Below are 142628 nucleotides of genomic sequence, written 5' to 3' on the forward strand. Positions count from 1 at the left end.
TCATTTAATACTTTTAGACTAGTCGACTAGTCTAAATTCAAAAATTCAAAGACTGCTACAAACAATCCTAGACTCTTTCTGTTAAGAATTTATTTCCATGGTTTCTTGAAGGTAGGATGTTTAACTTATTTTAGAAGCATTTTTGTCACAACCTGACAGCAATCAATAAATCAAATGGTTTGACAAAAACAGAAAAAATCCAGTATCTACAGCTGTCACAGGCCTGCAAAAGGCTGTCGGATCATGTCATTCGGCGAATGAAATGATTTTGAATGAAATGTCTGCCTACAAATCTGCACGCACTCTTATTGCTAAAGCTAGCGAGCTAGTCGTACAAGAGTGGCAGAGAAAGTACTGACAGTTGTGAGTTATCAGCACAAAGCACACACACACTGGTGACAGGCTCTCGTGAAGTGAGAACGGCTCAGAGCTCAGCCTCTGAGTCCAGTGAGCAGGAACTCTGAGCTAAAGGTAACGTTACCTTTGTGGCGGCTGATTTACTTGTGATTATATGTTTTATATGACTGTGGCGTTTAACAGAGATACGTTGACTGACAAGTAAAATATTAATAGTCAGGTGTAACGTTGGTGAAGTAGATGTATAAAGTAGCAGATAACAAAAATACTCAAGTAAAGTATAAGTACTTCAAATTAGTACTTAGGTACATTACCTGTGTACATATTAGTTATTAAGTGGCTTTACACAATCTCTCCCCCTCCCAATTTGAAAAAGTCTTTGGATCTGTAAGATTTGTGTAAATTACTCAGTTGATACGAAAAACGGCGAGTCTGCATGGACGAATATCACAAGTAATGATCACTGTGGGGAAAATGGCATGGCAAGTTGATTTCATTGCTTTCTGATAATACACATCCTGTCCCATTTTAGTGTCCCGTACCTGGGTGTGTTACAACATGTTAAAAAGACTTTAAGTGAACTTGTCACCTCGGAGGCCATGTATGGGCTGTGTGGTGTTGTAATTGGCTGCAGCCTGCATTGCCATCCCTCGAGCAATGCTGCTAGCGTGGCTAAAAATGAACAAACCACAGATTCTGTGCTTGTGAATACACAAACTGAGCTACATAAATTTCAGGCTCAACCAGTTACACTACAATATATCAGCACCCAAGTCCAGATAACTATTTACATGGTCAAAAACCATAATCTGATATACTTATCTATAAAACACAGGTACCTGGCTCACTCCTTACGTCCAATAACGGCTCCAGAACTCCATTCTGTCAGTGATGCTGACCTACGCTGGTCTCTTCTGGGTGGACCAGATGGCTGGATCCTCCTCCTGGCTCGTCAAACCATGTCATGATGCACAGAATGAAGTCACGCAGGCTTTACGTTGGAGCAATGTTTTTCTATTCCTGCAAAAAGTGAAAATCAAGTTTTAGTTTTATAGTTATAGTTTTAAAGGCCCTGGGCACTCTTTCTTCACCCACATAGGAGCTGCTTGATTAAATACCCACTCAGGGCAGCAGAGGCATGTACAGAATGTCCTTGACTCCGTATGTAGAATGACAAATAAATGAGCCTAACTTTTTAGCACTTTCAGCACTCCTTCAGACCTTTTTGACAACAGACCTTTTGACTTACCAAGGCAAGAGCAGTTATTCACTGTTAACATTAACCATGGCACTGTTCCATTTAGGTGTCTTTACTGAGGCCTTCTCACTTGCAACCCAGGTGGAACAATTCATAATCAGTGTTACTATGTACAGCCGTGCCTTTGACTAGAACAAGGTCTAACCTTACTGATAATGTTGACACTGGAGATTTTCAACACATCTCCACCCAACTTTATCCTGAGCAGAGGAATGATAAACCAGATGAAATGAAAACACCCGTGTAATTATATCCCACATCATCAACAACAGACTCAGCTGAGATTACTTCAGCTCAACACTAGATGTGTGGACTAAAGGTCAGAAATAAAGTGTTACATTGAATAGACTCATGTGTGTGGAAACCCAAACCGTTTTCTTATTCCTTTGCACTTTTTGATGCTTCAGGCACCGTCTCACTTGATGTATTGCCTTGATTTATTTGGCGTGGGTCAAAATGTCAACCCTGTGGCTTCAGAATGGCAGCCCACAAGCGAATGGGTGACGTCAAGGAGCCTTCACTTCTTATATACAGTCCATGCTCAGGACCATAGATTGGATAAAAAGAGGACGAAGCTCCCAAAGATGAGATGAGATGAGATAAAATATTCCTTTATCAGTCCCACGATAGGGAAATTTACAATGTCACAGCAGACAGGAGATATAAAAATGTGTGTAGCTAAGATAGAGGAAGTATAAAAATAAAACAATATGAGAAAATGCGCCCAATTCTCGCTACATCTTATTCCTCAGTGAACACATTCCCAGTGAGTTTAGGGTCAAATGGACGATGAGGATGCGTCATTACGGTTTAACCAATCAGAGGCGGGCTTCGACATTTCTGGCTCCAAAAAAACAAGATGGCGACGGCCGAGAAACCTGAATGGCGACGCAGGTAAGGCCACAGTGAGAGCATCAAAACGGCAGTCCACACACCAATAGGTGAGGTCACGGTGGCTGTGTCTACCTCTTCTATACAGCCAGTGCTCAAGCCAGATACTTCACTCTGTTTAACACGATCATTCTAAAATGAACAAGCAGCTAGGGGCACCTGGAGCTGGTTTGCTAGCTCGCTAACATTCATAATTAATAAGTGTGCCTGTCGTTATGTAAGTAATGACGTGAAGCGGCCAAAGTAAAGCAACAAACATTACCTCACATACAGGCACAGTTAACGTGACCAGCTCACCTGAGAACCAGTCAAATATGAAAAACAGGTTTTAGTTTGTCAGCAGCGTTTCCTGCTTTTCCTCCCTGCTCATCCCCATGGTTACATGAGGTAGGTCACGTGCTCTAACTTGTCTCACTCCAGGCGTTTACGCGGTTGACGCAGCGACGTCGACACCTGCTGGCCAGTGACTGGTACTGCGGTCTGACTGCTTTGGTGGTGAACTATTGGTTAATGAACTATGAACTAAATTGACTGCTTGCAGGATGGCAACACTGCTTTGTTTTTATTCACACCTGCTACTGTAACACAACACAATAGGAAAATGTTTCACGAAATAATAAGCTATTCATATTAATCACATATCCTCATGTCAGCACATGAAAACACAGCAGGATATTTCCTCATGGAGGAGCAGTTTCAAGACATTTGTCTTGTCCTTTGCAGGATGATTGAGTGGAAAGTAGAGAGGAGGAGGATCACTTGGTAGGTCAGTCAGACGCTTTAAGTTCCTGTTGTTTTTAAATACGATGACTTCAACCACTGAAATGTTTATTCTGACCTATTAGTGCCAGCTGGTCAAGTGCAGGTTGTAACGCTGCAGTGACCATTTTACCTGATTCTCACCTGTGGAGGTCCTATCCTATGTTTCTATGTTCTTACCCTGCATGGTGGATTATTCCTCTTTTATAAAACCCAGAACTAACATTGACCTTAAACCACCAAATGAGTCAAACAATAGGAGTGCAGGCAATACAGGGCATAAAATAGTAATAACTACTTAAAATATATGTGGGTAACATGGACAGAGTTCATCATCAGTATTTCACCTGTAGTTCAGTATTAATACTTATTGTATATTTAGCAAAGTGTTCAAAATCACAAAGTTACACCTGTAACAGGAATGTCTTTGAGCCAAAGATCAAAAAACACAAAATCCTAATTTATTTTCTTTAGGATGTCTCACATTCTGAATTATACCTCAAAGGTTATAATATTGTAGGATAACATTAAGGAATATTTGGCATCTGTCTTCCATTTAGTGCACTGTGAGGAGCTCTGCAATCTCGAGGGTGCTCCTCATGCTCTTGGCTGGCGGGTGAAGAGGGTGCTGTTTGGGGGTCGGGCTGGAGGGGCAGGGGGGCTCCTTGTTCTACTCACTGCTCCTCAGACAGGGGCTTGGTGCCTGGAAGCAAGTAGGGTGCTGAGAGTGGTTCAGGGGTCTGCTGTGGTGCTGGGTCTTCCTCAGGTAATCGCTTGGTTGACGTCCACTCTCAGCTGCCACATGAAGGCCAAACACACAGAGGAGTCCTGCCCTGTGAAACAGAAACACAAGTCAGTTAGAAGCTTGGACACAACCTTTACATTGTTGTAGCTTTATTGATTATTTATTATTTATTGGTTATATTACAAACAATGTGATAATATTCAAGAAAGTTCCTGTAATGAATATAATCCAGGCATGTAAAGTAAACCTTAGCTTGTCACCATGTCAGCGCTGCTACTTTTCTAGCCTCTCAGAGGGGATTCCTTACTTAGCCGACTGATAGAAGACGCTCCACCGCTCTCCAGCTGCTCCTGTAGTCATCCATGCTTCTCATCTGCTCCGGGGTCAGCACATCTTCTGACTTCAGGGAAATCGTGGATGTCGAGTCTCGGTCCTCCACGTCGTGGCTTCTTCCACAGCTCCACCTGCCAACAGCTATCAGCACCTGCAGGAAAAAAAACATTCAAGTGAGTCAGATAAACAGACTATAAACTATGAACTGATTTTCCTCATGTCACTTATTATTATGGCATTATTAAGTATGAACTTACCTTTGTCTGGTACAGTCATCTACACCTCATACAGAATAATGTGTTACAGTACAGCTCAGCTATTATTGAATATGCACAGCAGTTTTGTTCCCCCTCCTGTCTTTTATCCTTGGGGTTAATTTGACCCCAGCTATTTGAACCTCCAGAAAATTATTAGAATTAAAATTGTTACCCAAGTTTATTTGTCAGGTACTTTATGTTGGTTACAAAAAACCTATAAAAAAGTACATTTGAATGGTCATGGTCACTAAAATGAGTTTACAGACAGGCAGACAGAATATGAACAGACAGGATATACACAGCATATTATTTTCTTTTGGGCCACCAGAAGGTACATTCCAGCCTTTTGCCTTCACTGCTGTACACATGATATGCATAGAGTGTGCAGACGTAGTTCTGTGTTGCTGGTCTTGCAGTCGTTTCTGTCGGGACAGACCTGGCACCTGCCACGTTTCATGCCTGCAGTTTGAACCACTGGAGGAGTTGGGGTGTGTGTCTCTGTTTGGATGTCCTTCACAACAGCTGCAGCATCTCTTGATGCTCTTGGAAGGCACCGTCTTCTCTCGATGTGAGGTTTCAACGACGCGTAACCCAGCTGCTCCAGGAAAATCTTCCTTCGACTCAGTTTTCCGCTGTTCCAGTCCTTGTTTATTTCTCTCCATATTACAAAGGCATTGTAGGCGCTCACATCAATGATGTTGAAGAAAATTACAAGGGGCCAACGAGCAGTCATGCTTCTGCAGCTGTATGTGGCTGTGGCCTTGTCCAGGTTATCAACCCCTCCCTTTGTCTGTTGTAGTCCAAGACCATTTGTGGTTTTCGGTCTTCTCTGGTGCTCAGGACAGCATCTTTGTGCATGGTGCTCATCTGCAGGATGTTTTTCCCTTTCTTGGGGCAATAGATGACAGTGGCTCTGTCAGTGAAGGCAAACATTGAAGATGTTACCTTCCTGTTCTTCATCACAAGCAGCTCAGAGGGAAGCTCCGGCTTGTTTTTCCTCACTGTCCCCAACATGGTAACCTTCCTTTACAGCAGTTCTTCACCCAGGGCGTACGATGTAAAGAAATGATCAGATGTAATGTCATGACCATTCAGTCCTTCAGCCATGTCAGGTACCACCGCATGCCCTGATGGTTCTCTCACTACTACAGTTGTGGTTATGTTAGGTTAGGGCCATAATGCTTGAAGATTATAAAATGTTGTTATAGTGACCTCAATATCATCTAAAACAACCAAAACAAAAGTGTGTAAAATGTTGATATTTCTTTTTATACAGCTAAAACAGCCTGGGGTCAAATTGACCCCAAAGAACACTGATGCGTACAACATGTGTACAGGACGTTGAAAACATATCATCATGTTAACTTTATGTTTACCCAGTTGTTCCCATTAAATTAGGGGAAAAAATGATGTCTGATATTTATTTAGAGACGTTAAACATTGAATGGGGTCAAATTGACCCCAAAGATAATAGGAGGGTTACAGTCATCAACTGTTTACTTAAATAAATCAAGAAAGTGCTTTGGATATAAAGGCTACCCTATACATTACCAGGAAGAGTACCTGGGCTTTACCAGCCCTGCCAGGTGCAAAGGTTTTACAGTTTTCTGATCCTGCAGCAAACAGAGCTGTCTGTCCTAATCGGAGTCGCTGTCATCAGTCCACCGCTGGCGCTCAAAAGGACCCGGCCAGTATCTTCTGTTTGTGGAGGGTCCGAGGCCTGAGGTTGAGGGCGCTGACTCCTCGGGGCTTTCTTCACCATTCCACCTGGGCCTCTTCGTACTCACCTGCTCTGTGTCGCTCTCTTCCCTGCTCCTCTTTGTGGACGAGCTGGGGCCTGAGGTGGAGGGTAGACTTTCTTCAGGCGGCTCCACTCGCGGTCCAGGAAGCTCCTGACGTGGAACAGGTACCTGTGGGCTCCTGGCAGCGGGAACAGGAGGGGGCATCATGACGAGGGCATCATGGTCATCTTCAGAGTCGTCTTCAACCTCCTGCATCGTGTCATACCCAGAATCTTCACTCTCCGAGTTAGACCAGTCATCATCATCATCCGTGTCCTCTTCATCCTCCTCTTCCTCCTGCTGCTGCTCCTGCTGCTCCTCCTCTTCCTCCTCCTCCTCCTCCTCCTCTTCCTCCTCCTCCTCCTCCTCTTCCTCTTCCTCTTCCTCCTCCTCTTCCTCCTGCTGCTCCTCCTCCTCCTCCTCCTCCTCCTCCTCTTCCTCCTCCTCCTCCTCCACTGGCTGATGACCATCTTCTTCAACCTCGTCATCAGAAGAGAGTGGGGGAATGCCCAGACCTTCACCCTCAATACCTACCTCATACTCACCTTCCTCTTCCTCATCAGAAGAGATGTAGATGGGGAGGTTGTTGCCTTCATCGTGGTCGACAATTCTGATGACTTCAGGGAGGCCATCTCCTGCAGGACGCTCAATGATGAAGTTCACGCCGCCTGAGGGGAAACAAGTGACATCACCTGAAGACCTGATTCTGAATTCTTAGTATTTCTCAGGACATGAAATATTTCAGGTTAAAGAACCACCAATCGAAGGTCAAGTTTGGGAAAGCTACAGTCTAGGCACATGCTAACTACGACCGCACTACAAGTATCACTGAGCTACCGACGCACAGGCTGCCCCTTGGAACAGGAACATCAAATACTGTAGTTTTTTCTCTGTTAGTTTGAACAGAATACGAATCATTTCATGCTGTTTTCCTTAGAACTATTATTTACTCCACTTAAAGATGTGTAACTGTTAATGTTTCCACCTCGGAGGAAACTTTTCCACAACAATGGAAACATCAATGATATAAATTCAAACTATATTCACATACATGGCTCAAGAGTATGAGTTTAAAATTAAAAATCTACTATTTTGTGTTTGGAAACTAAACACCAGTGAAAATGTAAGGTAACATGAGTCTGTTTTCCTGATGTATTTACACACATGACTGATGGACACAAACTTTTTACAGCACTGAGAATCTGAGAAACCATATTTGTAGGCTCAGAGAAAGTGAGCACAACAGAAGAATCACCAGCCAGACCACATTCAAGCAGCTGCTTTGACAGTGATGACAAACATCAGTGGATCGAAAAATATAACATTTAACTCTTTTAGATCTGAGTATTTCTTGGTCTTTCCTAGTGAGGCCATAGACATGGTTTTTAAGGGTTCCTGAACTGAGAACACATGACAAATACTAATAAAGTTACCTCTGCTACTACTAAGGATAACAACAGTGATATTAATATGCCCTAAGTAATAAAAACGTTGTTAATAATCAGGCCCATAATAGCAACGCTGTGTAACTGCTGGAGGAGAGAAGGAGGAGCTCGGTTTTACGCACGGCTTTGCGTAAAGGCACGCACTTATTTTGCACTGTAAGGACATCTCGGTTTATGTGGACAAACTCGTGATGGTTTGCATTAAGCTGCGTAAACCTAGACCGATTTAATATACACTGTTGCCCATGAAGTTGGAATGATTGTTCAATACCCCCAATCTTGTTAAAGCCTGAACACACAGTTTACAAAGGTTAATTGTGGTTTAAGTTTCACTCTGATATGTTTGGAAGAGTTTGATCAATAAAGTTGAGAATATATACACTTTATTTATCAAGAATAAATCACATTGTCACAATCATTTCATGAGAAGAGGTAAAAAACATTTTATTCCAACTTTATGGGCAACACTGTATATTGCACTAAATGCGTCATTACGCACAGTGGACGCACGCTGACTAAATCATGGTGCAACCAACGACCTAGTTTCTCCAAACGTATCCACACAAAGCTCAGCACATCTGTACAGACCAAACTAGTGCTTCTAACCTCCTCACAGTTCACAGCTGCATATCACAGGCCGATTAGGAGATGGAGCCACAACAAATAGCTCTCCTCTCTCCAAAATAAAATAACGGGGACAAGATCATTTCAATGTCATGACCACACCAACATGTCAAGTACGAAACGTGTGATGACTGAACACAAAAGTTCAGGCTGAAGGTCCAAAACCAGTCAGCCATCGTTCACCTTATCTGCTCCACTCAAGTTCTCAACAACTCTGACCTGCTGGTGTGTCTTGAAGAATAACTGAGTAGAAGTGCAGTCAATGTAATAAACTTTGAAGCTAGAAGGACGAGATGATTCGGCATCAGCCCAACAAGTGCAGCTTCAACAACCAAAACAAAGCCCCCCCACAGAACAACGTGCCCTGCTTAGATTACACCTCTGCGTCCTGACGTCCTGACGTTCCATGGTCTCCATGGCGCACTGAAAGTATTTTGTTTTTAGCTTTATATGAAATTTGGCCCAGTCGCCATCTTTTTTAAACTAATAATATATATTAGTCTAATTAGGATTTGTTTACTTAATTTAACTTGGATAATCTGATGCGCTCAAACCAAAATAACTGTTTTCAAATCACTACACTGTACACCACACACATTCCTCACCTGTCCCGGGATATTTCAGACAGTCGGTCCACCAATGAATTATTTCAAATGGAGAAATAACTAGTTGATAAAAGTCTGTTTTCACCCACTCTGTGTTTTTCCAACAGGCCTAACTGTCCACCTCTACATTTAAAAAGTTAGCCTGATTTCTATCAAATCCACGAAGAAGCTGTCTTACCTGCCCGGCTGTTGTCCAACTCATGGGCGGCTCCCGTCCGCAGCTCCTCCTCCCGCATCAGTGGTCGGCTGGGGGCCATCTCCAACCTCTTCGGTTCTCCGGTGATGCTTTTGTTTTTCAACAAGATCACTTTTCAGCGCTTCACTTCTCCAAGATCTCTCTTTCCAACAGAGTGGTTTTGCAACAGGTCAACTCGTGTCCAAGTTCAAGTGCAAAGTGTGGAGTGAGAATGTTCAGGGCAGAACATGACCTGGGCCTTCCAGCCGTTTCCATGGCACCACTGATGCACGCGCCCGTCCAAGAGACACACACGTTTTCATCATTTTATACTCTCCTTTATTTTAGTTCATTTTGTTTTTAACTGTTTGTTTTCTTCTTATTGTGGTGAAGCTGCTGTGTAGCAGCACGCCAGGACTGTTTCCTACATTGTGAGTTATGATGGTAAAATGTCTCAACATGTCAACTATACTGATGACCAATACAGCAAATGTGAACTGAAAACAGCGATTAATTAGACCTGTCTAACATTTGTAGGTAACATTTGAGGAAGAGCAGGTTGTCCATCAGTCTCCTCCAACTTAGGTCCCTCCTGTATGACTGTGAATGTGATTGTAAAAGTGCAATGAGTGGTCAACATGACTAGAAAGGTGTTGTACTAATACAAGACTCTTCACTATTTACCATATATGCTGCTATGTAACCTCTCAGGACAATGGAAACATAGAGGTATAGATCAAAAAATGATATAAACCACCCAGCCTTTGTGTGGATGTGCTGGAGTGTAGCTGTGCTCTTCCATTCTGTCTCCTTCAGCACCTGATGTGTCCATCATGATAAAACACACTCAGCTTGGCCGCTGTAGATCAGCCTGCCTGTCTGACAGCAGGTTCAGTAGCTACTGTTGCTTAGTTTCTCTGATGATACCCTAACATGAGCAACACACACACACACACACACACACACACACACACACACACACACACACACACACAGGAAGCTGCCAGTATCTGCTCACTGTTCCACTACTTGACTGGGTTGATGTTGCATTTAAGACACAATAAAACAGCAAGTAACAGAAAAACACTGACTTAACTTAACAAACTTGACAAGACTAAATACTGGAGTTATCTGGTGGCGATTTTGTAACAGGTCTATTTCCTGATTTGAGCAGCTCCAACACATCAAGGATGAAGATGAAGATAACAGTGGCAGTCATTCTGCGTGTACTGTCAAAGTAAAATTCTACATCAGCAGACATATGTGAGCAAGTCATTAATGACTAGGAAGGAATAAGAAGGAGTACATTCATAGCTGGAGAAATATGATAAAAAGAGTGAACACTTTTTCATTTTATTTGTACCGCACTCCAAACAGGAGCATCAGGGTAGGGGAGACCGGGCACACTTACTACACTTTACTCTCCAGTGAACCGCTCATCAACAACACATCAGCTGTCATTCCTACATTAGGACGCAGCTGGAATGGGTTTCCCTGTCATCTTCATAACTTATTTTAACAGCAATGTGATTTAAAAAAACATTTGTAGCTTTGAAGTTTTTTAAGCTTGAGACACCAAATCAGTTTTAAAATGATTAGAATGACCATCTCTATGATACTCACTTTATTTGTTTGATAGGTTAAACCATGAATGTGAATACTGATTATTTGTTTGAATGATTCTCTGTAATGAGAAGTAAAATGGGGGAATTTAAAAAAAATCTAGCTTTTTATTAAACTACAACTCATAATGAATGTATTATCTAATGGACGTCACAGGTGAGACGACCAGACACACCTGACCTCCCAAGGTTTTACGCTGCCAACCTGGCAGCTATTTGAAGTGTTTGATGATTAAATTCCTAATTGCCTTCAGACTTTTGATACAAAAACATCAGTTACATTAATAAATTACATTGCCACATAAATTTGTCCTCACCTCAAAGTTTTGTGTCAGATAGAAATGATCATAACAACACACCTAATGTTGGTGATGGAACAGCACCCTCTAGTTTGGCTGTAATAAACACTGTGACAACCAGCCTGTGACACAGCCAAGCCTTCCCCTGCTGCTCACAGCACAAACATTAATCCCTTCTCTGTTTCTCAAATCAAATGATGGCAACACTTTGGACTTGTGTTACTCCTTCAGCTCGGTCCATTCAGCCACGTGAGAACAGGAGCACTGAGGAACTAGGCGTGCACCAAGAAGCAGGGGAATGTTGTCAGAACATCATGCCGTGATTACAAAGTGTAGCATTCAATATTCCTTTTCTATGATGAAAACACTTTGCCTGACAAGATTTCTAACTGAAAATAATTAGTTGTCAATAATCAAACGCAATGAGAAAAGACCTTTCAGGCTGTCGGTTGGTAATTCTATAATACTGCACAATGTGGAGCAGCTCATATGGTGGAATCAGTGGAATATATCTACAGTGAGTGTTTGTCTCGTTCTTCTCAGAGACATGCTCAAACATAGACTTCCTGGATGTGAAATTACACGTGCCATCCCCACGTTGGGAGGCTAATGTGTGTTAGAAAAGTGGCCTGAATTGTATTGTCCTTGATCATACTGGGCTAATCTAATAGAAGAGCACTTTCATTTATTTACCTAACCAGATGCGTTTGATGATGAGAAAGGGACCAAAAAGCGATTCTGGTATGTTCATGTGCAGCTACACAGGGGAAACAGTAAGAGCAGCAAAGCCTTCTCTGTTTTATTGTACTACATTCTGACTCTATCACTTCCGTTTGGCATCTACATAACCTTTATTTCTCTGCAGAGCTGATCATAAACATTCCAGGACTCATAATATTCAGTAAAGTTTAACCAGGCTCCTATTGCACCTTTCTACAAACGACATCACAAAAGGTTACACGATAATAAAGAGATAAAGTGCAACGAAACAGAAAAACACACACGACATAATTCAAAGCATGGACAAATAGTTCCCTAAAGAGTATATAACACTGTGTGAAAAGACTCTATGTGAACATTCGTTGAAACATAAATCGAGGTCATTCATTTTGAATATGTGTCACTGTAGTGTTGATCCGTGTACCATCAGCTCTGCGGTGAGAATGAAATAGATGGCAGGCAAGTGAGTTCTCTGCCTCCTTCCACGGGACATTTGTAACACAACGTCAAACTCAAACTTAATGCAACAGTTTCTTTATTGCAACCAAATAAATAGTTTGATTTTGTCCAAATACAAACATTCAGTCTGTTCTAATAACTAGCATATAAAAAGAATGAAATCATACATCAGCTTTATTTGGATATTTTGTTTTGTATCTTCTTCATCAATAGGTTCCCTCAGAGCTTCAGATTTAAAGTGCCAAGTGTGTGCTGTAGAGCTGATTAATGGAAGAGGTTTGTCTTCAGCTTCACTCTGTCACTCATTCATTCTGTGGAGATACAAAGAATTAGTCACATTAATCTGTACATTAGAATAATTTATGCCCCATTAAACCTCTTGGTCTGTTGCTTGCTGTTGTATCAAATGTGCACTTGTCTATAGCACATCCTGCAGGGCTGGGCTCCATTTATATTCATCACTAGATCACACTGGATCAAATGATTCTATGTAATATCACAAGGTTGCTGGTACAACTGATCTCACTGAGGATTAATGCTCCAGTCTGCAGCTCAGTGCAGTTCACACCATTGTTTTGGTTAGCAGGTCCACGTGGCTGAGGGACACATTTAGACTTTGGTTGGTGGACCATCCTGAGGCTAAAATACACTACTCACAAAAAGTTAGGGATATTCGGCTTTCAGGTGAAATTTCAGGATGAACCACCACCAATACATTTCCTGCTTCAGGTAGAATTGGTATTTAAACAGTCCTCCTCATCCTGCTGTTCACATTCTGACATCATGAGACCAAGACGACACCTAACAGTTGATCAGCAGCACCTCAACACTGGAGGCTTCAAACAGGAAGTCCTCAGACGGAGGTGTTCACTGAGCTTAGAGGGTCACAGAGTGTCATCAGGAGGTTGGAACAGTGATACAGAGACTGGAAGAGTCACAGAAAGGAGAGGAGTGGACGTCCTTTGGCCACATCCCAATTTTACGTTTACCCTCGTTTACCCTCCACTGTTGTTAGATTTTCTTTCAATAAATTGTTTAAGATGAAGAAATTACCATTGCATGTCCTACTTTCATGATATAATATCACTGTAGCATTCACTTTTTACATTTTCCATAAATTTCACCTGAAAGTCGAATCTCCCTAACTTTTTGTGAACCCTGTATATTAACACACTTAGACACTTTACACTTATACTGCCTCAACTGTTCTATTGTACTCTGGCAAAATAATTTCCTGGATAATATGGAAATGAACCACAGTAGTCATGTTCTCTGCCTCTATTGGCTGCAAACACATTTACCATAAAAGGCCAATTAACTGACAAGAGTCCCTGTTTGTTCTCTGCCCTCCTCCAATAAACACCATCAGCCATGCAGCTGTAAGTTTGAGTGTGTGACTGCAGAGAACGTCTCTGTTGCATGAAACATACTGTACCTGCATTTGTTCATATACCCAGTTGATTAGGTAGGTTACATTCCCGTAAACTCCTGGTTTGTTCATCGAAGCACATCCAATCCCCCAGCTAGTGTCCCCTGCCAGCCACCATACACCTCCCTCTTTGACCACCAGGGGCCCGCCACTGTCCCCCTGCAGCACCCAGGAGGAATAAATACCTCAGGTTAGTGTGTGTGTGTGTGTGTGTGTGTGTGACACAGAGACTGTGACAAAAGGACACTAACCTGACACGAGTCGACTCCTCCCTGCAGTGAGCCAGCACAGATCATGCTCCCAGTGACCATTCCCTCCAACACCGGACCTCTGTTGCAGGTCTGTCTGCTGTAAATGGTTACCTGGGCCTGATTCAGTTTGTCAGGGGACCGTCCTGAGGATAAGTAATGATTGTAGACCCAAAGTTAACTCAGTAAAACATTAAAAACACTTTTGCTTTATATGTACAGGTGACCCTGGGAATATCTGAACAAATAATCTACAGGGAGGAATGAAAAGTGGTTCTCAGTCGACATCGTGTATATTCTCACGTGGTCTGACTCACCACCTGAGCGCAGGGATCCCCATCCTGTGATCCAGGCTTGGCGTCCAGCAGAGAGATCCACGCCAATGTTGGGGAGACACACTGGCCTCGCCGTCGCTGAGACATAAACATCAGAGCGGAAATGACCTGACAGTTTGCAACATTCATTTAATGGAGTATGAACTGTAATGGCAGGTACTTACTTGTAAATGTCAGAGGTGTGCTGAGCTTCAGGAGAGCAATGTCATTGTCATTAGTCATTTTGTCAAATCTTTCATGACTGATGATTTTGCTAACTGTTTTGCCAGAGCCAAAGCTCATTCGAATCAAGCTCACGTCGCCAGAGTATACCATCCACATACTAGGACTGGAATGTCTGTCAGGAGGTAAAATAGTCAAATCTCAGATTCTTCCGTGAGTCTCTATCATCAGACAGTAAGAAACAAGCGTGTATGGCATAACTGGTGTACAGAGGCGGAGCTCACTTTTGGAAGCAGTGTGCAGCAGAAAGGATCCAGTAAGGGCTGATGATGGAGCCTCCACACAAGTGTTGACCACTGATCTGGAGACTGACCTGCCACGGCCAGGCCCCATTTACTGCCTCTGTCCCACCAACAATACGAGTGCTGGGGGGTGCTGAGCTCTTCCCACAATCTGAGAATGGGGGAGAAGAGTTTACTACAACTCCTTTATGTCAAATAAAAGTTCCACCAGCCACAGTCTATCTAGTACAGTCCCATTCCCACAGCTTTGCAGGTATCATTTAAATTCATACATATTTCAGTGGTGCAGTGACGTCCCAGTTAAAACAGCAGCTTACCTATGCAGTGAAGCTTGATGGCTTTAACCGAGCAACTTTGGCTGCAAAGGAACGGATGTCAAAAGCTGATATCAAAGACAGCAAATCCAAGATAGTCAGCATTTATTTAGGAGTTCTGAATTACACAGTGTGGACAAAGACTGACTCAGCTCCCAGTGGGAATTTAACCAGTGCTGTACTGTGTATATGGTCATTAATCAGTGATAGCTGGATTCTACTACAGTACCTGTAAGTGAGCTGGGACTGTATACGTGATGCATGGTCACTACCATGCTTCAGCGTCATGTAGCCCTTGGAGGCCAAAGAACCTGCACTGGTTCGGGTGTAGTACATGTAATCCTGCCTGTGGGATGGACACGAGGACAAACATGCTGTCAGTGATGGAAAACCAAGGCACCTAAACTATGCATGGCATTATTAATATGTATATATGTAGCTATCTCTGTTTTATGTTGGCGCTACTCTGAAAGTCTAAATGTTCTGTCAGAGGCTTTTCCTTTCTGACGTGAACACATAAAGAGAAAAACAGTAAATGCTTGTAATATTTGCACAGAACTTCTGAGGTACCAGCGGCACCCTGAAGAAGTGGGACATGAACAATAGTGAAGAAGACATCAGCACCTCTTGTACCCTATGTGCTCACACACAGCTCTCCCATAGTAGTTGTCCCAGTTTTCGGCACACACCGGCATCCACGTCCGACTGTCAGCTGAGTAACTCTGCAGTATGAAGTTGGTCCCGTGGAGGCGAACTGTGGAGCAGAGAGAACAATGCCGTTCAGCCGCGGTGCTGTCCGCTGATGCGTACAAGGGCAGATGCAGCACGTGTGTGTGGAATACTGGGGTGTTCATTTGAATGTCTTACAGCACTGAGCTTCATCCTCTCCGTGAGAACAGTCCGTGACGCCATCACACCACTGGGAGGGGCTCAGACACTTCCCCCCTCTTCTACACAACTTCCCTATCAAACACTGGTAGTACACTGTGAACACATGCAGACCGTGTACAGCACACACACACACAAAAGCACCGAAAACACACACAATTCACGGGATGGCGTAAGTCACTAAAGACTTTGAAATCTAACTTACAGAAGTACCAGAGCAAGAGGCCGACCACTGCCAGGATGAGAAGCACACACACAGATGCACACAGTATATATTTCCACGGACATTTCTGTGTTCCTGCGAGGCAAAAACAGGTCATTCCACAGAAATACAATGCAAACTGATTTCACACGTGCATATCAGGTTGAGCAGATATGACTTTGTAGCTGTGATCATAGCAGCCTCATAACAATTATAATGACATGTATTGATTTGGAAACACAAAGAAAAATGTGTTACAGGGAGAAGTTGATATTTCCTATTTAAATCATTACATAGTCCTGCTTTAAGTAAGACACTTCCCGTCTTGAATGGGGAAATGAAAATAAGGTAATGATTCTGTGAAACTGCAGTGGATTTGTTCATCAGATGAGAGGAGATTTGCCTTGTGACTGGACGTCGGTGTTTGCCCACCTTTTTATTTCACACCTCGCAAAAGGCCGGTGGCAGAACACAGATCAAATATTACCGTACCTTTCTTTTGTCCTGTGCTAAGTGGCGTTCCAGATGTTACTGTGTGGTGGGTGTCGATGGTTTTGGGAGCAACGGCAACATAGCTGGGGGTCTGAGGCAGGGGGGGGCATATGCCTTCTTGTTGGGTATGTGGAGGGGGTCTCCCTTCCTCGAGCCGAAACCCTAAGTTGTCATAGATGGTTCCTTTTGCCTGGAGCGCCTGCAGAGAGATAGGAATAGAAACATTTTTATAGATAACACGAGGTAAACATGGGATCCACCTTTAATCGGGGGAATTACTCATTTCATATCAGCAAATGAGGTGAGCAGTGATATTAAAATAAAGAGCTGTTGCCTTTTACTGTTACTGAACTTACCTGATTATTTTTCATACTGAAACTGGTTACACTGCCTGGAGGGGGGAGACGGTCAAACCAGGAAAAGGTTACACAGTTTTCTTTTATAAAAACGAAGTACTGAATACAGTGTGTGAAACACCACATGAATAAAGTGCAGTGAATAAGCTGAACACTCCAAAACACTGACAATGTGGATCTTTTAAAACAAATAAGCTACAAGCTGATCTGACAACTGTTCCACATTTCTCACATCCAACAATACACCAACTTTGATTTAACAAACACATTTGTCACTAATTTCACCTACCTTGAAATGCCCACAGATTCCTTCAGCGCTCTGAATCTGTCTGTCCCTCCACTCCCAGCCTGTCTCTCTCTGTCATGTTCACACCATTCCTCCATGTAATCAACAGCCATGACCACACCTTTTCCACTGTGTGCATAAGCCCGCCTGTTGTGCACCACTTGATTTATACTACACTTGACATGGGCAAACAGGAGATACTGAGGAGGGTCAGCACTGATACTCATTATCATCTCTTCACCACCAGCCTCTCAGATTAGGTGAATGATGTAAAAACAAAGCGCACACGACTGTGTCCATCCAGCAGTGTGATGATACACACCCTGTGATTTACACGCATCATGGTCCTGTGTACCTTACTGTATTGTAGAGCTGCTCCTCTCTCACTCTGGTTCAAAACTCGTCTGCAACTGCTTTTATAAAATCAGCTTTCTGACCAAACCCACACAAACATATTGTACAAAAAATACACAACTGAACGCTCTCCAGCAACCACAGCTGCTCTCCTGCTGTGATCACTGTGACTGAGAGGAGTCAACAGGTGACAAAGGGTCACTGCTTGTTTGACATACCAAAAGCTGCCACCCAGACAGGCCCTTAGAGCAGAAACAGCAGAAGAGACTTGATTCTTACTTTGTGCGCGCTATTGTTCGGCCACCTCCAGAGAAGTGTCTGCAGTGTTTGATCAGCGAGGTCCGAATAGATGGTCAAACAGGCTTCAAATACTGATGGCTGAAGTACTTTCAGACCCTGTTAATGTTCAACTCAATGTTTAACTGTGCTAACGGGCAAGAGGAAGGAATGAAAGAGTCATCCAGTAAGAACTCAAAACGTCCTACAGAGTGACATCAGCTCAATTCACAGACTTCAGACTCAGCTGCTGGCTTGTCCAAAAACATGCTTTTCATGAAAAAAAAAAAATCATTTAAACTATAACAGCGTCATAAAAAGTATGTAAAGAAGTTGAGGTCTTTGTGGTCGTCATAGCAGCCTCATACAAATATAAATGAATTTTATTGATTGGGAACAGTATGAAAACACAAAAGGTGGAGGGTTGGGTGATTCTTTTTGGTGAAGAGAAGGTCGTCGGGTATTTTTGGAGGAGTTCAGTTTTTTGTCCCGGTTTTGATTCATTCAGTTTAGAAACCACATTCTCGACTGCAGCATGAACAAGTGCACCAACATGACGAGGACAACTGCAGCATCTAGTGGCCAACTTGAGAATGACAGCACCAAAATCCATTAAACATTTCTACAGCATAAAGATATTAAACCTGAAACCTGAAGTATTACAGGTCAAACCTTTAGTAACCATCAGTCAGTAACACAGCAGTGGTTCCATAAAAACTATTTATTGAACTATTTCACCTCAGAGCTGAATATTAATCCATTTTTTGCACAAACGTTACAAACAAAGGAGTGTTTTAAACTCTGGAGTCATGATGTCATGGGAGTCCTGCTTAAAGTAAAAGGTAAAGGCCACTGACATTAGAGCTGTAACAGATGCATTCTTCACAGGAAAGAGGGAGTTTGCAGAGGTCTTAACCATGTTATCAAAGTATATCGAGTGTATCAAAGAGAGACAACTTCCCCTCAAGTTTGCTACAATTTCTGGATCAGAATGGATGAAGCTCCACCGCCTCCGTTGCAGATGCCCGCCAGCCCGTACTGGCCTGACTTCAGGTTGTGGGCCATGTGACCCACAATCCTCGCCCCAGACATCCTGACAGGAGGAAAAGACAGAAGAGAACATTGACTCATCTTGCAGCTGTTGACTACATATTTTCTTTGAAAGTGCACAGGAGGGGATGCATGTGGAGTTTTGTGGAGTGCTTATGGTTCTGGTTGGACACAGAATTGGCTGCCAAGTGGTTGCAATTCCAGTAGAGGAGACGAGAGGAGCTGCCACAGAGACCTGTTCACCATTTGTGTGAGCGATGTACTGTGTGATTAGGCCACTTTATCAGTAGAGGACATGGGCTTTTGATGATGCAATGACCTCCACTTCCCCACCATAACATAAATAAATATATTTTGGATAAACAAAATGCTAATTTTGTCACGTTCTGCAAAGCTCAGAAACAACAAAGTGATTCAGCAGTTAGATGGTCATCATGTTGGAAATATATGTACTGAAACAAAGGATCATTCTTGAATCATGTCTGAACTTTATCAGAAGCAGCAACACAAACAAATTACCTACAGAACAGAGAAGAGGAAGAAGGACACCGGAGAGATTTTTCAAAAACAGGACACTCTCTGTTCCTCCTCTCAGCTCAGTGGTAATATGTTTGATGTCATCGCTTCATTCCTGCTCACGTCCTACGACCAGTCGCCCCCAGCTGCTTACCCAATGGGGTGTCCCAGCGACACTGCTCCCCCGTTGACGTTCACTTTTGCTGGGTCAATGTCCAACATCTTGATGTTGGCCAGCACGACCACGCTGAATGCCTCGTTGATCTCCCACATGGCGATGTCATCCTTCTTCAGCCCTGCAGCATCCAGGACCTGAGAGACACACACACACACACACAGACAGACACACAGACAGACACACAGACAGACACACAGACAGACACACAGACAGACACACAGTTAGAACAACAGCAGAACACCCATAAACAAAGTGGAGTGTGGCTCTGGAGAGAGCTCATCATAATTGTTACTCCTTTACATTAAAATATACGTTACATTTTCCATTGCTTCGAGCCAGATCTACATCAATTAAACCTGGATCATAACATTCTGACTGTACAGCTTTATTTTGCGAATGTGTAACAACATGCAAAAAACATACATTAAGGGTTGAGAGAAGCAAATACACAACCCTTCAGGTTCACTGCCCAGCAAACACTGCCACACTTCATGAGACCACCAAATTAGTTTCAGGACTCACACTCTCCCAGTAGAACTTTTTCATATCATATCAATAATTTAAGATTACAACCTGAATCATTTTTAATCAGGACCTTCAGTAGCCGTGACAAATAAGGTGTGTCCGATGTGGGAGTTACTGTTACTGTTACTCCACTGTGTCAGATACACATTTAACCGACATTCAGGTAAACAGAGGTATTGAATTGGACTCAGCATCAGCTGTTCCCCGGTAATTAAAAGGACTCGGATTGGGGCCAAAGCTCACACTCACCTTTGGTACAGCGTATGCAGGAGCGATGGGGAAATCAATGGGTGCAACTGCAGCATCAGCAAAAGCTGAGTAAAGAAAAATACAGCACATCAGTCCTGCAATTAAACAAACATGACAACAGTGCAGCTTTAAAATGTATCCTGTTTGAGGATGTGCCAACAGGAAACAAACAAGAGCCGTTTCAAGACACCTATTCCTAATCAGACAGTTCTCCCTTTTTGTTTTAGGAAATGTAATCAGACAAAATAAACCTTACAAGTTCAAGTTGGCAAAAGACTGAAAAAATCCATTCTTTATCTTCCCTCTTTTAGTCCGATGGTGGCCTTTACGTTGCACCTGTTCCAGTATGTGCAGAAACATGTTGTTGTGTTTTAATGTCCAGGTGCAGAAAACTGGAGCGGACAAAATGGGACTGGCCAAGCAACAGGAAACCAGAGAGAGAGGCTTTGCCTCATCTTACACTTACACCCATTGCAAATTATGTGTATTGGCAACATTTACAAACCTTCAGCTGTGTTGAATGAACAACTCAAACAAGAACAATTGAAATAGTTCAACACAAATACTATTATAGGGGATTTCTCCAAGTTCAACTCAACATGCTGCTTTTAATAGCTCTGTTATTAAACCCAAGCATCTTCAGTACTTGGTAAAGCACCGTTTTGCTGTTATGATCTGCTGCAAACATGATGCATAGCCAAACACCAGGTTCTGACAGCGTTCCTGAGGAATCTGAGCCCATTCCTCATGGGCAACAGCCTCCAGCTCTCTAATATTCTTTGGTTTGCATTCTGCACCTGCCTTCTTTAAATCCCAGAGATCTTCTATGGGATTCAAATCAGGTGACTGTGACGGCCACTCTAGCATCTTCCAGGACTTTCTCTGAAGCCTTGGTGGACTTTGAGGTATGTTTGGGATCATTGTCCTGCTGGAAGGTCCAATGACCCCAAAGCTTCAGCTTCCTCACAGAGGGCCGGATGTTTTCTCCTAAGATTTCCTGATATTTGATTGAATCCATTTTGTCCTCCAAATGCTGCAAGTTTCCAGTGCCAGAAGAAGGAAAGCCTCCTGCCTCCTCAGAAACCTGGTGAGAGCCGTTCCTCTTTCTGCCACATCCAGGTAGAGCAGCCAGTGTTCCTTTAATTTTCAACTCGCAAACTATGCTTCCAAAAGTATCTCTAGGAACATTCAGTGCCTTTGCTATCTTTTTGTATCCTTTAACTTGTTTGTACAAGGCAATAATTTCCTCTCTTAACTTTTTAGTTTCTCTTGACATACCCATATTTCTAACATGCAACCAAGAGTCAGTGAACAAACCCTGTCTGGGTATTTGATGAGTTCTGTCTCAAGCACAGCTGATGTAATTAATGAGGCTCTTGATTAGTTACATCAGGTGTGATTGAGAAAACACCTGATTTGCAAGTTAGTGCTCTTATGAGGGATTCTAAAATTGTTTGTGTTTGAGTTGTTCATTGAACATTTGTAAATGTTCACCATCACAACATCCTAGATCCAGCTATTGCACTTGACGAGCGGACTGTACTCAGAGCCCACAGACCGTGGCACTACAAAGGGAGGTGGACTACATCAGTGACGCTTGGTTTCCCAGATGCTGAACTTAGCAACAAGCCAGTGTTGATAATTTGGTCTTTATCTTCACATTCTGACATTTACATTCCCCCGCACACAAATAAAAAATAAAAAAAAACCACTACAGAATTATTTCATGTGTATAGGTATGTATATAATATCAATAAATGTACATATGGTTTTATGATTTTTTAAATCTTATTCTACTCTAAATGCAATCATTTGTAAATATATTCTATATTATTGTAGCATTTAGGAACTACAACTTTCATTTTGGTGTGCAACCCTGGGTTGGAGAATGACAAAAGACCTCGATAGCTAGACTCCTTTAAACTACCGATCTGACTATTACCTTGGAAAATGAATGCAACACAACAGTCTTGTGTTTCATCTGTAGGTCCTCCATGTGTTAAAACCTCAAGTTTCAAGGAACTTCTGCAAGCACAGCTTAGAATGTGTGTGTGTGTGTCTTACAGACAATCCTGGCCAGTGGTGTGACGTTGAGTCTCTTTGCAGCATCGGCTGTCATTAGAACGAGAGCAGCTGCTCCATCGTTCAACGTGCTGGCATTGGCTGCAGTCACTGTGCCTAAAAAGCAAGTGACCAATCAGAGCAGAACGTGCATAACAACAGTGTGAAATGTGAAAAACATGCTAGGAGTAACAAGGTAAAACCCATGTACGCACAGAATTTGACAGGAGTGGGAAATGTGGGTTTTTTGCATTTCATGGAAGCAGAATTAATGTTCACATATGATCGAAGAAAAAAGTGGTTACACCCAAACTCAAATAACTATTGAAAGAATAAAAGCCATGATAGCGGCGTGATTACCGTTCTCCTTCTGGAACACTGCCCTCAGTTTGGGAACTTTGCTGAAGTCGACCCGCCTCCACTCCTCATCCTCGGACACAACCACATCAGGTTTGCCTACAAAAGCACGTCAGCGTCAGACAGCACATCGAGTAGAGCATATCTGTGCTCTGTAAAGACAACAACCAGGGTCACTGGCCCTCGGCCGCCTTGCTGTACCTCTCTGGGGAATGCCAACTGGTACAATCTCCTTAGCCAGCATGCCAGACTCAAACGCTGCTTTGCTGCGGCTGTATGAGCCAATGGCATACGAGTCCTGCTCCTCTCTGGTGATGTTGCTGTTCTTGGCTGTGTTCTCTGCACAGTTGCCCTGTTTGAGACAGTACGGCATCAAATACAAAACCGATGAAGTTTACTTTAAGTGATGAAAAATTAGACAAGGAGGAATTAATAAGGCCTTTTCCAACTCATGCTCGGGAAACACACAGTGCAAGAAGTTATAGATTACTTAATGCACAGTTTGTTTCACACACTCACACTGCGTTTGCCACATTAATATATTAGGATATACAAATTATCTATTTACATTTCATGATATTCTGTATAACAAATCTAAAATGACTTTTTACCTCATGCACCAATTTCTCATGTCATTGTAACAATAGATCAGCGTTTTAAATAAAGTTTCCCAATCAAATAACTCAAACTTTATTAGAGAAATATACATCCAATTACAGTGAAAGCATTTAATATACCATTTCTTACAGAGGCTGCAGTAATTCAAAATGATTAAAATATTCAAACATAAGCTCCATAACTAGATTTATGGAAAAACATATAATGTCTCAACACTTTCCGTGAGGTAATATTTAAGAGGAGGCCAATAGTTACCATGTGGAATTTGTTGTAGACATCAGTGAGTCCATCCTTGACAATGAGGTCTTCCATCCTCACTCCTCCGTAGGCAGGGGTCTCTCTGGACATCACATAAGGGACGTTGGACATGCTCTCCATGCCTCCTGCCACCATCACGTCCTAAAACCACACACACTCAGGCATGCACTTATCTATAGTGACAACTCTATCCCTCACTGTTTGCCTAGCACTGAACCTCTAACTTATTTCACTTCACAGGACTTGGCTATTAGAGCCAGGCTCTTAGAGAACTGTGTCTGCGTCTCAGTGCTAAGTCTGCAGTAACCATACTGCAACAGCGCTGCAAGTTCTCAAGCAGCTTATGACAAACAAAGATTGTTTTTGGTCACAACAAAGTTTTCAATATCTTGTCAGGACCAGACTCAGATTTGTGTCTCTATATGTACACAAAGTATGCAGTGACATTGTTTCAGCAGGTAGAAGAGTGACAGTGCATTCAATGCTAAAGCTACCTGGTGTCCACACATCAGACTCTGAGCTGCCATCATGATGGACTTCATACCGGAGGCACAGACTTTGTTGATGGTTGTTGCTGGAGTGCTGAGAGTCAAGCCTGAAGATACAATGAGACATATTTTACCATTAGTTTCCAAATTTTATGACGTCAATAACGACATAAGAGGTTTCTGAGGGAAACCTGCTGAAGATAAACCGTGCGTGTCACCTTGCAGCTGAATAGGACTGTACAGTCAGCTTTAAAAGGAGAAAGAGAAGGCCATCTTTTTGTACCCGAGTCAACTAGTTTTCACTCGTCAAGATGTGTACGGCTGGCCTCTGGACACTGATGCTCCCGTGCAATGATGGCAGTGAAAATACACCAGTGTGGTCTTACCTGCTCCGAGCAGGGCCTGCCTCGTGGGGGCCTGCCCCTCTCCTGCCTGAAGCACGTTGCCCATGTAGACTTCCTTCACATCTTCAGGAGCGATTCCTGAATGTAACACACATTAAGTCAACTCGCCAAAGTTATGCAGCTATTTTCTCTCTCATGCACTAATCCACCTCAGGTGATCTGCTACATCTAGTAACATGGGCTTAGTGGAGGAAAACGCTTTCCTCTAAACAAAATGAAGCACCTGGACATACCTGCTTTGTCTATGGCTCCCTTAATAGCGATGGAGCCCAGTCTGGTGGCTGGTACTGCTGCCAGGCTGCCTCTGAAGGAGCCCATTGGAGTGCGGACTGCGCTGACAATGACGACTTCCTGCATGCAATAGAAGTGTGTGTTAAAATGTGCAGTCCAACACATTTAGCTGCCATTTCTGCTCCTGTTGGGTTACTTACATTGAGTGAAGGGCGAGATGTGTAGGTTCTGGAGAGGTACTTGTGAGCCTAGGAGGGCAGGACAGTGATTTGGACCAGTCATCTTCCACACATGACCAGAAGCTCATTTTAACTCATTTGGTGCAATGACAACAAAACTTTCTGATTCTGAATCAAGTCTGCTCTTCGCTCCTTGACGCAAGTTTGGGTCAAAGTAAACAAGTTTGAACTCACGCTGACAGAGACATACTTTAGCTATGCTATGCTATGCTATGCTATGCTAACAACACGGGCAGACCCCAACAGGTAGCACTAGCTAATGACAGGTGCTAACCTGCTACTTTAGATAAGGGTTATCAACATGGAGCTAACTTGACCTGTTTGGGGCTTTTTATAGTTCCAGTTAAGCTAGCTACTGTTGCTGTTGTGACTTTATCACTTATTTAGCTGAGAAGCAGACTTTGCTGTCACACCGTCCCCCAAAAAGCGGTCAGAGCTCCGCCGGAGCACCGGAGCCGGCTGGAGCGGGTACCGGGCGTTTTCAGGCTCTTCGGTTAGTTTGGTCAAGGACGCTCCGCAGACACAAAGAGGTTAGCCGGGCTGCTCCTACTTAACCCGGGCCTTGTGTTTACACTCAGCCGCGCTGCTGCTGGACTTAACGTTCCTGTGCAACATAACAAGAGAAGAGACAATGCTGCTGCTGCTGCGCCCTCACTTACCAGGCGTTTACAGGCGTGGGCCTGCATGGTTAAAAGTCCACTGGGTGACATGTTGGACCGGACTGTGACTCACGTACTTGGACCCGCTTCACCTTCAGCCATGCAGCGGACAGATAAACACATCAGCCAATCACAGTGAGGGGTGTGTTCGCAGCTAGGCATTGTGGTTATTGTAGTTTTTCTTAAGAACACGCTTCTATAATTGTGTTCATGAGCTGCAGCTGACATTTATCCTCAGAATATTCATGTTTAATTTCATATAAATATAGTTAACTTTCAGCTTTATCGTATTCTTATATTTTAATTGTATATAACTGGACTAGACTGGAATTGCAGGTCCAGAACTGGATGTCTAGAACTGCTGGTGTAAAGTATAAAAGTTGGGCTGGGCACGGATTTAGGTGTTTTGCATCAATGACATTTCCTGCTGCAGTGAAATGAAAAAATAAATAAAAGTCTGTACCCACACATGGCTAAACTGTGTAGTTTACTACATTCCACATCTGTCTACTGAGCGATCCCTGATGGTCAATAGACAACAGAGTGACAGTTTTCAAAATAGAATAATGGCTACAGATGCAAAGATGTCACATAAACCCCTTTTATAAAGAAAATAAACACGGCATCCACCTTTGTTCATCAGCTCCCACCACGTATCGTAATCTTGTGCAGTTATGGCACTTAAACTAAAGATGATAACTGTATAATTATAAATATTTGTGGGCTAAACCCAGTGCGTGACCAGACTCATGGGCTGCCACCAAGAACAGGTTGGTTCCTGCAGATACACACTGATAAAGTTATTGTGGGTACTTAATCAGCTGTAGGATTACATTACCTGTTGCTAGATTTCCTTTGTTTCAGTGCATCCAAATCCCCAAACTCAGGCTTGATGAAGCAGTCTTTTAACTCACTCTTGAATGTTTTTCACATTTATTGATTCATTAAATTGATGCATGTCCAAGAAAAAGCATTGACTACATAACAAGTAGTTGTTGCCTACAGCCTTATGGTACTATTTCATATTGTTCTTTTCTATTTCTTTTTAAAATAATAAATTTCTATGCAGATCTCTATTGAAAAGTCCCCTGAAGATACCTAGGACTGGTCAGTGGAGTAGACCAGAGTCATCATGGTATGCGCTCATTGTGTGTGTGTGTGTGTGTGTGTGTGTGTATTTGTTTCTTTAGTTGCAATCCATCCAGCCATTGTTTAACAGAGTGCGCAGCGCTCTCCTTCGTTGGTAGTTGTACTCTGTCTGTCTGGATCCATATGAAAAGAACAGGGAACCTGCAGGGGGAAGCATCATTAGTATCACCCCAAACAGGAACTTAAAATGACTCACCTCAACTGCTGCCTACCTTTGTTCTCAAAAGCAGCATCCACTCTGGAGCCAATCCCAGGGAGCCCTTTGAAGATGAATCTTGGGTACCCACTATCCATTCTGCCCCTCCTTTCATTGTAGCTATGTGAGTAATATGGGGAAGCGTTCTTCAATATGCAGTTTCTACCTCTGCATTCAGCCTAGATGTTCATGGCTATCGACTGTACTCACCTCCAGTATTTGTTCCCCACAAAGAGGAGGGTTCTGCTGACAAATGACACATGGACAGCAGCGTCTACGCTGGTGACAGATGGAGGGAAGCCAAAGTCGCTGAGTGGTTTGGGATAACCAGGTAGGACAGTGTTTCCTCTGATGCCCCAGTAATGATCCCCTGTGATGTGAAAAGGCAGAATTATGTTCATCACTTTTCCCACCATTTCTTTAATGCTTTTGTCATTTTTAATTGACAAAAAAATGCTGTTCGTGAGATTGTTAATTTCTAACCTTCAAAGAAAATGGCAGTATTGCTTCTCTTATACTCGTAAGCAGCATCTACTTTGCTGATTCCTGGCCAGACAGACTGAATTTTCCACATAGTGATGCCGTCCCAGGAGCTGCGCCTCTTCCAGAAATATCTGACACAGAAACACAAAATCCATGATTGGATGACAGTGAGGAATAAAAACGTACTAGGTGCATTTTCGATGTATCTAATGGAGCAGCATGTTTTTGTTCTTACATGCCTAAATAAATAAAAAAAAGGTGCAGAGTCTCACCCGGCTTTGAAGAAATAAAGCTTCCTCTGAATGGAGGTTACGGCATCAAAAATCAGGTTCATGCTGCACCTGTCTGGAGGAGGTTCTGATGTGGGTTCAGGAGGTTTTTTGGTGGGCAGTGGATCTGGATCAGGTTTGGCGGTTGGCTGAGCTGACGATGCTCTGACTCCTTTGAGAGGCAAAAGACAAAGACAGGGCACTGCTAAAGATCTTTGGGTCAGAGTTTGACAGTGTTTTCATGAAAAGTAGAGAAAAATCACTCCTTGAATTAGTTGATCTCTCACCGTAGATGACCTGTACTCCCTCTCTGTCGTCATCTGGTAGCTTGTACCCTTCTGTGTCTACATACTGGTAGGTGGGATACATCAGGGCTGTCTGGACCTGAGAGTGGGCTAAACCCAGTGCATGACCAAACTCATGGGCTGCCACCAAGAACAGGTTGGCTCCTGCAGATACACACTGATAAAGTTATCGTGGGTACATAATCAGCTGTAGGATTACCTCAATAACAGCTTTCCTCTGATGTCAGCACCTGAAGAGGTCAGAGTCCAGTTTTCATCTTCATCAAAATGGGTGTCACCTCCACTGCCCTCTCCAGGGGAGAATGCATGAGCCAAGACCCCATTCTCCCCATCGAATGGAGCAAAGTCTCCATGGTCTGGGTTTTAGAGGAGAAGTGTAAAGTTAACACTAGATCAAGCATTTTCTCAAAGGCAATGATGGCACAGCTTTACCTCCAGCCTTAAACATGATCACAATATCAGCGGTGCCGCTGTGGATCTGCTTGAAATCCAGAGGAATGACGTCACTGTAGAGTTTCAGAGCCTTGGCTATGGTGGCATCCACATCACTTTGATTCAAGTCAGGTGTGTAGACGGTTATCCTACAACAGTGTGACAGTGAAAATGAGTTATTACTATTATTATTATTATTATTATTATTGTTGTGCTTTATGTTTGGATGAGCTGCTTGCAGTATGCACGTAGAGGTCATGTGTAGTACCTGTACGTGATCACTGGCTTGTCCCACTTTGGTCGACCATCAAATTGAGCATATCTGGTCACATCTGTGAAACCACAGCGGGGGCGAGCCATCACTTCTATCACATTGGAGTCCAACTGCCCCGTCACCTTCAGGCCAAAAAACCTCTGCATTTCTTTGAGAGTCTCCTCAAAGGAGTCCAGAGAGCTGCGCAGGACACTGCTTGGGGCACTGACACCCACATCAGAGAAGAACTGAGACAGGTAGGCCTGGACATAGGAAACAGCAATAATCACTCACGCTCTATTAGTAGTATTTAAGCTCTGCATGAAATCAGATAGGGGTAGAAAAAAGCCCAATCATTACCTGACTTCTTCTTTGAGACAATGTGTGTGTTTGCTATTCTGTTGTATTGCGAATTAACTCGCTGCTCAAGAAATGTTTGTTGCCCATAGACCTGTGGTAGGAGGGTCATCTAATCAGCCGTGAAATCTAAAGGAGGAATACTGCAACTTTGGTCAAGTTCTCTTTTAGTAATAAATCCTTTAATATCTTTTGATGAATTATTAATGACATTTTTCTAACTTTGTGAATTGCTGGTACTTCCTATCTTAGACAATAAGTGGGCATAATGCACACACAGTATAATCTCTCACTCTAATAAACAGAACATCCAGCACGTCTGAAAATATGAGTGTGTGCTCACAGAAAAAAAAAACTGATTTAATGAAATATACTGAACATCTCATGTTTACCTGGGCTTTAGAGAGCTCTTCTTGGCTGGGTGAAGTGGTGGGCACAGCTCCACAGTTTACAACAATCACAACCATCATCACAGTTTTCACAGCCAGTGCACCTTCCATGGTTTCCTTTTTTTTTCCTCCCACAGAGAAGAAGGAACAACTCCAGGTACTTTATTCTTCCTCTCAAGCCCTGCTCACATATCGAGGTGGTAATGCACTAGTTGGGTGTTTCCTGAATCACTCATTTTCAGTGTGGTTGCGAGGTAAATAGCACAGAAAGTTGCATGATGGGGCGATAAAACATTCCTTAAATTGTCTGAACAGGCCCATTTGGAACAACAGCAAAGAGATAATGAGGGTAGTGATGAGAAGTAAGATGAGGTGAACATTTGGAGTAGCTTGGGCCTGCAGGAACATGATCTAGATCAGTAGATATAGTTCAATGTGAACCATGTTTTGCTTCAGACGAGTTAACATCAGGTCCTTTCTGGGTTTTCCTGAGTTTTATAATATTGTTCACTTAACTGTATTATTTACTGTTACTTTTCACTTCATCACCACACTTTTATAGATTTCTTTTATGTTTTCTAATTACAGAGGAAAGCTGAGAGATTAGAGAGAATAGCAAGCCTTTCAGGAGAGCGCTTGGTATGAGGAAAATAAGTTACTACAGGTGTGGATGTAATCAGGAAAGAAAACAAGAGAGGGAGCCATAAGAGCACACAGTTCAGCTTGTACAGGTTACAATCCAGGGTTGATGTGCAATACACCTCAGTCTGTGGTATCTCTTCATTTTCAGATTCACGGACTTCACTCAAAACGTTTGGATCCCTGCACCTGACAGGCCCAATGGAATACCTGTATATGTGGCATTTTCACAGCAATTCATTTTCCACTGAAATAAAAAAATATTACAAGCTCTTATAAATTTGCTTGATTATTAGTTCACCATTGTGTGTGTATTTATGTCTTAGTCCCTACAGGATAAAGTGCACTATGATGATCCCTAAAACACATACAAGAGTGAGAATGTTCTCCAAGTAAGGCTGGTACTTGGTACTGAACCCTTTTCAGACAGCTAGATATCAACTATTGAATGACTGCCTTGACCTTTAGCTGAAACTGTGTTAAAATGTGTGCTGGAATTTGCAAAATTCCTGTATTTGTAGTGAATCCAACAGATGTGTTTGTCATACAAGCTGTCACTGTATTTTTAGATCTCACAAATGAAAATGACTCACTCACTCACTGTAAATACAGTGGTGGGCCGTCAGGGCCTGCAAGGCCTTGTCTGCTGGCCTAAAAAAGATATCTGAATCACAAACTGATGTTAATTACATTTTGTCCATGAATACTTATTAAATAATTCCAAATGGTCTGTCCGCTTCCTTTCATAGCTTTTCTGATGGTTGTGCTGCTTCCAGACATGTATTTTCATATTAAAGCATTTAACCAATCACATTTCAGCCATCATTTGTTGCCAGGCAGGGTCAAAGTCAAAGAAGTCTGCCCGAAGGCCTTCACAGTCCGCTCTGCAGGCCCTCTAACACAGAATAAATGTCGATGAAACTGTTGCTTCAACCAATCAGATGTTGAGTTGGTGTCACCAGGGCCCTCTAGCAGGCATACGATGACGTCACCGTATTCAGACACGTTGATTGGATAGAAAAGGACTTTTTGATGGAGCTGAATCTCACAGATAATCTGTGCGACAAACTGTTTTTGAGGAAAGAGAGGAGGATGGATTTTGTTTACAAATAATCCGAATTTTTGGTGAGTAAAATGTTGCTATTTTCCTAAATAATATTGCAAGTTTATGAGGTTATTATTGATGTTTTCTTATGTGTGTCGCTGCAGTAGAAGGAGACTTGTTCACCCCTGGTTTGTTTATTCAGTAAAGGCATTTATTGTGGCTACAGGAGTTATCTATCTGTGATGCAACAGCTCTTTATACTGTATTTCTGCATAATAAGATGGTTTTTATAACCATAAAATAGTTATTGAGGGGTGGATTGATTCAGACGGAGCACTACTGAAGGCCTAGGTGTGAAATGCACTTAACAATAATATTAATACATTTAGATCTTCACAAACAAATGTCAAATGTCAAATGTCTTGCAAAACAATGTTTATTTGTAAATGACCAAATGTTTAATTTGGGACCTTGTTACAGTTTTACATGCATATACAAAATGACACATCCAGTATGGAGGACGTATGGAGGACTTTTATATTGATGCTCTATTAGTTGTATTTATAGATTCAGCTGACAATATATCAATTGACAAACTGCTCTGACTGAAGTCATTGATGGAGTGATTCATTCATTTGTAACATAGATACTGAGCTGCCTTACACAAAAGCATTCCAGATCATCTGTTATATCGTTTGATTACAAATACGAGGAGCAGCAGCAATATTACCAGCAGCAATAGGTCAAATCCAAGTCCAACCTGCTGTAATCTTCATCTGCAAGATGCTTCATTGCTTGTCAGAGGCATCACCAGAACGTTCCAGATTAACTTTTTAGTAAAGATCTGATTTCTAGGATGGCTGAAAATATACTCATACTCATAAACAGCATCAACGCTGCAAAGTCCATGTAACAGACGTATAGACAACATATACAAATATCCCAACGTATTCATATACTTTTTCAAAACTGTATGTTTACAGCTTTAAATAAATAAAATGCTGAAAATATAATTTTTAGAATAACAAAAATATATAAAAATGTACTATTTTCTAAATTGTTAATGTACATTCATTCTCATTTAGAGCAGCTATATAAACAATTGAGTAAACTGGTCTAAAAGTTGGTGCAACGCAAGAAGTAGCTGTTCCTCAGCACACGGTACAACCTCCCAGACCTCAGGCTGTACTCAAACATGTAGGGTCCACTGTAGATGTAAGTAAAACCTGCAGAACAGAGGCTCAGTGTCACTTTCTGTGCTAGTTATGGCTAAGAAGTAGACCAGCAATCAACCCCTGCACAACATTAGCACATATTATATTATAGGTAATTAATAAACTTAGTTATTTAAGGCTTAAAAGACTAAAAGAGGATTCACTCAAAACACAGTAAACATCTCTTTTCAATAGATCTGACTTGGAGGACTCTGATAGGCTTGAATGCTACTCACCTCTGTACTGGAAAGCTGCAGTCACCTTGTTGGTCAAGCCAGAGAAGGTCTGATCTAACCGCTTGGGGAACCCACGGTCCATAGTCCTTCTGGCCTCATCATAACTGAAGAAGAAAACAGATGGCACTTAGACATGTTCAGTGTAAGCAAAAGGAGAACAATCACTCAAACTGAAATCAAAAAATGAATATATACTCTGAACACACCTGAAGTAATAGCTGTCTGTAAAGAACAAAGTCTTTCCAGATTCCACATCATAGAGTGCTGCATCAATTTTCCTCACACCTCTTGGAAGACCCAAGCTGGTAAGTTTTTTAGGATAGCCACGAACAAGATTATAGCCAGTGAAGGCCCACACTCTACGACCTGCAGGACGGAGAAGATCCACTTAAATGTTGAATTTTGATGTCCGATTGGTGCCTGGAGTTGATGAGGAGAGCACATACCTTTAAAGAGAAAGATTCTGTCTGACTGACGGCTCTCATAAGCAGCGTCGATGTTGGTGGGGGCACTGGGCCAGAAGTTTGTGATGAGACTTTGCTGAGGTGTCCTGCTCTGGGGGTAGCTACGCCAGAAGAAGCTGAGAAGACACAAGAACAGCCCCGTTCAGCCATTTTGTACATAAGTCAGCCCAGTTATGATGAGAGACAATCCTACCGACTTTGGATTCAGATGTTTTCTATTCTACTGTACAGCTTGTCTGATACCTGTCTTTGAAGAAGAGCATCTCTCCTCGCAGGCTAGCCACAGCATCCAAGACCATGGTGGAATCACAGGCATCAGGGGTGGTGGGGGGCTCAGGTCCAGGCTGAACAGGGTCCTTGTCTGGGTTTGGACCTGGAGGTTGAACAAAATGAGTCACTAAGTATTGAGAAACTGAATCACATTGCAACAAAGCCCTGCCAGTCGAACAGCATCACTGAAGGTTGTGCAAGAGATTATCAGAGATTATCAGAGATTATCAGAGATTGTGTTCAAGTGCTGTTTGTGGAAACGGGCATTGATGATCCATTCAGTTAGTACTCACCATAGAGAGACTGGATGCCTTTGACATCATCCCGGGGCAGAACGAAGGTGTCAGGGTTTCTGTAACTGTACACAGGGTACATGAGAGCACCAGGATCGTCAGAGTGAGACAAGCCCAGGGAGTGGCCAAACTCATGGGCAGCCACCATGAAGAGGACGTAGCCTACAGCAGAAAACACAGGCTCAAATTTTTCAGATTTTTTTCTTGTCAACATACACTGAGTGGAGTTGTTCTTTAAATATCCACCCATGGAGGTGATGGAGGAAGAACTCAGATCCTTTACGTAAATAAAAGTACAATTATGACAATTCATGTCATGTAACAGGATCAAAAAATATAAAATCACAGGTTTACAAGCTAAAAAAATACATTTTTAACAGTATGTTGTATTTGAAAAATGGATCATATTTTTAATGTTGTAATGTATTTTTAAAGTAACCAGTAACCACAACTGTTAAAGACATGTGGGGGAGTAAAATGTCCCTTTGACTCATAATGAAGTAGAAGTGCGAAGCTGATTTAATGTACTTAATTACTTTCCACTGTCCCATACAGAGCATCACCAACAAACTAACCTGTGTTTGAGCGGAAAGTGAAGGTTTCATCATCATCAAAATGAGCGTCTCCTCCAATGCCAGGGGCTGGGGCGAAGGCGTGGGCCAGAGTTCCATCAGGGCCATCAAAGGGGTAAAAATCACCGTGGGCTGTTGGAAAGAACGTATTCATGTCACGTGTTGTAAATCAAATAGAGGACAGCAAGAACAGCAACCATCCAATGTGATTCAAGACACAGATGCCTTATGGGACATCACGTACAATGAACTAAGCACAGAGAGAGGATCTAACTGAGGAAGACACGGGAAAAGTTCTTTTGTAGTTACCTTGGCGGCCAAAGGAGATCATGATGTCAGCGGTGCCGCTGTAGATTCTTGTGAATCTCAGAGGAGTGACTTTGGCCCAGACCTGCAGCGCTTTCTCTATGGAGTCATCTATCTCTGGCACAGACATGTCAGGTGTGTAGTTCTCTATCCTGCAGGGCAGAAAAATAGTCAAGGGTAAGATTAGATAGAATTACTCCACTGACTGTGTCGCACTCTTCAGATCATTCACCTGTAGGTCAGGCTGTTTTTCTCCCACTTGAGGTTGTTTCCAAAGGTGGAAAAACGTGCAATGTTGCCATCTGGAACACCACAGCGGGGCTTCTTCATCATCTCCAAGGTATCAGCATCAAGCGTCCCGGTGATCTGGAGACCAAAGAATTGCTGCATCTCACTCAGCTTCTGGTTCAGTGGGCTGATCCCCCGTCTGATAGTTGGACCGCTCTGCTCTGTGAGGTTGAAGAATTTCTTCAGGTAGCTCTGCAAAAGAATTAAAGAATTTAATATCCACTAGACAGTAACGATCTTCAGAATTTGTCTTGAACACATATTAAATGCAACATAGTGAGAAAACATGCATGACAAAGCAAAGCAAACATACATACCTCTGCAAAAGTTTCATCTTGCACAGTGCTTTGTGATACTGGCACACAGCAAACTGCAGCTGCTAGGCTCAGGATGATGCACAGACTGTAAGACCTCATGCTTCCTTGTTGACTGTGACTTGTGCTTCTATGCTGGAGTGGGCTGCTATATATGCTGAGGAGAGGAAGCGCTGGGAAGTGGGCATGTTGAGCAACTACCTTCTCAAGTGTGTGACTCAGGTATTCCATTTATGGATGACAGAAGATTGGCTTTGACTGCTCAGACCACAACAAAAAAAAATTCCCAGAACAGAACATAACTATGATGATATGACACATGACATGTCCATACAGAAACCACAGATTTCAAAAATAAACATGAATATTCTGTGTGCTCATCGAAGAAATGAAACCAGTGATATAAATAAGTGCAAACATAGATGCCAGTCATCACACTGTGAACTCTCTGTATTGTGTATGAAGAGGAGCAACATTCACACTGAACATTTGTCATTTCACTTTGAACATTTGTCGATTTCTTTACTTGGTGCTTAAGTTATATTCAAAGTGGTATTCTGATATTCTACTCAGATTTTTAAGCCAGTCTGACACTAATTCAAAGGTCAGACGAGCCCTCAGGCTACTGTTGCTGTACCGACAAGGCAGTGATGCACCTTGGAGCAAACACAGACAAGCTGTGTCATGTCATGACAGCCTACCTGAAGTGTCACCAGAGGATTTGTGGGTGGCACAGATCACTCATTACACTGTACAACATTACTCACCAACCACTTATCAACATGAGGTTTATGGTTGTTAGTCAGTATAAATCATTTCAGCGTCATCATCATCTCATGCATGGGTCCTTGCATTACGTTATCTATGTCAGTTCTACTTGTGTAACCCTTTATGTGACATTTGTACAATACTGATAGTGGAAAACTATATTGTGGTCTCTATTTCTTAACACTGGACACTGGGAGGAGCACTACAGTCTATGTTGTGCAACTTATGTCTCGGGTAAAGGGATCAACAGTAGAGTAAGCACAGACAGGAGGGATCTAAGTGTTGCAATAGCAAAATGCAAGTCGTTTTAAAAAGCCCTGTATCAATATATCTATATCTCTAATAATAATCCCCAAGAACCCAGACCCATTTCTCCTTTAAGTAAAATTACGGGGGATATAAAACAGACTGAATGGACACATTTCTGAACTTATTTTTGAGATACTACCCCTACTGCCTGTGATCTGAAATGTTAACTATATGTAGAAGTTTTAGAAACTGTTTCATATCAACTTTTTCATAAATCATGAAAACGATCGACAGGTTACGTGTAATCTCGGACATGTTATTACAGTATTAGAATTGTTAAATTGTTTGAAACTTACTTTTTAAGAACAAAAGGTGTCACAGGTGTTAATCAGGCAGACCACCATTTTAGAAATGGTGTCCTGGGAACACAAAGGGACACTGGGTCACATGACTGCACCAGGATGTTTAGTAGCTCTCACTGAGGGACAGCTACTAAACTCAGTGATAAAGCTGTATGGGGAAATTTCCAGAATATTTAAAAGGTCTGTGAGACCTGTGTCACCCTGGGTTCTTATGGGATAAAGTTTGGGCAAGTCTCATTTTCATTATTATATTCTACATTGTAGATTAATATTGAAGACATTAAAACTATGAAGGAACACATAGATTTATGTGGTAAACAAACCAGAATATGTTTTATATTTTAGATTCTTCAAAGTAGCCACCTTTTGCGTTGATGACAACTTTTCACACTCTTGGCGTTCTCTAAATCAGCTTCATGAGGTCGACACCTGGATGGTTTTCCAACAGCCTTGAAGGAGCTCCCGGAGGCGCTGAGCACTTGTTGGCTGCTTTTCCTTCACTCTGCGGCCCAACTCATCTCAAACCATCTCAACCGGGTTTAGGTGGGTTGATTGTGGAGGCCAGGTCATGTGACGCAGCGCTCCATCCCTCCTTGTTGGTCAGATAGTCCTTACAGAGCCTGGAGGTGTGTTTGGGCTCGTTGTCCTGTAGAAAAACTGATGATGGTTCTGCTTAAAGCAAACAGATGGGATGGCGTGTCGCTGCAGAATGCTGTGGCAGCCATGTTGGTTAAGTGTGCCTTGAATTTTGAATGAATCACTAACTGTCACCAGCAAAGCCAGCAGTTCTGTTTCCAGGGTAATGTATCTCATTTGGATCTATTTTAGGGGACATTAATATTGTTACTATCACAAGAGTGTATTACATACCCCGGTTCCTGCTTTTTACCACTGCTCTGCATTATTCATCAGTGACCAATGCATCATTAGACATGATATGAATAATGCCGGATGTGTACACACTCACACATACACACAAAAATAAAACACCATATTTTCTTCTATATATCAAATCTATACAAAAATAATACTTCACTGTCTTGTTTGATTGTGATGATTTCTTTATAAGCTGGCCATGTGTTACTGTTTTGCATCACATATCACACAGATGTTAGACAATGTAAACTCAGCATTCATGACGTGTAACGTTTCAGTAAGAAACAGCTGTTATGTGTTACATTTTTTGTGTTACAACTGGCAACAAACGCGTGTTTTGACAATAACACATTTAAATCAATCACTGATGTTGTCTCGGATAAGATATGTGAGTATGTACATATGTTGCAGGGAGGTCTTCAGCTCTCACAGGTTACTGAGCTCCAAACCCCTCAAACACTCCTCCTCTATCTTGGTATTAAAAACAGCTCTCAGTGTGATTTTAACTCTGCTCCGACAGCTAACCCTAAAGCTGTGCAGATAAAATGAAGCTTTGTTGCCACATTCCACTGTTACTGTCCCAGGTGTCTTCTTTTGTCAGCGGGCCAATCCACTTGAATCTGCCTGATCTTCATGATGTGGTGGTACCGCACACAGCAGGAATGCCCAGCTGGGATGCATCAATCAGAGGACAATCTTTTGGAACTTTGCAGGAACTGCTGCTACATCTCGTTTGGCATGTGATATATGAAACACTGATTTAGGTCATTTATATGTTTCCAGGCATTCATGGCACCAGAAAAGAAATTTTACAGAAAATCTGTTTTTATGTGGATTTCCAAGTGGTACACAAAAACCTGCACAGTAATGAAGAATAGTCGCTAGAAGGTTTTTATACTTGAGGGAGGCAGTGAAGTTCAAATGTTATTTTATTGCCCCCGCTGGTATAATAGCACCAACTGAAGCATTAACACCACCTACTGTTTATCTTTATGAACCAGCTCCTACTATTCACATAACGGTAACGGAAGAAATGCTACATCTGGACAGAAACCTGGCCAACCATGTAAACCAGACTGACAGAAGCAAGTTGCATCTCTGGACATAACAGCCTGTTTTGTTTAGAAAAAGAAATCACCCAGTAAAATGAGATGAGAGACATAATAGACACAAAGGTAGACATGACCGACAGACTGTCATGGTTCCCAAATAAACGCTCCTTGTGACTTAGTGATCCCCTGAGTGCCACCACCACGTCTAGTGCCACCACGAGGTTCACGTTTGTGGTTCAGACTGAAACAACTACTGGATGGGTGGCCATGAAATTTGACAGAGGTTCATGTTCCACTCAGGACGAATTGTGATAACTTTGGTGACATTTCATCCGGCGCTCTAAGGCTCAAAGGTCAAATTATTATTATGACCAAATAATGAGATTGATACCAACAGCTCAGCTGTAATAAGCACTGTGACAGCCGACCCTGTTCTCCCCTTTGACAGTCCTTCCTTTGAGTTCTGCATAGGTTACAGGAAACAACAAACAACAAAATGTACTTAAAAGTTTACTTTAATAACTTTACTTTACTAGTACATGGTTTGCATGCATACATTCATATGTCAAAATGGTGTACACATCTGTCTACAGATGTTTGATTGTAACAATTTTAGAATAAATTTATGTAACAGTGTTCCACAGTAAAACTTCATTAAACACAAAATCAAAACAGCATCAAATCAACAGCATAGATTAAGTCATGAATATGATATAAATAAAATAAAATAAAGACAGAGTTCAATTAAGTTTAAATACCAAAGGCAGTATAATTATGAAAAAGTCTTTTAAAAAACATATAAGGTGCTCAGGAAGGGCATATATCCAGTATATACCTGTCTATCTAACTCTGGTGCCTTCATTGTCATTCAGAGAAGCTTCATAAATAACTTATTCAGTAAACTGGTCTAGAAGTTAGTGCACGACAAGAAGTAGCTGTTCCTCAGCACACGGAACAACCTCCCAGACCTCAGGCTGTACTCAAACATGTGGGGTCCACTGTAGATGTAAGTAAAACCTGCAGAACAAAGGCTCAGTGTCACTTTCTGTGCAAACGTTTACAGTAGTCTTCGCTTGTAAAACTCAGAAGTTTTGAATGCTACTCACCTCTGTACTGGAACGCTGCAGTCACCTTGCTGGTCAGGCCGGGGAGGATCTGATCCACTGGCTGAGGGAATCCCTCGTCCATAGTCTTTTTGGCCTCATCATAACTGAGGATACACAGAAAGCAATTAGACTGATTCACCATCCGTAAATCATCACCACCCCTAAGTCAATCACCTGAATCTATGCCACATCACAGTATTTGAACATACCTGTAGTAATAACTGCCTACAAAGAACAGAGTCTTTCTAGATTCCACATCATAGAGCGCCGCATCAATTTTCGTCACGCTTTTGGGCAGGCCAAAGCTTGAAATTGATTTCGGATAGCCATGTACAAGATCATAGCCATTGAAAGCCCAAACTCTGCGATCTGTATAGAGATTAAAAGAACAGATTTTTAGGACATGCATATAAAGGTATATAATGTAGTCTTAAATAAATGGTCATATTAGGAGCTTTAGGTAGATACAGAGAACAAATACAGTACTTTTAAAGAGTAAGACATTGTCTGACTGTTGGCTCTCATAAGCAGCGTCGATGTTGGTGGGGGCATCGGACCAGAAGTTTGTAATGAGACTTTGCTGAGGTGTCCTGCTCTGAGGGTAGCTACGCCAGAAGAAGCTGAGAAGACACAAGAACAGAAATGAGTCTGTAAGTCAGCTCTTGTGTGAAGAGAAAACTCTCCAAATGGACTCCAGCACTCTGTGTGTCTCCAATACCTGTCTTTGAAGAAGAGCATCTCTCCTCGCAGGCTAGCCACAGCATCCAAGACCATGGTGGAGTCACAGGCATCAGGGGTGGTGGGGGGCTCGGGTCCAGGCTGAACAGGGTCCTTGTCTGGGTTTGGACCTGGAAGTTAAATCAAATCAGCATCTTATTGCAACAAAGCATGACGTTTTCAAAGGTTGTGCGGAAGTTTTTCATTCATTTCATTCATTTTTGGTGCTGTTTGTGAAATCAATAATCTAGCCAGTTAGTACTCACCATAGAGAGACTGGATGCCGTTGACATCATCCCGGGGCAGAACGAAGGTGTCAGGGTTTCTGTAACTGTACACAGGGTACATGAGAGCACCAGGATCGGTAGAGTGAGACAAGCCCAGGGAGTGGCCAAACTCATGGGCAGCCACCATGAAGAGGACGTAGCCTACAGCAGAAAACACAGAGCTACAGGTCAGTTCCAGCTCCTCTCCATTTAAAACATACACAGACAGAGTACTTAGTAAGTAAAAGAGACACCATACAGAGCATCACTAACAAACTAACCTGTGTTTGAGCGGAAAGTGAAGGTTTCATCATCATCAAAATGAGCGTCTCCTCCAATGCCAGGGGCTGGGGCGAAGGCGTGGGCCAGAGTTCCATCAGGGCCATCAAAGGGGTAAAAATCACCGTGGGCTGTTGGAAAGAACGTATTCATGTCACGTGTTGTAAATCAAATAGAGGACAGCAAGAACAGCAACCATCCAATGTGATTCAAGACACAGATGCCTTATGGGACATCACGTACAATGAACTAAGCACAGAGAGAGGATCTAACTGAGGAAGACACGGGAAAAGTTCTTTTGTAGTTACCTTGGCGGCCAAAGGAGATCATGATGTCAGCGGTGCCGCTGTAGATTCTTGTGAATCTCAGAGGAGTGACTTTGGCCCAGACCTGCAGCGCTTTCTCTATGGAGTCATCTATCTCTGGCACAGACATGTCAGGTGTGTAGTTCTCTATCCTGCAGGACAGAAAAATATCCTTAAATAATGACCTACACATACAATACATTTCTCCCCCACATTTTCTTTTTTCAGATCATTCACCTGTAGGTCAGGCTGTTTTTCTCCCACTTGAGGTTGTTTCCAAAGGTGGAGAAACTGCCAATGTTGCCATCTGGAACACCACAGCGGGGCTTCTTCATCATCGCCAAGGTATCAGCATCAAGCGTCCCGGTGATCTGGAGACCAAAGAATTGCTGCATCTCACTCAGCTTCTGGTTCAGTGGGCTGATCCCCCGTCTGATAGTTGGACCGCTCTGCTCTGTGAGGTTGAAGAATTTCTTCAGGTAGCTCTGCAAGAGAGAACAAGAGTTACTTAAATAACCGTCCGATAGCTACATTTTTCCTGTGTCTACAACAGGGTGATACCCAGAATCCATAGATCATTAAAGCTTCTCAATGCACTTTAATGCAAAAATAATGAAACATCATGCATAAAAAGACAAAGCAAACATACATACCTCTGCAAAATGTTCATCTTGCACAGTAACATGTGGTATTGGAACGCAGTAAACTGCAGCTGCCAGGCTCAGGAGAATGCACAGATTGAAAGTCTTCATGTTTCGTTCAATTCAGCATGTGTTTCTGTGCCACAGGCAGCTGATATATACACTGAGGACAGGGTGTGTTTAGCAACTACCTCCTTCAGACAGTGACTCAACATTCCTTTTATGGAGAAGAGAGGAAGTTGGGCTTTGATTGCTCACCAATATGAAAGTTTCCTGCCACAAGACACTGTAATTATGATGTCATCATGTAACAGTTTATGCTTGGGAAAATTTTTAGGGACCAAAGATCACAACCATCTCATGAATGATAAACCATAAAAAATTTATCCTTTTCAGATTCACTTGCATGGTTTCACGGTTTTAAGTTTGCAGTTCAAAGTTTTCTATTGTTAGTTGGGGCATCATAAAAACTTTCACAAAAAATGAATTTTAAAAAAATAATTAAATGTCTAACTGTATAAGATATAAACATTTGTGAATTTGTGTCTGAATCCAGATCCACCTCGAAATACTGAAAACAGTGATAGACATGCACAGGATACATAGATTCTTTTTAATTAGGTAACTGCAGTAGTTCATATTGAGTTTAATCAAAAATATGCCTTAACCTGCAGAACTAAGAAATCCCAAATTCCATCGCTGCTGAAGAAACTTGCATGATATGACTGAAAGCTCCAGAACATCTACTAAGTGGACCTGAATCTGCAATAGATCAATGGTCGCCTACTTGACCCTCAGATTTTTCCAAACCAGTTTGCAAATATAATTTCCAAATATTCCTCCCTTTGACTAAAAAACTCTCTCCAGCCCTAACACTGCTGTTTCTACTGCTGAGAGTGATGTGCTTCATGAGCAAACACACACATGTTGTGTCATTATGAACAAAATTAACAAATTAAAAGTTCTCTCAGGTTAGGGAGTACTCGTAGTTGAGTCGCATTTAGGAAAATATCAATAATTTTGGCTTATTAATCATCTTTTGTACAGTAATTTCCACTTCATTAGTGGTGCTCACCCAATTGAAGCGCTGCATGAGTCAACTAAAGGTGGTTATTTTCCATTCAAATAGGTTTGTAATGAGATATAACAACTTTGTACATCAGTGTTAGTGGAAAGCCACATTTTGTTCACAATTAGCTAATAGAGGACACAGAGAAACAGTGATGTCTGGTGCAATGTATTTATTTCAGCTAAGTTGATCAACACCAGTATACACAGACCCTCTGAAAGAATGAATGCTTTGCAAATAAAGCAACATTTATACAACATTTTTAAAACTCATTTAATCCCAAAAGCAGCAAAGGCAGGTTGAGCATTTAAGACATATTCACAACATTAAATCAAACAACACAAGAAACTGTACTTTGATACAAGGTACAAATGCCGTTATTACAACACTGTATTACACACTGAAGTGACACTTTAAACCACTTCCTTAGATTAGTCATCAGTTGTTATTAGGTCCGTATTGCTTAATTTTCAGTTTAGTAACATATTGTGCATTCACAAAGCGGATAAGCAGCATCATTTTAACAGGATACATGGAGAGATTTCCTTCATTTATCTCGTCAGTATTTCATTGTTGACCATCTTGTTGCATTCCAGCAGCTCATTAGCAGGGCTGGTGGAGACGACATGTTTGGAGATGGAGTCAAATTTGTAGTTGATGTTTCCCTTGAAGAACTGCACAAATCCTTTTTGGAATAAAGCAGTACAGATGTAACAGGTTAAACACGATAGGACGACCATTAGTGGTCCATCGGTCTGATGCAAACTAACACCAGCATCAGCCAGCATCAGACAGTACAATCCACATCAAATACTGTTTTTAGCAATTGTCTCCTTCCAGTTAAGAAGTGAGCAGTCAGGGTTAGGGTTACCCCTTTTCAAAATAATAAAAGCCTGTTGTTTAAGTGTTACGTGCTAATGCCTTTTATGAGACTGCTAGATGTAACTACCTTCATAGAAGACAGCTGCATCTATTGGAGTTGGAATTCCCGGCCACTGCTGCGCTATAAGTGCTGGTGATCCCTCCATCATCTTCTGCTGCTCATTGTACCTACATATCGTTCACATAGAAAACATGGTAGAACTCTATCTAGATATTTTTCCTACACATAAGTTGCATTGTAAAACCACAGTGTCTGCTGTGTCTGACCACACCAGCTGAGTCACCCTCATTAAGCTGAAAACACACACTGGATGAGAAACAGTGTGCTTTACTCACATGGGAAATTTGTAAGTTGTCATCACATCAAATGGAGAAGTATTGTCTGTTTATCTTAATTGAAGAGAGATTTCTGTTTGACTTATACAATTCACCCATGCATAAAACCTGCTTCTTCCCAGACCCAAAATGAGCTCTTCACCCAGTTTGCTGATAGTAATGCACCATTCAAGACTCCCAGGATGATAAAAAAAACATGCAAACCACTGGTTCCCTCATCACCTATCAAACTATTTGCTGCAGAGACAAAGGTTCATAGATCTAAAGATACTCAGAGTAACTGGTAACAAAGACAAAAAACATACACTTTTTTGCAAGATATTCTGGCAAGGCTGTCTCAGTGTGTCACATTTCTTCTCTCAAATTTATATCTACTGACAATCAGGCCACATGTCAAGACCGGGAGACTCAACAGGTCGAGTCGGCAGGTGTTTGGCGTAGACAGACAACAGGGGAAACAGTTGTGGGGAACTGCGGGATCTTAAATACCTCCAACACTCATGGTCAGTGAAGAACACAGTGGAGCGGTCATTTCTGAAGTGAAGTGCAGCATCCACTGACTTTATTCTGGCTGGGAAACCAAAGTCTGAAATGTTTCTTGGAAAACCCTCCTCAAGTCTTAATTGATTCAGCATCCAGTATTGGTGACCTGAAGCAAAAACACTTTTCATATCCAGTACACATTCGGTTATACCTGCTGTTTTGATTTAGAAAATCAATTAAAGTATAAAGTGCAAAACTAATGATGCTCTTTTACAATATTGCTTTATTTTACCTTTGAAAAACAGAAGTAAATTTCTCTCCACATTCTGATAAACAGCATCCAAGTGGGGAGGTACACTGTCTGGCCACAGACTGCTAATCAGGGTGATTCCAGTTTCATCAAACTGAGGATGTTTGCGCCACATAAATCTGAAAGGCAGAAAATGATCTCAGACACCATTTCAATTATTCTCATGTCCAGTAGCCTTGAACAAAGGAGACGCCAGGTGAGAGGTCTACCTCTCACCTGGCGTCATGATGTATACATGCAGGTACTGGGACAGTTTACGTACCGATCTTTGAAAAACAAGACTTCTTGTTGTAATTCTGTCACAGCATCAAAAGACAAGTCTGGATCACATTTGTCAGGCGTTCTTGGAGGAGGTTTCTTTGAAGATAGTGAAGCGAAATTGGCACTGATGCCTGCAGGCAATGGAGGAGAACAATTTGAGTGCCTTTTTTTTCATCCAGCTCAGCATTTCCTTATCAAAGACTGTGATTCACAAAAATATATCATGTGCAAATAATCTAATCAATTCTGAAGTCAATGAGTATGCAGTAAGAGTTATGACCACATTTTATGATGAGCATAGAAAATGCGATAATTACTTTTCATTTTAATGTGTTGTATCTTGTGCTTCTCCCGAAATGTTGATTATTTCAAAAGTTTGACAGAAACCACTAAGATTCAAATACACTTTGCTGCTCTCTGCCTCAAGAGTTCATTTTTCCAGATTTACATCAGCATCCTATATGTAATCTAATAAAATAGATACAATGCCAACTGTAACAGACTGTGTTGTAGACGATTTTGATGTGCACTATGTGCTGTTTGTGTGTGTAAATATTCCTGTTGCTACTTCACCTGTGCAACTTAGGCCTAGGTCTAGGTGATCACAGTGATACAGCTGGCGTAGGGGAGTCGTAGGTGTACAGCTGTTGGAGATTATTTACACAATTTACGGTGACAAATGAGGAATTTTACTTGATACCAGTGCTGTGACGCAGGTCATTGTCTGGTGACCTCATTGTAAAATGATGAAAACTAGAAAGAGGATGTGGCAGTTTTTTCTTCTTAGCAGGAGTTAGCAGGTTATTGAGTATCTCATGGTGCAGTCCCAGTTGTTTCAGTTTTTGCCTGCTTTGGAAAGTCACTCACCATACATGTGCTGAACATCCTTGACATCATGGTAGGAGAGCTGAAGCTCATAATTGGGGGCAAAGTTGTATGTTGGGTACATGATAGCTCCGGGGTCAGATGAGTGGGGCAGCCCTAGTGCATGGCCAAATTCATGGACTGCTACAACAAACAGGTTGAAACCTGGAGGAGGAAAAGAAGCCTTGTGAGGGATTTATGGCACAGAGAGGTTGTCAGTCTGCATAAAACATAATAAAAGTCAATGAGAGGAAGCAGACTTTGCTGCACAGAAATCAGGTTGTCTGTCAGGCCTGTAATGCTGCTATTTAACCCAGGGGTCAGTCTTTCCTTTTCAGTTGTCACCTATAACACGGTCTGCGGTGATATGTTCTTAAGATATCTCATTTGGCCAAATAGCATGAATCTGTGGTAACTCCAGGTGTGGTTACTTCATCACCAGCAACAAAACGGGAATTATATTTTATGAGAAATATTTACATTTGGTAAGTTCTGATCAAGCAAAATCACTAATTATAACTGTATAATTAATTGTATAAGTCTGGCTATTGAATATTAAGCCACAGTCAGGTAAGAAAAGATATCATGTGTTTATTTGTGAGCTTTAGATGTGCCAATTTTTGCATTAGTTAGTCAGAACCAGGTTAGCAATGTGTGAGATTTTTCTCAAGTACCGGTAGAGTTAAAGGTCCAGTCTTCATCAGCATCAAAGTGTACGTCTCCACCAATACCATAGCCAGGCAGAAAGGCATGAGCCAGGATTCCTCCTTTACCATCAAAAGGTGCACCATCCTTATGGCCTGCAACAAGCAGTGCAGCTAACCATTAAATCACTTATGCCGTATGTCAGTGTCAGGATCACTGTTCAATGCGGCGCGACTGAGGGGCCCTGGTGTCTCTAGAGCTCACCGCCATTGTAGAAGGAGATGACAATGTCTGCTTCCTTCCTGCTCCGCTTCCTCAATTTAATGGGTGCAACGTTGGACCAGAGCTTCCAGGCCGCTCTGAAGACTTTGTGAACCTTCGAGGCCGAGACGGGGAGGTCATAGCCACCGATCCTGAGGAGCAAAGATAAGCACCAAAGCTACTTGGCTAGGTTTAGGACCAGAGAATGGTTTTGGGTCGAGATGGAAGTGACATAAGATTTAAATTACGTTATGCAGGTGATGTATGTCTACTATGTCTAACCTGTAGCTGAGTTTGCTCTTCTTCCAGCGAATGGTCTGTCCAAACTGTTCCACATCTGACAGACCACAGCGTGGCCTCTTCATGACTGTCAGGGTTTCTTTGGTCAGTTCTCCATTTGGAGGTAAACCAAAGAAGCGCTGCATCTTCTGGACCTTATCACAGAGTCCAGTCGTCCAGTGAGCATCGACAAAAGTGTCTACAGTCCTCTTCTGTCTCTCTGTCTTGGGCCTGTAGCCATAGTAATGCTGTAGATATTCCTGAAGAAGACACAAAATGCTCAGAGACTCACACACACTGGATCCATATACTGTATGAGTGTATGCTCACCTGATGTACACCATTATTTTATTTCATGTTTTCCTCTTACTCTGTCCAAATGGTTTGACCACTGAGCAGAAAGTTTAGGAAACCGTTTTGGTGTGTTTGGTGCGTCTATTGTAACAGTCAGATCTTGGAGATCTGATACTCACTATGACCAGGAGAGACCATTTCAATCCAGTTCTCAGATCTTCACATTGGCTGTCTGATTGTCAATGACTTGATTTCAGAATACTTCTGATTGTTCATAAAGCACTGTTCAGTGGCAAATACATTTCTGCTCCATTATGACGCATCCAGACCTTTCAGGTGGTCTGGATCAGGTCTGCTTACTGTCTCCAAAGTACAAGCTACACACGGAGAAGCAGTGTTCAGTCTTTATGATCCACCTTTCTGGAACTAATCTGCAGAAAACTAGAAACTATTTACTTATATCTTGCACTGCACTGTCATTTTTATTCTACTGCTTGTCTTATTCTATTTTAGCTTTTTAGTTTTTAAAATCCTATTTGTCTTTTTATACTGACATTCCATATTGACTTGGGTTAATATCTTATATCTTCCCTCAACGCAATTTTGTCTTCTGTTCAGCACTTTGAAACCCTGTGGTTGTAGACAGGTGGTACACAGGTAAACATGCCTTGCCTTGCCTTGCGGTCTTTACAGTAAACATTCCAAGTATTTCCTCAAACCTTTAATAATAGTATGGCGCAGAAAAATTGCTGCACTTCTGTAATTGAAGCTGTCAGCAACAGCAACGCGTGGTCTAAAGACACTGTAGCCTCTGCTTTATGGGATCACTGCTGTTTTATAAGCATTTGTACAATAATCTCCTTGGCCAAATGTTCTGCTAACTGTAACATCTCAGTAATGTGAGTACTGATAGTTTGTGGTTGATTTTGTTTTGATGTCAAGCAAAAGAAAAGTGTAATACAGATAAAGAAAAGCAGAGCTACAAGAGAGTTTAAAAAAAAGTAAAAAGGGGTTTGATAATTATGTGTTTAGATAAGTATTTTTTTTAAAGTCCATCTGAGGAGCCACATACTAAACAATCCCTTTTTACCAAGCCACAGATAAAATAGATTACAGGAAGGATTACTTTCAACATTTCAATATTATATCCTAAAGAACATCCCCACATTACCAATTCGACAATTTTATGTTGCCATTTCTTTGTGCAGCTGTGGAGCCAAAAATCAGAATTATTCTGGAACAGACCACAAATCCAATCAGTGGTTCAACGAAAAGGCATTTCAAGAAGCTTTTAGGGGAAATCTAGCACTTAGCAGAACTAACACATCTAACAACACAATCACAACCACACCAGAGCAAAGTTCCTCTCAGGTAAAATGCTGTAAAGCTGTGTCATAAATAAAACAACTCTTTCTCAGCACAGAGACCTGTAAATCTACCTGGCTTTTGTTCATCCTTTCTTACAGGGGTCATACCCAACATATAAACGGGTAATTACCTCTGCAAACTCCTTGTCGGCTTCAGTCGGTCCAGCATGGGTTTGTGTAGGTAGGTCTGGGGTTCGGAGAGGTAAAGCCACGATGGGACTCTGGGCGGCCATCATAAGAGTCAGGAGACTCAGCCACCACATTTTCATGTTTGACAGGCACGAGTCCCACTTTATGGGATTACTGCTGTCATAAGGATTTTTATAATAATCTCCTTGGCCAAATGTTCTGCTAACTGTAACATCTCAGTAATGTGAGTACTGATAGTTTGTGGTTGATTTTGTTTTGATGTCAAGCAAAAGAAAAGTGTAATACAGATAAAGAAAAGCAGAGCTACAAGAGAGTTTAAAAAAAAGTAAAAGGGGTTTGATAATTATGTGTTTAGATAAGTATTATTTTTAAAGTCCGTCTGAGGAGCCACATACTAAACAATCCTTCAGTTTACGGCTCATACTGACATGTTTAGACATCGTATAGGCATATTTGACCTTTTCATGTAACAAAATATATCAAATGTGAAAACAAATTTCACCACTTGACAGTTTGTGATGCTACACATGTCAGTTGGTATTCAGAGTTTCACTAGCCAGGCTTTGACTTGGCATTTAGAAACAAAATTACAGACAATATAATTAAACATTCACTGAATGTATAAAATCTCAATTAATAAAGCCATTATCATGATTTTTCAGAAAATGTTGAGGTTAAATTTGTTTGAATGTCATCAAGCTGGCATTCATTATGAAAAAGAAAAAAGAAAATCAGTTAGAACTCTGGAGAGATGTTTGCCTTTTTACCAAGCCACAGATAAAATAGATTACAGGAAGGATTACTTTCAACATTTCAATATTATATCCTAAAGTACATCCCCACATTACCAATTCGACAATTTTATGTTGCCATTTATTTGTGCAGCTGTGGTAAAAGACCTCTGGAGCCAAAAATCAGAATTATTCTGGAACAGACCACAAATCCAATCAGTGGTTCAACGAAAAGGCATTTCAAGAAGCTTTTAGGGGAAATCTAGCACTTAGCAGAACTAACACATCTAACAACACAATCACAACCACACCAGAGCAAAGTTCCACTCAGGTAAAATGCTGTAAAGCTGTGTCATAAATAAAACAACTCTCTCTCAGCACAGAGACCTGTAAATCTACCTGGCTTTTGTTCATCCTTTCTTAAAGGGGTCATACCCAACATATAAACGGGTAATTACCTCTGCAAACTCCTTGTCGGCTTCAGTCGGTCCAGCATGGGCTTGTGTAGGTAGGTCTGGGGTTCGGAGAGGTAAGGCCACGATGGGACTCTGGGCGGCCATCATAAGAGTCAGGAGACTCAGCCACCACATTTTCATGTTTGACAGGCACGAGTCCCAGTCCAACTGCTGATACACACAGTTGTGTGTAAAGCTGCAGCGAGGACCACCTGTTAATTATGTCTCGGTGCTCCTGTCCCAACAAGAACAGCAAGGTGGCTTCACGCATAACAGGGTCTTCTTTAATGTCTCTTCAAAGAAACACCAGGCCCCTCATTTATAAAGCATCCCAGAGTTGGAAGTCAGTCCTAACTGGTCCAAAACTCTCAAGAACATTTTTGGTCATACTTCTAGCCTATCCTACATTGTCCTGCGGCAAAGCCCAAAAGATTAAAAAGCCCTAAAACCACATATCTACTATATGAGACCATAGAAGGAATCAACACATATTGGTTATGCAAATGTGATCCTTAATGTTGTGGCCAAAAGCCCCAGGTGCCCATAATGTATCTGGTCCATGGGAGCAAACAGTTATTTGTCTGTCATCAGTTTTTTCATAAAAAGTAGCTGTGAATCCATGATGTAAAGATTTGCATATTGGAAGTGTCAGAGAACATTATTATGTTACTTTACGATGGCAGATAACAGAGGGGTTAAAAGCTTTGATAGGCACTCTGTGCCCACAAACTGAGCTGTTATTAAAATAAATCAAAAATGCGGCGGATTTATTGTGCTGCTGCTGCTCCTCTTTCTTTCCTCTGGAAATTATCTTGCCAAAAGCATCAATTACAAACAATAACAATGCAGTGATAAATACAATAAATCAAGTTAAGTTGACGACTCATGTGGCTTGAGGTGAAGAAGCATTCAAAGTATGTCTGATGATGGTTTTGCCTTGCGGTGATAACATTGCTTTAAAGGGCCGGCACAATAAAAGCTAGTTGTTGTGATACTGTAAGAGCTTTTCATCCTGACGAAAGCAGGAGACAGGCCGGGATGTTGTAAGCTTAAGCAGAGCTGTCTGATTGACATACAGTATAGACAGGGAGTTGCATAAGTCTGGTCTGCTGCAAGACTTTAAATGTAATGCAATGTCTGATTTATATTGTTTTAATACCGCTCTGAGAGCTAGGATCGTTTGGATGATGACTCTAGAAATAAGGAATGATTGGTTACTAAAACACTGGTAAATCATCTGAAATGTTATCAGTGACATGTTCTAAATGTAGTTCAGTTCTATTTCTATGTCCATTTCTTGCCCAAATGAGATCATCTCACTGTGGTGCTAAATGACATTACTTGAAGGAATATTAGCCAAGCAGCATGGCCCTGTGGATGGTAATACCTGACATTCATGGTCCCCAGAGGATGATACCATGGTGGTGCCATGTCTTCTACTGTAGCACCACCAGCATCAAAGTTTTCACGTATCCTGCAAAATATATATTACAGACATTCGTGCTCCGCTCAAGATGAACTCCGATTTCTCTGGTAAGCTCTTTTTTAGTGATCTCTCCCTTTTCATTGGATATCTTTCAACAACAGTGAGGATAGTGAACATCATAAACATTATACCTAACATCACCATCACGTTGATGAGAGCATGTTAGCATATTACCATCTAGCTGTGTTTAAAGGTGCAGTGTGTAGGATTTAGTGGCATCTAATGGTGAGATTGTAGATTGCAATGAACTGAAACCCCCTTAGCTCCCTTACCGCGCTTGTAAGAGAAGCTATGGTTGCTGACGAGGATTCCCTTGCTTTTCTTGTGCTAAATGATAAGAATGATCCTCCATTTGTCTAAGTTTGGGTTCTCACATTTCTCACAACATAAAATGGTATTCCTCCTCTCCGTCTTCCGACAATCTGCCACTTCAAGGTAAAAATGTGAAAAGCCCTGTTTGTCCATTCTAGGCTGCCGTAGAAACATTGTGGCTTGCATGCATTCCGTGCAAGAGACACTATGTGGATATAAAGGGCTCATTCCAAGCTAACAAAGACACAACAATCCATTATTGTGAATATTATTTTCTGTCAATAGATCCTCCTGAATCCTCCACACTGCACCTTTAATAAGTGCAGTCTCACAGAGCTGCTTTTGCTTTAGTCTCTGGACTTTCAATTTTTGCAAGTTAATCAAGCAATGTATCTGTCCTTACAGTCCTTTATACAAGTTCTCCTCATAGACTTTCTTTGACTATCATCACTACTGGACAACCCTAAATCAGTAAAAGATAAACTAAGAGGGCAGCAACTCGAGTGAATAAGCCTTTAGAAAATAAAGTGTGTGATGTAACTAATCTTCTACATTATCTGTACTTAGATGTTTACTGTAAAAACTGACAACATCTAAAGCTTATAAAACTTTAAGTGCAGTTAGAAATAAGAAAACACAGAATTATTAATGCACAGCTATAATACATTTAAAAAGCACTGAACAACTTAACATTTATTCCACCCTAAAATGTACTGTAACATTTTAAAAAACAAAAATAGGCCAGCTAACAAAAATATGCCAGGCGTGTCAGCAGTGACGTCAGAAGCAGAATGACCCTCACCCTCTCCGTGGGTGCTGTCATTCCGCTAATCAGCCCCTTCAGCAACTTGGGCATTCCCAACATGAGTCAGCTTGGTACGGACAAGGCCTCACCCAGGTTAGATCTGCACCGGGGCCAGGGCCAAACCTCTGTACGCCTGAGCACAATCTCATCAAAGCTCCCCTAGGCACAAGGCTGAGTCAAAGCAAATGGGAACCAAAAAACCTGCTAATGGCCCTCTTTAGGACTTTTTACACACAGCTTGACGCTGACTCACACACTTCACGCTGTCACTGCAGGCTGAGTCTGGATTTGATGTCTCCAAAGAAACCTTGAACATTAGATGAACGAAGCGCTAGGTAATGAATTAAAGTTACTGTATAGGTCTCTGAGATTGTAGATTTTACACACGGTGAAAGTCACGTTGCATAATGCTCTTACTATCTTCAAAAGACCTTTTTGAAAAGGTGGGAGCACTAAACGAATGTTAATCATTTCTTATTTCCACCTTTTGTCAACATAGGGATGAAATGGTAAATTAGTAATATTAAAGTCCAAACTTTTCTATCACCATGTTAAATCTAAAGGAAAAGTAGAGAGCTGTTCATCGGGCAGGCAAACTTAGAGAGGAGGGGTTTTTTACAGATTAGTCACCACACTGAAGAGGTGTTTTCCTCCTTTTCTCAATAAACCAATGAAATTGTGTCAAACAGCTCCATAAATCTGTGCCAGCTGTGGAATGTAGCTTATGTGTGTTTTTGGCACCTTGAAAGCTTTCAGCAAGAGCTCTGTGTTTTCAGTAATGACAGTCTATGATCCCTGTTAGGTTCAGGATGTCTCCCTGTGCAACGTACTCTAATCGACAGTGTGTGTATTACACTATTTATGCAAAGCCTGATTGATGTGCGTACAGCTAAATGACATTATCGGGATGAATGAATGACAGTTTTATTTTTGAGGCATGCCTAAAGCCAAATCCGGTTGGAAATGGACATGTTTGTGTTCATACAGTAACTGACAATAACATACCAGCATTTATGGAACATTTAACATCGACAGCCTTTACTCAACAGTGTTTCCGTATGAGGGAGGAATGTGGTGCAGCCTATTGAATGCTGAAATTATTCTTTGTCTAAACTTGTTGCTCTTACACTGAAAGATGTGAAGAGACTGCAGCCAAATAATTTACAGTGCACACGGTGTGCCTATGTACTTTTACATTAGACTTCATGATTACATTCCTCCTGCTGTTGGAAAAGTAGGACTATAAGACTGAAAATCAAAGAAGGTGAATAATATTTGACTCAACTGCATTTCATGCTATTTTTGATTCGTTTACTGACTAACTTACTGATGTAAACTGCAAGTGATTTAGAAATCTCAGCAAAGGCAAAGTCAGGAACACGTGGTGTTTCAGAGACTCTGACGTGTTTTCAAGGCCAAATGAGGATGTGTTTAAAAGTATTGTAAATGTCTTGCAAGTTCCCAGTTGACAAACCACTATTAGCTAAGGGAAACAAACTACTTGACAGATTCAATGCACCGTGAAATATGAACATAAAGAAACACAAAATACAAAATGAAACGAAAAATGCATAAAGTTGAATTATGACACAGGATAAAAGTACTAAAAGTTGAAACACGTTATTGAATAGTGGTCCTGGCTGCCCCAGGTCAAGGGAGCAGCTAAGACTGCTGCTCCAGCACAGGTTAAAGGTCTGACACTCAAATTAAATTATAGTAGCCTACATACCGAGTCAGCCATAACACAAATTGTACAGATTTACTAAGTATGAGATTATTCACACCTGTTTGTCAAATCTGTAATACATTCTGAGCATCTATATATAGTATTATATATAGTATAATACTTCTGCTGGTCTCTACTATGCTCAAACACCTCTAAATATTCTGGTGCTGCGCCTGCATGTTTAGACATTTATAATAATTTATGATAATTTCCTGCTGCTAAATACTGAACCTTGTATGTGTGTGTTGAAATGTGCTATATTTTATACGTAACTTATCATTTTAAACACATATATGGCACCAAATGTCAATATCCAACCACAACAGGGAGTAACTTTTATATTATATATCTGGTCAGTGTGGATGTTGTCAACAGGAATTCCAAACAAAGTGAATGATTCGGGACACTAATGTCAGATGAGAACTGATCCACTGCATGAGAGAATTCAGAAAACTGTGCTTGTTACATTACAGTCACATAAGTGCTATTATGCTCTGTCAGTGGCACGAACCGCCCAAACACACCACCGTCATCTGTGGAACCAGTGGGTAGTTCCCTGTGATCAATTCATGTGACTAACGGAGAACTCAGTGACTAAAGGAGCTAATCATTGACTGAATCCTTGAATGATAATCATACTCAGTTTTTATGACCTACAAATTGAACACAATAGTTGGTCTAAGTGTAGACAGCTTCCTAAACCTCGGCACGGAGAGGGTTGCACTGTTTGAAGAGGGCTTCACACTGATGTCAAACTGATGAACTGTTACCGAACAGTTACTCAGGCTCCTTTTACAAAGTGGTGGAAGAATTATTAGAAACAATAAGTACTTAAAGTATCAAAAGTAAAAGTACTTATTGTTGAAGCTGGTTGGAAGTGGAGCTAATTGTAACTACTACACTTTATATACATTAGCATTTGGCAATTCAACCCTCAACAATGAAGATAAAGGGAGGAAAAAGTACAATATTACACTGTAAAATGTAGAGAAGTATTATGAAGTAGTAACTGTTCAGTACTTGAGTAAATGTGTTTAATTCCTTTGCACCACCACATTTGAAAGTACATTTCCTGTATCTTTACTCTAAAGCTTGGTAGTTAAAACATTCCTCTGAGGGAAAATATGCCAGCTTTCCACTTCACAAGCGGCCCCCTATCCATGAGAGTCAGATAGAGAGCAGTGTGTTTGTGCCACAGGAAGTGACAGCCACACCTTCCAGGTGTGTGACACAATTGAAACTCCCTCCTACATAAAACTATCCATGGCAAGAAGCACAAAGCTACACGTTAGTAGTCCAGTGGTTATTATCACTGCACCCTTTATGTCAAATCAACCCGTCATGAACGTGAAGAGAAATACAGTGCAAGGCTTCGAAACAGTTCTTCTGCAGACAAACTGTGTGACACATTTTCTTTTATTTGACAATACAGGACATCATTAAAGACTGGCACATGAACAACGCTCAAAAAAGGTGGCAGAGTTTGCTCTTGTGGCCCGACCATGGGTGTCACCTCTTGGAGCTACATTTCCCATCATTAGAACGTGTCACTAAGGTGTTGGACACGTGAAATGAATAGAAGGCCAAAGAATCAGGCGCAGACTTTGCATTAGAAGCCATTATTGTTTGCCCTCCTGATGTTTTATCTGCCTTTACTCACTGGAAGGGCACACTGCACTACATGAGGGATGATCTGAATGGTCTGTTTATCATGAACATCAAGGCCACTTGGATTACACTGCAAGGATTACAATAAGGCACCCTCTTCGACGACTGCCCATCTCTACTGAGCAGCAGTGATTTCAAGACAATAACACACATGGAAGATTCCACACGGACGTTTGAACGATGTTAATACTTATCTTTCACACATTGTGCTTATGACTGTAACACTGGGATCACACACTTGTTATACCTAGGCATATGACAGTTAGTGACACAGCATGTAGACATAATGAGACATGGATGTGTTATGTGTTGTCTCAGGAGATAATCCAGCACACAGCAGTTTAGGAGGCCATGAATCAAATCAAGTATCTCCATACAACAGGAATATTGTGCATCTTCCAATTAGCTTCAACTGCCTCAAGGTCTGTGTTCTATTGTTACTATTACATATCCCAAAAAAAAATTTCACAGTAGCAAAACAAACATTGTGAATGAGAAGCCCTTCATTTCACACCACAGATCCAGTACATGAACACTGAGGCAAAGAGTATTAGTTCTTCAATAAGTAGCTAGTAGTTCTTCAGTGCGTGCTTCTTGGCAAGCTGGAAATGTATGTCACCTAGTGGTTCTATCAAAAACTGCTTCACATCGGCATGCCTCTACAAAGTGTACCGTATGTGTCATTTGACTCTTCAACTTGATGCCATGGTGCAAATAAATGAAAGGAAAAGGACTAATAAGTGTGCACTAAATAAAATGTAGCAGTACTGCGGGATATGTTTGAGTCTTAAGTGGCACTCACAGTTACCGTTCTCTAGCATGAAAACAGGTATGAGGGAGACCTAGTGTACCCCATCCCCTGCAGCTTATGAAGATGCAATGATTTGGACATGTTCCATTCATTCTCATGGTCCTTTGACTCAGTGTTAACAATTACAAACAGGGAATCTCCCTCTTAAAAACATTGTCTTTGTTAGTTAGCTTCGTTAGCTCGGTTTCAGTGATCAGCGTTATAACTTAAACTGCCCTCCAAGCTGGCAATAAGCAACGGCTTGGCTAGTTGAGCTGATGCATTTCCAGTGGTGTTTCTGCAGGTGTCACTTTTACAACGGAAAAAGCATTCCTCTGTCCTCAGAAATTTGAGAAGTAGAAGGTTGTTCAACTTGCTTTGTTACCAGTGAAAATGTTTAACCCTGTCTAAACAAAATTTTAAAAAATCAACGTAATGAGGTTATGCAACAAAACTATAAGCATTGAATCTCTAGCTTGAGTGTGACAAGAAGAAATACTAATATGTCTCACACATTATATGACTGTTTTAAATCCCAGAGCTACTTTGGCAATCAAAAAAAGGAGAAATTAAAAATTCCAGTCTTGGCATGTTTTGATGACAAAATTTCAAGTAAAAACGAAACTTGTGGCTAAACAAATGTAGGAGGATCCTCTAGTCAAGACAGCTGAGCTGAGCTAACACAGTATTGCTTTCTAGCTGGCAGTTATTATCCCATATGTAGTGAGCACATCCAAAAACAATATGCTACTCCTTGAAAAGGGATGTGACAACACTGTGTTGTCAGTGGAGCTCCCTCAGCTACTTGTAAAACTACACATAAGCAGGAGTTTTAGCGATACTTTACTGTAGGCATCTATTTAAATATCTTTAGGTTTAGGAGACTCAAATATCCACACAACCAAACATACAACAATAAATATGCTAATGTCAACTCTGAATCAATTATACTGTTTTCCCCTTTCCCAAACCCCAATTAAGATAACACCCATAACCCCTTTAACATTAACCACTGCAGTGGACTACACACCATAGTTGAATTGGACATGAATGAGCAAATAAAATGATTACACTTCAATAAAACACAGAAAAGCTAGTCTAATAAATTATGATTAAAGAAAAATATCTTCCATTTCTTAAAACTCAACTCAGTGCTATACTGTACTTAGTAAATCCCCACAGAGCAGAACCGAAGGGTTCCTCGGGTGGTGCTTTGGGGTTCCCGTGCCCCCTAGCTGTGGGCTGAGTTCTCAGCAGCGGGCACTGGCAGGTCCCTGTGCCGATGGTGTCTGGATATGGCAGTCACCATCCTTGAGTTGGTCCCCATCCCTTCACTTCAGCTTGTCTTCTGTGGTTCGATGTGCAACGTGGGCCAAACTCCACAAAGAAACTGAACAGTTGGGATAAGGAAGGGTGAATAAATATATATGTATGTATGCATGAATGAATGAATCAATGAAATAAAAGCTACCACAGACAGTATACAGGGGCTAAGGGCTAAACATACCTTTACTTTTGGTCTGTACTTGAGGTAGGTTGATCTGATCTGCAGGCTAAAAGAAGATGAACATTAGATGTGAAAGTGAATGAACTTGTTCCACCGCAACAACCCTCTGTGCAGCTGTTACTTTCTAGCAGGAGCTTACCTGAGAAGTATGTGCAGGTAGGAGCCAAGGCCTGTGAAGATGTGCCACCAGGCATGGAACTGTGTTACTACTCCAACACCAGGGGGGAGTGTCTGTCTACTGGCTCTGACGGACCAAAAAAGGGTTGACCCAACTTGCATTAATAACAAAACAAAAAGTGCATCTCCTACAGTAAGAGACGGGATGCTAATAAATGGTCTAAAACATTATTACTTCATAAAGGTTTATATCTTCTAAATGTTTTCATATCAACACCTTCTCATGTATTTAGATAACATCAATAAAGTTTCTTATTTCAAAGTAAAAGAGCTGTTACATTTCCAAGCACTGACATTACTGGAGATGAACAGCATGCATTATATCACCAATATGATGTCACATAAAGGTTAATGTCACTGACTGTTGATGTCAACATTTTCCCCTCCATTGCTGTCTCTAGGAGGATAATTAACTTTACTTTACTCGCAGAATTCAAAATTCACTTTGAGCAAGTTAATACAAAATAGCAGGCCTGTGCATTGCTCCAATACAAATGCTCACCTTAATGTGTCACAGAAGATATTGTCAATGTTCCACAGTAGGAACCCTAACATGAAGACTCCTAAAGAGGTGTAACACAGCGGTCTGAGCCATGGGTACACCCTAGCATCCAAACAGAAGGAACAAAGAAAACCCAAGCAAGGTGTTACTTCACTGAATATCAATGATCATCTAATCCTTTTGATATGCTAGTTGTTTTCATTTGGACGGCCCTCTTGGCAAACCTACCATGTAACAATGAAGATAGATCGCATCACCAGGCAAGCTACAAGAGCGCCATACATGACCTAGAAGAGGACACAATTACGCCACTTAATTATTTGGCTTTAAAAAACCACAACGGCTACATCAATGATTTTAACTAGTAATATTTTATTATAATTGTTAATAATTTTCCTCTGTCCACAGACTGATTGTTTAAACGGCAAATTGATGCAGCAGCATTAACATGATTGCTTTTTCCAAAAGTCTACATAATTTACTGATCTAGAAGTTTGATTTGCTAGATCAGGGTTTCCAAACTGGGTTAGGGTTAGGGTTAGGGTTCGGGTTAGCAAGATCAATCTGAGGAATACAAAAAAGTATCTCTGTCACACAAAATTTGGTTCAACATTTCTCAACAATCTAGTCCAATAAGAAACGTGAATTGTCATTTAGTTTTCACTTCATTATTGATTTGAATAGGGGGAATTTGGTAATGTGCACAGTGATTTAGAGATCTGGAGCAGGTACATTTTTACCTCTTCAGACTAATAATAATTAATATCAAACAATCTGTAAAGAAAAGAAAATGTGATCTATTCCACAAATCCAAAAACGAATTAGGCAAACCAACACAAAGGGATCGATGCATTCACTCCAAACTCTATTCAAAAGTACAAACTACTCATATAGAAAGTCGACATTTGAACCAAGCTCTCTGTACTTCTGTTCACTTTGCTCCAACAGGGACAGCATTATGAGGCTGAACCACCATGGAGCAGTGTCATTAGTAAACTAAGTCAGCTCCGCAGAGTAAACATAGGCGGCTTTGTCACATTGCCCTGACTGTTGTAAGGCAACACACACACACACACAATGTAAGCAGGTACAGACAAACACTGGCTTTAACAGGTGGCTGTGCTTATCTTTAGAGGGTTATGTTGTTACTGTATATGTTGGGGCTGTTTTTGATCCCAGCACTGACTTTAGAGCTTAGTTTTTGAGTTTTTTCAACACATTAATAAAGACTTAACTGATCATCAACAGACAGTAAAATACCTTTAAATGTTGCATTTTGCAATGAAATGCTACTTTATGTCCAACAACTAGCCCACAGCAAACTGAACGTTGCATGCTGTGTTGGAAAGCCCATTGTTTACACAAGGTAAAAATGACTTAAGGCAAACTGAGCCCTAAGAGCAAACAATAAGCAATCTGAGCCAGGTGAGCATAACACAGAGCACTCCCTTACCTGGTGAAAGACTGGCTCCTTCCATTGTAAGTATACCTATAAAAATAAATACAGAAACTACTCAAAGTGTGGTATGATGGATGCTGTCCATCATTTGGAATCTGGCTCAAAGTAAATGATTTCCACTGTCGTGGAAGTGGATACTCACCACAGTGACTGAGACACTGAAGATTAATAATAAAGTGATAGGAAATAAGCTAACACTGTTCTCTTGTTTGAAGCACTCATATCTGAAAAAAAGAAAAGAAATGTGTTTATTTTATCTTGTTCAATTTGCATAACCATGAAGAACAGACAGTACATGACCGAAGGTTACATGTGTAACCTACGTTCTCTGAGTGGAGAGATTATCTCTCCACCTTGCATATTCCATTAAACGAGAACCTTGATTAGAATATGTTTAGGAGCAGTCTGGAGCTGGAGAAAAGGTCTCTCCACCTGGGTTACACATGTAACCATCCCCTCTCCATTGTGTCTCTCTACCCTATATACTGTGTGGAGAGGCCGTGACCTCAAATAGTGCACTCTGACGATTTGATGTAAGAAGCTTGATTCAACTGCCAATCTCACAGTCGAGTTCTGTGAACATGTAGTTATAAAACAGAGGATCATTCTAGTCCGCTGACCACCACAATATCAACATGAAAAATAGTGCACAGCAAGTGCTCTATCTAGTGCCAACATTTTTCTCCTGTGGATATCATAGCAGCCTCCGCATCTGAGCTGATAAACAGCTGCACCTCCGAAGCGTTCTCAAGCACTCCGAGCAGTGCATTTTCAGAGGAGCGGCTAGTGTTTTCAGCTGGGAAAAAAACGTGTTGCAGGCACCGCTGACATCATCTGTCTTGTCTGTCTATCTGTCTTGTCTGTTTTTCTGTCTGTTCGTCTTTCTGTCGATCTCTGCTCTCCTACACAAGCTTCAGGCGCCACTGTGTAACCTGACCTTTCTCTCAGTTAACAATAGGCAAGACATAACTATGAAAATTCTTAGTCAGTAACACCCCTTGTACGGAGATTATGTAACACACACGACAAGGACACCAATCCGACCCAGCTGCTCCTGCAGTAGCATGAAATGGCACTTGGGTCCGACTGAAAGCACCACCAGAGCGCTCACCCATGTGCTCAGATAAAGGAACGATTTACAAAGATACACTGCATACACACCATTGGCCTTGATGCGAGACACCACCAAGGCTTGGCTGGCCTGCCAGATGCTAAGGCCGGCCGAAAATGGGTTGAGGGCCTTGAAAGAAAATGATGTAACTCCGTGCCACGATCCTGCAGGGATGGTAAGTCAAACCATGTCCCTCTGCACTGAGCCCAGCACAGACTCACCTGGCTGCCTACAACAGAACCTGACAGAAGTGGACAGGGTCGAACAAGAGGCCGTCTCACCAATCTCAGAGCATCTCGCCAAAAGGCCCGTGAGTTAGCGAGGCCCAGTGTGTCGTGTGCACATCCCCACCTGCCCTCTTACATACCTGTTCGTCTGCATCCACAACCTACTTTTAGTGACTGGTCTGCCATTCTACAACAAGCATGGACTGTTCGACTGGTTAACACCACATGCATCGGGGCATTGGCTGACACCACCTGGAGATTCACTGGCCGATGTTAAGTTAGCTGGTACCAACAGAGTCAGAGACCCCCAAAACAGTGAAGTACACATCCCACAGCCCACATCCTCTGAGTAGGTCAGATCCCATGAGGGGCTACAGTTATGTGTGCTATAGATTGCTGCTGCTGATACACACTAATGTGTACGCCACCCCAGTGATATCTCTTAAAGAATACCCACATAGGCTGCCCTCAAGGTGGTCAGTCCTCATACATGGAATATAGAGGATCGAGAAATAGTCTCAACACAATAGAGAACAAGCTGATTTCAAGTGGAAAGAGACACTCAAGTCCAGTTTAGAATCAATAGATCCATTGCATACAGTGCTCTCTAAAACCAAAGAAGACCAGAAAACCAGTGTACTTTCTGTGAAATGGAAATCAAAGTGGCTGCTTCAACGGCAATAAGTCAAAAAGCTTGAACCACTTACAGACAGTAGACAAAGACACATGTACTGTAAATCATTGGCAGCTCGTCCAGCAACTGCAAATGAAAGTAGGCAAAGTCAGTAAAACACATTAATGCATCATTACATAACATAACATTGCTGTAGGAAGCTAAAGTTTGGCCAAATATTTCCAAGGCAACAATGAGTGTGATTCATGTAGTTTCACCAAGACATGATTCTCTACACACTTTTGGCTGATATAGAGAGAATTCAATGTAACACTGTGGCCCACCTGCATCTCGTATAGCAGCGTCATGTGGAAGCACCAGGACCCGACACCAACAGCTGCAGACACACAGACAACCCCACGAAACATTCAAACTTAAAGTCAAGACATTCTTACATGCACATGTAATATGACTGATGGCATCAGCAGTAAACACTGTGAAACTGGAAAGGCACAGTGAAAATAATATGTAAGTAAGAGCTGTGTTTGCTTTAAAGCCAGGTAATTTGTGGTTTCAACAGACTAACCTGCCAGTCCGAGGAAAGAGCAGATGTAGCGAAACTCAAGGCCATCGCGAAATGTCTGGATGGCCCCATAAATGGGAGGAAGAATCATAATCAGGTTGCTGACAGTGTTCCCTGTTCAAAAAGACAGCAGAGACAAATCAGAGACGCGTGACCCCTGCCATTCTCGAACACCTCTGAAAGCCTCTGTGATGAGTGTTCAGTGAAACGGCCTCGGTTACATGTTCTTTTCATTCTAACAGCAGCATGAATGGTATCTTATAACAGAAATCTGATCACTGCACTGGGAGTTCAAACATTTGCTAGCCCTGTACATGAGGTTTCTATTATGTTACTTTAACAGAATTCATAGTAGAGCTAAAACTGTGTAATGGAAAAGCGCCATAAAGAGACCATCACAGACTTCAGGAGGAGCCCCTGTTCATTGGTGGGGATTGTGTGGAGAGGGTCTCCAACTTCTTCTTGGGCGTGCACATCGGGGACGACCTGACCTGGAGCCACCATCAAAAAGGCACAGCAGAGACTCTATTTCCTGAGGATACTAAGGAACAACCACCTCACACAGAAACTGCTTGTGTCCTTGTACCGATGCTCCATAGAGAGCATTCTCACAAACTGTATCTGCGTGTGGTTTTCCAGCTGCACGGCAGCAGATAGAAAAGCGCTCCAAAGGGTTGTCACCGCGGCCCAGAAGATCACCAGCTGCCCCCTTCCTTCCCTGGAGGAACTCAGCCCATCCTGGCATCACTTTTCTGCTACCCTCTGGCAGGCGTTTCAGGACATTAACAACAAACAGACTAAAAAACAAGACTAAAGCAAGAGCCATAACTGCACTAAATACTGTCTGACTTGAATCTTGTGCTATGACGTGTTGTTTAGGTGTGGATGATATTTCTCTTTAGTGCACTTTTTATTCTGCACTTTGTTCTTTAGACATCATCAGGCTCACAGAGAACCTGATAAAACCGACCTTTACACTGATCCTAATGCAACCCTCCCTGGGTGTGGTGATGTACAAACTCAGGCGTGGAAAATAATGAGGCTTACCAGGATGTTTAACATCCTATACACAGCATTCAGAATATTGATATAGCTGATATAGCTATATGTAAAGATGAAGTGGAATATTGGTGTCCTGAACAGAGAATGAAGTTTAACTCTCTAAGTTGGAGTGTGTGTGTAATCCGAGCTTTTCTGTTCTTTGATATGGCAGCCAGGAAGGCCGTGTATGCATGTTAGCACAGTTCGACGTGTTTAGCTAAAGGTGACCTTCCAAAATTTCCTCCACCGAAGAACCCATGTTCTTAAGCTGGAAAGGTCACCACTGCCGCCATGAGGGCTGCCCCATCTGTGCGCCTTGGGCCTCTAGCTGCTCTGCTGAGGTTTCCTCTGCCTCTACCCCCTCGTGCCTTCTCCCTCGCCCCTGAGGAAGCTGCCCTTGGCCTCGGCGACAGGATCAAAAGTTTTTAAATTCAATATTCCAACCAATGACCTAGACGTCCATCCACTTGCTTGCCTAGTGTGCGGACATCATCCCTGAATCTCTGGTGCAGAACCAGAAGAAACTTTAAATAATTTGAAAACGAATACTGCTTACTAGTATTTTCATAACCGGCACGACACTTTCTGTTTATACAGAGCCGGCTCTTGGCATAGGCCATACAGGCGGTCGCCTAGGGCGCCACCTGCTGGAGGGGGTGCTGCTGCAAGCCCTAAAAAAAAAACCAATTAAAACAATGAATAAAATAAAATAAATACTGACTTTTCATTTGTACAGCTAGAGGCCAGCTAAGTGGAAATAAAGCAAAGTGGCCTAATAAAGCTGCTGTAGATACTGTAGCTACTGTGTAACTAGTGCAACCTCTTTTATTTTAGTAATGCATCATCACAACTAGATAATAATTGATGTTATGTTGAACACATCCAGTAGTAGTCTGTCTGCTGCAGCTACATGGTTTAATTGTACTGTACATTATAGTTTTATGTTGTCTTGTTTGCACATTCTGCTTCTATAAGGCCCGTTGTTACCAAGTATTCACTGACCATAGCACCATTTCCATTTATGTTGTTGAAACTAAAAAAGAGGACAAAAACAAATCTGGCCTGTGGCACCAAAATGACTGGAGCCGGCTCTGTGTTTATCTACAGGTGCCTGATAAAAGCCAAGGTGTTTCCACAAGCCCTTGGCGTGACATTTTAAAATGAATGGACTTTGATCACTGATAATAAATGTGCACATGCCAAGAATAGAACAGCACCTGAGTTTTTTGTTTTTCACATTTCAGTGACAACTGCAAACCTCTGAATGTGACAAGATGTCGGGCCGTCCTCTGTGTGGGAGCGCTGATGACCTCTCTCTGTGTCTGCCCTCTGCTCTCACCATGTGCTGATGTTTTAAAAAGAGAGATAATGCACAAAAGCAACCATCTAATGAGGATTAAAATCATGCTGGTGTCTCTTTTCCACACGAACAATGCCACATTCCAGACATTGTAACCTGAATCACCGTGTAAAGGCCGCACAATTCTTCTGCGACTGAAAACAAGTATCCAGCTCGGGCCAGCGTGTGTCATTTGTGCAAACAAAAGCTCCAACTGTCAGTATTCTTGATAAGCTGCGTTCACACCACTGCCAATGTTTAGAACTGGTTCACTTGAATGATTGAATGCAGTGTGCAGAATAAAGTAGGCCTACAACATGTACACTACAACTAATGGCTTCGAGCGGCACTTCACAGGACAGTAAAATGAAGCGTATGTCACCACAAAGGCAGGGACCAACTCTGACCGACTTGGCTTGAGGTTACCCTTGGACTAACTGTTGCATCACATAGCACCCTGAACCAGCAGGGACAGCATGACGCCCACTGCTGAAAGGTCCCCAGCAGACAATGATACATGTCCTCTGAAGTGTTCATCTCAGTAATACAATATATATGACAGGTCATTGAAAAAGACCTTTGCTTTGTATTACTAGTGAGCACATGCACTGGAAGGAGCCGACACAGCCCAGTTCAGCCCCCACATCTTAAATGATGAGTAACTGTGAGCCATTATTCTCATCTCTTCAGAGATAAGCAGCGTGCATCATGTATGTGAAGCCTGCTCCTTGTGTCATCTCGACATGAAGTCCCGCTGACTCTGCAGCTTTCTGAGCACTTTCACACGCTTTATCTGAGATAATGGTTCCCGAGGAACCAGTTTTTATCGTTAGACCGAGCAGCGAGGCGCCCTGCTCGGCTGGAGGAAGTGGTGTCCGCCTGAGAGTGACTGCTGGAGCTCAGTGAGCGCTCAGGTGACACCGGTCATGTCGCTGAGCTCACAGTCGCTGCACCTTCGGGAGTAACACGCTACAGCGAAGCTAACCTGCGCGTGAAACAGCCCCACGCAGAGCCGCGTGACCCCCCCTCCCTCCCTCGGCGCAGCTCGAGCTGCTTTAATGTCGTCTTAGCGAACATTTAGTCAAACGGAGACCAAACAGCCGAGCTAACACGACAGCACGAGCCCCTCACGAGCCGCCGCTCCTCTCTCATGTTTACGTCGTTCAGGGGCGACAGTACGCACACAGCACGAGCGCCCTCCCCACGACGAGCCCGGCCGGACCCACATTCACGGTTTTTACTACAAATGGCGCAGCTGTAGTTTACTCACAGAATTCCGCGATGTAAACAGAGACGACATAGTTTTCTTCACACCAGTCCAGCGTGGAGGTCGGCCGCCCCCAGTGTCCCTGCCTGTCTATCGAGGGAGCCATGATGGAGGCAGAGGAGGAGGCAGCTGTGGGTACTAACGGATTTGTAGTCCCATCACAGGCCGAGCGCTCCTCCTGGACCGGCCCCCTCCTTAAAGACAGACACCAGCCCGGTGCACCTGCCCCCACGGTCGGCAAAGTGTTATCTACATACACCATCAGTGTTTACCAGTGTGTGCACGTCAGCTTTTATTAAGTCAATGCATGAAATGTGTTAAAATATATTATCATTATCATTATTATTATTGGTTAGTATTATTATTATTAGTTATTGTCATTATTATTAATATCATTATTATTAATAGTTATTATTATTCGTTATTGTATAACTTTAAATATGACAATAAGTCATAATGCATTAACACTATGCCTACCCAGAAGTTCCTAAATTAAAGTATAAAGATGTTCACCGTGGTAGTGGGTCTCTCTCTCTCTCTCTCTCTCACACACACACACACACACAGTGGGTGAGAGAAACCTAAATGGTTCTTTCCCTGTGTTCCTAACAGTATATGACAACCAGTAAATAGAAAGAAATTCATTCCAGTACTATATTGCCTTGTAAGCAGCGATTCTTCATGCAGCTCAGACACAACAGGAACACAGGACAACAGCATGCAGCATCACAAAACAGTCAGGATCATGACACAAGTAGTAATACATCAGTAATAGAACAACAGAGTGTGAGATTTAAAAAAAAAAGGCCTGCTTTCCATGCTCCTGTATCTCCCTGTGTATAGACTGTAGACTGATTAACCACATACAGTTAGGTCCAGTTTAAAACAAGATATGTCCATCATTGTTCCCCTTTGTAAATTTTATGATTAAATATAATATTTCAACTTCACATCCTGCAATTCTCCAAGAATTGCAGTATAATTGCACATGTATTAATCTCCCACAGCCATAGATAACAACAGTATGGTAAATGTCATATTGAAGGTTATTGTATAAATGATAGAATTTGTTTAGCACATGAAAACCTGTTCTGAATGCAGATGTCCTCTAGGTGGTGTGATACACTCACAAAAAAGGGCTCAGGGAACGCACTGAAACAACGACAATACAACAATGACTCTCGTGCTGACTGATGCTCTTACATCTTATTCAATCTTCTCCTTGACAAGTAAATTCTGTTCTTCTATTCTGGCGGCTGTGGCTCAGAGGTAGAGTGGGTCGTCCATCAATCGGGAGGTCGGTGGTTCCTCTGAGTCAGCATGTCGAAGGGTTCTTGGGCAAGACACTGAACCCCAACCCCTGCATAGCTTCAGTGTGTGAAAGAACAGTCTCCTCCAACTTAGATTCCTCCTGTGTGAATGGGTGAATGAGGATGTAAAGTAAAAGCACTTTGAGTAGTCAAAAGGCTATAGGCGCTATAGAAACCATTTTACCATTTATTCTATCCTTTATTTCCATCAATTAATGAATTATCTGCTCATTATTTGCTGTTCAACCAATCAAGCTGTTGTTGTGGAAGGTTTCATTGTGAATGCAAACATGTAGGAGGTTGATGATGATGATGATGATGAGGCTTTTGGTAAGTGCCTTGCACATTGGCGCAGCTGCAGGGCCCATCTAGATGTCCCCAAATATTTTGATAAGGTCTAAATAAGAGGCTATGTTTACACACACTAACAACTCTCCCACATTCCTTGCTGAACTCGAGCTGTCCAGGTGGTCACACCATCCCCACCGCAATTTTCTCATCTTATTCTCGTCCCACCGGTGGCCTGACTTCAACTGCTGTGCCCAAGGCCAAACTGATAAAAAGGCATTCAAACAGACAAGTCAAGAAGCAAACTGGTTGGATGAGTCAAGACCTGCAAGAAATTGCCAGAACCAAATGTCTAAAGTTAAGAAAAGACTCGTTTTTTCACACTTTTATTGCAAAAACTGATCATTTGTAACAGTCTAAAACATCCGTATTTTAATAATGTCAAACCACATGTGTACACATGATTATAGAGACATTTCTTTAAATCAGCCATAATTTGTTTAGTTTGCCAGTGTAGACCAAAGCATTCAGGGCAGATCAAAACAGTCAATATAGCAATGCAGCCTCTTGGTTCAAAAATGCTATAGCTGGAAAGCAGTGCAAAGAATGGGGAAAGAATTGTGAAGACCCTTGGACTTAACGAATTAAAGGTAGCCAGACTTGACAAACTACAAACATATTTTGCTGAATTAAAACATCAAGCATCATAAAATCCCTGAATTGACAACAGAAATATTTTGTGCATACTAATGACAATGTTCCATTTAAATAAATCGTGCATTTACATTTTAGGCATTAGTCAGGGAAATCATGTTTGATGTAAGTCATCAGTCCACAGCGTCATCTGCCAATACCTAACAAAAAGCCATAGTGGTATAAAATATTCTTCAAGATAAAAATGAAGTGTGTGCACAGTGCTTTGCTCAGTAAAACACAGAACAAATAAACGCCTCTCTTCAGTCATGTATTGTGGAATGCTGTTGGTATGCGTCTTCAAGGAATGCACTTGGACAATATAAAAACTAAAAACTACATTTCCTTTCCCACTTCTCTCAGCATATTGCAAGAGAAAACACACACGGGCACACACACACACAAAATCAGGCATTTAACTTCAGACACTGGGATCCACGTGTACGTGTTTACAGCTCATCTCTCATCTTCTCACCCTTTGGCTTGACCAACCTGCCAATGAACAGGATGGAGTTTGTCTTCTGGTCCTTCACTAGGAAGATGAAAGGGCGGTCAGCGTAGAACAGTTTAGGGTTTCTCAGCTTGTCGGTGCCAAAGATGCTGGTGTCGATTTCGTTTCCATCAGTGTCCCATTCCATAGCGGAGGCGTGAAACACATTGGACAAGTAGAGGTCCTTCTTTCCAGAGATGTTGGACAAGTCAGCTTTGGATTTGTCCACAGCCTCCGTCAGGCCCAGCTCCACGAGGTGTTTCTAAATGGGAGCAGAAAATGAAAGAGTCATTCAGACTGTATAAAAGCAGGGGTTGAGGCAGAGTTCTTTCAGTGTTTTGCATCTTTTACCTGAAGGTTGTGACTGACTTCCATGCTGACTTTGGGCAGAGACACAGCTACTGCCGTCTGCTGCAGCTTGCCCATCCACGTGTCCAGCTGCTTCTTGGTCAGCATCTTCTCCACTCGCTCCAGCGGTTCCACATGTTTGGGCATGATGAACACCACAGTGGACTTCTTATGTGCCAGAGGCATGCTCATGATGATCAACTCATTGCTTTTGTCATCATAGAAGCCACAGAGACCTTAGACACACATGAAATCTATTACAAATATTAGCTATCGCTGTTTACAATACACAAGATAACCTATTCATCTTTATGCTGTGAACCATTTAGTGTTTGGTGTATTTAAAAAATAGAAAACAAAGGGCTTCTCCTGGCCCTATACAGCAGGTAGGTTTATTTTATTACTGTGCTACACATAGAATTTAGTCATAAATAACATACATGTAAAGCTGTTCTGAAGCAGCTCAGAAGTTTCTTTGGGCAACATGTGCAGTAATATTTCAATAATGGTTAAACATTTTGGGAAGATTTGCTTTCTTATAGAGCATGTTACATGAGAAGATTGACACCACGCCTGATGCTTGTGTGCTAAATCAACAGCCAGCAGCTGGTTAGCTTAGCTTTGCATAAAGACTGTGAGCAGGTGGAAACAGCTGGTCTGACTCTGTCCAAAAACAACAAAATATGTCTACCAGCACATGTAAAGCTCAGTAATTAACACCTTATGTCATGTCTGTTCTGTTCTCTATAAAAATAGTATGAATTGACAATGTGCCATCTTACATGAGGTTATGTGCATTGCATTATTTGATTGTTAGCAGAAAGTGGTATGTACGCTATTTATTCCTTTAAGTTTCTGAACATATTAGCAGGACTGTCTCCTCCTACCTGTGCGGTGCATCATCTGTACTGAGACAACGTAGCTCCGGGACACCATGAATCCACGGTTGTCCACCATCTGATGATGGAACTGCTCATTCCAGTGAGCTGCGAGAAAAACAATCTGTTCATTTTGAGAGAATTTAAAAGAATAATACTGCACATATAAAGGTTCTGTAGAGGCTCACGTTTGAAAAACATAGCATTGATGATCATTGCCCCATCTGTCTTTTCTACATCCTTGGTGACCTCAGGCAGTTTGCCATCAGTGGACTTGGCCGCCCACTCGTTGATGGAGTTCACGGCACTCTTCTTATCTCTGAAGTTTATCTTGGAGTGGTCACAGTTATAGTGCTTTTTGCTGCTCTTGACAAAATTATCCTCAAAGGTGACTGAGCTGGGTCCGTACAGGCGGCTGCTAATCTTCCAGGTGACATTGCGGCTCTTTGGGTTGCTCACCTCAGTCAGGAGCTCAGCCAGACCAGCGTGCAGCTGCTCATCTTTGATTTTATCTGCATTCAGAAGGGTTTTTACCTGAGAGGTGGTGGAGGCTTTGCCCCCAAGTGCCACCAGCCCCAGAGAGGAGGCCACTACTACAGGGGAAAAGAGGATGTTTTCTACACTTTTTTCCTTAGCCATGTTTTGGTAGAGACTGAAAGCCAAGTTTGGGCTATTGTTAGCCAGGATGGTGGCGTGGTTACTCAGGACTTTGTGTGCTGAAGCTGAGGTGGCAGCTGAGGCTGAGGTGGCCAGGAGGGCCAGGGCTACCAGGTTTGTCATCCACATGGTGCAACGCTAATCAGTGAAAACCTATGAGAAGACATGGAAACAAACATCAGTCATTAATCTACTTTTTTAGGGCATGTTATGGCCTTACTGTGCAGTTTTAGAGGGTAATAGCAGGAGGAGTTGTTTTAGCCCATGCTGTAGATCTCTCCCAGTAGATCTCAAGGCAGTCGTTATATAACAGCCACGTTGGCGTCTGCAGGATGTAAGCCAAAACATTGGCCAGCTACTGTAAGTCTGAGCTCTTCATGTCTCAGCAACACAAAGGATTTAAGATTTCCAAAATATTCTAGAGAGGACTGAAGCTGGCTGCTGATTGGCTCCTCATGGTGTGGAGGAAATGACCAGTAACCACGTGCTGACATACACTCAACCAATGTCACGTCCACGTCTGTAGAGGGGATGTGTGCTGAAAGAATAGAAGGCTTTGTGCATACGGAATCTGACCACAATGACCATGCAACACGCTCTGCTTCTTTAAAAGGCCCAGTTACTAACACTGGTACATTTGACGTGTGCATATTTCCATTCACGTTCTACAGAACCTTTCCTAGGTCCTTAACAGGGTCAGAATGTTTAAACCACTCTAACGATGCCTTTTCACTGCCATTACTTTTGAGTCTCTCTCTTACAAACAGCTCATCTAACTGGACATGAGGCTAAGAGTGAATGGGTGATGTTTTAACTCACTCTGCGTATGTATGTTGGAAAAAGAGAGAGGTCCCATGTCACGGAAGAAATCAGGTCAAATGTTGCATCCAACTCCCTGAAAATCTGAACTGTTGTGCATTTCTGATTTTACGCAACATGCATTTACATTTTCTTCTACTTATTCTTACTTTTTAAACCTTATCCAACAACTTGGGTGAACCACAAGACTTAAATCTACAATGGAATCATTATCTGCAAATCACAGATCTGACTTTGTGGCCTCTTCTCACATGCCTGGGCATTTCCCACCAGTTGAACACTGCACTGGATTCTCTCCCTTCCCCCCTCACTCCCAGTGTTTTTATCTTACCTTATTAGGCTCTTTCTATAATTCAGCAGGTTTTCCTCTCGCTGATTGCCAATAGATCCCCCAGCACTGATCAGGACTGTGTACAGTTAATGTTTTTAATGGTCAGAAACAGACTTGCATGTGAAATTGCAGGAGTTGTCATGCCCGGTACTCAGAGCATGAAAATCTCTGCCCTGGAATCTTATTTCCAGGCCGGTCCCGCCCATAGTATCCAGGGGAAGTGGGAAGAGAATCCACCCCCGCCAGGTCCTAATGCCTGAAATTGTAGGCCAACAGGGGCACTCAGACCCCCACCACTCAGTCAGCCATAATAAAGTTAAACTCCTCATGACTCCCTGATCGTGGTTGTAGTGGAACACGTATTTTCTCAGCTCCTCCAGTAAAATAAATTAGTTTTAGTATTAGTTGTTCACAAAATAAAGGCAGTGTTGCTGTTTAAGAAATGATATCTGTTTTGGATATGTATTTACATGAAAGATATGGCGGTATCTAGCTTACAGAATCCAGTTCGTTTCCAGATCATGACAAATGCAGAGTTCAATGTTACTCCTTCTAGACATGTATATTGTATTTTGGGTTTATGATGGCACTGACACGTAGAGTCAATTAATGATCTTTAATGTTGCCTCAGCCTTAACTGTCTTTTTTTCTCCCTACCCCACCCTGTAATTACATGTGTGCTGGGGGGTAACCAGAGGTCCTGTTTGAAGTTAAAGCACATTAACCAAAGGCACACGTTAAAAGGAGTATCCCTCAAGATCTGCTATTGTATTTCAATTATCATGCTGTAGCTTCACTTCTCAGTGGTTGTCAGTTTGTTAAGTGAAGCCATGACATTTCTTTTCTTGGATTTCGTGTGAATGTTTGTTAGTTCTTTGTCTTCTTGTAAGGAAGCCATAGCCTGAAGACTCTTTTAGCTGTAGTGGCTTTGCAGTAGATCTACCTACTAAGCTATCCTGTTTTAATTGAAACAAAATCATAAAATGAAATGCATTTCATGATTTCCTGTGAGGAACACATTGCATGTTTAGTATTACATTGGCATGGGACTTGCAAGAGATATTTATGAAAGAATGATCAAAATCAAAGCAGCAGTGGCTGAAAAGCCCCTCGTACGTGCCGAGCCTCAAAAAAACACTGGACCCTACAATTCCCACAATGCAACTCAAACATTCATCAGACCTTCCCTGACTGTTTAATGCCGTTTTCTTTCACATGATGTGATGAGCAAACTCACCTTATGTATAGAAATTGGTGGAGTGTCCCTTTAAAGGGTCGTCTGTGGGGATATCAGGCCACATGATGTTAGCTGCACAGCCCAACACCATCTCCTGGGACATGCTGTCTGAAATCAGAATGGGACATAGCCTCCAACATGACATGTCTGATACCTCAGTGTAAATATGGTGTCTGGCCACTTTGACCTTCCTACTGACACATGTGGGACTGGAGCAGCACTCCTGCCTTCTGCTTTTGTGAGTTTGTCTTTCCAGCTCTCCACAACAACGGGGAGCACCAAAGGTGCTCAGTAACCTTTGGAGATATACGTTCTCCTCTTTTTAAATCCTCCCATTAAAAGTCAGTACAATCAGTTTGCTATGCATGGATCTGATGTATGAGGGGAGTATGGGAACTCTGGCTCTGGCTGCATTTTTTCCCATGAAAGCTTCCTTCTCTTCCTCCTGGTGTTGTGTGTATCCTCCTCCCCCCGCTTGGGAGACTCTCTGTGTTTAGAAGTGGATCAGGCAGCAGGAAGTTACAGAAGGAGCGGATGTGTGTCCGGTGTAATACAGCCCTGTTACATCTGTAACTATATATCTATACAGCTGTTGTCATGCTCTGGGGGCCTGATGGAAAACATTCAGACGTACACGCAGGACATGTTATCACACACACAAAGAATTACGAGTGTTGTTAATGCAGCAAGAACGAAACATTCTGTTCCTGCCATACGTTACTGACTCACAAGAGCAAGAAGGACAAAAACCTTTAGAGGTGGGAGTCTGGAATCTCTTAATCTGACTCATTCAAGTGATCTTTTTTTTGTGTGTGTTTGAATGTCTCTAACATAATGATTAGAAATCCTCCATAGACCAGGTCCTTCATTTCAAAATGTAAGACCAGCAATTTTAATTCACTGCCACAATACTAGCTATCACCCACAACAGAGCTGGAATAAACCAGTGTTTGATTTAACTCAGATACTGTGTAATGACATTCATCACAACTACCTCCTTCTGGCACTAAAGGGTCCAGTTTTACCCCACAGCGTTTATTCATCCTGCTAATTCAGTCTTTTGTTCGCTGTAACTGTTCACTCTTATCTCTTTGGTCTGCATTTAAGCATTTCATCAGGCCTTCTTTGAGCAATGTAATCGAAAGCGGAACTTCTCTATCTTGAGTATCTGAGGACTGCTCCTCACACAAGAACTACATGAATAATGAATGCATAATTACCTCCATGGTGTCAGGGTTATCTGTCTCACCTCTCACAGTGCAGAGGGATCAGACGCCCTCTGCTGGATGAAACACTGACTGTCAGTCGATCAGTGGGAGTACTTCCAATGACCACTAGAGGCCGACACAGAGCCAACAATGAAACCAGGACGCAAAATAGCATTTTCTTTTTACAACTGTCAGTGCTACTGCTAGCCTACTGATACCATCACAACCACTGCTGGTTTTATTATAATCATGATTACAGGAAGAAATTCAGTCACTTGAATCACACTGTAATGAGCTAAATTACGAGAGTTCATCTGACCGTGTAAAGCCGAAGAGAATGACCCACTGTTGGGTTTTACTGTCAGGCCTCTCCTGGCAGCGTTTCCCCATTTTCAACTCCTAACATTTGTCTTTTGTAGACACTATCACAGGACCAGCATGCACTTCATCTGCAAGAGTCACTGCCACTGCTAAATTGTTTGGGATTAAAGGGATCTGACGTCGTTATCCCAAGCCAAGGGTTAATCTCTGACCACTGGGCCTGGAATAGATCTCTCACAAGGCGTTACTCATCTGCTCTACCTCTTTGCCAGGTGTTGGTAGTGCACGGCTTTCTGGGTCTTATGCACAACTGAGTGTTATGTAATTATTACAACAATCAGTTAAATGAGTTAAAGTGAGGAGAAGAGTAGAGTCGTGTTCAGACCCCATTAGGATTAAATAATATAAGATGTGTGTTGAGAGCATTTTCTAACCACTTAGGCTCACGAATGTCAGGAATGTAATGTGAGTGTGGAAACTCTCGCTCACAGCGTGATTCTCCATCAGCTCTGTCCAAACCTCCTCACCTCCTCCCTTTGGAGCTCTGCTTGGTGAATTCCAGGAAACATTTCCTAGTGATGGGGCCAATGCCAACCTTCCTTGGTGACTTCAGTCCCCCCCACAGAGAAATTTAATGAAATTATTTCTCCCTTAACCCTTTTGATCTCTCCCTCCTGACATCTCCGCCCACGCTTCAAACCGGCAACATGCTTGATTTAACCCTCTCAAAACACCTCTCAAGTCCAGCCCATGGGACCCTTTTGTCCTGTCATGTCACTCAGTTTTCTGGAATCTTCAAACTGGAACAAGCGAGGCTGGAGCCAGCAGGAGGAGGTCTGAACTCGTCGATGTTTCCTCCCACTGCAAATATTAACCATATATCTTATCAATCAGTGAGTCTTCACACCCTCTGAAAACACTGAAATAAGCTGCTGTAGGGGGGGTTGGATCATTTCACATGTCCATACTGTTTACTGAAGTAGAGTCCTTCTCTTTGGACACCGAGTCTCATCATGTGTCTGGAAACTTCCTGAAGCAAAGTAAGCTGTGTTGTAACTTTACTGAAGGGAATTCCTCTCTGTATTTCACTGGGAGGGACCCCCCAGCCTGTGAAAGTGGATTGTCTGGATGTTTTATGCAGCATAATTATGTGAAATGAATCAAATTTGAATAAAACAGCTTCAACAGCAAAATGAAATGAGAGAAATGTAGTTATAGACATGATAAAGAACTTACTAGTGCTTTATAGATCAGTCAGTGACAAGAACACACTTTGGCAGGTTGTTAAAACTCCCTTTGGTGTCTGTGCTTTTTATTAGGTAACACTGTAGTTATCATTGTTGGTTACGTTGCTGAATAAATGGATTCTAGTGCAGATCCCCTGCTACAAGGTAAATTACCATATGGCATCCTTTGTAACGGGTGTCTTTTAGTAAATTAATGAATAATGAAATTAATAAATTCAAGCTGTTTGTTAGTCACTTGCACAAACTGTCTGTGGAGGCTCTGTGACAGAAAAGATACAGGACAAAAATATGAAACAGATTTAAAAGCATAGAGCATATAAGTTTAAAGGCAGGGTATAAAAACAATAAGAGCAATAAAACAGGCATAAATGGAAAAAGGGACTAAAGGAAACATGCACCGTCAGTAATGTGAGGAATGAGGTGAATGAAGGAACATGAGACACGAGCAGGAACACACAACAGCTGGATGTCCACCTGCAGCATCACTGCTGCTGCTGCTGCTCTTCAGGTCCGACCATCGTGCCCACTATAAAAAGTCCACACTTCTCCAGCTCCCCAGTCAGCTGTGCGCTCCGTCTACAAGCCGCTCGGACGGACTATTTCTTGCAGCGGAACTCAGCTCCACCCACAGCGTGTCGGCCGGATTACAGTTTTAACTCTTCTATGAACACTGAAGGTAGGTCTCTGTGCTCCTGGAGGAACTCTCCCGCGATTTATTCAAACATTCACACATTTTCACACCTTGGATCTGTCGCGCTGGAGCCGCACTTCGCCGCTGGAGTAACAAAGTAGAGGCTCATGTGTGCCATCCGCGCGTCTCACGCCGCTGCGCAAAGTTACTTTAAAGACTTTCATGACTCCTTAAAGTCTAACCGTGAAGAGACGACATTATGTCAACCTCCGTGGAAATAAGTCACTAACGAAGAGCTTCTGACCTTTTGTGCACCGTCCAGGATACAGAGGCTGTCGTGGAGGTAAAGTAAGTGTCTGTGCGCACTTCACGGGATTATCTTCCTATAATCTGAGTGTCACTTGGCACTGTGTTCTGTTTTGTGATTAATTGGTGGAACTCAGTTGAGAGAGATCTGTCTTCACTCTGTGTCTTTATTTTCCAAACAGATATTTTAGAGACATTCTTTAAAGATGACACAACCCCAGCCCTTTAATTGTTACCATGGCCAGTGTCAGGCAGCAGCCAGGGACTGTCTAATGGCCCCCTGCTTCCCATAAGGGTCCACACATTATGATAAACATGACGGATTAAAGGCTTGTGGAAGGAGACCAAACAGATAATTAGCTGTCATGTGTTGATGGCCGGCTGACAGCTGTGTGTTTGTGTTGCTGTACCTTCAGAGACACCTGCTGCACCACTGAGCGCCTGTGTGACTTACTTTGGTAAAGTCACTGAGAAGCTATGTCATAGTTTGGAAGCACACAAAGTACAAGTACACACTGAGCTGAATTATCTTGACCTGCCAGTTCCCATCATGCATCCAACCTCTGGGCACTCAAAGATAAACACTGAGCTGATGAGATAGGTAGAGGTTCTTTGGTTAATTAGTGCTGAAAATGTGCACGTATTCTTTTACACTGCATATAAACAGTCTTTGCCAGCAAGTGGTGATGTCATCATCTTTGCAAAGCAAGTGAATCAAGCTTTAATCACATTGCTCTGTCCTTTTGTCCTCCCAGATCTGATTAGTCGAAGACATTTCTGACTTCCTCTTTTTCTCTCTAGCTGTACTCTGGCCTTCCTGCAGTCCCATTTACATTATGTGTCAGACTTAAAGCGCCTGTAATAACTCAGACGGTGCCTCAGAAATGGCAGGTGTTGCTTGGCTGATGGTGCGCAGGGCAGGCAGCAGAACAGGGTCTCAGTTTATCCAGTGGGGGCTCGTGTCTTCTGACCACCTGATGGATGCAGGTCGACCCAGTGGGGTGAAAAACATCAGCATATACTGAAATAAACTCTGTGGCTTCAGCGGTAGCTTTGTTTCCACTTGGTGCCCTCGTACTCCTCCCTGTGTGTGGATAATGAGCGCATGGCACTAATGGAAACTCTATTTTTGGCTAAATCCACTAAAAGATTAAGGATACTATTAATGCATGCATATATAAATTTCATGAAGGAATGAACGATGGAAGCCTGGAAAGAGGCGACAGTGACCGAGATAAAAGGCTAATAATAGACAGATATGGCAGACGCTCTGTGGCAAATGGTTGGCTGAGATTTAGCGGATTATTGTATTATTCAATGAGCGCATCATTCTTACTCCACTGACAACACAGCAAGGTGCCTGCTGCCATGGAGTGGTGTCGACAGTGACCAGGTCTCCTGTGGAGGCTGGCAAGAAAGTAAGGAGAGCAGTGAAGTCCTATCAGGCAGGTTCACCAGAGGAAACTGGCCTGAGGCCAAGCGAAAGGCTGCAAGAGGCACCTCAGGTGAACCTGGGGCCTGGAGTAATGTTTGGGGAGCTGTCCTCCTCATGTAGTTGCAAGTTGTCGGCTGTATGAAACAGTAACAGATCTAAAAGGTGTAGTTCTTATCTTAGAGACTATACAGTACAGAGTGTATGACAGAGGCTAAAAGAAACAACAGAAATTGCATTAAAATTTAATGGCACATTAGGCCTGAGTCCAATCAGTGCAGGTCCTGCTACTGTAAGTACTCCATCAACTCAGCTAATGCTGCTGACTCACTACAGCCCAAATACTGAAGCACATTTCATAAACCACACTGACTAACTGAGAACATAACTAGTTTATTACTGCTAACCCTCATTTTCATCAAAAGCTTTCGTGTCTGCTCACAGTGATTTTGCTGTAAATAGAACGTGTGCTGTAGACATTCCTTGAAGTTTATGCTGCACACATTTTTATTAGCAGATTGATGTTCGTGAGGCGTTAAGGTAGGCCCTGGATTCAGGAAGGCTTTTCGTGTCGTTTTCCAGAATCAATCAAAAGCATCTGAGTACATCAGACAGAATGACCGACTGCTCAAGAAAACATTTCCCTGTTCACATCCACATCAGGGACCTAATCAGTCCAGCTTATACCCAGTGGAAAAAAAAGGTGAATTTGGGAAGACAGACTTTTCATAGTTGCATCCTTTTACTATATTCTTTTAGTGCATACTGTATCTGGCATCATTTAACTGGACATATTCTTAGTTTGCTCTCAAGAAGCCTCAAATCACACAGCAATAGAGAGATGAAGTGTCTCAGGCCTGAGTGGCTGGCCCTAGTTCGGCCACAGCGCTGTGATGATAGCACCACAGTACAAAGCCACAGTGAGACAATAGGCCAACCTAGCTGGAATAAGGCCCTGTGATTTCAGCTCCAGTTGGTCCTTGTTAGACGACGGGGTCAGGATGTGAATGCTGGGAATCTGCCATCTCCCCAGAATCCAGGAGAAGGCTCCCTGCAAGTTCACGTATAATAACCAGTCGACTGCAGTCAAGTCTGCAGATCTGCATGACAGTGTCCTCCTTCTGAGGATTGTTGTGTAGATTTACGCTGGCAGTGAATCCTAAAGGGTACACAGCTCAGGTGATACACAGCATTAAAGAGAAGCAGCACCAGCACACCAACAGAACTATCCCCAAAGACAGTGGGCTTTTTTGTCATGTCATGTCATGCCTTGCTGCCTAGATGGCAACATTGACCGCCAGGAGATAAAAATATTGGTCAATTATTTGTCAGAATATTCAGTTTTTAGCAGTTATACACATGGTGAAATTTCATTTGCTAGCCTGGATAAAATACACTGTATGAGGGCCCAGATTGCTAATTAAGAGCAGTATCTGTTATGTCATTATTTCCACCTTCACATCTTCCAAAGCATTTTCCTTATTGCTCATGTACCTCTAGCATTGTAGCCATGTTAAATTCCTGGTGCTGAGACAATGAAGCCTAATTAGTCTCTCAGTTTCTCACTGTGAGTATATGTGGTCCTGCTGCATGGCTCGCTTCCCCGTGAACTTTCTTGTGAGTCTGTGAAATCATGAAATGACGTGGAAACAGAGTGTTAGCTGTCCACAGACGCAGCCAGACACATTTAGCCCATTCCCCCTGTCATGTTGTAATTTCTCTGCTCAGAGATAAGGACAAAGGAGCAGTTTGTTTTGTTAAGGACCGGTGACCAGGAAACACCCTTATCTACTCTTATCTCTCGGGGAAATTGCTTTTCATTGCTGCCTTCTATCAAAAGGGATAAAGAATAAAATGTAAGACATTTCAGTGTTCTGTTGTACTTTGTTTTCTGTTGAGGGTGTTTTTGGATCTAGAAAAGCTCACTCCATGCTCTGCTGCAGTAAATGAAGCGGGGGTTGCAGTGTGGCCTACAGCACCAGGTGGATCTGTTTTCATAAGTGCTGTGAGGATGGGGGGGGGGCTTGTTAAATAGCCCCACCAGGTGCTCTGCTGTCATCCCTGCTGGACCAAAGCAGTGGTCTCATTGAATGAATGAGGAGTTTTTGACACGGTGGTATCTGCAGTCCGACTGCTGCCTCAAGGTGTATTCAGAGAGGTGAGCTGCTCTCCATTAGAGGGTGTCGAGGGGGCTCTATGTGGTGGCAGCGACGCCCACCTGGCTCCCCTTGGTCACGTGTGAAGGGTTTTTAGTCTCTGATGTGATCAGAGCAACATATTTCTTCTTGATGTTGGTGTTAACAAAGCGCATTCAGCTTGGAGCTCTTTGTGCTTCTTTCCTGTTGTCTTGTTGTATCAGTGCGCTCTAAATGCCACATTCTTTGGCCAAGTAGGACCACAGTAGCACGGCTCAGCATGGCTGTCCCCTGCTCTGAAGCCATAGTGCAAACGCATGTCATCACAGTTTGGCTTGGAACGGCACGGCCAGGTTTAATGGACCAACCCGGGCCCACAAAAAAACCTTTGCCTCCCTTCAGAGAAGCAGCGTGAATCACACATCACATTATAACCGAATAAGGGTGTAGAGCTGATCACAATCGCGAAACTGATGCGTTGAAGTAACAGAACAAACATTTATTTCCATCCAGCTGCACAGAGAGGTGTTCACTTGCAGTTTGGCTTAAAGACTATTAAATATCTTTCCTTACTGTCTGTACAAAACTTCTGAGCAGCTGAAGTAACAGTCATAGTCAGAATAAGTATTTCAGTCTGGACAAAGTGGTAGAATGACATTGCCGCCCAGAGAACCATTCCACTAAACAAAAACAATGATCATTATTTTAGGACCTGTCACTCAGCAGGACACCAAGTCGATCCGTAAACACAAAGGCCCTAAAGGTCTTCGAAGGGAAAATTATATAATTCCATAATTGGCTGTCTGTAAATGATTCCATACAGAAATGATGGAAATGCCTGAGGAGAATGCAAAAAGTGATACAAGTGATTGATTTCGAGCAATAAGAGACCCTGAAAAGAGACATGGCGCAGCACTAACTCTTCCAGAGAGCCATGAAAAACAGCAGCGTCCATGCCAAGACATTTTTACCTGCCGCCAAGGCAACAAGCCTTTCTCCGAGGCAGAAGTGAGTTTAATGGCAACACGCTGACTCCTTTTGACGAAGTCACACCCATAAATAGATGATACCAATCTCCCTGGTGCCTGTTTGGCACATTTCCACAGTAATAAAACCTTAGATGGTGACTGTAAAGCATACAACATGTTATTATGTCTGTCCCAGACATGTGTCACTAGTGAATAGTATGTTGACTTCCTCTCACACGTGTTGTTACTCCAAACAAGGCCGAGGACTGTCAACATCTTCAAAGTGTTTTGTAAAGAAATATACCTCAGCAGCATGACGTGGCTGGCGTGCTGGTGAAAAATGTAATTGTATGGATAAAGACTGAGCTTATTATTTGGAAGCTTGTTCTGTTTGGTAACACTTTGATCTTCTTCAGGGTTTCCAGTCCTGTGTGGGATGTTAACGGACTGGTGGCGCGTTGAGGCTGAAGGAGCATGGTGAAACACCAACCCTTACAGGTCTACGAGAAGCAGGTCTTTGTGTCCTTTGTCACTGGGATCTATGGTTGCCGCTGGAAACGCTACCAGCGTTCCCAAGACGACAGCTCCAGGGTAAGACTATACCTATATCACTATTATCGTGTGATGCATCTTCAAACTCAAATTATTCCAATTCAAATTGTCAGTCTTTGATTGAAGCGGTACTAATGCTAATACGATACTGAATTTCACTACCAAAGCAATACTTACTAGAAATACTTACATAAAACATGTAAGCAGCTGTACAGCAACTTTAATGAAATAGTCTAAACTTGACAAAATTTGGATTGAAGTCATGATATATATCTGATGGATAAATAAGCAAAGCTATGAACCTGACCAGACATTCAGTGCCAGCCTTCGACACCCAGCCACACCTTTGAACATCCTCCCGTTATAAGTGTGTATGTCAGACATGCGGAATTGTCTTCCATTAGTAGAGTGTTGGACAAGTTACTTCACACCTGTAATCAAATACTCATCACGCATTACTCATGGAAAAATAATTACATTGGACTATTTCACTAATTACTTAACAGCAAAAGTAATGAATTCCTTTACTTAGAGAGAGGTGTCACACCCACATACCACATAAATTACCTTTAAATAAACAGGTTCTGACGGCTAACAAGTGTCAAAGTAACAGTATTACTGCGATAAGAACTGTGATGTGAATACTAAATTTAAATTGTAATCTATTACACCAGTCATTATGGAAAAAAAACTAATTGCATTAGTGTAACGTGCTCCTATGTAAGGCATGTTAGTAAGAAATGCAAGTCGCAGTCTTATAGGTTGTAATGATAAAGAAACAGCATTGATATGCTAAGAGCACATTGTATGCAGTATTTAGATCCTCTTTAGGTATGGCTGTATCATATAGGCCTAAGAACAACAGTAGTCTTAGCTGGTGTTCTTATCCCTATTTCCCTGCTTACTAGTTCTGCTTAGGGATCTTGTAGATCAGCATTATGCACTTAAACTACTTCAGTGTGTGTGGCCAGTGGCTGGCTGTACACTGTGCAGTGTGCAGGAGAGCAAAACAGAGGCTGGTAATGAGACACACAACACAATCCTGCTGAGTCTGCACTGAAACCTGATCGCGCCTCAGGAATAGATGAACTATTTTCCCTGTTGTGGTTCTGAAGGCCAAAAAAAAAAAAGGAAAATAGGTCAGGCTTTGTGAAAGGCAACACAAAACTGCACAACAACAATGTGGTGTGCAACGTACATTCAGTAATTATGATTGTGGCATTTCAGGCTCCATTTATACCATGAATTTTCCCGTAGTTTGTTCCTTAGGTGAAACTCAAATAGCACTGAAAATGTAAATAATGTTTGCTACATAACAGTTTCTAAAGATTTTGGACAGTGTCATCATACATCACTTAAAACTCCTTTCCTAACATTTAATTTTTAAAAAAATCTTTCCTATATTTGATGAATATGTGCTCTATTTATTTAACCTTCACCTTAGTAATTCTTTAGGAATTTTAGGAATGTTTTTTTGTTTCCAAAACTGATCCATTAGAGGTTGATGTCATCCTCATTTTAACTGAATTCCTGAGTAACCTCTAGAGCAGACCCTAGTAACAGGGGAAAATGATCTTTAGAATAAAGCCAGTGACAGAATCAGTGCAGTGTTTGGATGTGTAAAGCAGGGCCAGACTCCCAGCTGTGGATGCCCACTGGGCAGCCACAGCTATGGCTGCTGGATGTCTTCTTTGCACAAAGAGTCAGTGGCTCTGCCATAAATTAGGCCATTTACCGAGTGTGTGAGCCTGGCACTGATGATGTGCTGACCAAGAAGAAACAATACAAGCACACAGCTGCCTCTTTCACCTCGCTGTCTCCATTTACAAAGCTTCATGTAGACACACATGCAGTGCTTACACATAAGCAGAGAGGTTAGCATTCATGCACTGAAATACTGTCTGTTTATACTGCAACGAGTGAATGTGACTGATTGTATTATCAAGGCCAGCCTTTTATTAGTGAGGACAGATTACTGATTCAGTGCTGCTTTGGGCTTTTAGGCTTAATGTTCTCTCAGACATCATCGGTACTCTGAACCTCTGCTGCTCCACTTTGTCAGAGTGGCTTGTGGAAACTTTGCACTAAGGCATCGTGGCTCACAACAACATCACACAGTCACTCTTAGAAAATGGCGGGTGTACACAGTCATTTAAAAAACATCCTGAACACACCATCAGTGTTCATGTTCAGGAGACTCTGGCCTTGTCTCATACTGTACAGTATCTCCCGGCAGAGGAAAGACGGAGGGAGAGGTTGGTCATACGGTGAAGTCAGCACATAAATCAGGATTTATGAGCGCTGTTGGAAGCAGTTCTAAATGAAGAGATGGAGAGACCTGTGCATGCCATTCACTCAGGAGAAAGTGTCAGGTATCCCACAGCTGCACAGTGAGAGCGGCCTGGCAAAGGTTGGATGATGTGGTATGGGGGTACCTCCCACACTTAAACATTGTTTCTCATGACCTTTCTCATGATCGTTTTGTCTTTTAAGTGTTGTTGTTTCTTGTATTATAACTGAGATGCATTGCACCGTGGAAGCCAATGCTGCAAATCAGTGAGTGGAACTGCTGTTATTGTGTTTAGGAGATTTTTTTGGATCAATTTCAGTATTTAGGCTTTTTACTTGTCTCTCATTTTCTGTCAAATCTATAGTATTGTATTAGTATTGAATGTGCTTTGACAGTAATTACTGAGGAGCAGGCTTCTCCTCAACACCATTTTCCTCACCAAGGAGATTTTCTGAGCCAAGGATTACTTGACCTGTTAGTCACGGCCTTTCTCTAACCCTGCTGGACACCTCCGGCATGAAACTGAAATCCTAATCTACCAAATGAGTGCTCTCTGGTGGAGGCGTATAAATAGACAGAGGAGAATTTCAAATGAAAAAAAAAGTGGAATTTGGCGAAATGTCTGGAAAAATTAGGACATATCAGGGAATTTGGCTCAGTGCCTCATAGCCATGCTGCTAAACCAGTTAAAAACAACCACTGGTACTTGTCATATCCCCACTTCTCCCGTGTCCTGTCTCCAGTCATGTGACTGGCTGCATTGGGTTAGAGGATATTCTCTGTTGCGTTGTCATACCCTCTCCATTCCTTGCTGTAAGTGAAACTGCTCATAAGTTGTCCTGTGTAGACTCAACCTCTCAGCGCATCAGTGCAGTCATTTGCTCTTTACTTGCACACACAACTAAGTATCTTCCAGCCCCTTACATAAGCCTCTGGAAATGGTGAGTCCAGCACGCTGTGGTGCAAAGCTGATCAATGCACAACAGGATCTATTGACTGGCCTATCACATTCTACACCTCCCCTCACATGGCATTAGCTCATAATCCTGTTAATTACTGAAGGGAAGAGTCCTTGAGTGCTGCACGAGCTCCCCTCTATACCTTTGTCCCACATGCCAAGCCAGAAGACTGTAAAGGAAGGGGTTACAGCCCATTAATGAGAAAGCCTTTATTTATTTGTTTGTTTGTTTGTTTGTTTGGCTATGTCTTTGTGATGGCATGCAGGAACTACAGGAAGTCATCATCAGCAGTTATTCATCCCAGGGATACGGATCCCAAACTAACAGAAAAAGAATTTGATTGAAAAGAGATGTCTGTGAAGTGCAGTGAATGGATAGTGACCACATCATCGGAAAAATACTCTTTCAACTACTGTAGTTCCCCAGTACTGAGTATAACGTTTGGATTAAATAAAACATTTGAATTTAGCAACTACAGATTCACAGTGTAATAATTATGTCAGCTGAGCTAGAAGTTACTCTCTACTTTAGGGCCCTTGGGAAACCAAGCTGTGAACATCACATTAACACATCATCACCTTATGAAGTTCAGTGTTAACAAACACCAAGCAGTTACAGAGCTACATCACTATAGCGTTCGTCTAGAGGTGTCTGTCTGTCCAACTTCTGACTGCCAGTCCAGTATTCACTGTCCTTTAGCTCTGCTTTTGGTCTGGACAAAATACCCTACAACAGCTAAAATAGTTCACCATCTAGTTGCTAACTGTCTGTTGGCTGTGTGCTGCAGGGAAGGTAGCACACAGAGGGACTCTAGACCCGTCTCCCTGTAAAACAAAATCAGGAGTGTGAGGGGAACAATTATCTGTGGGTTTGTCACTATGACTAACCTTAGTCACACAGCATTTAGCCACTTGATCCATTGTTCATATAAAAATATTGATTAGCACCGCTTTAATCTCAGTCTCTCAAACTCTTCATATTCTTATGTATATACTGTATATACAGTACAGTGGTCCCTCGTTTATTGCAGGGGTTACGTTCTAAAAATAACCCACAATAGGCGAAATCCGCGAGGTAGTCAGCTTTATTTTTTTACAATTATTCTATTTATTTTAAGGCTGTAAAACCCCTCACCATACAGTTTATACACTTTTCTCAGACAGGCATTAACATTTTCTCACATTTATCTCTTGTTTGACTTGTTTGTTTGTCTTGCAAACAGGCAGCACTTAAAAGTCACACTGCTAGCGATTGAACATTTATGTAAATTTGGCAAGTCGAACGCATTCTGTACTGTACAGAGACACGGCACGGAGGAGATTGATTGACATTGGTCTACAGTCCCTTAGCCAATCACTTTTTTACACTTTTACACTGTAAAAAGAAAAGCATGCAAAATTGCACTAAAAAAATCTGCGAAACAGCGAGCCCACGAAAGGTGAACCGTGTTACAGCGAGGGACTACTGTATATATATATGTGTGTGTGTGTTTATATATTTATTTTCATGTATATATGTATATGTATGTACGTATGAAACAGTCTCAGTTTAGCATCTGAAAAGGTGAACTATTTGTGTTTTCCGGCACAGTGGGAGTGTACATGGTTCGTCATCTTGTGCAGTTCTTTCCTTCTGCTTCTGTTTTGGGCCTACTTCTGGTTGGTGGCTCAAAATGATTTCAACGAGTTCAACTGGTGAGTCAGTCAGTCATCCCACTATGTGACTGGAAGTGAAAATCTGTTTGTGACCAAGGATGGAACCAGTTCTAACCACTTCTCCTATTTGACAAAAAAGAATGAGTTTCATCATAAGGTAGACAAGTCACATCTTACCTGTTCACACTCCAGGTCAGTGTACAACCGCTCTGGAGAATGGAGGGATGAGACGATCCCCATCCTGGCATCCACCACCGTGGGATTCACCTACATCACATTCCTAATGGTAACAGTCTGTTTCAAGCCCCTAAATAGTAGCAAACGTGATCATTTCTCACTTGTGATGTGAATCTTTCTGTTTTCTCAGATTTTAGCCCTCTTCCATATATCACTGGGCCAGCAGCTGAACCTCTACTGGGTTCACAAGGTGCTGTGGTCCACATCTTAAATGTTTGCTATAGATTTTCTCCACACACACCTTTTGATATGAAGTCTGACTTCATCATTGTCTCTACAGATTGGAGTGTTGGCTGCGCTGCTCTCCACCATCTCTGGGGTCATCTCTGTTGATGACATATGGGGGGAGGAGTGGGACATCCTGCTCGTATCACTGCAGGTTAGAATCACGGCTGTACAATAATCCTGCATCCGTTACATTTGCTGCTGTGTTTTGACTCATTTAGTTTTCTACCTTTTGACTAAAGTTGCATACAGTATATAATAGTGTCAGTTAAAGGAAGGCATAATAAATTGCAACTGAATTAATTTGAACTGATGGTAGTTTTCATAAAGGGACTACAGTTAATCCCTTGAGTGAGGGATTCAAAGTGGAATAGGGGGTAGAACTGTTCCAAAACAGCACTAAAAAAAGCTCAGCACCTGAGAGTAATTATGTTTTGGATGGACGTCAGTGTTAATTCCTATCCAATCTTATCTGCAGTACGTTTTGGCAGACTTTAAGGAATAGTTTGAAATATTTGGAAGAGATGCTGAAAGTTAGATGAGAAGATACAAGTGATACCACTTTCATATCCATTAAATATGATCCAGCAGCCAGTTAGCTTCGCTTAGCCTGAAGAAGTGAAATCACTTAGCTCCCTGCCAAGAAGTCTGCACCCGCACACGGCGCCCTGTAAAACCAAGATTTATTGAGCTGTTGTGGTGTGTTGGTAGACACTCTGTCACTCTTTATGCTAAACTAAGGTTTCCAACTGCTGGACAGGAGAGTTATATTAATCAGGTTGTTAAGGTAACTTCAATGACTGTGTCCAAACTGACATATTGTACATAACATTTTGGCTCCTGAATGTTAAAAAAACTGCTGCATGGTGTATCTGCAGTGCTAAAGCATCAGGTCCTAAAATGATCACTGAAACTGGATTCATTTCTCATAGTACTGATACACAACCACACCAACTCCTTGTACAGGATACACTTATTATTACCTTTGGTCTATGTTTGTGTTTCCCACCAGTCCACAGCACCTTTCCTCCACATTGGAGCCCTGGCAACCGTGACGGCTCTCAGCTGGTTGGTAGCTGGATATGTGGTCCGCAGAGAGAGATCCAGTAAGTGTTGACTTTTATATCTAGTTAAGATCCCTGTCATCACCCAAGCAGTCCTCTGCTTCTGATTTCTTTATACAGACTGATATGGAATGAAGAAGATCATTTTTGTCATTGTATCATGAACACACTTGTAGTTTCAATTCCACAAGGTGCCACCTTGTAATATTTGAGTAACCCCATGAGGATATTGTGCAGATGATGAAGGTATGTGACATGATATAGGTGTTTAACTACATGTACTTTACAGTGCTTTCCTGTAGTGTTTCTTAGATAATTATTTCTCTGTTTTCGGAGCGCCTAACTCTACTAACCACCACAGACAACCTTGCCATAATGCATAGATGAACTGAGGATGAATAAGTCGAACTCTTAACACCCCTTTGCTCCGTCCTCCTAGATTTCCAGGTGATGGTGCTGCTGATCTACGCCATCGTCCTCCTGGCTATCTGTCTGGCACCGCTCACATTCACCTGCCCCTGCATCATGGACCGGCAAAGCCTCAAGCCTCGACCAGACATCATTGGCCGACGAGGAGCTCCTATGGTGAGTTGGAGCTGTGTCAGACCTCACTGTCTGATGCAGTTCACTGTCCAAATGGATGATGTGCAGCTCTGTGGGGAGAACATGACACTGCCAAGACCTGACAGACAAAAAATAACAAAAATGTCCTATACATGTGTTGTTGCATCAGGATCTAAAGCCCCTGGATCAGTTGGATCTTATCTCTATGTTCATAGACTGAGAGCATACATGCCTGTGCACTATATTTTACCGAGCACAGTGGTGCACAGCTACAGTACATGAGCCTACAGTTGTCATGCTCAGTGAGCGTGAGAGTCAACAACAAACTGAACTGTCATGGCACAGCTGGGCAAGCAAATACTCTTCCAGGTGACTAGCTGTAAACAAATGTACAGAGATGTTCAGAGCTGTGCTATCGTGCCCTCTAAAGGCTCATACACATACACACATGCACATACACAGTAATCACAAAAACCACCTGGCCTGCACCTCGGCTGTGTGGAGGTTTTAGATAAATGACACAGCAGATTATTAGATTGGATTATTTAGATATTACTGTCCCCCATGAAGCCGTTATTCAGCTGTGTATGTTCATACCTGTAGTGACAGAGTCACCGACAGATCACCTCCTCAACAGATGATTGAATAAAGCAGAAAAAGACCATGCACTCTCACAAATCGAGAGATTAATTCATTGGACATCAGCATTTTTTTTCTCTTTGTCTCTTGGGAAATGTTTTGTAATGTAATTGATTTGATGTTATCTCCTAAAAGAGCATCGCCATAGAGCCTGGTGTCACATAACACCTAAAAGAAGCAGTCTGAGCTGTCTTTAGTTACATTGTCACAGAATCCAAGAGGGAAATTCAGCATCTACAAACAAAATGAGTTCTTTAAGCTACTTTTGATTATTTACATTAATGGATTTTGCCTTGTGTCTGTATTTACTGTCAATATTCATACTAAAAGAAATGTAATCAACTAGCACAATTTAATACAATACATTTGTGATTTAAAGGCATCTTAAGCACTAGAGTTTGCTACTGGGTTTTTCTACACTATGCTGTTTGTCTTTGTCAGTCTGGGTTAGTTGTTTCTCTCTGTTTCGCAATATTTTTATACAGTAAAACAGACGCCAAAAAAATTAGATGTGCTATGTTGACCAAATATTTGTTATGTATTCAGCTGTGTTGGTCCATGTTGTAGCCCAAAGGTAATTGTCTAATTGTCAAAATCCTGAATAAACAAATCTGTAACCATAAAGAATTTTAAATTTGAAAGAACTTTGAATCTTTTCCCACCAATGTGTTTTTTCTGTCTTTTACATCTGATCTGTCTTGTCTTTGCTCTAGCTGGCTCCAGAAAACACTATGGTGTCCTTTCACAGAGCCCTGCAGCATGGAGCCAGCTCCCTGGAGGCTGACGTCACCATCAGGTGATTAACCGCACATTGATAACATATTCATATTTAATTCACTCAGAGTGCTCTGCAGTTCCACATATAGATCCTACTAAATCATAATCAATGTTGTAAAGGACGACATTTGACAACCATTTTGTGTCTCTCAGTGTGGAGGGGATTCCCTTTCTAATGCGAGACCGCACCTTGAGACGAACCACAGACGTCAGTAAGGTCTTTCCAACCAGACAGTATGATGACGCCTCCTTCTTCAACTGGACAGAGATTCGCTCCTTGAACGCAGGCCAGTGGTTCTTGGAGGTACGGAAATCCACTTCACACCAACTCACCCTGATTTGTTCATGTAGATTCCATCACAGCTGGAATATGTGTTTGCAAGACCAAATGATATAAACGATAACTAAGTCTAAATCTAATATCTATAAGTACAAATTGCACACATTAGCTGCACGCACTTGATTTAGAATATGTGTCACATCTCAGTGTCTGCCTCTCTGCTGCTGTCCTCTGCCTCCAGAGTGACCCCTACTGGACAGTAAAAACCCTGACCGCGAGGGACCGGAGCAGAATAGGCAACCAGACAGTTTGCAGTCTGGTGGAAATGCTGCGCCTGGCAGCCAGGACCAACAGCTCTGCACTGCTCAACATCCGCAAGCCTCCACCAGAGCACCCACGCTACCGGAACTGGTTCATGGACACGCTGTGGGCAGTGCAGAAAGCAGGGATTAACCAGAAGAGGGTGAGGACTGTAGGTTCCTCGTTAATAATCCTTTGATTACTTAAAGGTGCCACTTGTAGTAACTCCAGTGACTCAGGAATACAAAGACTACTCACTGAGACTGGCAGCTGGTGTTGTACTACAGTACACTGATCTTTGGATAGGGTGTTACGATTTAGGAAGTTTTTATTTTTTTTCTCTGTCATGCCACTCCTGGCCCTTCTCACATGGGATTACAAGACACCATCACTTTACAAAACATGCATCTTCCAGCAACATACTGTATCCACAAAAGATTTTTTAAAAGTTCTAAAGAACACCTGCATTTTTTCCAATAACATTTGAAAGGACACCATTCAAATACGTTGTTCACTGAAAAAAACTGCTACATACCTACAGTTCATACTGATAAAGATCATGTTACCACTGAGAATACTGGGAGAGATGAGCCTCCTTCTGTGTTCACTGTAATTACTGTACTCCAAGGTGTCACGGTTTATTTGCCTACATCATCTTGATATTTTAGTTTGTACAAGTAGCACTGTCGTAACATCAAAGTGGAACATAAAGCACACTGCATGCATTCCTGATCAGGGTCTTTCCATGTCATATGTGTCTGTGCCAGGTGACGTGGTCCCCCGACACGGACAGGGGGAAGGTGCGAGGGCTTCAGCAAAGCTCAAATGAGAGGCTGTCAGTGGAAGAGATAAGGCAGAGGGGAATAACAAGCCTGACCCTCCACTACAGCAAGGCCAGCCACAAAGACATACAGTAAGAGCAAGCAAGCAAAGGTTGTAAACAGCCTTTAGTGTGGTCACAGGGATCTGTGTAACATCTGATGAATGTCCGCAAGTCACTTGAGCCAGCGGCTGAAAATGAAAAGATCTGTTGGTTTGGAGATAGAGAGACCTCAGCTGAACAGACCTCTGCTGCAGGCTCCAGGCTACAGCAGCCACTACTAGCATACCACACCCAAGTCACCGAAGGAACCAGTGGCAGCTACGTTTAATTGTGGGTGTGGGTGTGACAAGAATGTGGGAAAGAAAAGACAGTATCTCTGGTTCTGCTGCGTCGGTTTTGCCCCCTTTTTAAAAACTGTCCATGATCTTTTGGGATGATAGCGACATGGTCCTTTAATCGAATCCTTTTCCGTCATCATGGATACAGATGAAATATTGCAGGTTCCACGCTGCATGCATTTCTCTCACACAAAACATTCAAAGTGACAATACCTGTGTTTACCTGGGAGTTCCTGTGTTATGAAAGGAAAGTGCTGTTTTTTCCAGCTCTGACATGTAGTTTTCCTTTCCCAGGGAGTATCTGGCCAATAATGTGAGTGTGACTGTCTACCCAGTGAATGAGCCCTGGCTCTTCTCCATCCTGTGGTGTAGTGGGGTGCCTTCTGTGTCCTCTGATGCCCCCCAAGTCCTCCGAAAGGTGCCTTACCCCATCTGGCTCATGGTAAACAGCTCTCCCCTCTCTGCCTCTTATCCGACACCACACAGACACATATAATCACACACACGCACACACACACACACACACACACAGACACAAACACACAGACAAGGTCACACAGCAAGACGAGAGGACAGCAGGAGAGAGGACAGAGACTGACGAGGGCCCAGCAAGACTCGAGGGCAAGGACGCAGAGAAATATGAGGGGCTCAGCAGCAGACTTTAGCTCAGCGTGGCGTTAGAGAACAACAGGACCCTGGGAAAGAGTCTGAGACAGGTTGAGACAAGGGCACAGACAGATCTAAACCAAAAAGCAGCTGTCCAACAGGCTTTTGCCTCAGTCAGGGCCTTGTGTCGGCTTCAGGAGACATGCATGTTAATGGTGACCTCCGCTGGTGGAGACTGGAAACTGCTTTTCTCTCTCTTGCAGAGCCAGAGCGCTTACAACTTCATCTGGATCGCTTCAGATCTGGTCTCCCTCACCATAGTCATAGGGATTTTCTGTTTTCAGAAGTAAGTACAGTTTGAAGTGTGATGCATGAGCAGCTGTCGTAAGAAAATGATATCAAAGACAGATATTCACTGAACGCTCGCCGTCTTTATTCTAAATGAGCATCATAGCATTTAGTTTAATGCACATGTGCATAACGTTTGTATTTATGTTCATTCGTGTTGGTTGAATTAGTCACAATGTGCAACTGGTCGAGAGGAGTCTTTAAAGGGTCAGTTCACCTAAATTACAAAAAATTGAAAAAAATAATTAAAAATAAAAACCCAACATCAAACAACATAGTATGAGCAGTATAAGTTTATTTGAAATACACATTTGAAATAATGATAATAGTAAAGTAATAGTAATAGTATCTAGTAGTAAAATATGATAAAATATTTTAGTGTTATTGTGTTTTAAAAGTATTGAAAACACTTTCCTCGAAAATGTTTCCATGATGACGTTACATACATAAATATACATAAATATACATATACATACATGCGCCTCTTTTCGGGGGATAGAAATCAGAATCAGAATTACTTTAATAATCCCCAGGGGGAAATTGCTTTTTGTTACACACAGCTCCAAAAGAATAAGAATAAGAATAAGAATACACTTATAAATAAAAAAATATATAAAAATTATTATTACAAATTATTACACAGAGGTAAATTACTGCACCAGGTGAGTCCAGAGTCTTATAATAATAATAATAATAATACCACTACTAATAATACTAATAATAATACTACTAATAAAAATATATAACAACATGCACAATCATAGTAAGGCGCTGTACTATATAATACCAATAATACTACAAATAATACCACTACTACTAATAATAATATATAACAATATAATATAATATAATAATATAATATATAATATAATAATAATAATAATAATAATAATAAATGAAAAAATAATAATAGAAAGCCAAAGGTTCTCCAGATGTAAGTGCATGACGCGTATTCGAATTACAACAAAACGTTTTAAATAAACCTTTGTTTTATAGACGTGTCTTATTTTGCGACCTTGCCTGAACCTGAGCGTTGGAAAGATTTTAATGATAAATCGTGATCTGGACTCACAGCCCCAGAGCGGCGTGGTGCTTGCCGTCATCGGTAGATTTCTATGCTTGATGCTTAATGATATGATGCTGCTCTGATCTGTTTGTTTTACAGGTGTGTGAATATAGTAAATGGTAAAACACCTTGATATGTATTTTTCCATCAAGTAGCACAAAAAAGGCAACACTTGCCACCATATTTAAGTGTTAATTTTTAGTGGCCATTAGTCCCTTTTACCATTTTAACACGTTTTTTTCAAATAACAAGTTAAACATTATGTCAGACGTAGGCCAACCGTACTGTCAGATGTTTTATTTCAGTCTAACACTTGGAAATGAATGCTACAGTGTCTTGTTTATAGAGTGGAGGTTTGTGAAATGATTTATGATTTAGTTGTGATGCATTTCATGATTGCTATATCTTGTAGTTTAATTTGACAGACTTAGTTGAGTCACTTTTATCACTGAATACAAAGTCAACTGTTGAAACTATTTGTTTGGTAGAAACTAGTGAGTTGGGTATCTCCAAACCTGGACAAAATATTTTTATTACATTTGGGTGAACTGACTCAGAAGGTCTTGTTTTTGTGACAAGTACTGAGAATATGGTGATTTAAATGATTTAACATTTGACCTGCTTTAGTGAACACAGTTAGGCTTCATGCAATGTTTTTCTTCAGCTCATTAACAGTTTTATAACTTTCAGTATGTGTTAAATCAAATGTTATTTTAGCATTGGCAGGTGCAGCACATGTCTGAATATATTAACTCTATAAGTGGAGAAGCTGAGGGGGTTGAAGGGCTTTCTGTGACTGCACAGTGTTATTCTGAGTCTTGGACTCTGCAGCTCTGGACTTGTCCACTCTGCTGCTGCTATACTGACTGTTCATTCTGCTCTTGTCTTTCTTGCCCATATTTTTCTTTTTTCCTACTTCTGTCTTTTGTCTTCTGAATGCTTCTATGTCTCTCCCCCATGCTGTAACCTCTCTTTGTCCTCTCTGTCCTCTCCCTCTTTCTCTCGCTCTCCTTTGACATTCTTACTTTGTCCTGTGCTCTGCCTGATCTGCATGCAACCTTCCTCCGCTGCCCCTGGCATCTGTCAGCTATCATATGATCAGGTAACTGCTGTGACTGCCTTGGCCTTTGTTTCTCTCTCCTTGTCTGTCCTCCTTGTGCTTCTATCGCCCGACACCCCAAGGCCAATTGCTTCCTTTCTTTCACTGTACTTGTTTGCCTCGTGTTTATTGATGTACATACCATTACATAAAGCCGGTAAAGGCCCTTAAAGGCCCAGCCTGGCACCAGAATTATTGAATTTAGGTGAGGTTTAATGACACAGTTGGATTGGCCTGTAATGGTTTGGATCTGTGTGTGCTGAAACAGGTGGAGGATGAGCGGGATGCAGAACTATAACCCAGAGCAGATCATGCTGAGTGCTGTGGCCCGCCGCTCCAGTCGGGACGTCAACATCATGAAGGAGAAGCTCATATTCTCAGGTGAAGCTTTGGCTATATTCAAACCTGGAAATAAATGCTTCAGGTTGGAACTGCACAGAGCAAGCATGCGTAAAATTCAGGTAGAAATACAGAATGAGATTCTAAACTAGGCGGTAATGCATCTAGAAGCTGGTTTTACAACTGATGCTGGATTCATTTATTACATTGTTGTTCAAACACTACACCAGCCTGTCCTCATACCCAAACACATCAGTGGTGGTTTCTTCAAGGGTGTTAAAATGAGCAGTGTGTATACAGGTGACCTGTGGCGGCTGTGCTAATGGTGACAAGTCAGGTACAAAGAGCGACAAACAGCCCTGTGAGGAAAGTTACTTAACATAACTTACACCACACACATGATTTAAGTTACATCACCTTTGGGACATAACTTCTGTAAGGAAGTGATCTCTTCCTAATCCTAAACTTTGGTAAACATAACATAACGGTGACTGTTTCACAGCATTAACTTTCATCATGAATGTAACTTAAGTGATTTACTTGCTGTGGCTTGTCCCCATCCGTCCTATAGAGGATGCTGAAACACTCATATATGTTGTTTTGGGAGTTGCTGGATTTCGGCCTATTCTGTCATTCCGGTATGAGAACCTGTTGACTTTACAGCTGTGGCAGGAGCTCACTTCATATATATATTATATATTTATCATACAAAGATCTAATTCATCATAATGGAACAGATAATTATAAACCACATATCTGACGTCGTTAACATAAATCTGAAATTTTTTCCTCTCAAATCCAAAACGTTAATACTTAGTCCTTCCTTTAACAACTACAAATCTGTACCACGCTCAGCTCACGACCTCTTTTTGTTTGTTGCCGTTGGTGTCATTTGTCACATTTTTGTACTATGTATCATTACTGATATCATTTTATTAAATATTGTGTGCTTTTATCAGCCTTTTATTATTTTTCATCATTCTTTCCAGATGAAGGACAGATAAATGGCAACCATTAATCTAAGCCAACTATAAATCCAATATATCAAAGTCTTTTCATTTTCTTCAGTAGAAATAGTCTTATCATCATCAGTCATTTTTCTGACATCTTTTTCAGAACTTAACAACGGCCTCAGCAGCACAGAGGAGCTCTCTCTGTATCCTGAGAACGGTTATGCGAGATACTCTCACGGAGGCCTCAGTCGCTGAACAGCACGCTGCCACAGCGGACCAATCGCAGATGTTTGATGTCAAAGCTTTATTGACTGAACGTTATTTTCTTGGTAGAAGAAGAAGGAGCACACAGGACTGACCTGTGGTCAGCTTATCCTGGAAGTGATGACAGCGTGGATACCAAATCTTGTTTAAAGGATGATAATGAAAGTTTGTTCTATTCACCAGTTTTTAAACTAATTCATCATTCATTCATACATGTGCAAGTTATATGTAATATATGTAGGCATGTGATATAGTTTCTGTGTAGATAAGTCTTAGCCACATTCCTCAATAGTAGTTCACCAGTAACCTTTAAAGTTGCTGTGAAAAGTCATATTTCATGGCTGATATGAGTCGATGTTGTCATCACTTACAGGGTTAGCTGGCCAATGGGCAAATATCTCAAAAATATGAGTCAGATGGTTTCTGCCTGAACTCAGTCCATTGAAAAGTTGACACTGGAATTAGTTTTTGTTTGAATCAAAACTTTAAAACATCCTCAAGCAACCTGTGAAAACTTTGTTTTCTTGGATCAGAAAATTCTGCTGCAACATTTTTACTGCAACACATGGTATAATATGACATTATTAGAAATGTGGTGATGTGTGTGTTGATTGGGCCAAAAATGCATCTGACTACCATGAGAAAGATCCTCTGTTCAGTTTGTTTGTTTGTTTGACGTTCTCAAAAGAAAGATTTGAGCTAATGAAGGCTGTAACGTTTCCATGTCATTTACTTCACTGTTGTTTTATAACAAGAGAAAATGGGCCGTGGAGGTTCTGTATTATAAACTGATGTAAATATGAGTTGTTTTACATGTTTTTATTTTTCCCTCTGAGAGGATTTTCAATTGTTTGGACATGTCAGTTGTAAATTTTACGTTTGCATTCATTATCATTATCATTATGACGGATTAGAGCATTTATGAAAACTTCTTCTCTTGCAGTGTCATGGGTTGAGGGTGTTTTGGGGGGTTGAGAGTATGTTGTGCTCAATGATCTAATCTTGTTTTCTGCCTCTTCTGTCATGCCATGACTGATTTACTAAGTAGTCTTATTAGCTATTACAACTTTCACATGGCTGCCTTTTTGTTAAATTAATGGAGTGGTAGAATATTAGTAGGGTATTTTTTGTCATTTCATTTAATAATAGGCGTAGAAATATCAAGTCACAACTACACTTTTACCTGCAGACATGTTGACTGTTCAATAAAAGTGATCTTCTCTCTTTGAAAAATGTGCAGGTTGTTTTTGTGGAAGACTAAATCTAAAAGCAAATACTGATTTTCCATCCATTTTAGTAGTTCAGACATCAAAAATGAATGTGAAATTCCAGCCATGCTATGTGGTATGTGCTATGTGCAGTGTTGGCTGGTCAGTCCGCCACTTTGGTCCAAACTGAAACACATCAACAACTATTGGGTCACGTAGAAATTTTGCACAAACATTTTTTGTCCCCCAAGGGTGAACTTTAGTGCTGCATATTTTGCTGTTTCCTGCTAAATGGTGACATTCTTTTATAAGTGATGCGTTGGTAAAATGCAGCTATGACAGGAATTCAGCATGTACTTTGTTTACCATTTAGTTACATTCACTCTGAGAAAATCTGTGGTAAACGTGGTGTCTTAGCTGTTTCCTGTTTTTCCTTGTCTTTGTAGTTTGGAAATCCTTTGGATTGTTAGTTGGTCAGAACAAGCAATTTGAGGACGTCATTTTATAGAATTAAGAAAAACTGCCAGATTAGCTTGAAATGACAATAAGTGTTAGTTGCAGCCCGAGACATGTGTACTACTTAACTCTACTTTTTACAAGATTGCAGTAAAGTTAACTGACTGTGATGCTGCATACAAATGGAGATCATTTAGCACATTTCATGGTGGTTCTCTCTCATGTGGGCTATAAACCACAGAACAATACAATTATGCTAAATAGAAAGCAGATTCACAAAATCTTTTATTTCAGGAAACAAATGAACATCTTACAGTTTACAGACACGTGTCCACTGGTGGAGCTGAGGCTTAGAGTGGTTAAGGCTCAGCATTTTATTGAACATAATTAGAAGTTGCATCGTTGCAAGAACTAAAAAAGACAGCTTTTGATTGACGAGTCATTTTAAAAGCAACACGAGGAATGAAACAGCCATCTTAAAGAGCGGGTCCTTCTCATGAAGTCGTCGTCTCAGCTAGTAGAGGGTATTCAGAGGTGAAGTCTGCGCCCTCTGTGCTGTTGTCAAAGCTGTCAGATGGCATGTGGCAGCCGGAGTCTCTTGGGCAGTTGTTCATTTCTGCCTTAATGTTCTCGCTGGGGGTCTCGGCCTCCTGATTGGCCCCATTCTCCGACTGAATATCAGCTGTAAAGCAGAGATGACGGATTGGTCGCACGTATGTCAGAGAGTTGAATAGATGAGCAGTAAGTAGTCCTTTACAGCCATTATTCCTGTGCATTAGTCTCCTGTGTGGAGCTACTGTCCTCGTGTGTCCAACTCTATTCTCAGAAATGCTCTTTGGGGTTATCCTGTTATCCTTAACCTCTTTAGCTGTGGCCCGGATACCCTCCCAGTCTTATCTACTTGAGGTGCAATGTCACTTGTCCCTTTTCCTTTCGGAATCCAAACGTCTCCTTGTATCTTTTTCAGTTCTATCATGTCACAAAAAGTGATGACACTGTCCTTGGGTGACCTTTTGTGTGTTTTCCCATTACTCACAGTGCAGTTGCTGCAGGGAGTCGACAGCAGCGAGCAGACGATGCCTGTGCTCTGGATCAGTCACATTCAGCTCCGTCAGGTGATGCTCCCTCAGCCTCATCAAGTCATCTACTGTTTGGTAACCGTTCAGCTGCAGAGACGAGGAATGCTCCTGTGAGGCAAATGGAAAAAAATCTGAAGCTGAAGCACCAATGCATCTTGTATGGAGGATGATTGCAGCTACATTAAAATCAGTCACAGAAAACAATAGAAATACAGATGAAAATACCTCCAAGCTGAGGTGCTTCAACACTTCCTGGACAGTTGACTTCTGTCTCACTCTGGGGGTTTGTGTTTCCTCGTATATATCAGGACTCTCCTCTGCTAGCACATCCACATAAATGAACTTGAAATTTCCCATTTTGCCTTTCAGCATACCTGTCCATATTCCCATGGGGGACTTGGCGATGATGTCAATCACATCTCCCACCTGAATAAAAGTTCACTTTAGTGTTAATCCATGTATCTGGGACAACGTACAAAAGCATGAATCTCATACACAGAGAAAAGATGCTTTGGATCAGATTTAGCTGGAGCTTTCCATCTGTGCCGCCTTGGCAGGTGGACGCAAACACCACGAGTACAAATACAGTTATCACGAAATACAAGCTCAAAATAAGCCAGTAAAATATGCTCTATAGCTTTCATGTATATGTAAGCACACATTACGACGAAATAGAGCAAGACTGATATGTCGATGTCTTTCATTAATAAAACTGAAGTGGCTTTCGTGTAATACATCCATCCCCAATACATCCCCAGCTGTGAATACAGTGCCAGCCAGTTAGAAGGAGCTTGTCATCAAGAGCAATCATCTTATGGTAATCCATCCGACAGGAGTCAAGATGTTTCACTTGTAGAAGCAAGTCAACCTCATAGTAGCTCCAGAGGACTGAAAACCATGAATGACATTTTCTACCCATCCATTAATTAATTAGTTGTCAAATCATTTCACTTAAAAGATTGATTCACAATTTTTCAAATCCAGCTTAAAACATTAGTCAGGTGCCCACATGAACACTGAAACAGAACAGTTTTGTTTTTCTTTATCACAATCTGCTTCTCTGTGTCTCCTCTCCAGACACATTTCCACTTTCCCAGGCCTGTTCAGTGCTTTTCTCCACCAGTCCACCAGATGCCCTTGGACTTGCCCTCCCTTCCTATCACCTGACTGCCCCACTCGTCCACTCACCTGTTCCCACTTGTCTCATCAGCCCCACAGATACTTAACCAGTCGTTCCCTCTCACAACTTTTCCGATGCTACTGTGTTCCTCGTGGCCCCTGCTATTTCTACTCTGTGTTTGTGTCTGATGCCTTTTGTATACATTTTCCAGTCTCAGACTGCTTTCCCAGTTTTGCCCCTTGCCTGCCTCACTCTTCCCTCAGTCTATGTACCTTCATTTTTGTAATAAAATCATTCACCTGGATCAGTTTTGCCTCAGTCAAAACTCCTGTCCCCTGTATCCTTGTTGCTCCACTTGCACCACCATTGACAGGTTTTGCTTATTATTTCCTTTGTTCATATTAGCCTTTAAGATATCCCTTCCTAATGTGCTTTCAATGTAAGTGTCAAAATCCACAGTTCTGATATCCTGCAGAAACAGATCAATAAGCTTAGCTCAAGTTAACAGGAGGATTCAGCCATAATTCAGCCCTCTACTGCAGCTCTACTGCAAGGAAGACTCACTGTAGAAGACATCCACTTGATTTGAATAGTTTGGATGGTTTCACAAACACATTGGAACTTTAGTCCAGACTTTAGCCCCCCCACTGGTCACATTGAAGGTGTGTTAGGGTGTCAATCTTATGGCAGCACCATAGGAAAAGTCAGTATGGATTAATTGTCTCATTACTATGAATGTCTTACACATGTAAGGGCAATGTATTTAGTGGTTGTTGAAACATGTGCAGGTCTGGACCAGTGGTGGAACAACCAAACCAACACACAGCTAGCATTCGCTGCTCAGCTCCAGTATGATATATCTTCTATATAATAATATAATATGTTCAGTAGATTATACTTTCCAGACTGGTTTACCTTGAGCGTGAGGGATTCAGTGTCATAAGGACTTGGCACAAAGTCTGTATGGACTCTGGCTCTGCCACAGAACTGTCTTGAGGACAATGGGTCGTCATCCAACCTCACACTGTTTCTGTTACTGGAGCAGTCTGACCCACTGGTGACTCCACCTGAGAAACGGAAGACAAACAAGTGGGTTCGATAAAGGCCAAGCTAATTACCGCATTCAATTGTGTTCTCCACGCATCAATAGTAAAACATCACAAGTCTGAGTCGAGGATTCGGTTTTTGATTTGTCAGAGGTTAGTGTAGCTCTACAAACTGCATCCAAGTAGTAGTAACAGGATACTTGAGTGTACAAGCCAGGATTGTATAATTCATGAGGTCGTGGTGTGAGGCGTACGCTCGGCTCTCTGCCTGAAGGTGCTTACTTGAGGAGCTTTGTCCGCTGTTGTGGCTGTAGAGGCTTTCCAGAGAGTTAGTGGACCGCCTGTGTCCTTTGGTAAATGGTCCCCCACCACCAGCATCCCTCTTCTCTGCTTCATCTCTTTCTGTGTTTCCTTTCTGCACAGCAAAATCACACCCAGTCACATTTTCATTCTGCCTCATATGCTTTTGGTTCTCTGTCATTTGTTATCTCTTTCACTACAGGCAAACAAAAGAGAAGGCTAACCAACCAGAAAGCTGAGTCAGGGCCCTAAGCTGCTTTGTTTGATTCTTCATGTGACGGAACTGCTCAGTATCCCAGTTTATGCTGGGACACGCAGCTTCTCTGGCAAGCGAAATGCTTAATCCTGCAAGAGCTGCCTTGCTTTTTATAGCTGAGACCTGGGAGGTGTGTGGTGAGCTTAATCCCCAACTACCTGGGCTCAGCTTTTGACTTCCTTTTCCTGTACAGGGGCTTTTCACACCAGGGGCCACATTTGTATCAGTCCATCAAAGTGAACCTTCTGAAGTGTTACATTCTGGACGGGCTGCACTTAAACTGCACCGTTTACAGCTTGATTGGATTCTGAAATAGTCAGGCCAACCTTTCTAAAGCGAGGGAAGCCTGAGAATAATTAGGTTGTATAAGAGCACAGCTGACAGATACCAGTGCATATAACTGAAGGGTTATTGGCAGGTCATGTTTTACTCTGAACTCTTGGTTTGACTAACCTGCATACATATCACATACACTTTTCTAAAAATAGTCTTGACACTAGACTTGTGAACAGCTTAGACAGTTCTTTGGCAACGTCCATAACTAATCACATCGCAGTGACTTTATAATTTCTTAATGGTGAGCAACAGGAATTTATGATACATCTGTATTAATTCATGTGTTAAATCATCATGACTCGTGCATTAGTTGAAGCATTTGTTAAGTGTATTTTGTACCATCATTATATAGTGTTACCTCAAAATGTAATTAAAGATTTCTTAAATAAAAGATGTTTAGACTACTGATATCTGTAATGTGACTCAACTGTTAGATGGTGAAATGTTAATATAGTATGACGACTCACTGACACTGATCCATGCCGGTCTAACATACATACTGTATGTAAATGATCGGTGTGTGACTGTGGCCAGTTAATTTGCCCTCTTTTCAGAGGTTTCAGGCTATTTCTAGAAAATTGACATGTGTGCAGTTTAGTGAATGATTGCATTTGTGGATCTTTTTTAACTGCACTACAAGAATTCATAATTAATCCTGCATTTATTCATGCAGTAAATCACCATGACTCATGCATTAGCTATGTATTACTTAAGCTGTGTTTTTCCCCTTATTATAAAATACTACCACCGTGAGTCTGGTCAACATTTGATAAAATGGTTGGATGACCGGATGTCATTTTATAACTCAAAGAGCAGCAAAATACATTTGGAAATGTTATAACTATAGTATAATTTTCATTATGTCCCATTGTAATTATTACTGAGGAATATGTATTTGTAGAAATGTAATGGATACTCAGGTGAACCATGTGCTCTATTCATATTGTTGTGTTAACCCATGTTTTAAAGCTGGGATCATTTTAAACCAGGTTAACCAGATAAGGTGGCAGAACATCTGCATGCATGTTGGAACTGTCAGTCCCTGCTGTATCTTTAGTGCTAATCTCAACACTAGCCTGTGAAGCCCTTTTTGTAAAATGGCAAATGATGATTTGATTGATAGTTTGCAGTCTGGCAGAACAGGTGTGGGGCTGACAGCTGCATCTGGTTGGTAGTAACAGATGTTATTTCATTAGGTGTGAACCACAGCAAATGCAGGGTGCCGTGAACTCAAAACTGGCTGTATTAACATGAGCTTTGTAAAACACATGACATACGTTTATGGCTGTCAGCATTTTCTCTGAGATGCTGATATGCTTCCTGTCACTGTGTGATGAGGTCTCCATCTCCCTCCTCTGCAGCCTCAATTTGGTTGGGTCAACATTCCCCTCCGGCTTGTGCTTTCAAGAAGGAAAACACAGTAAGAAGAGGGCTCCCCCACTATGTCCTCTGTGTAAAGATCAGATTCGACGTGGTGTGCAGTTTGTCTGAGGGGGTTGAATTCCTAGATGGACAAGCTGGCAGATTGAGGAGGTTGGTGCTCTTACCAGAGAACATCCATTATCCTGTGGTCTCATTAAAGGCGAGTGCTGTCTGAAGGCATCAAATCTCCCAAATCTGGTCAACTGTTTGGGCAAAAGAGAGATTAGAGTGTGTTTTCTGGTGACAGATGGGCATATTATCTGTCTGTGTATGTTCTCCCCATGACCCCGCAACAAACAGTTGGCTGTTTATTCCCTGTTTATGATTTTTGGTAGCAGCCATACATATCTTAGATAATATGTACTATTTAATATGTATATTATTTATGCTATATTATATATTGTGGGGAGAGGGTCTACAGGTTAACATCTTATTCCATTGTGATTTATTCTTTCAATCTGTTCTGTTTTCTTTTATTTTCCAATGGACGTGTCATTATAGGGGCGACTGTATGTTGTCATTCCTTAAAGGTTTGTCATTAGTTTCACTTTGGCGGTTATTCTGCGTTGTTCTCAGAACATCTGTTCCACTGACTCTTGGCTTCTTTCCCACCATTGACCGTTGGTGAATTGAGGCATCTGTCACACACTAAGTAGTTAGTTAAGCTACATCTATACCTTTGTTCTTAATAGTAGAAACAATTTACAAACATGTATATGTAGTATTTACTATTTATCATGCAGCGTTTCCTATTTGTATTGGTGTGGATATTGTTTCATATGATTGCAAGTTCAATATACAATATGTATTAGATCTCATATATTGCAATACTGTCATTTATCCATCATGCTGGATGATGAATCATAGAAACCTTTCTTTTCAAATAATGAAGGCTGTATGTAAAGGGACACCCCACCAATTTACAAAAACCACCGGAGGCAGAATAAAAAACAAATGGTCAAAGTCGAAGCAGCAGACTGTGAGATATTCAGACTTTTAGTCCCTAGTATTGGTCAAGAACTTAAACCCTAAACCCTACACTTACCATAATGCAACTTAACAGCATCTTTTACTTATAAAATTGTAGTCTCCAAGCCTAAGCTGAGAAGCTCAGTTTTTTGTCAGACTTGACAAAACTCAACATATGGACAACTGCATCACTGCATCACTACTTCACACAGCCTCTCATTTATGTGTCCTGTATCTATATATATGTATGTATCTATAAGCTGGTATTTAGGGAGAACTCCTTCATTTGTCAGTTTCAGCAGGATGATCACCACACTTCCAGTACAGCCTTGTGTCATCTGTCTTAGTTTTCACCTGATTATGATTATGATATTATCAAATAGCAGTTTATGACACATTATCTGTGCTTACTGAGGCTGAAAATGAAACTAAGCTCTAAAACTTTGTTTTCAGGATACCCTAAAGGCAATAAAAAAACAAGTACTAGGTGGAAATTTCAATTATAGCTCAGTTAGTCTAAATGTTCCCTGAAGAGATCTGAGGCGCAATTAGAAAGGCAGGCACCGCATAGTGTAATGATACTTTGGAGATCCGGACAAAGGCTTCAGATAAAGTATAGCAACAGAGAGACTGGCTCTGTCCAAAGGACTCCTACCAGCACCGCACCCCTATTTGTAAAGGGCCTTTCTAGTCATTTCGACTACTCACAGTGCTTTTACATCACATCCTCATTCACACAACATTCATACAGGAGGAATCTAAGTTGGAGGAGACTATTCTTTCACACACATTCACACACTGGAGCGGCTTCAGGAGCAAGCCGGGGATCGAACCAGCAACCTTCCGCTTGATGGACGACCCACTCTACCTCTGAGCCACAGCCGCCCTGACAGACTATTTCACCAGAGCCTTCAGAAAGTTACTGCTCCCAGCCAAGATAGTCTGGCATTAACTCAAATATAATGATACAGTATATATTACATAAAGCACAACTTGTCATGTTTATACTCAGTTTTGGTATGGGATTGAACAAACAAGATAACATGTTAATGTTAGAGCTCATTAATAATAGTAGTAGAGTCATATATAAGAGACAGACACCCATCAGAAAGCGCATAAGAGGTTTCCGCAAAATGTGGAACTGTACCTTTAAGATGCAACATATGTCAGATTTTGAGGCAAAACTTGCACTGATACACTGCTGGCTTAGTCAGTTAGAGGCTGTCAGGCTGGTCTCATGTCCTACTGGTGATTGTAAACACCAAGGTACTGTATGTCTTACTGTGTTTTGTGTGAGCTGCAGATCTGTGATGGAGCAGATGGTTGGTGGAGGAGACAGATCGGGCTGTTTGCTGTCCAGTTCCTGTATCAAACTCTCAAAACGATCCCATTCTGTGGTGCGCGGCAGCGACAAGGTGCCGCCGCAGACCCACAGTTCATGTTGTGGTTGGTGACAGGTGTGGTAGAACGGAGTCCAGGGCTGTGGACACTCAAATGGGCTCCACAGATAATTCCCAAGTCGTGGGGTCCAAACTCCTTCCTCCTCTGAATCTTCATGGACATATTCGGCCTGTTGCTGCTGCAGCTGTGGTGATGGAGCACTTTTCTTCTTCTCTGTTCTCCGCCCCAGGCCGATGCAGGTTAGCACTGCATTGCTGTTACTTAACACATCTGCCAAATGTTCTGGGGGGGAACAGAAATGGTTGATAACAACAACAATGACAGTTTCAACGCAGCTTCTCTTCCAGGTTGAAGAATAACTCACCATTATTCTCAGATGAGCTCTTCTCTTTTCCAGCCCCACTCTGATGGCCCCTCTTTGTTTGCACCAGATTCTGTAACTTTTTTAGTCTCCCTGTGGCATGCATTGATTCTTCTGTGTCGGCTGCAGTTTCACTGTCCTGTAATGAAGAAACAACACGTGCATTTAATGCAGTGCACACACATTCACCTAAACTGTTCAAGTATTGTAAAAACTGAGGAATATATTAAGGGTTTGGAGTTTTTCTGAACATTACTGCTTTCACAGCACTGCATGCTAATTCTCGTTTAAACAATCTCCCTCTGCCTCTTACCTTTAGTGGAAAAACAGGGAAAGTAGTCCCTTGTTTAAATTCTGCTGATCCCCGACTGCCAAACTATCTACATATATTTTCAGATTTACTTATCTCGCTTATGGACTTTACTAAGTTTACGCCAATCTGAGTGTAACAACACTGAGTCCCAAGTTTAAAAAAGGTTCTGCACTGAAAATCCCAAATAAGTAAAAGTACAGAAGCATTATCAACTTCCTGTAATTAAAGTACTGCAGTAAAATGCCCTCTGTGGCTGATTTAGCATACAACACTAGATAGTTAATAGTGATGCATCACTGCGTAAACAGCATCTCACTGTTGTAGCTGGTAGAGGTGGAGCTACTGTGAACTACTTTACATACAAAATCTTTTTCACAAGCTTAATGTATGCTGACAATATTCCCACAAGCATCAGTAAATGATATGTGTATTTGCATCAGTGGTAACAATCTAACATTAGAACATCATATCAGGGGACATTTTACATTTTAAGTACTTTTAGTTTTCATGCTTTAAATGCATTTGGCTGACAATACTCCAGTGAATTGCTTTAGTGTAGGACATTTACTTATGAGGGAGGTAACAGCTAAGATGATGACAAGGTTAAACCTTCCACAATGGGCTGTATTCCCTCTATGACCATACTTTCTAACAAAAAGTCACTTCTTCATAGAGGCACTGCCCCATCACTTGTTCACGTCTGTGTGGATGAGACTGCTGTCCTGCTGTGAACTCCACTATCATCTATCTCAACCATCTATTGCTGGCATGAAAAGCATCAAGCTGTACAAGATCCAGGTGTTCCAAAGAGCACAGGGCAGACATAAAAGGCCTTGATAGAGGAGATTAAAGATTATAAAGCAGATTAAAGTAAACAGTGGCTCTGATTTTGCTGACACACAGCTGACCTCCCTCAGGTTCACTTTTCACCCTCTGTAACCTCTGCCCACACCACACCAACATACTCAGAGAGTGAACTTTGAAGTGTTGGCCAGATTTCTGTCTTCACACATTTGAGCAACCAATAAAATGTACTTTTAATATGGACCAAACATATTTTCATTGGCACACTGTGGATGCTTCACTGTAACAGAATCTGTTCTATTCCTCAGTTACATAAACAGAGTGTGAAGGATGGGCCAAGAAACAACCAGTGACGTTTCTGTCACGTGCACTGACAGGTACACCAGGTACGCCAGGTATCTACGTGCCTGCCTGGCACAGTCATGCGAGTACAGGATTACAAAAGACTAAACTCTGTGACCTGCGCAGTACACAAATAATTATCCTTTGTGATACTAAAGTGAATCTGTCCACGTGTTAATGATGAGATCCTCTCTTTTCAAGTGTGGAAAATGCCCATTTTATCCTCATGGCTGTATGTGCACGGGGCCTGATCCAAAATGTGATCTTCATTTAGAGATTATAGAGTCAAGGCTACTTTTACCATGGATACTGTAGTATATTCATCATGATGTGGCTCCACTGGGCAGGTGAAACATGCTCTAAGGTGACAGTAGTGTGCTTTTACCTGAGCTGCTCGACGTGTCTGTGTCCTGACAGAGTTCATCTCCTTCGCTCTGTCATCTCTGGTCAACATGCTGCTCTGACAGGGAGCTTTAATCCACACAGGTCAAACAATGCTTTGTCAAAAATACAAATCCATACATTGATCCCAGATATGGCCTGCTAGTCTTCCCTCCACCATGTTCATAGGGCTTCCTCTGATAATTCCTCTGATATTTGACAGTAATTGTGACTTTAGCCTCTACTCTCAGTGAACCATGGTTTTCTAGTAGAAACATTGTTTCTAGTATAAGAACTTTTCATTGCTCAGGTATAAATATTTAATTCTTTACCTCTGCTCTGGATTTTCATTTGATGAGATGCATCCTTCTTGTCACATGATGACATCCAGCAGGAGTGATTAATATCTTTGTCTACAACACACAAAGTGGGGGAGGGAGAAGATCGGGATGAGTAGTGAGAGCCTCAAGTTCCAAGGAATCAAAACATTAGAAATATGAACATCAGACTCTGATCATTTTATACCAACCTAGTGTTTGATTGTCCACGGATGATGTTGGCACACATGACCTACAAGGACACATTGTAATGACATTTTCAAATTTCCTAATGATTGAAATACAAACAAACCTGCAGAGTATCTATGGATGTTAAGAAACACTAAAAAATATTACTGTACAAGATGAGGAAGTAAAGCTCACGTACCTTCTACTTTTCCTTTTCCCTTTCACTGTACTCTGAGGTCGGCCCTTGGGGAAACAACGACAGACATCTGTCATCTGTGGGGCTCTATGGATGTCAGTGTCTGTCTGTTGGTCAGTCGGTCCAGACTGAAATATCTCAACAACTGTTGGATGGATTGCCATGAAGTTTGGTGCACACGCTGGTGTCTCACTCAGGAAGTGTTGTCGTCACTTTGGTAACTCCTGGACGTTTCATCCAGGTCAAAACTTTAATTTGTCCAATTCTTTGATTTATGGCCAAAAACCTGCAAAACTAGTGCCTCACCTGCACTTAGTTTTTAGTGCTAGTTAACAAATATTAGCATGCTATATTTAGCTTATATGTAAGCTAAATATTTCACCACTGAAACAGTATTATGGTGTCTGCTCACTTGAATGTGCATAATACAAAACAGACCCTGAACCAAGATGGTGATCATGATAAACATTACTGCATTAGCAAGGTGGGACTGTCGTTCTGAACATGCTGGTGTTAGCATTTAGTTTAACGACGTGCTGTGCCTCAGTGCAGCCTCGCAGGACCACTAGAGATGGTGGTAGACTCTTATTCTGGTGTCCTTGTAAATCACACTGTTACACAGTTTTACATCACAAAATACAGGAACAGGTTTAATGCCAGGCTGAGATCGGTGGACAGTAACAGTGAATATGGCGGATCAGCACTCGTGTTACACCTCTCTATCACCAGCTCTCATCCTGTATCACACCGACACTCTTCAGGTAGCCAGTAAGTGATCTGAGTGGTGTCACAATCTCCCAGCTCTGTGGTTTCAAACTGGTTTGAAAGTTCGAATGGAAATTGTCCGTCATGTTCATCATCACTGTTTGATCCGGTCTAGGTGTGAGTAAAACATAATGATGATAAACTTACAGAATTGATGGATGGATCTGAGCCGCCCCATTCAGTCTTCTGCCTCAGAAGAGCAGGGCTGCACTGGTACTTGGGCAGGACTTCCTTGAGTGTCTGGCTGTAGGCTGGTTCATATATGCTATCTGTGGAGCCCTCCTGGAAACAAATCAGCTGTTTCAATACCACAGTCCACAGAATGGCTCTGATGTTTTAGATTAAATATATCCTGTTGTTGAGGCCCATCAAGGAGGAATTGTCTGGGATCAACCATCAGTCTGACTATACAATAAAAAAAATCGATGAAAAGCCTCACAGTGGGGAGAGGAGAACATGTCTTCTAATCTAATGGTCTGGCATCTACACTGGTGTGATTATTCTGCGTGTGCAGCCTGTCACTCAACCACATATGATCAATATTCATCACAGTTTGGAGTAAATTTTGTGCCTTTGTCAGTCATCAGTTAGTGCGGGTCAGCAGGATGCTGAGAACACACTGATTGAGTCGCCCATGTGAAAACTAATGTTAGATTAAAATGTGGCAAAAGTACAAGTAAAAATGATTTCTCCAGCAGAGCTACACATCAGGCATTGTAGGAACGGCTTTAAGCATCATTCAGACCACAATGAAGGGTGATACAGTTTATGGAAAATATAACTAGGCAATTAAATGAATAAATAAATGTTGTTGGGTGAGGATCTGCTGACTCCTGTATTTCTGAAATTAACCTTAAACTGACGTCAAACTCTGCCTCTGAGACAAGCTGGACTGGTCCCTCGTGGCACGTTCTCAGCGTCATCACAACAGCCACCCTTTGTTTGTGTACAGAGGAGGGTGGGATTGAGGGGTAAGAGGCCCAGTCATCTAAACCTTAAGACTGTGACACAGATACTGTAAGCTGTTGAACCCTGACCATGTGTGTGTAACATGGACACTTTTGATGTATGTTTCAGGTTGGTTTTGCCCTTATTATGCTCCCTTTGCTCCCTTATCAGGGAGATATTATCTCCCTGTTTTGGGAATTTTGCAGTTTTAGCAATTTTTTACGTCTTTGCCCACATCATATTTCATACACTGATACAAACTCTCAGCCTTAACTACAGAGACATGTTGTGTAACCGCTGCTCAGGTGAGCGGAACATCTTACACTGTCGTTACAGTTTTGGGTTCGTGAGGCCGATGACATTTTGTACTGTTTGTGTTGCCAAATTTAGAGTAAAGCCTCAAATCTGGCACAGAGTGGAAGAGGAGTCAGTGTGGTATTAACAGCTACCACTATAAACTGTCACTAATAATCTACGTGAACATATGCAGCCATCACAATTAACTTCCAACAACAAACCATTATCAGTGTGACAAACTGCAGCTATCAGTGTGTGACACTCGCTCAGCATTCATCGTATGACTGCCTTTCTTTTTCTATTAATTATCTCATTATTGAGTTTTGTCACATTAAACCAAGCAGATGAACATTCATTCTTTCTTAAATCTTTTAACTGATGAGAAATTCAAGAAACGATGCGTACGCACTAGTCATTTAACTGTGGTTACATGAAACAAAGTTCGGGAGTAGTCAGGTTGTTGGAAAATGTGTCATGTTAACAAGATTTTTGGACTATTATATGATGATCCATTACATTAGTGTGCAGATATTACATTTACGCTTTTAAGGAACCAAAACAATGCAGCAAATGTGAATCCAAGGAAGACTGCATCGAGGGAACCTAATTATTCTTACAAAGAAGGAAAGTTGTTTGCAGTTTTGTCTCCCCCCCCAGAGAGAGCATTTCAGATCCTTGTCAACAACAATAACATCACCAGTGTCTCCCACAGCGGTACACTGAGTTTCCTCTGCTTACCACATCTTTTAAGGCTGCAGGGACCAAACAAGTAGACCCCCCCCCAAAAAAGGTTTGATGTTTCTTACCAGCGTGAAGCAGAACAGGTTCATGTTGGAAGGTCCGTGCCAAAAATGTGGACGGAGCCAAGTGGAGACAAGCTGCACACTGTGGCCTGTGGGAAGCACACACACTCTTTCACACGCCACCCTCCTGCACAAGCCCACACACACGCGTACCCTAACACACCCCTCTGATGTAAAAGCTCACGCAGACCCCATGCTGTCTCCAGCCCAGTGGCCTAATCCTGGTTTCAAATCCCTCACATAATCCAATAGATGCAGTGAGCCATCACTGTCCAACACTGGCCTCAGAAAGAGCCAGGCCACCCGTGACAGCAAGACAATAAACATCACAGGCCGGCTTTGTTTGGCATGTGTCTGAAATGATTACGATAATGACCTGATAGAGATTAAGTAATCACTAAGTGAGGTTGAACTTCTGGCGTTTACTGAGAAAAAAAGACTGATTTGCTGATGAGTTTCTGTTATCATTCGTTCAGAAAACAAATATCCTGAGGTTCTGTCACATGTTAACAAATGAGTTTCGTGTGTGTGTGTGTGTGTGTGTAAATCTGGACACACAGTTTGGAACCTTTGCACAGATGCTTATAATCCTATGTCTTCTAATGTTTCTAAATGTGTGCAGGGAGACAAACTTTTCACAGACTGAACAGAAGCATTTCTTTATTTTCTATCAGAAGTAAAAAAAAAAAAAAAAAAAGCATGCTCACAAAACTTAATCCCACATTATTACAGTGATTAAGGCAGTGGGCCCAGTTCAAACAGTGAGGCGTTCACCTGTTCTTTAAGTAGTACTCCAGGAAATATCTGTATTTCACTCTAAATCCCACAAATCTCTCAATACAAACCTTTTATTACAGTCATCTCTTTTCATCTGTTCTGGGGATAAACATCAGTTTAAGTCCTGAACTTCAGGTTCTTATTCTCGCCGGTCCTAGTGTACCTGCTTCTGAAAATACCGATAATACAATTATTATTGATGTCAGACTCAGTGTTAATCTCCTCTTGAAAGCCCCCACCCCTCCCCAGTTCAGTTGTCTACACCTTCTCCCGCCCCGCTGTCTTTTTGTCTCTCATCCAGAGATAAAGAAGATCTTTCATGTTGTTGTGATCAGAGCTCTGCTGCAGAATTAGGTCAGAGAATGAGAACAATGTTTCTCTGGCAAAAAGGAACTAAGACACTACTTATAGTTTACTCAAGAGCCTTACTACTATTTATCCAACATTTCCTTCTCTGTGCTTACTGCAGCAAGGATTTACTTTTTACTAAAACTGTACTTTTACAGATATTCATGCGAATGAAATATGCAACATTCCTAATAGTAATAAAAACAAACGTTGCTTTAGTTATTTCTGCCACATAATTCTTTGTATGTGAATAAAAGGGTGCTCCAGCTATACAGCATTGTGCTTTCATAAAGTCTGGAGACTCCCAAGGGGCAGATTTAAAGACGAATGGGTAGAATGATAAGCAGTGGAAGCCAACATGAAACATGAAAAAGTCAAAAGCACATACAACATAATGCAACCCTATAGCATCTAACAATGATGGTGACATAAGGATCGTTTTAAAGATGAAATCAGATTTGCATGACAAGGCGAAAAGAAGAGAGATTTTACATTTGTTGTGTATTGCATTTCATAGTTCTCTGTGATTTTTTAAACCGGATACAAGATACAGTTTTTTTTATTGTCATTCAAACAAGTTATAAACATGAAGGGATAAAATTCATTACTCTCGTCCAGCAGCGTACAGAGTAAATAACATTTTGCAGTAAAGCTACAGTGGACCTTATGATAAATGAATGAATGAATGAATGAATTGATAAATACATAATTATCTTAAGTCTGTAATTAATAGAACCTATATTTTATTTCTAATATGTAGAGATTGTGAAAAAACACATTCAATTCTGATGTCAAAATTGTTATTGCAAATAATGCAGGAAATGAACTCTAAAGTAACACTTTGATTCCACATGATTATGTGAATACATGTGATCCAAACTCATGGTGGACAGCAAATACTTTTCTTTTTTTCCTTTCATTTGTCTGGAATCAGTTCACTGAGCATGAAAGCCTTTTTTCTGCTTCGCACTCGCCTGGTTACACACATTACTACCTGGAAGCTGCCCAGTACAACCACAGCCAGATCTCTTGGCCGCTGAGCAGTCGGGGATTAAGTGCCTTGCTCCTGGGCACCTGAGCAGTGGTAATGGTTGTTTCTGTCACCTCTGGGCTTCCTTTCACTGCAGGCCCATTGTAGCTGGCTTCAATCACAATCCTCTAAGTAGCTATTAGTGCTGCAGCATATTAAAAATGTTATGGCTGTATATTTAATACGTAATATCTGCTGTTGCTGTTGCTGTTGCTGCTGCTGCGGCTGCTGGACTGTGAGCAGTGCTGCAGAGCATCTGTCACAGTCAGAGGTACTGTAAGACAACAGAGCTGATGTGGAAACCCTGCTCTGGTTTCATGCCTCAAGCCTTTTGTGGCACATTTGGAGTTGTTATACTTCACTCAGCCTGATTGAGCCATCTCTGGGACTCGGCTGAAGCACGTCAGGCCCCAAAATATCCCAAGGGTGCACTGCAGTTTGAACCACCTCATCCTGATCGCTGGGGGCAATGGCACCTCTGCACAAATGGTGCGTTAAATTTGAAGCGAACTGGAAATACTCTCTTGTGCTTGAGTATAAGTCAGCAATGATTCATGGAAAAACACAAAAAGGGTCCATCACCAGAGTTGGGACAATCTGAAATTGTAACACTCCTCCAGAGGAAACTCCGTTGAAACTTCAAAATGCCATTTTTGGTCATTTTCATGTTTGATCTGCGTTGGTTGTGAGTTGCCGGTGCACTGCCCTCTACTGGGACTGCTCAGGAGCACATGTGTAAGGACTCAGTAGGCCTTACTTTAATCCTTGAATGTTCCAACCTAATAATCAGCGATGACAAAAATAGTCCCTGTTATTTTTTGTGTCCAGATGAGCCTGGACAGATATGAAACAGCCCTCACAGCATGACGTAACTGTACATCACAAGCTATCATCGATGTTTTTAACTTTACACGCTAGAATTGACCTGTTTGCTATAGTTGATTCTCTTCTCCAGATAAAACCATGCAGAGCGCATAAAGAGCAACTCATTATCCAAGTCTTATATGGAGAACAATCACATGCAGGTCAAAGTTCTGTCACTCGCTGTGCAGTCTAGTTAAAGGAGCACTAATAGTCTCTTTGTTTCACACGTTGCCACTTGCTTCCAGCAAATTCTTCCTGCTTCGATCTTAACCGTCACATTCACCTCTTGTCAGTCACTGTATCATTAACTGTTATGAATGCTGGCTTTGCTCTGGCTGTTTTATACCGCTCCTGTAGATGGCAGTGTCACACCTGCTGATTTTAAAGTGCCTCTGAGCTCATCTCGTCTGCCTCCTGTACTGTTAATGCCGGCACTTCATATTAGTATTGCCAAGAAGAAATGTATGGAAACTGACACTTTTGGACTTTTATCTTCCATACTGTTAAATATTCTACATGTGCGTCAGTCTTGTAATACATTACAGTATGCAGGACTTCCATATTTTGAGACTTGGAGTAATGGCTTTCATGGGATCTTATATTACCTGCAGGGCCTTTATCCAGTGCAGCAACAGTTATTCTTGAAAAGTTAAATTAAATGCTATAATTCTTCTTTTGGCAGTCTGGATATAATATGATCTATTAGTTCCCTTTATATGCCTTCCACTGCGTATAATTATAATATTAAATCACAGTTACACCTTCATCCTAAACCTGCTGCTGCTGTAGGTACAGTCAGATCTTACAGTTACAGGAATAACACAGAATGCAATTCACATTTACTCGGACATGTTCATCCAAACGGGGGGAGGGAGGCTACACCTTTGACCCTGCTTCCAACCTCTCGTTCACCCAGCATTCCTGAGCTGCCCTCTGACCGCAGGACGCACAGGATCTCAGCCCAGAGGCTATGACCTGGTGTCCTTTACTGCGACCTTTTGAACTTTTGTCACCCCCCCAGTCAAAAAGTGAAACAGTTTGTCCCCTTGGAATAAATGACCTCTCTTCCCCTTGTCCAGCAAAGGTATGTGAGTACACTGACCCCGCTCAACCTTTCATTAGCGCTTCCTTTTATTGCACTGCTTCCTCCCTGCTGCCTCGTCAGCACGTCACGGGGCGGGGGATGGTGGGAGGAGGGAGAGGTGGGGGGGCCAAATGAGAAAGAGGAGGAATGCAAAAGAAAGCCAAAAGAGAAAGAGAGCTAGAGAGGCAGGCACAGGCAGGAGGGAGAAAGAGAAAGAGATGGGGATGTAAAACAAGGGAGGAGATAGAGCCGAGGAAAGATAGATTGGCAGCATCTGCTGCGCTGACTGAAATGTCACCTTTAAATGGCTTCCCTGTCCTTGATGCCGGACCTCCCTATCTGATCTCCATTCTCCTTGGGAGTTGTAGTTCTGATGACTTATGTAGGACACAAAACAGATCTCTTATAAAATATAGCCCCAGTTCAAGATAAGCTTTCAGCAAAGGGAAAAAAAAACAATTTCTCATGCCTCCTGTGTTTCTGTGAGTTCTACCGAAATTGACCATTTGAATGTTAAGTCAAAGGTCATTGTGCCATGTATGAATAAGATAATTGGATTTTGAGGCATGCTGATACTGAGAGCTTACTGGGTGATGCAGCTACTCGCCCCAACAACTGTAATTCATTTTTCCCCTGTTTTGCTCTCTTATGATATGAAATCTATTTTCTTGAACACTGCGGGTGCTGTAAGACACCTCTGCTCATCCTGAGCACATTCAGCTCAGATATAACCCAATACCTCAGCCGAGTCGGTATGATTTTAAATGTAGCAATGAGGATTTAGCTTTAATGCTCCCAATGACAAAAAAAAAATAGAATATACCAAAAAAGCCCCAAAATAGAGGAACATTTATTGTGTATTTCATATAAATCTCATGAAGCTAAATCCGCCCCGAGGCAAGAACAGCACATCCACATCTGGAAGGTGGCAGATCTTGTTAGCTGTCACTTGACATGAGATGTAGTTGACATGTGTAAGAGATATGTGTGTATGTGTGTGGGTGTGCGTACGATGTCAGAGGGGTGGGGGATCCACAGCATTTTGGGGCTAAGCCAGATCATGCTGACATTGTCTCCATGTGGTGGCTTGCCACAGGGCACAGCGGTGCCACACTTGATGTCATTTCTATCTTAAATGTCACTCTCAGTAAGCCCATCACCATCTACTGGCTCATGTCCCCGGGGCCACGTTCACCCTTCAACCTTACAGTAATGTAGCAAAGAGGAGAGGGCAGCCAGACCTCGTCTAAGGCTGCTGTTTACTCCTCTTTTACATAATCTACTGTGTCACTATAGGTCGTTTAACTCAAAGATACACTGAAAAAATATAATGAGGCTCAGCGGACCTCGTGTGAGCTCATGTGAACAGTTGATATGTGCTCGACGCTCTCACTGTTGGCCCTAAAGTGACCTTTGATCTCATGTGACCCAGAGGTCACGAGGTGCCCTTTCATTCCCACTCATGCAGTGACAGCCAGGCTAATTACCCACACTGTGTGTCTGCGAGAGCCATAAAAGGAGTTACGACCATAGGATGACAAAGCACTGTAATGCTGGTGCGCTAGTGCTGTTGTCCTTTATCTTCATTAATGAATAAGGTGTGGGCAGTCGTGGGAGTCCACCAACATATCATGATGGAAGATGGCTATTGTTAATACAGGGAAAATAAAGATTTATTTAGAACGTTTCTTTGATGTATCCTCTCCTAAATTACAAATGAATTAATGAATGGCTTCGTACTTTGATCAGTTTATTGATGAATTCATTTATCAATTTGTAATCTACTAAAATGACTTTAAACTGTCAGAGTAACAAATGAGTTCCTCTCTCACATTGTGCAAGGAACTATTTCATCATACATCTATTCTCATCTATTTCCCATGCAAAGGGTCAGAGAACAGGGGTCCATTTGTAATATCTCACTTTCCTATTTTGACCACATATGTTCCTTATTGTTAAAAATAAGATTCTTTGATTCATACCATTATTTAATGCTTGTGCAGCCAGCAGAAAAGGCCACTTTATTATTATTCAACATCACTAAACTGATGTTTGTTTTACGATCTGCTCTCAAATTGCATACCGAGCTAACACAGAATGAGAAATTGGCAGAACAAAGGGCTTTTAGCCTAATGTTAAGGCAGCTATCATCAATACTTTTATGATAACAATTGATTAAATGAGTATGTAAAAGGGCTCGGTCAAAGTGATGAAGCCAACATGAACTGTCACCCGATTCTACTTCTCTCCCAATCACACCCGCATGCTGAACAACAAAAACGATATATATGAGTGTTTTCAGCGCCCTCTATAGGACGGACAGGGACCAGCCACAAACAAGCAAAAACTGACATTACATGCATGACATAGGTTAACATTGTGAAATGGTTGCCGTTTGGTTATGTTTACGCACTAAAGCTACTTTGTTAGTCTTAGGAAAACACACCACACACCAACAGTCTCCTGGGTTTAAGTCCTGTGTTTGCCCCCTCCACCCTGGCCTCCTGACTTTGTCACTCTTTACACTGTGTCACCTGACTTCCTCCTTTGCCCCCGTCACACTTACTACAGTAAGAGCGGGTCACCCAAACCCTGGTCATTTAACACCCTTGAAAAAACAGCTACGGTACCTGGTATGAGTATGGGCACCGACGGTGCTACTGGCTGCATCGCAACTTTAAGCTCATTTTCTGGCTACTTTAGTGTTTGGGTTCACTCAAACTGCTGTAACACTGTAACACAGTTTATAACCACAGCGTTGTCGCTCTTTTCAGCGACAAAGCTTTGAAAAGCCAGTGAACACTACCTGTTCTGCATCAGACAGGTAGACGGCTACTTCCCTCCCCAGTTGGTGGAGGAGTTACAAGGAGAGTGAACTTAGATTTATGAAGAGGCCAGAAACATGGCTCCAGATGAAAGCTAATTTGCTGGATGTGTAATTAGGTAAACAGTATGCTAGCAAGTGTGCCATCAACCTAAGATGCTGATCTGTCAGTGTTGTGTTCAGTGCTTAGGCTTAGGTTTAACTAAGCTTCCATCACATGTACATGTGAGTATGTCTTGTAATATTTGGTTAATTTAACTGCCCCGTCACGTCCATGATGAATAGACCTATATTCACAGATGGCCAGTTTCTGGTGTGGTCCTAAATCTACAAAATCTGTGTGATTGTGTATGTGATTTAATTGGAACAAAATGTGACAGTTTAATAAATCAAAAGATCCTCTGTTATCATGAAAATAATTGTGTGAGGGTGTATGAGTGCCCATGGGTGCTGAGGTTCCCACTTCCCAAGAACAGTGCATCATGATATATGCCTTAAAGCTGCTACAGGAGCAGATAGCCTCTCTGTAGCAGACCTGTAGTAAATATTAGATGTTTTCTTAATCATCAGCGCAGACACAGCCAGATATATATTTCCACATATACTTAGTTCTCTTCTCAGAAGCAGGCCTGAACTGAGGGAGTTTACCTTTAACTGTAAAACTCAGTTGCTGATCAGAAGAGTTTCTGTGCTTTCATTTTATGACTTAAAGCGATCCTGTGCGCTTCAGCGGCGCCACTTTATCAAAGGCACAATAGTGAAACGCTTCTTTACATCTAAATATAGAATGCAATGAAAGTGGTGTCAAAAAACAAACAAACACAAAATAGATAATCCATTTGTGACCCATTTCTGTCCCTGTGTGAGCTCCATTGTTTGGAATAATAATAATATAAAAAAAATTCTCTCCCCAGGCACGTAAATATCTACAAAGCCCTCGTCGCTGACAAAGGGTTTGTCACTGTGGGACCATGAGCAAATTAGGACTCCTGAGCAAGAGGCTTGTACAACAACCAACACCCTCCTTAAGAAAATAAAAAATAAAAGAGAAGAACTGTCGCTTGTTATACCACCAGTGTGATCCCACTTCTAATTTTGAGATTCCCACCCCTGCGTGTGCATTCAAGTGTGTGCTGCCTCTCTGATCGCACGGCAGCACAGGAAGGACATTGTCACCATGTGTGTTTTTAATAGGATAGCAAAATAAACCTGTTTTCTGGTCAGCAATTACCCATTCTTCTGGCTCGGTGTAAATTAGGAAAAGCTGCAGAAAACAGGCTTTGAAGGCCAGGAGAAGGAGGGGAGGACATAGACAGGATCTCAAATTAAGTCCTGGTACATTTTTTATTACTGTGACTTACACTTCAGCTCTGTCGATTCCCCTAACCCCTGCGTGAACTGAACTGCAGCCGCTGATGCTCCCTGTGCGCCCACATGATTCCTCATCTCTTCATTCCATGTGATGGTGTCTTATCAAATGTGTTTGCTGGCTTTGGGTTTTCTACAGTGGTTATGCTGCTGGCAGAGAGGAAATCAAACACCTTTCTCTCATGGCAAACCACAGAACAGTGGAACCCCCCCCCTCCTGCTCTGAGCCACAGTGCTGACTGTCAGGAGAGCTTAGACGAAACACAGGATTATGACTACAGTCAAGTGGCACGGAGGATCACTTCACCATTTGGCTTTCTGGAGCTCCAAACAGACTTCATCTTTAGGGTGATGGTGCTGCAGTGAGGAAGGGAAAAGGTTTTCGATCACACCCCAAATAAGGGCATCGCTCAAAGGCTGGTGGCAACTAAATGGACGCAGTGAATGTCACTTGTACAGTGTTTGGATGGAGGTTGTTCATAAAAGTGAAGGAGAGTACATGGAGAGGCCTCAGGGGCAGGTGATGTGCGGCCATGATGCCACGTGACATCTTCCTCAGAGGTGTTTCAGGCAACAAATAGCAGGTCTGTCTGCTGTCAGCCTGTGGGCCACCTGGGGGGTCAGGCCTGACACTCTGCGCCGTGACAGCACAAGCACCCCCCACCAACCTCTCCCCTGCGCCCCCCTCCTCCTCCCAGTCCAGGGCCAGGCCGGAGCCCCAGAATGCACCGAGAGCCGTCACGGCCGATGAGGAGCGAGGCCGGTGAGGAGGGAGAGAAATCCCTCTTTCCTTAAGGTGCAATGAAAGGTCAGGAGCCCGGTATCACTGGGAGAATTACTCACCACGCTGCCTACCTTGACATCAACAGAGAGCCGACCTGCCGGGAGCGAGCGAGAACGAGACGGGGAGAGAACAGGTGGAGGGCTGGAGAGCGGTGGCAGATAGGTGGTGAGGGAGTAATGAGTCGGAGGGGGGAGGACAGGATGACAGGGTCAGGGGGAGGTGGAGAGGCAGGTTGAGGTAATGGGCTATGGGGAGCATGTATGTGTGTCAAGGCGCAACTGAAATTCCAGTGTGTGTGTGTGTGTCTGTGTGTGTGTGTGTGGAGGGGGGGGGTCGTTGAAGACGTCTTGCCCTTGCAGCACTTCATCACATTCAGTTTTTTATCCACGCTTCCTGAACTTCCACTGCCTTTTCCGCTCCAGTTGGCTCTCAGCGGACAATGCGATCAGAGTGTCCCTCCATGTGCATTATGCAAGCATGTTCCGGTCTATAGTTAAGATGTCAATGGTGCATGCACCTCCCCAAGGTCAACACCCTAATGAGAAATCTCCAGGGACAACAGTAATTATCGAATGACTAAATGCAAAGCCAGCCAAAGTGTAATAATTATTCCTGAGCCCACCGTTGATAAAAGGTTTGATTGTGTCCTTTCCTTTGACTTGAAAGACACTTTTTTCCCCCAAATTCTGACTCACCGAGCCAGAGACAGTGTCAGACACTGGGAGCTTGTCAGTCGTAGTCGGGCCTGCCACATTTGAATTCTGGGACCATCTGCTTCTTCATACATCCTCTCTAATAGCTTTCTTTTTCCATCAGGGCTGTCTCACTATCTGACATAATGTAGCTATGCACAAGACATTCACTCAATATTCAACAAAGCGCACACTATCTGACTGCACGGCTGTGTGGCATTCTCTCAACCTGCCTGCACATAACAAGAATTTAAGCACATGAGCACCTGGTATTTGACTGCTCCAGAGTCTGAATAGTGTGGAGGAGAGCTGAGTGGAGGATTGAGATTGATCAGCAGTGAGACAGTGACTGTGCCGCTTGCTGAGTGTTTCTGATTTTTTAAGGTCACCCTCACTAGAACCAAAAGGGCACATCAATTTTAGAGCCCTCATGAGGAGGCACCGCGTCTCCTCCTCGATCACTCAGCCCCCTGCGGAGAAGCGACATCTGAAGGTGCACTTGATTTGTGAGAAACTCGGTACTGTGCATGATCGGAATGAAAAATAAACACAACCTGGGTAAACAGATGGATAGCACCTCAACATGTGGCGCCAGACAGCTTCAGAGAACATGTAACAACTGGACGACAACTGATTAGTAACTTGGCAGTTGTCAAAAACAATATGGTGCACTCTAAGTCGTACTTAATGTGCATTTCCATAATACAATGTTTCAACAGCACTAGATAACTGCACAAGTGTGTTAAAACAGCAGCAATGGATGTGGCTGAACAGTTGAACATTTCTTTGCCAAATACCCCCTGTGAGAGTTCAGAGCAACGAGTTCAGCTGTCAGAGGCATAAACATTGTATCTTCATTTTACAACGAGAAAAAAGGAAGCAAAACACGCATAACAAGGAAGTGAGAACAAACCGTCTCGAGTTCATGAATGACACTGAATCTGGACGCATTCAAAGTGAAGTGTATAATTGCATTACGTGCGATTGGCCTAGACATGACCTCCCCTCCTTCAAAAATAAAAAAGGTCAAACAGAGTGTGAAGCTGCACAACATCCACATCCAGCAGCGCACTTTTGGAAAGCAGTGCAAGGACAAAAACAATGAGGCGTTCATCCCCGAGACAGCTTCAGGGAACAGCAGTGAGTGGGAGGAGAGTGAAAAGATAACATCACAAAAAAAAACACAGACAAGGAGAGGGAGAACGCGGGAGAGAGCGGGAGGAGGAGGAGAGTCATCAGAGATCAGGGTGACCCTGTGCCACTCAGGAACATGCTCTGCCTATAAGCTAAAGGAGAAGCCTAAAGTTTGCCACTGAGTAATCTCTCCACTGTCAACATCCTGGGGACTCGGCCTTGACTGTGACCATGTTCCAGCAGCACACTGCTCTCAAAACTCTGCCTGACATGGTGGAGGCATGTTGTGACGAAATGTTTGGCCAAGTCTCTCTGAGCAGACAGCAGAGCTCCCAAACCTCAGTACAGTAAGAAGTTATTAGACACAGTGCAGGCTGTCGAATTCTCTAAATTAACTTCACTGTGGTGAAATATTTTCCAGAGGGGTGCCAAACTGGGGGGTTTGGGGGGACTTGGGGGGCATGAAAGCACACTCAAAAAAAAACAAAAGAACATCACAGAAGATGGTATCTTGCTTTGTTATGTGTCCGTTTTAATGGAGCCTATCTACCCTCATAGCAACACAAACTCCTTACTCACGTTGACTGAGCCTGACCAAGACATGTATTAGTCTGCAGCAAGAAGGACAGAGCTGTCTGTGCTCACAGAGACTTGTGAAATGTTCACAATTAGGCGAGCAATTAGCTTGTCCTCTTTTAGCCTGTAACATTTTTACAAACAATAAAACCTCAGCTGGGTGGAACATGAGCCTGTTAACTGAAACACCTCCAGAAGCATTTCACAAAGAGCAGCAAAGAGTAAATAAATGAGAAAAAGAGATTTTTCAAGGTAGCATCAGACAAAATAACACTTATGGACTTTTTCTTCTGTTCCACACAATAAGCAAAGCTAACCTCAAAACACATTGTCATGCTGGTAAACTGCAAACACTTAACATCTCCTGAAGAGAAGGTCCAAACAAATATGCAGACATAGAATAAACATGCAGATGCTTTTAAACATGAGAAATGACAAAATGACATGAGTAAAGAAGAAAGCTATTGCATCATTTTAGACATGCAAGGAGCACAGCACTAGGGATGGCAAAGGTGGTCCATGAACTGGTCCACCACTTTGGTCCTGACTGAAAATCTCAAGTGTCGGATGGTTCTGGTATCCCCAGCGGATGAATCCCACTGACTTCTGACTCCTGTAGCGCCACCATCTGGTTGACATGTGGGCTTTTCAGCGAAATATTTCAACAACCACTGGGTGAAACGCAATAAAAATGGATCCAGACATCCAGGTTACCCTCAGAATCAATTGTAAGAACTTGTAATGATTTACTGATGTTTCATGTGGCGCCATCAACTAATGACATTCCCATTATCCTGGAGCAAATTCTAGCATGCTAACATGCTAAACTGAGATAACGAAGATGGGAAACGTTAAACCTGCTTAGCATTGTCATCGTGAGCATGTTTGCATGCAAGAAAAGTGACAGAATAGTCTCCTCCAATTCCTCCTGAATGAATGATGTGTGAATGGGTGAATGAGGATGTGATGTAAAACCACTTTGAGCAGTCAAAATAACCAGAGAGGTGCAATACAAATACAGTCCATTTACCATGTAGCTAGCATGGCTGTAGATTCTTCTTGTTGTCAAAGACCGAAACCAACACATGCATGTCCGTGCATATATACCTCATTATTTCAACACAGCAATTTACATAACAATTGGTCAAACATTTCTGTAGTTTTAAGCCAACATTACCCAAACAGGAGGAAGTAATGTATTTGCTGAAGAAAACGTGGTACACTAGAACAGTGTATGTGCAAGTGACTTAAGATAAACTACTATGTTCATCGTAACGAGGTAATATGTTCCACAGAACAACAGTGTGGCTCACTGATGTGATGTGAAGACAGATGAGCCATAATGCACAAGAATAATACAGGCATTAATATATATCACACTTTGGATTCATGGGCAATACTTAGTGGGATCAATTCAGTGTGGGTCGTGGATTTTTCATGGGATCTGTTAATAATGAAAAAATGTAGAATATCACCTGTATAATACTAAATTACCATCAAAGATTGAAACAGAATCCTGCTGTTTTCATCTTTAAGCAACTTATTGACTCATTCTCTCTTATCCTCACACAACAACTGTTTGGCTGATATTCTTTACCTCCTCTCAGACCTAACTGTTTTTAAGCTTCCTCACAGCTGACAGCCGTGGCCAGAGGCATTATGTTTACAGATTGTCTGTCCTTCCATGCGTACATATCTTAGGAGCGCCATGAGGGAATTTCTTCAAATTGGGCACAAATGTCCACTTGGACTCAAAGATGAATTGATTAGATTGTACTGGTCAAAGATTAGGGTTACTGTGACCTCACCAAACATGTTTTTGGAAACAATAAAAATGGATATAGTAGTTGACACAATAAAATGATGAAGTAATGATGTTTTTTATCTAAAAACTTCGGAGCAGAAGGGCACACCGTGGCCATGTTTCATATTTGGTCATATGCTGAATTGGTGACATCAGTCTTGGGTCCAGACAGACAGGGATGTAATCTGCAACTTGACTGATTAGTGCAGGAATGCACAGCAAGGTAGTAATTCTAGTTTCAGCATGCCATTTAAATTCAGAATATAAATTTGGATTTAATTATTATAAATGCCCTTTTCATCCAACTCCTTCATCTTCATCCAAACTAACTATTGCATATTTATTTTCTTCCTCAAAGCAATATTTTACTATTTCTGATAAGTATACTAAGCTGACTCTCTTCCAAAGCATAACCTCATATGTTTCACAGCTGCAGTACCCTCCCCTCTGCTCCAATGCAAACTAATAAAGCTACTAAAGCTGAACAAGGGCATCTTAAAATGTATAACCCCACCAGGAATGACTGGCCCATATTGACCCCCATACATAAACAACATGGTGTCCTGAGACTTCGGGACATGCTGAAATCTGTCTTGTTAGGATTTAATGCAGTGGCCATCCCTCCTTCGTCTGACCCTTTTGAAACACTGCCGACCTCTCCTTTAGGTCCTTTGTTAGTACAGCAGCTCTTCAGTGTATACTGTCATTTGCATTTTAGAATTGTTAAACAAATACCCACCCATGGCTCCTTCTGCCTGCCACCCACTGTGACCCTCCACCCACTCTCCTCTCAAGCCAGCCAAAGGTAATCGCAGGCATGCGGTGAAGGCTGTTCCAAATGTTAGCCAGAGAGAACGGGGTCAGAGGCTGAATAATTGTTGAGTGTGTGAAAGAAATATTCAACAAAAGGGAGACCAGTTAAACTTGCTTTGCAGCATCATCAACATGCCAGAGACTCCTCAACTTGATGGTGAATGATTTAGTTCAAATGGAGCCGTTTTGTTTAATTTATCAAATGGCTCACTGCACTATTTTGTGGACGTAGAGCTGTAAAACTATTGCATTATCGAACAGGGGCCGTATGGGCTTAACACGACATCGTCCCTTTGCGCAGTAGCCGATGATGTCAGAGGCAGGGAGGCATATTTTTGCCACTTGGCATTTTGGAAATGTGGAATGGCCATTGCTGTCAGAGCCTGAGTGTGTAGGACTGCAGATCAATAGCCAGCTATTGGATGGACAGTGGTGGTGTGCTGCAGTGCAATCTGGGAGTTTCCTCTGGGGAGGAATAGGTCACAAAGGGTGCAGAGCGTCGCGCTGCTCATGTTGTTTAAGATGGAAGTACAGGCTAGCGCTGTGTGTTTGTGTTGAAGCTGCTGATGCGTGAAATGGAACTCAGGTAGCTGGGCGGGCCTCGGGCCTTCGCTGTATCTTCTGCCAAGTGATTACTTTACTCCATTGATTTTTCTCCCTCCTCCACTGATCTGAGAAGATCACTGGAAAGAGAGAGAGAGAAAGAGAAAAAAGAGAGGGTGGGAGGATAGAGGAACCATTGATTGACCTAGTACCGAGATTCAACGATTGACAGCAGAACCTTGAGTGGCAATGCTCCCTCTTAGCCCGCTAATCTATGACTGAGATCCCCGGTACATTCAGGGAGTACTGTTTTATAAATCCTTACAGATAGAGGCCAAATCGTTTCCTATCCAAACACGTTGAGACATTTCAGGAAAAAAATGGAGCTGTGCTTGTGAAAACCCATCGCTGTCACATTGAATACGCTGTCAGGAACATCTTAACCATGTCTAATGCATCGCCTTATTAGGAATATATTCTTGCAGCTGCACATTATGGTTGACTGTGCACGCAGTATGTTTGTTTCTTTCATGGTCTTATCAAGGTTTGTTGACCTGGCAGGCCTGAGTAAATATATTCATGAGTTTTTGAATGGTTTATTTTATTTTCATAATACAGTGCCCCTTCCAGACAGCATGACATCTCCAAGAATCAAACTCACACTTCTGTACCTCCAAGGCAGATAATCTGAACACATATGCAAAAGGTGCATGTCATTACCATAAGCTACAGTGGGTTTGTATGTGTAATGGCTAAGTGTCTATTAAAGGATAATTGCATTTTATTTTTATCGTTATGTTTAGCTCAGTCTGGAGGCGATCATCTGCCAAGGCCTCAGCCACAGCTGACTCTCAGGGGTGGAGTTGAACATAAGCGAGATGAGTCACAGAGCCTCCTGTAAGAGCATCTAACACAACAAGTTGATTACCACAGCATGCAAACAGCTTGATTTGTCTTATAAAATTCATGAAAACTCACTGTTGAGTTGACAGCAGCACTCTCTGGTACATTATTGTGGCAAAAGAGTGCCTGAAACCTGCTCCTAAGGCCTGTCTGACATTATCAACTGGATATTTTCATTTATTTCTACATTTTAATAGACATGTCTGGTAAAAGTCTTTATTATTGTTGTTGTCGACCCATCCAAATCCCATGAGAAGGCAAAAACAAACAATGAATTGATCTTGCCAATAATGTGTTGTCTGCTAAAGCCTAATATATCTTATTCCTCTGTGCCACAGAGCTCCATTGTTCTCCAGAAACTATTAAAAGCACATCAAGTGCCACAATCTGCTTCTCTGTCTCTCCTCTCCTGCTGCATTTCCACTTCCTCAGACCCCTTTAGTGCTATTCTCCACCGGTCCACCAGATGACCTCAGACTTTCCCTCCTTTACCCCTCACCTGACTGCCCCACCCACCTGCACACCTGTTACCACTTCTCTCATCAGCCTTGCAGTTACCTGGACTCCTGCTTCACCTGTTCCTATTTCCCTCATCGGCCCTGCTGATCCAGTTCCTCACAGGACCATTGTCTGTGTTCGGCACTCTGTCAATATCTAACCTGAAAACCTGGAAGTTCCTGTTTTGACCTTTTGCCTGTTTATTGGACTTTGGATTGCTGCCTGGTCTTAATTGGATTTGTTTGCCTGTTCTGGGCCATTTCTCTGGTTTGTACTTTATTTGCGTAATTAAACTACTGAACTTCACCTCAGTCTGCCCCGTCATCTGCATTTGGATTCTATCCCCTGCTGCCTCACACACACACACACACACACACACACACACACACACACACACACAGACAGACATCACTGACTATGTTTACATGGCCAGAATATTATGGGGTTTTTTTAGTTCTAAAAAGACAATATTCCTACTGTGCTGTTCACATGACTAATGAAAATTAATATGCCTTTTTACATGCAGCCATGCATACTGTGACTCTCGGCTGTGTTTCACATGGGTCGATGCCCTAACATGTCATTTATCACATCAAAATATGGAACAGTGGAATGGCTGGAGCCGTTTTGCTTCTTTGCATTAGAATATGATTTTTGTTCAGTCACACTAACGCAGCTTCTCTCTTTTGCTCCTTCAGTGTGTTTCATTATGGCTGCTGATATCCAAGTCTTTCAAAATGTTAAAGTATGTGTATTTATCATGCAACCTGAAATGAGGGCTTTTCTTTTGGACATGCATCTCTACCACAGGATTCCAAATTGTTGGTTTATTTACAACACACAGATGATGTAAGAAGGCAAGAGGTGTGCGCCGAAAACTGCAGTAAAAAACACTGAGGTATGTATTAATGAATGAATGATCCTCCTAAAACCCAAAGAATATTGACGTATTCCACAAGTCTTATTCAAAAAATCCTACACTCAGAATAAGACGTAATCCAGAATATGCTGTTGTATATTTAGAATAATCGTGGAATATTGGTGTTCATGTAAACGTAGTGACTGAGCCCCACTGCTGGTCATTACCATGAACACACACAGCTGATTTTGTCTCAGTCCTATATGCACAGCCTACAAAATGTGTATCAATCCACAGATGACAATACAATGTAATACATAACACGTTTTTTAAGATTTGTCTTTAGAAAAATCCAAGTTTTCAGAGACAGACTAACACACTATTGGTTTTGGTCTTTTCATGGGATTTATTGACAAAAAGTAAAATAGAAAATCGTCAATCATTTACCTACTCCTATGCAGTTTGGGTAAAAGTTTTGTAAAAGTAAAAGCATTTGGATTTGTTTTCTCATTTCTTTAAAGCCTTGCCCTATCTGACTAATTTTCTGCACTTTCACTATATTCCCAGCAACTCTCAGCATATGTTTTGGTGACTACAGTGTCATTATTACTGATAGGATCAGTAAACATAACCACAGAAATAAGTCCAGTGTGATAATAAACCAGACTTATCCTTTAACCACAAATGATCATGCAAGGACTAAAGAATGGTGGAAGAAATACTTATATTGTTCACTTTAGTACATATAGAAATTACAGTTAATTACAGTTTGATATTAAATATTTGACTATTATCTGCAACACTTTAAGTATCAAAAGTCTTTTTTTGTTCAGAATGGTCCCCTTTAGAGTTATTATATACAATATATCATGTTATTTGAGTATTATTATAGATGCATTAACACATACGTGGCTCATGACTAGACAAGGGGGAGCTTTGTTTGTCTATTTTATATAATGTTGGGTAGTTCAGTATGCAGTATATTGTTTTATTGTATTCTATAATGTGATTATATGTTTTGTGTATAAAGTATAAATTGCATAAAATTGTACTTAAGTACACTACTACATTTACGTGAGTAGATTTACTTACTTACTTTCCTCCACATGGATTAAGTGCCTTGCACAGCAGCACTTCAGAGGTATGAAGTGTAACCTTCCATTAACAGAGCAGTCACTGTGTGCACAAGGTCGTCCTGACACCTCGCCTGCTCACATCTATCTACGGATCTCTACTGATGGAGTGATTGAGCTCAACAGCGTAAGTAGATAAGACACCAAGGAGAGAGGTAAAAGATTAAATAACAATTCAGAGTGTGCACCCAATAAGACAAGCACAGGTCAGTTCTGTTTTTAAAATCATTCAGCAGTAAAATTTTATCCTGTGGAAGAGGAACAGCAACTCTGTTTGCCCAGCTGATAGGGAAGGTCAAACGCAGCGGTGTTATTGGAGCATCATTAGGCGAGGAACCATGTAAAGGCCACCGTCGTAATTAAGACCTGAGACCTGCGCTTAACATTGGCACACTCTGGGTCTGGAGAGTGATAAGTGCTTGATCCTGATCAATAAGATGCACAGCCTCGTTGCCACTTGCAAAATCAATATTGTTTTATTTGCTGTTACAATAGGCTTGTCTAGTTGCAAATGAGGTCTGAGCCACAGAGTTACTTTGGAAGTGGAGACCTTACCTTAGACTTCTGCCCCAGTCCGCCTTAATGAATAGGCCAATAAGTGTCTGCAATGGTGACCTCTCTGTCTGTATGCCTGGGGGAGCCCTGCAGGGGAGATCCCCAATGGAGGGTGTCATTATCTATACACACACACACACACACACACAGTAAAATCTGCAAGCAACATGCACAAATTGATTATTTTGTCCATTATATCTGTCTGTTTGTGTCTCTTGCAATTTTACGGCATGGCTGGAATAATACAAGGGTCTTTTTTTTTTACAATGTCAGAGTTGAAAACCGTGTCACCTTCTAGCATGAGGACTAACTGCAGCGATTAAGGTCTCTCTAATGTTAATTCCATCTGACACAAGACAGTCTCAACTATAATGAATATAATGGAGTGCATTGTATCCATTAATCCTCCTCGTATGTTCTATAGATACAGAGGTGGGATGAGTTAATCTGGATTTAGCAAACACGAATCCAAGCATTGAGCCTAATTGTCATGATAGTGCAAAGATGGGGATAGGAACAATGATTTATAAGATAGGAATCGGCCGAGTTATGGATGGCGCTGGGCGGTTCAGATAATAGAGAAAAAGGTCTAGAATAGAAGGTCATTAATAGACTCAACAGATCTATTCATTGTGTGAAAGTGTACTGCGTCCTTCCACCAGTCGAATCATAGATCATGCTAATGCTCTGGCAGATTTCACCTCCCATCCTGACTTGCTCTCCACCGTTTAATTTGGGATGGAATCAGCTTCATCAGCTCCCACTGACACACACTCACGTGCTCATTCTTACATGATCATTTCAAAGGGACTTTCTTTTTTGTCGTTTGAATTCCAGGAAACAGGAGTAAAGCTGCCAAACTGCTGTATATTTGTATCTGTGGGCTCAATGTCAGTGCTGAAGTTTAGTCTAAGACATCAACACACATATTCTTGGTGTTTGCTATACACACATATATATGTATATATATACTGTATATATGCACACACAATGCTAATTACAAAGAGTGGTCATATATTCATTAACATAAGATAGTCGTCTGTTTATTTGAAAAGGACAAGCTGGTAACTAACCCTCTGATACATTTTAATCATTCAGGTATAATTTCCCATCATCTAAAGTCCACCTTTTCTCAAACCTATTATATGTATTCCTTAGTTTGTGAGTCAGTTTCTCCATAAGTTACACTTTCTGTTTTATTAAATCTGGGGGTTTGGTTACTCCACCTGGAGTCCACATGTTAGTTACTCAGTGCCTTGTTTTAAATCACAGAGTAAAGTATGGAGGGGCTTCCTATTAATGTGTTTTCACACTTTGGTCATATGCTGTCACCATATCTAGACACTAGACTATTTCTAGACAGCTAGAAATAGAGACAGCTAATACTAACAAGACCTCCCCCCCTCTCTGCAACGCAGCATGTGGTTCTGAACACAAACCAAAAGAAACATCTAGCGGGAATCAGCTAACATTGGCAAGCTAAGCTAAGTGGTCATATTACCTTTGATTAATGTGTTTTCTGTGGTCTGTGGAAACACATCAGACACATAATGTTAAATTTTTATTGATATTGACACTGTATTATTGTTTGACACCTTTTGGTTTTGTTGTGTTGGACTGTATAATATTAGGCATTGTGCCACGGTGGTACTAGAAACTCTACCACTGCATTACATCATACATGCCTGCGGTTGTGCCAAACAGAAATTCTACAGCACGAGTTTTACCTGGAAAGTTTTGTTGGTGCCACATTTGTTGCTACATCAACTGTAGCATGCTAGTCAGCTTAGCCCAGTTAGTTTGGGGAAAATGAACAACGATTAGTGTCAAACTGTATGCTGACGTTGTTCAATTGAAGTCGGGTTTGTCTGTGAAATACACAGACATGTAATTTCTGACTGCATCACCCAAACATGTTGAAAAGCAGGAACAAAGCAAACACAGATTGGAAAACGAGGCCTCCATGTAGCATTTAATCAGCCTCTCACTACAGATTTAGACAGCGCCAAATTAATGACTAGTGGTATAAAAGTGTTGATCACTGCAAATATGCCACTATACTTGGTTGTAGAGAATACAGGATTCAAGCCTGTGGTGAATGCATTGGAGTTCTGCTACAATGTGCCTCAGAAAAGCAGAAAGGTTTGGTCTCCTTTTGAACCAGAGCAGCTGCAGATAAATTCCACACCTGATATGGAATGATCCACTGAAGTTACCCACAGTCTGACAAGAATAAAGCCCAGTCTCTGTTATCTTTTCAACTTTGGTGAAACACTTCTATACACATTGTGTATACAACATTTACAAACACGCCAGGAGGACTAAAGGTTGCAATAAAAAAGATTAGAAAGAATATTAAATAGATATCTTGGTTTAGGTTAGGTTTATGGTTAGGCCTAGTAAGATCTACTAATCTTATAGTGGTAATATTGTACCATAAGTTCCCTTTCTGTCCATTCCTCGATACAACATATATAATATGGGATATTACATCCCGTGTGACCTGCCTGAAGACACCTCTATTCATGCCTTTTAAGGTAGCTGATGTGTTGTGGTGACATGTTGTATTAGGGGCACCGACTGCACATACATACATCCATCGCCACTGTCATCCCTCAGTTCTTCAACTCTGTCTATCAGTAGGCTACTGCCAGCGCAAAGTTAGTTTAACTACCCCGGTTGGTGTTAGCCACCGTTGCCCCTGGTGGACTGCATACTGCACTAATTTTGATTTTGCTTTGTCCACATTTTTTGTCACAGGATGAATAAAGAAAATAGAATTTTTCTGTCTGGACCTGTCCCCAGGTGTGTAGCTTCTCTTTACAATGACAAACATCAGCACAAAGTATGTCGTGTCTGTCTGGTCCACTGGTGCCTCTTATTACTGTGGTGAGGTTTGCCACAGGTTGTATTCCATGTGTCCAGCGCTCTCACTGGGCAGAGGGATGGCATCGAAGGTGGTGGCACAGAAACACCTTGCACTGCACCTCAGTGCATCAACCACCTGAGGCTTCCAGCACCTTTGATGGGTCAAAATGTGCTGATACGACTGCAGTTTCATACATAAATAGGGAGGGACCCATTCATTTCCCCTGTTAGAGATGTCTCACTTGCTGTTGCTGTGGTGCAGCATTAATTTTCTGTCTCTCAGAGTGGCCCATGTTACAGGGGGTGGAGCATCTCTCCAGGGATAGAGGAACCTCTTGTGAGACACATCTCTTGGAGTGGCCCACTACCCTCCTGTATGCATGCTCAGTGGAAATGATACTAAGTTTTGGTATGTTAAGATAATCACTCAGCAGCTTCCTCTCAACAGGAACTTCCTCTCCTAAGCAGGGGGAGAGGTGGTTCATCTGTGCCTAGAACTGTGGCAGCTGCATACCTCCTTCCTTTTCCACACAGTGAAGGTCTTTGCCAAGTAGGCCTTTGGTGGCTATATCTGCCTGTCATGTTGACTTTGAGGGGGTAACACCAAGTGCTCACCCTCTTGCTATGTGTTTCTTGAAGGGAGTCAACCAGCTGAGGCCTGTGGTTAAACATAACGTCCCCATGTGGGATGTGACTTGGATGTGACTTCTCTAATACAATACTGCTCTGCTTCTCACTTTGACCTCCACAAGGTGGGCGAACAACATTCATACTTCATACCAGTACCCAGTTCACTTTGGATGGCTCTAAGGTTACATGTGCCATATTTGCCTGAGGTTAGCTATAACCTGCCCTGCAGGCTTTTGAGCTCTGGTGCTTTTGTCACCCCCTTTTTTGCATCTGAGGAGCAGGGGAGGTTGCGTTCTTTGTATCATGTGCACTGCAATTAGAGTATACGTGATCAGTTGTATGTCTGTTTTTCTAGTTCAGCTAGAGGCAAAGCCCTGTCTGAATATCAGCTTTCTTACTGGATTGTGGTTGTCTTACAGCAGCAGAGGTCTTCCATGGAAGTCCCTAACCAGGGCCATGGTAACATCATGGGCTTTGTGTAAAGGGGTATCTGTGAGTGATATCTGTGCGGCAGCCGGTTGATCATTACTGCAAGCTTTTGTCCAGTTTTATTGTTTAGATGTGACTTCCCCTTTGGTTGCTCATTCTGTCCATTGTGTTAGGTCTGGAGGTGTGAAGATATGTCCCACACTATATGTGTTGTACAGAGTGAATTGTGAATGATCATGATGAAGGAAATATATCTGCTGGGGCCCCACATCCAAAATGTCACCACAGATTATCTGCTGTAAATAGAGGTGTCTTAGGTTAGTCAGGTATGGAATGGTATCCCATATAAGTGTTGTACTTCATTGCTCTCCTTCAGACAAAGGAAGTTATAGCCATAACATTTTGCTTTTGGTGTTGGTTCATCCCTACACCTGACTGATTGCATTGTTAGCTGCTGTCTCAAGTATCGCACAGGTGTCAGCTCTATACGGTTGTCAGACTCTCCTTGCATTGACCTGATGCAAACTGTGCCAGGAAAAGGACAAACAAGAGACAGACTGCAGCTCAGTCTTGACTGCAACACCTTTTCCCCTGCCATCATCTGCCTGCCACTTCTGGGCCTCCTGTATCCTCCATTATCACATGCACTCACAATTAAATCAATAATGTTGCACTTAATGCTTGTTCACCCCTTAAAGATTTAAGGCACTGCTCTATATCCTCACAGACTCCACAAACTTCATTACAGCACCATGCCAGAATATATTTGCCACCCCAGCTATAATGCTTTCCTTCTCCTCGCCATAATTCACCTGGGTTTCACCTATGGGGCGACATTTTGTCTAAGCCAAACAGCGGTGCTAATAAGGCTCCATAGCTCTTAGTGATTATTATCAGTGACAGGCACGGTCAGGGACCAGCAGCTCTCTACTGCCCCCCATGTACATTGGATGCTGTAACCCACTTGCCCCTGTAGCTCTGGCCGACTCACCCTCTTGCCCCTCTGACACACCAGTGCACTGCATGGCCTTGTGGAGGGACAAAGGGGGTTGCAGAGGTTGGCTGCTGCTGGTACCCACAGCACCGCCTGCCGCAGCCAGGCAGCCAGGCCCTCCACGGCCCTCAGGCTGTTCTGTCTGTTCAGCATCTCCCTTTAACCTTCATCTAGGAAACAATAAAACAAGAACAGAGAGGAGGAGGAGGAGGAGGAGGAGGAGGAGGAGGGAAAGAGAGGGTGTGAATTTGTGTGTGTGTGTGTGGAGCTCACAGTATCTGTGTGGGGGGAGATAGAGAGAGATGCTGTGGACATTTGACACATCTCCTTAAGCCAATGTCTACTTTATTATCTTTGGCAGTCCTTATTGGTTGCACTAATCAAGTGGAAGGCAGTAGCGCTGTGTCGGGGGCTAACACACTGCGTGTGACAAATATATTATTAACTGGAGGGAGACGGGTGACCTTGGCCGTGTCACCTGAGGACCCCGCCGGCGCTCGCTCTGCCAGCAGGAAACGACCTTCATATTAAATCCCCGCAGAGGTCAATAAACTAAATAATTCACAAAGGTTATATGCTTTGCACTGAAATCTGCTAAAAGAGAGAGAGATAGAGAGGATGAGGGAGGAGAGATGGCAAATCTTTTAACTTGTAAGCAGCTAAACGACGACTGGTGTCCTTGTCAGAGTGTAGTCTGTTTATCATTGGGGCGTTTATATGAGCGTGTCAGAGGACGATGTAAATCCTGAATCTCTCTCTATTTCCTCACTGCTGTCACTCTTCAATCGATCCTTCATTCTGTGGCAGTGGCAGAGGTGGTGGGGTTGGCTGGGAGGGAGGGGGGGGGTCACTGTGCTCTAATAACACAATAGACTTTTTTTAACATAACAGCACACACAGCAGTATTTCTAACTGCACTGACAACCTGTAGTTGATCAACCCATTGCTCCAACTGTTGTTAATCTTTGAAGAAATCTTCAGAGGAAAATGCTTTGTTTCTCTATTGAATGTGACTTCCTACTCAACAAATGCCTCATGCACATGCCTGCTCTGTACAATGTCAGATTTTGTTTTATGAATTTCAAAGTGATGGATGCCCTCTGTTTGTGAGAGTCCACACGGGGCTATTCTTGTGGTCAGGAGGCAGACGCGACACAGCTAAAGGTCACGGTTAGAAAAAGAAATGTCTGTCTCTGCATTACTGCTAGCCAGGCTCTTACAAGAGGGAGGGACTCACTAATTTAGTCTTTGATACAGTCATTGATGTCACTTCTTAATTACTTGAAATGGTTACACAGGGTAATTATGCAGCATTCTTATGTAAAGAGCAAATCTCAACAAATCATCCAGACTTTTTTACAACATTAGAACACACTTTAGAACAATGAATACACTTGATATGAACGGACAAGGGTGGACAAGTGCATTAGAAACAAATTAAAAGACTAAACTTGAAGGAACACCTGAACAAGTGCCAACATGCTAATGTTTAAGAGTAATATGTTTACCACATTCACTATCTTACTTTAGCATGCTAGCCTGCTAGCATTTGTTAATTAGTACTATGAGAACAAAGTGGAACTGAGGCTGATGGGAATTCCATTCATTTATTAGTTTAGTGTATTAAACATGCTGAAATGTCCTTATGAGGGAAAGTGAAGAGATCACCGACATTATTACAATCCATCCTGAGGAGAACAGGAATGTCTGAACCAACTGCAATGGCATTTCATCAGTTGTCAAGACGTGTCACTAAAAACTACAAATTTGTAATTAATTTAACAGACAGGTACAGATCAGAACAGACAGATCACTAACATGCGTTACATATTCACTGAGGAATGCTTCCTGTTTAAATGTTTCAGATTTGCTGATAAATAAGAAGGGCACAATTAGAAGCAACACACACATACAGTTGATTGTCATCAGCATACCACTGAAAAGGAGAGACAGATTATGTTACACTGATAAAAGCACACAATGCTGGTTGGCAGTTGGTTGGTATCTCTAGCAGGTTTTGTGACATGACAAAGATGGTAGAAGGTATTTTGCTTCATCTGATGATGTGAAGATTTGTTCCCCAGATGCTAAAACTATGACCTGTGGGTTTGGCCTCAATCTAGTTATTCAGCAGCCCAGTGGAAAAAGACCCACTTGTGCAGTTGCTCATTGGTTTGCGAGCACCTACAACAGTGGATTAAAGATGGATGGATTAGAGATGGATTAAATTAAAGGACGGTGCAAACTGTAACTTTCCTTTTAAAGTGAACAAATCTGTGACATACGACTGTGACACGTCAAAACAAATTCAAACATATTTAAAATGATGTTCCGCAATAGTTTGAATACAATTTAGGGCAACATTAAAATGCCTGTCCGTTTAAAACATCAAGTCCAATGAGCTAACACCTAAACATGCATACAAGCACAAGCACGCACACAGAGGAACACACACTCTCAAAGTAACACAACAAGCCACGCTTCTTGCTGTAATTAGACATTGCATAACAGACATCTGGAACTTGCTGACACACTCGCAATTTCCAATGAATGCAGCAACTCTTGAGGCATACATAGACTATACATGAAGGGATGGGGGGTGGGGGTGGTAACCAGCTCTCACCTGGCAACCCACTTTTGGCTACGCTCTTAAAGCGTCAAACATTTCACAGCTCAAAGAGCTTGCAGGGGAAGTCTTTAATATGGCTGGTAGTATCTGCCGCCGCCTTTGCGTCTTGCTCGTCTGCTTTTGAGGTGTAGCGGCAGATCAGACACATCAGTGCCATCACGGCTTGTCATGAGGAACAATCACGCTTTGAAATAACACAAACAGCTGTGTTCAAAAAGCAGACATGAAAAGATGACATGCATATCAAGAGTTCTGAATGCATTTTTGTGTGTGAGCGTGTGTGTGTGTGTGTGTGTGTCACGTTAAGATTTTCAGTTTTTCAGGGATAGAAAATAGAGGACAATAAGTTTTACATAAGGTGCAGAAAAAGAGAGATTTAACGTGAATGCAACTAGAAGAAAGGCAAAGAGAGTGAGGGATAGAGGAGGAAACAGTGAGACAGGCAGGGGGGAGGGAGGGGATGAGAAGGATAGACTTTAACTGTCTGAAGGACAAAGCTACTGACCCGCGGATCATTCAGAGGATTGCCTTTCAGTTTCAGAGCAAGGTCAGGCTGCTTATTTTACCTCAGTGTTTTCACTAATCTGTTTTTTGTGTGACACAAACAAACACTGAGGCCGTGTACACATACACACAGGCGGCACACACGCACACACATGCAGACACTGAAACTAAGCCTTGCCATACTGCCTTGAAATAATAACAGCCTATGTAGGCTTTGCTATCAATAAACATTAGATGTGCAGGCTTTGTGCCTACATGAGTATCACACTACCTCAAACCTGTCATGAATTTCAATTGCCGGAAGAGGCCGTCACACACTACACATGTCCACGCTGCATTCTAATGTCTGTGAGACAGTTTCCCAGCTGATGATTTGGCCTTCAAATGAAGAAAATACTGTGAGCTTTTGGCTTTGATCTATTGTTTGACATCTTGGAGTAATGAGCTGAAATCAGCCATTGACAAGTCTTAAGGAGCTGACAGTGGCTGTTGGTTGGCAGCTCATTAGTAGCCACACAACATTTATGTCAACACGTTTACTGACAATCGGCAGGGGGATGCTGGGAAGGCGTGGTCCCGCGGGACCCGCCGGCATCTGCAGAGGAGACGTAGCAGTGGGCTCCTGGTTGAGCACTCTGTCGTAGTACCCTACTGTGGGTTTGACGGCAGGGTGGCTATGAAGCCAAAACACTGCTCTGGGAGCTGGTAATCTGCAACCAGTGTGTGTGTGTGTGTGTGTGGAGTGTGAGGATGTGTGTATGTGTATAGACAGTGGGTTAAAGTGCCCCAGTGTGTTCCATGCTGATCTGATAATGAGTGAGCAGGGTCAATAGGATGTTAACGGCCCCGTGGGAACGGCTGGTGGTGGATGGGTGGAGGAAGGACGAGGGCCCAGGGACACTGAGCTGTGTTTTTTTTACTGTCCTCGCTCACCACCGTCTGTGTGTGTGTGTGTGTGTGTGAGAGAGTGCAGCAGGGACAGTAAGGTGCCTCTGTCCCTGATATTTGACTCTGTAGCTCAGCCCCCGCTGTGTCCTCCCAGTAAGTCTCAGTCAAACAAAGCAGCTCGTCCAGTGTCAAACCAACATCTACACAGCAGCTTTGACTACAGATTAGTCGTTGCCCTACTGCTTCATTTGTCACACACATGTTAAACAAATACACACATTACACAGTGTACAGTATGTCCACTATCACATAAAAAAACAAAGGCAGACACTTGGTAATGGCTCCAAATGGAGGATTGTTTTTTACTCTTTCACTCACAGCCTAACATCATTTTGAGGGCATTTCACAGAAATATGATGGTGTGTCACTCATTATGCTTGCAAATGGCCCATAGTGAGTGAATGAGTGGGTTGGAGGTGAAAGAGTAATTGGATCACCGAAACAAAAGTAATAAAACCTCATACAGGGAGACGGCATGTCAGCTGTGTGTCAGTGGGGAAACTCTTGTTACATGTGTAAGCTGAGAGACCGGCACTGATAGCTGAATAGTGTGGATGGCCACATGATCAGGACTACAACTCGACCTCTAATCGCTCAGAAAACACACACAGACACACACACACACACACACACACACACCCACTTTGACATGCAAACACAATGGAAGTATCAGTGTCACTTTTAACCCGTGGGTCAATATGGGCAAAAAATATGGGTGCCTTTTATGTCTGACAAGTGGATGAAAGAAAAAGCATACAAGAGAGAGGGAAAGAGAGAGGAGGTGCAGGGAGCACTAAAAAAACATTGCGTGTTGTGTTGGCAGGCGCTCCAGTCAAATCCCTTGGCAGTTCAGAGATGTTTTTTTTGCAGCGAGGCCCCGCCTTTGCCATCTGATATTCAAATGCAGAGGAAACTGGAGGAGAGCTCCTCCCAGACCACCCGCAGAATCGTCAGGGATTAGTCAAAGAGCACCAACTAGGTCAACAAGATGCAGGGCCAGTGCGTGTACATGGGGACGTGAGGCAGCTCACCCACACAGGAGTCAACCTATTCTTGCTTGCATTCTTATTCACACGCGTGAACTGTCTCTCTCTCTCTCTCTCTCTCTGTCTCTCTCTCTCTCTCTCTCGCTTTCTCTCTCACACACACACACACACAAACACAGTGCTCTCACACAGAGGCAACCACGCTTACGCAGTGACCTGTTTTCCCATACTTTGACAGTTATCCAAAAACAACTCCAAAATTCCTCTTGATTTTTCTATTTCAGAGCAAGTGGGTATGGGTTAAGCATGAGATATGAGGACAGGCGTAGGGAGATGTAAACATTCCCACTGCTGTCAGCAGCCTTACAATTGATTCCCTGGCAGAGCATTTGCTTTGCCGGGCAAAAGCAAAATGATGAAATGAGTAAGTGAGTGTCTTAGTAAGTGAGGATGTCCTTTTTGGAGCAAACTAGTTGCTGCACTTCTAAACATGTCATGTGTGTTCAGGTCATGTAGACTATTGAATAACATCTCTGCAGTTTCACAGTCACGCCTTAACAAAACAGCTCCAGGCAGGGAGATTGGAGATTTTTTTTCTTTTCTTTTCTTTTTTTTTTTTGAAACCATAGGTGTTTATGAAGCCTATTCTTCTTCTTCAGTGCTGGTAGCAGACTGAGGAAACTGTTGAATGGGAAAGCAGACACCATCCCTATTGTGAGGCCAGCATCATGATATCCTTTCGCAGGGCGCTGCTCTGAGTGTGGATCCTTTCAGTCAGATCATTGGCTCTTCAGAGAAACTCAACACGGAGCTGCTGCACTAAATAACACTCACATACCTGGACAGTGACCGCAGTATCAACTGTCTGAGCGTCAACACCCCAGAAGACATTTCTCAGTGTCCCATGATGACCTCAGTCTAATATAATGTTGCTTTCCTGGAGCACTTTTCCTGGCAGCGCTACACAGAATGTACTGATTGTGAGTCTGATGAGAAAATAATGCGAAATGGGAGAGATGGGGTCATCATGTTGAATCAGTAGTTTGGCACACCTTCTCTGACAGTGGCAGCTGTGACTTTCACGTACCTCCTCCGTTAGCGCAGTGCAGCGTTGTACTGGAATTATCTATCTTGTCTATCAGACACTGTTTCATTTCCCTGAC

The 142628-nt window shown here is 42.1% G+C and overlaps 10 protein-coding genes across 11 annotated transcripts; 1 reads left to right on the forward strand and 9 right to left on the reverse strand.

The window, feature by feature from the left end:
• Positions 1-12389: 12389 nt before the first annotated feature.
• tmprss2 (transmembrane serine protease 2) lies at positions 12390-18075 on the reverse strand. Its single transcript, XM_070843522.1, has 14 exons — positions 17978-18075; positions 17059-17093; positions 16703-16901; positions 16214-16306; positions 15988-16104; positions 15745-15874; positions 15350-15466; positions 15124-15164; positions 14789-14957; positions 14507-14679; positions 14325-14420; positions 14011-14153; positions 13766-13918; positions 12390-12641 (listed from the first exon to the last, which is right to left on the reverse strand). Exons 2-14 carry the CDS (start codon positions 17071-17073, stop codon positions 12633-12635), a joined length of 1455 nt encoding a protein of 484 aa, XP_070699623.1. The 5' UTR covers positions 17074-17093; positions 17978-18075; the 3' UTR covers positions 12390-12632.
• Positions 18076-18677: 602 nt separating this feature from the next.
• Positions 18678-25919, reverse strand: acat1 (acetyl-CoA acetyltransferase 1). The gene is made up of 12 exons (XM_070844199.1): positions 25808-25919; positions 25110-25157; positions 24912-25029; positions 24661-24756; positions 24281-24381; positions 23784-23927; positions 23112-23262; positions 22914-23009; positions 22557-22670; positions 20493-20557; positions 19695-19852; positions 18678-19067 (listed from the first exon to the last, which is right to left on the reverse strand). The coding sequence occupies exons 1-12, from the start codon at positions 25856-25858 to the stop codon at positions 18947-18949; spliced, it is 1263 nt and encodes a 420-aa protein (XP_070700300.1). The 5' UTR covers positions 25859-25919; the 3' UTR covers positions 18678-18946.
• An 804-nt stretch (positions 25920-26723) lies between these two features.
• On the reverse strand, positions 26724-29851 carry mmp30 (matrix metallopeptidase 30). Its single transcript, XM_070844083.1, has 10 exons — positions 29644-29851; positions 28910-29157; positions 28642-28790; positions 28440-28565; positions 28192-28353; positions 27908-28076; positions 27636-27766; positions 27363-27522; positions 27169-27272; positions 26724-27097 (listed from the first exon to the last, which is right to left on the reverse strand). The coding sequence occupies exons 1-10, from the start codon at positions 29749-29751 to the stop codon at positions 26994-26996; spliced, it is 1461 nt and encodes a 486-aa protein (XP_070700184.1). The 5' UTR covers positions 29752-29851; the 3' UTR covers positions 26724-26993.
• Positions 29852-31799: 1948 nt separating this feature from the next.
• On the reverse strand, positions 31800-35400 carry LOC139213406 (collagenase 3-like). The gene is made up of 10 exons (XM_070844085.1): positions 35285-35400; positions 34912-35159; positions 34683-34831; positions 34377-34505; positions 33802-33963; positions 33482-33611; positions 33221-33354; positions 32981-33140; positions 32775-32878; positions 31800-32550 (listed from the first exon to the last, which is right to left on the reverse strand). Exons 1-10 carry the CDS (start codon positions 35381-35383, stop codon positions 32441-32443), a joined length of 1425 nt encoding a protein of 474 aa, XP_070700186.1. The 5' UTR covers positions 35384-35400; the 3' UTR covers positions 31800-32440.
• Positions 35401-39096: 3696 nt separating this feature from the next.
• Positions 39097-42042, reverse strand: LOC139213405 (collagenase 3-like). Its single transcript, XM_070844084.1, has 10 exons — positions 41915-42042; positions 41499-41746; positions 41265-41413; positions 40959-41087; positions 40678-40839; positions 40413-40542; positions 40181-40314; positions 39904-40063; positions 39695-39798; positions 39097-39605 (listed from the first exon to the last, which is right to left on the reverse strand). Exons 1-10 carry the CDS (start codon positions 42011-42013, stop codon positions 39496-39498), a joined length of 1425 nt encoding a protein of 474 aa, XP_070700185.1. The 5' UTR covers positions 42014-42042; the 3' UTR covers positions 39097-39495.
• A 1480-nt stretch (positions 42043-43522) lies between these two features.
• Positions 43523-49222, reverse strand: LOC139213329 (neutrophil collagenase). Its single transcript, XM_070844006.1, has 10 exons — positions 49085-49222; positions 47296-47552; positions 47017-47165; positions 46782-46907; positions 46111-46272; positions 45245-45374; positions 44965-45101; positions 44679-44838; positions 43921-44021; positions 43523-43656 (listed from the first exon to the last, which is right to left on the reverse strand). The coding sequence occupies exons 1-10, from the start codon at positions 49220-49222 to the stop codon at positions 43523-43525; spliced, it is 1494 nt and encodes a 497-aa protein (XP_070700107.1).
• Positions 49223-57561: 8339 nt separating this feature from the next.
• On the reverse strand, positions 57562-67023 carry acer3 (alkaline ceramidase 3). The gene is made up of 11 exons (XM_070843621.1): positions 66906-67023; positions 63259-63369; positions 63017-63069; positions 62767-62819; positions 60864-60945; positions 60716-60751; positions 59491-59549; positions 59263-59364; positions 58723-58827; positions 58584-58629; positions 57562-58466 (listed from the first exon to the last, which is right to left on the reverse strand). The coding sequence occupies exons 1-11, from the start codon at positions 67006-67008 to the stop codon at positions 58413-58415; spliced, it is 804 nt and encodes a 267-aa protein (XP_070699722.1). The 5' UTR covers positions 67009-67023; the 3' UTR covers positions 57562-58412.
• A 1892-nt stretch (positions 67024-68915) lies between these two features.
• On the reverse strand, positions 68916-72875 carry serpinh1a (serpin peptidase inhibitor, clade H (heat shock protein 47), member 1a). The gene is made up of 5 exons (XM_070843569.1): positions 72717-72875; positions 71098-71719; positions 70919-71017; positions 70035-70267; positions 68916-69945 (listed from the first exon to the last, which is right to left on the reverse strand). Exons 2-5 carry the CDS (start codon positions 71693-71695, stop codon positions 69643-69645), a joined length of 1233 nt encoding a protein of 410 aa, XP_070699670.1. The 5' UTR covers positions 71696-71719; positions 72717-72875; the 3' UTR covers positions 68916-69642.
• Positions 72876-77426: 4551 nt separating this feature from the next.
• On the forward strand, positions 77427-97761 carry gdpd5a (glycerophosphodiester phosphodiesterase domain containing 5a). Of its 2 annotated transcripts, none has more exons than XM_070843685.1 (16): positions 77427-77708; positions 82618-82792; positions 87593-87696; positions 87850-87943; positions 88025-88084; positions 88175-88273; positions 89132-89225; positions 89623-89768; positions 91100-91182; positions 91317-91467; positions 91685-91915; positions 92511-92656; positions 93199-93346; positions 93774-93856; positions 96292-96404; positions 97479-97761. In XM_070843685.1, the coding sequence occupies exons 2-16, from the start codon at positions 82676-82678 to the stop codon at positions 97568-97570; spliced, it is 1761 nt and encodes a 586-aa protein (XP_070699786.1). In that variant the 5' UTR covers positions 77427-77708; positions 82618-82675; the 3' UTR covers positions 97571-97761. The 2 variants fall into 2 exon arrangements, with proteins under 2 accessions (XP_070699786.1, XP_070699787.1); XM_070843686.1 differs by having other exon boundaries at positions 91685-91906.
• A 1976-nt stretch (positions 97762-99737) lies between these two features.
• samsn1b (SAM domain, SH3 domain and nuclear localisation signals 1b) lies at positions 99738-108809 on the reverse strand. The gene is made up of 7 exons (XM_070844007.1): positions 108755-108809; positions 107054-107454; positions 102771-102903; positions 102358-102509; positions 100548-100748; positions 100280-100430; positions 99738-99925 (listed from the first exon to the last, which is right to left on the reverse strand). The coding sequence occupies exons 1-7, from the start codon at positions 108807-108809 to the stop codon at positions 99738-99740; spliced, it is 1281 nt and encodes a 426-aa protein (XP_070700108.1).
• Positions 108810-142628: the final 33819 nt, after the last annotated feature.

Source organism: Pempheris klunzingeri, chromosome 14, assembly GCF_042242105.1.
Source record: "Pempheris klunzingeri isolate RE-2024b chromosome 14, fPemKlu1.hap1, whole genome shotgun sequence".
In the NCBI taxonomy this organism is placed as follows: Eukaryota; Metazoa; Chordata; class Actinopteri; order Acropomatiformes; family Pempheridae; genus Pempheris; species Pempheris klunzingeri.

Bases quoted from the DNA above. Each gene is read 5' to 3' on its own strand.
- LOC139213405 (XM_070844084.1), bottom strand. From the start codon at position 42,013: ATGAAGACTTTCAATCTGTGCATTCTCCTGAGCCTGGCAGCTGCAGTT. The intron at 41,088-41,264 runs GTAACTACAAAA...TCTTTCCAACAG, and splicing joins GATCTCCTTTGGCCGCCAAG to CCCACGGTGATTTTTACCCC. The intron at 39,799-39,903 runs GTATGTTCAAAT...GTGTATCCTCAG, and splicing joins GTAGGCAGTTATTACTACAG to TTATGATGAGGCCAAAAAGA.
- mmp30 (XM_070844083.1), bottom strand. From the start codon at position 29,751: ATGGAAGGTGCACTGGCTGTGAAAACTGTGATGATGGTTGTGATTGTT. The intron at 28,791-28,909 runs GTACTACACATG...ACACTGTTGTAG, and splicing joins AAGCCAGTGATCACGTACAG to GATAACCGTCTACACACCTG. The intron at 28,354-28,439 runs GTGCTGACATCA...GTGTATCTGCAG, and splicing joins CTGGACTCTGACCTCTTCAG to GAGCCAACCTGTTCTTGGTG.
- samsn1b (XM_070844007.1), bottom strand. From the start codon at position 108,809: ATGTTGGTGTGGTGTGGGCAGAGGTTACAGAGGGTGAAAAGTGAACCT. The intron at 102,510-102,770 runs GTAAGCACCTTC...TCCGTTTCTCAG, and splicing joins CAGCGGACAAAGCTCCTCAA to GTGGAGTCACCAGTGGGTCA. The intron at 100,749-102,357 runs GTAAACCAGTCT...ACTTTTATTCAG, and splicing joins CTGAATCCCTCACGCTCAAG to GTGGGAGATGTGATTGACAT.
- serpinh1a (XM_070843569.1), bottom strand. From the start codon at position 71,695: ATGTGGATGACAAACCTGGTAGCCCTGGCCCTCCTGGCCACCTCAGCC. The intron at 70,268-70,918 runs GTAGGAGGAGAC...TGTGTGTCTAAG, and splicing joins ACAGATGATGCACCGCACAG to GTCTCTGTGGCTTCTATGAT. The intron at 69,946-70,034 runs GTAAAAGATGCA...GCTCCCATTTAG, and splicing joins AAGTCAGTCACAACCTTCAG to AAACACCTCGTGGAGCTGGG.
- tmprss2 (XM_070843522.1), bottom strand. The intron at 14,958-15,123 runs GTAAGCTGCTGT...CCCCATTCTCAG, and splicing joins CATCAAGCTTCACTGCATAG to ATTGTGGGAAGAGCTCAGCA. The intron at 14,680-14,788 runs GTGAGCTCCGCC...ACCTCCTGACAG, and splicing joins GCTGCACACTGCTTCCAAAA to ACATTCCAGTCCTAGTATGT.
- LOC139213329 (XM_070844006.1), bottom strand. From the start codon at position 49,222: ATGAAAATGTGGTGGCTGAGTCTCCTGACTCTTATGATGGCCGCCCAG. The intron at 46,273-46,781 runs GTACTTGAGAAA...TTCCTCCTCCAG, and splicing joins CTGGACCTTTAACTCTACCG to GTTTCAACCTGTTTGTTGTA. The intron at 44,022-44,678 runs GTATTTAAGATC...AACGATATGTAG, and splicing joins ACTGACCATGAGTGTTGGAG to GTACAATGAGCAGCAGAAGA.
- acat1 (XM_070844199.1), bottom strand. From the start codon at position 25,858: ATGTCACCCAGTGGACTTTTAACCATGCAGGCCCACGCCTGTAAACGC. The intron at 24,757-24,911 runs GTATGTCCAGGT...TGTTACATTCAG, and splicing joins GGGAGCCATAGACAAAGCAG to GAATCGCTCCTGAAGATGTG. The intron at 19,068-19,694 runs GTAAGCAGCTGG...TCCTCCTGTCAG, and splicing joins TCGCTGGGACACCCCATTGG to GATGTCTGGGGCGAGGATTG.
- acer3 (XM_070843621.1), bottom strand. From the start codon at position 67,008: ATGGCTCCCTCGATAGACAGGCAGGGACACTGGGGGCGGCCGACCTCC. The intron at 58,828-59,262 runs GTGAGCATTTGT...TTGGTCCGTCAG, and splicing joins ATCTTCTGTGACACATTAAG to AGCCAGTAGACAGACACTCC. The intron at 58,630-58,722 runs GTAAGCTCCTGC...ATCTTCTTTTAG, and splicing joins TACCTGCACATACTTCTCAG to CCTGCAGATCAGATCAACCT.
- gdpd5a (XM_070843685.1), top strand. From the start codon at position 82,676: ATGGTGAAACACCAACCCTTACAGGTCTACGAGAAGCAGGTCTTTGTG. The intron at 87,944-88,024 runs GTAACAGTCTGT...CTGTTTTCTCAG, and splicing joins CCTACATCACATTCCTAATG to ATTTTAGCCCTCTTCCATAT. The intron at 89,769-91,099 runs GTGAGTTGGAGC...TCTTTGCTCTAG, and splicing joins GCCGACGAGGAGCTCCTATG to CTGGCTCCAGAAAACACTAT.
- LOC139213406 (XM_070844085.1), bottom strand. From the start codon at position 35,383: ATGAGGTCTTACAGTCTGTGCATCATCCTGAGCCTAGCAGCTGCAGTT. The intron at 33,355-33,481 runs GTATCAGACAAG...GTGTCTTCTCAG, and splicing joins ATGCTCTTCTTCAAAGACAG to CTTCTTCTGGCGTAGCTACC. The intron at 32,879-32,980 runs GTGTGTTCAGAG...TTTCTTCTTCAG, and splicing joins ACAGACAGCTATTACTTCAG to TTATGATGAGGCCAGAAGGA.